This window comes from Mustela putorius, unplaced genomic scaffold, assembly GCF_011764305.1.
Source record: "Mustela putorius furo isolate JIRA1106 unplaced genomic scaffold, ASM1176430v1.1 tig00537248_pilon_pilon_pilon, whole genome shotgun sequence".
NCBI classification, from domain to species: domain Eukaryota; kingdom Metazoa; phylum Chordata; class Mammalia; order Carnivora; family Mustelidae; genus Mustela; species Mustela putorius.
Window position 1 is genome coordinate 2,802,503 of NW_025422387.1, and position 140,524 is coordinate 2,943,026.

The 140,524-nt window shown below is 53.9% G+C and overlaps 1 protein-coding gene across 3 annotated transcripts; it reads left to right on the top strand.

The window, feature by feature from the left end:
• The first annotated feature begins 23,604 nt into the window (after positions 1 to 23,604).
• Positions 23,605 to 95,017, top strand: SCARB1 (scavenger receptor class B member 1). 3 transcript variants are annotated; one of them, XM_045073749.1, is made up of 13 exons: positions 23,605 to 23,640; positions 61,487 to 61,644; positions 63,524 to 63,665; positions 66,959 to 67,162; positions 69,869 to 69,964; positions 70,895 to 71,010; positions 72,838 to 73,004; positions 79,425 to 79,543; positions 83,428 to 83,501; positions 86,518 to 86,569; positions 87,439 to 87,585; positions 90,110 to 90,238; positions 93,989 to 94,127. In XM_045073749.1, exons 1-12 carry the CDS (start codon positions 23,620 to 23,622, stop codon positions 90,236 to 90,238), a joined length of 1,425 nt encoding a protein of 474 aa, XP_044929684.1. In that variant the 5' UTR covers positions 23,605 to 23,619; the 3' UTR covers positions 93,989 to 94,127. The 3 variants fall into 3 exon arrangements, with proteins under 3 accessions (XP_044929684.1, XP_004753134.1, XP_004753136.1); XM_004753077.2 differs by lacking the exon at positions 23,605 to 23,640 and adding an exon at positions 26,016 to 26,378; XM_004753079.3 differs by lacking the exons at positions 23,605 to 23,640; positions 90,110 to 90,238 and adding an exon at positions 26,016 to 26,378 and having other exon boundaries at positions 93,989 to 95,017.
• The last annotated feature ends 45,507 nt before the right edge of the window (positions 95,018 to 140,524 follow it).

The window sequence follows — 140,524 nt, forward strand, 5'->3', positions numbered from 1 at the left end:
CGTACATATCACATCTTTTTGTAAAAAATTTTATTTATTAGAGTGTGAGTGAGGGGAGGAGCAGAGGAAGAAGGACAAGCAAATTCTGTTGCTGAGCACAGAGCTCGACCCAGGGCTCCATCTCCTGCCCCCGAGTCCATGATCTGAGCTGAAACCAAGAGTTGGATGCCTCACTCACTGGGCCACCCAGGTGGCCCAATACCACATCTTTATCCATTCATCAGTCAATGGACGTTTGGGCTCTTTTCATATACGTTTTCTTTATAACAAGATACTCAGAGCTAGGGTTCTGGCCTCTTCCGTGTGGTCTTTTTTGGGGGCGTCATCAGCAAGATGGCTGAGCAGTTCCACACATCACATACAGATCTGACAATGTCCAGAGGAAGAAAGAGTGGCATCTCATTCCTGTGACTCTCGTTAGGAGCAAAGAAACACACACACACACCTCTCCTGGAAGTCTCCACAGCCGACTTGCTTTCATTGTCCAGAACAGGGCTACATGCTCATTCATTTTATTGCTGCTGAAACTGCTGAATCTATTTTTTAATTTTTTGGTTGTTCTTACTGCTTTTCTTCCTCTTACCCTTAGAATATAGGTGTCTTTTTTTTTTTTTTTAAAGATTTGATTTATTGGGGCGCCTGGGTGGCTCAGTGGGTTAAAGCCTCTGCCTTCGGCTCCGGTCATGATCCCAGGGTCCTGGGATCGAGCCGTACATCGGGCTCTCTGCTCAGCAGGGAGCCTGCTTCCTCCTCTCTCTCTCTGCCTGCCTCTCTGCCTACTTGTGATCTCGGTCTGTCAAATAAATAAATAAATAAAACTTTAAAAAAAATAAATAAAGATTTTATTTATTTATTTTTGAGAGAGAGAGAGATCACAAGTAGACAGAGAGGCAGGGAGAGGGAGAAGCAGACTCCTACTCAGCGGGGAGTCGATGCAGGGCTTGATTCCAAGACCCTAGGATCATGACCCGAGCCGAAGGCAGACGCTTAACTAACTGAACTATCCAGGCTCCCTCTTTTTTTTTTTTTTTTTTAAGATTTTATTTATTTGTCAGAGAGAGAGAGAGGGGTCACAAGCAGGGGAAGCAGCAGAGGGAGAGAGAGAAGCAGACTTCCCACTGAGCAGGGAGCCTGAGCCTGTTTAATACTTGGTTGTGGCGTCCAAAGTAAAAATGTCTAGAGCCTTCAAAGAGCTTAAGAGGCCCTGTTTTGTTTTTCTTTTATTAAAAAAATATTCGAGAGGTGCCTGGGTGGTTCAGTCGATTAAGCGTCTATCTTCTGCTCGGGTCATGATCCCAAGGTTCTGGGATCCAGTTCACATTGGGCTCCCTGCTCAGCGGGGAGCCTGCTTCTCTCTCTCCTTCTGCTCCTCCCCACTGCTCTGCTCTCTCTCCCCACCCCACACTCAAATAAGTAAATAAATAATCTTAATTTAAAAAAATAAAAAAATTTTGAAAACAGATTAGACTTTTTTCCACCAAGCCTTCCCTGCCACAAGAGAATCCTGGAAGTTTCGGGATAAATCATTTACGACATGTACATGGGAAGTCTAGGCTGAAGTGAAGAAAAGTAATTACTGGATGAACAGATCACTGCGGGGCCTACTGTCTCCCTAGGACACTGACAGAGTTATAGGGATGAAATGCAGTCTTTCATGGGCTCTTCATTAGTACTTCCCCGAAATAAGACAGCTCTAGAAGTGCTTGAATGACCCCTACTGGGCCTCCTAATTTGCCTGAAAAGAAAACTGAATCAAGAACCAGGTTCTGGGGGCGCCTGGGTGGCTCAACTCAGCCGGTTAAGCCGCGGCCTTCAGCTCAGGTCATGGTTCCAGGGTCCTGGGACCAAGCCTCATGCTCCCCCTGCTTGTACACGCTCTCTCTCTCTCTGTGACAAATAAATAAAATCTTAAGCACACACACACACACACACACACACAAAGTAAAGAAAATTTTAAAAATGAAAATAATAAAGAATACAATATAAATAGTAATACCAGACAGCAGTGAGCTGCTAGCATCCAGCCCACCTCCAAGGCAGGGAGGAGGAGGTTTCTGTCTTCGTGCGGACAGGTCAGAACTTGGGGAGCCTTCGCTTCCCTATGTAAGCCATCCCGCCCCTCCACGGGCTCCCGCAGAAGCACGTAACTCTTTACTGTGCGGAAGAGAAGCTTGGGGGACCCTAACCAGAGCCAAGATCGCCGAAACCACGTTGGTCTGCCCGCGAGACCCAGACTCAGCAACAGCGCGAGAAGTGTTTTGGGCCACAGGAAACAGAAAGAACAAACTGAGGAGGATTAAATAAAGCGGTGCTGATTTTGTCACCCAGCAAGAAGTCTGGATGTGCGTAGAGAGGGCCTGACCGGGGGTTCTGGGAGCTCCCCGGGCCACAGCTCCGGACACCACATCTGTACTCAGAGCAGGAAGGGGGAGGAGTGGGCTCAGCCACAGCCACATTTTTTTCTTTTTTTTAAAGATTTATTTATTTATTTATTTGGGGGTGGGGAGAGAATGAGCGGGAGGGACGGGCAGAGGGAGAAGCAGGCTCCCTGCTGGGCAGGGAGACCGATGTGGGACTGGATCCCAGAACCCTGGGATCATGATCTGAGCCTAAGTCAGAGGCTTTACCCACTGAGCCCCCCAGGCGCCCCCCATATGCGCATCCTTTACGAAGAAAATAAATGTTTTCACGGACCCATCCTCAGGTCTCAGTGATCAGAACAGGCCAGGCTGGTCGTAGAGCACAGGTTCTCGAACCCAGTACTACAGACCTTAGGCCTTGGTCGTTCTCTGGTGTGGCGGCCGCCTGGACCCCTCTAGGGGGTTCAGCAGCCTCCCTGGCTTCTACTTACCAGATGCCAGCAGCCAAGAATATCACCAGGCATTTCCAAAGTGCACCACCCCTCCTCCACTCTTGAGAACCACTGGATTTGACCAAATCATGAGACCTCAGGCCAGCTCTGTTGCCACCTTAAAAAAAACAAAAATCACAATGAGCAAAGGATGATGGTTGTAGACATAGGGGTAGGAGATAAACACAGTGATGATGAAACCTGACTCTTATTCTTTATATCATCTTTTTTTTTTTTTTAAAGATTTTATTTATTTGACAGAGTTCACAAGTAAGCAGAGAGAGAGGAAGAAGCAGGCTCTAGCAGAGAGCCTGATGTGGGACTCAATTCCAGGACCCTGAGATCATGACCTGAGCCAAAGGCAGAGATTAACCCACTGAGCCTCCCAGGCCTGAGATCATGACCTGAGCCGAAGGCAGAGGCTTAACCCGCTGAGCCACCCAGGCGTCCCAATTCTTTATATCATCTTGATAAAGGTCAGTGTTACACAGGTGGAGACCGGTGGTTCTTAAAATGTGTGCAAGAGGACACCACCAGACTGGTTGAAAGTGCACTCCCTCGGCCCTAGCCTAGAGGCTCTGAATCAGTGGGGCTGGGAACCTGCACTTTCAGTCAAACCTGTGAAGATTCTGGATTTTTTGAAGATTTTATTTATTTGATAGAGAGAGACATAGCGAGAGAGGGAACACAAGCAGGGGGAGTGGGAGAGGGAGAAGGAGGCTCCCTGCTGAGCAGGGATCCTGATGTGGGTCTCGATTCCAGGACCCTGGAATCAGGACCTGAGCCAAAGATAGACATTTAATGACTAAGCCACCCAGGTGCCCTGAAAATACTTAAAAAAAAAAAAAAAAGCCAAACAGATTTTATTTTTAAAAATAATCTCTACCCCCCCAGCGTGGGGCTTGAACCTACAACCCAGAGATTAAGAGTCGCACCACCGACTGAGCCAGCCAGGCACCTCAGAAGTACTTTTTTGGGATCAGTACATACAGATCCCCCTTTCCTGTTTCCAGTTGCAAAATATTCCTATCTGTAGGTTTGCCCTAATATCACAGCCACTAGTCACACATGGCTATTTACATCTAAATTAGTGTAAATTTGAGCGCTCCATAGAAAGATCTGTCGGTACTAACATTCTGGGCAACATAGACAGAGACAGGGTCCAGCATCACAGAAAGTTGTGCGGGATGGCCCATCATTTCGTTAGGCAATCCCCTACCGTTGGGCATTCACGTGGCTCCCAATATATTTTTTTCCCAATATTTAACTTCTATGTAATCAGTGTGACAAAGGCTATTCTCACATGGAGACCTTTGTCCACATGGGCGGGTGTATCTGAAAGACAAACTTCTCAAGGGAAATTGCTGGGTCAAAGGGCGCATGTGTTCTGAATTTAGACAGGCTTTGCCAGATCCCCCTCCAAAGACCTATCCGGGGGCGCCTGAGTGGCTCAGTCCTTAGGCGTCTACCTTTGGCTTGGGTCTGGGGTCTAGCCCCGCGTGGGGCTCCCTGCTCCGTGGGAAGCCTGCTTCTCCCTCTCCCACTCCCCCTGCTCGGGTTCCCTCTCTCGCTGTGTCTCTCTCTGTCAAATAAATAAATAAAATCTTATTAAAAAAACCAAGAGCTTATACAAATTTACACTTCCGCCAACAGTAGCCAACCATGCCTGGTTCCCCACATCCAAACCAGCCCTGGGCTTCTCCAACTTTGGTCCTGGCTGGTTGAATCAATGGATCTTAGAGCTGTTTTCACGTAAGCATGACTTGAAGTTTCCCCCCACATCAGAAGGACCTCGCTCAGTGTTCCACGGGAACAAATCCACTTTCAGTGCGGAAAACAGTACTTGAAGCCCTTTGGGTATCAGTTGGGGACTTTGCCCTTCAGGAGGGCGTGGGGTGTTTATACTGATTGCCTCACGGTGTCGTTAGGTGTTGAACTGTGGGCTAGTTATCAGCTCTAGTGCATCGGGGGCAGGGAGAGGCAAAGTGAGATCCGGGATGCCCAAAGCTGTGACAGACTGTGAGGGTGTATGGCTGTCACTTTTTAAGAAATGTGATGTTTCTCATTGAAGGCTTAGTTATCAGGCACCTGAGCCAGTCAAGGTCTGTCACCTGGTCCTTGTCCTTAGAGACTGGCTGAGAGACTGGTTCTTGGAACCCAAGATTTACACAACCGCAGTTACACAGGACCTTTGACTTAGCTAAACTGTGTGACATTTTATTTTATTTTATTTTTTAAAGATTTTTTTAAAAATTTATTTGACAGACAGAGATCAGAAGTAGGCAGAGAGGCAGGCAGAGTGAGGAGGAAGCAGGCTCCCCGCTGAGCAGAGAGCCCAATGTGGGACTCGATCCCAGGACCCTGGGATCATGACCTGAGCTGAAGGCAGAGGCCCAACCCACTGAGCCACCCAGGAGCCCCTTTTTAAAGATTTTATTTGTTTATTTGACAAAGATAGACACAGTAAGAGAGGGAACACAAGCGGGGGGAGTTAGAGAGGGAGAAGCAGGCTTCCTGCTGAGCAGGGATCCCAAAGCGGGGCTCGATCCCAGGACCCCGGAATCATGACCTGAGCAGAAGGCAGATGCTTAACAACTGAGCCACCCAGGCACCTCTCACGGTGTGACATTTTAAAAATAATTATGTACCCTCGTGTTTATACTAGCAGTATTCCAGCAGCCGAAAGGTGGAAACAACCCACATGTCTGTCAGGGGACGAGCGGATAAACAAAGCTCCATCTGTCCCTACGGTGGCATGGTTACAGCCACGAAGGGGAAAAGAGACCGTGACTCCCGCTACAGCATGCGTGACCGTGGGGGACGGGACGCCCGGTGAAATACGCGGGGTCCAAAGGACAGTGACTGTATGATTTCACTGAAATGAGGTCCCCAGAGGAGTCAAGTCCATAGAGACAGAAAGTAGAAGGGGGGATACTGGGGACTGGGGAGGAGGAACGGGGGTTCAGTGTTTCGGGGGACAGAGTCTCAGTTCGGGAAGATGAGACAAGTTCTGGAGACGGATGGTGGTGGTGGTCCCTCTTCCTGCCGTGAACTGTACCCTTCCAAATGGCTCAAGTGATCAACAAAAAAAAAAAGAAAGAAAAAAAAGAAAGAAAGAAAAGAAAAGAAAAAGAAGAGAAAAGAAACGAAAAGAAAAGTGTATGTCCACAAAGGCAAGACGTGGACCAGAGGCCAGGAAACAGATGGAGGAACAGAACAGTCATAGAGACTTTCATTTGGGAAGTTTTTTGTTTTTTTTTTTTTAAAGATTATTTATTTATTTATTTATTTAACAGACAGAGATCACAAGTAGGCAAAGAGGCAGGCAGAGAGAGAGGAAGCAGGCTCCCTGCTGAGCAGAGAGCCTGATATGGGGCTCGATCCCAGGACCCTGAGATCATGACCTGAGCGGAAGGCAGCGGCTTTAACCCACTGAGCCACCCAGGCGCCCCTGGGAAGATTTTTAAATGTTGTCTAAAAGAGGAACCACCTCAGGTGGTGATCTCAGGGTCCTGGGTTAGGGTTGGGGTCAGGGTTAGGGTCAGCGGGAGCCTGCTTCCTCCTCTCTCTGCCTGCCTCTCTGCCTACTTGTGATCTCTGTCTGTCAAATAAATAAATAAAATCTAAAAAAATAAATAAATAAAAATAAAAGAGGAATCTCCTGCCTTCGGTGCACAGCGTGCAAGGGCGAGCCGGTGCATCAGGTGTTTGAAAAAGGCCAGGTGTACCCTGCCCAGCGGGGCGTCCATGACCAAGGACTGTCCCCAGACACTCCCAACTGCTCCAGCAGCCACAAGGGGGCGCCACGAGCGGCCGGACACCCCGAAAGGGTGTGGGCGCGGGCCGGCTCTGTCTCTCTCCCTTCCCTCTCCGCTTCCCGCCCTCCCCACGTGCACGGACCCCCCGCCCCCCGTTGTTAGTGTCCCTCACCACAGTGGCGTCCTTCCCTTCTTCAAACCGTGGTGGCATTCACGTAACATACCATGCCCCGTTTGCAGCGTTTCCGAGCGCACCACGCCGCGGCGTCCCGTGCAGGCGCCACGTTGCGCAACTGTCCCCTCTCCCTCGCTCCAGAACATGTCATCAGTCCAAAAGGAAACTTCGGACCAGCTCAGCGGTCGCCCCTACGGCCCCTCCCCCCGCTCCGGGCAGCGCCTCTCTGTGCTTTCTGTCGCTGCAGACGTACCTGTTGCAGACGTTTCTCGAACGCGGAGTCACGCGCGCTGTGGCCTTCTGTGCCTGGCTGCCCCTCCCCCGCACCCCGTCTTCAAGGTCCGTGCACAGCACAGCGGTGTGTGTGCTCCCCTCCTTCCTCTGTGCCTCCATCCTGCTCCCTCGTGGGGATGGACCCCATTCTGTGTATGCGTGCCTCTGTTGACGGACACTTGAGTTGTTTCTCCAAAGGTTTAAAGCGGGGAATTTTTAAAAAAGATTTTATGTATTTATTTGAGAGAGAGATTGAGTGCATGTGCATGAGCGTTGGGGTCCCGGGGAGAGGGAGAAGCAGACTCCCGCCCGAGCAGAGAGCCCGATGCAGGGCTTGATCCCAAGACCCCAGGATCATGACCCGGGCCAAAGGCAGATGCTTCACTGACTGAGCCACCCAGATGCCCCGAAGATCTTATTTTTACGTACTCTTACACCCTCTGTGGGGCTTGAACTTACAAGGTCAAGAGTCACATACTCCAACGACTGAGCCAGCCAGGTGCCCCAATGCTGCATTTCTTAAAAACCAGCAGAGACATAAGGGCCATGACGTGGTGCACGGTCCCAAGTATATGAAATGTCCAGAATCGGTCAGTCTAGAGAAACAGGAAAGGGAGAGCTGGTTGACAGGGGCCGGGGGAGGAGGTGGAATGGGCAGTAATGTTAATGGGGCCGGGGTTTCATTTTGGGGTGATGAAAATGCTTTGGAACCCGACTGAGATCTAGGCCACCTGGCATCGCGGTTGGACCAAATACCACAGCAGTGTTTTCCAGGAGAAGGTCAGTGTTCTTTCATCTCAGTCAAAAAAAAAAAAAAAAAAAAAAGAAGCCAGTCCCCCAAAAGCCAGATACTGTATGATTGCAGTCAAATTCACTGAAACAGAAAGTAGGATCCTGGTTGCCAGGGGCTGTGGAGGGAGGAAGCTGGGGGATGCTGTTTACCGGGACAGAGTTTTGCTTTTGCAAGATGCAGAAGTTCTGAGGCAAGATGGTAAATTTTATGTTGGTTTTTTTTTTTTTGAACCCCTATTAAAAAATTTCTTTAAGTCTCTTCAAAAACGAGGCAAAAAGAAGCACGTCATGCTATTAAGATTTGCTCTAGCTGGACGCTGGGCATATGGCGTTCATGATATTATTCTCTGGACTTTTAGGATATGCCACAATCAGGAAAAAAAAAAAATCTGAGAAGACTTCCTTGGGATACATGGGTGAAAAACTGATCAAGAATTTTTTTTTTTAGCTTTTGTGCATACTTTTAGAATTTAAAAGCCACAGTCAGGCTTTAATTATGGTTTACATTTTATTTCTAATTAATATTTAATTATCTTTTAAGTTATATTTCTAAAGACCTTTTTTTCCCAAAGATTTTATTTATTTATTTGACAGACAGAGATCACAAGCAGGCAGAGAGGCAGGCAGAGAGAGAGGGGGAAGCAGGCTCCCTGCTGAGCAGAAAGCCTGATGTGAGGCTCAATCCCAGGACCCCCGGAACATGATCCAAGAGGAAGGCAGATGTTTAAACGACTGAACCACCCAGGTACCCCTCCCCATCTTGACCATTTGTTTTTTAAAGATTTTATTCATTTATTTGACAGGCAGAGATCATAAGTGGCAGAGAGGCAGGCAGAGAGAGACGACCTGACTGACGACCCCACTGAGCAGAGAGCCCCATGTAGGGCTCGATGCGGGGTTCGATACCAGGCTCGATCCTAGGATCCTCAGATCCTGTCCTGAGCCGAAGGCAGAGGCTTAACCCACTGAACCACCCAGGCGCCCCCCATCTTAACCATTTTTTAAGAGTGTAGTTCAGGGGGCATTTGGGTGGCTCAGTAGGTTAAAGCCTCTGCCTTTGGGTCAGGTCATGATCTCAGGGTCCTGGGATCCAGTCCCAGATCAAACTCTCTGCTCAGTGGGGAGCCTGCTTCCTCCTCTCTCTCTGCCTGCCTTTCTGCCTACTTGTGATCTCTGCCTGTCAAATAAATGAATAAAACCTTAAAAAAAAAGTGTAGTTCAGTGGTGTGAAATATCTACACATTGCTGTGCTCAGATCTCTAGAACTTTTTCATCTTGCAAAACTAAACCTCATCAAACACTAACTGTCCGTTCCCTGAGCCACTCCCCGCCCCCCGGACCCTGGCGACCACCATCTGACTGTCTATGAATCTGACCACTCTAGGTCCCTCACGTAACTGGAATCTGTGTTTGACTTTTGTATCTGACAAGCTTATTTCACTTTAGCGTGTTCATAAGTCTCATCCATGTCGTAGCATGTGACGAACTTCGTTCCTAATTTTTTTTTTTTTTAAAGATTTTATTTATTTACCTGACAGAGAGAGATCACAAGTAGGCAGAGAGAGAGAGAGGAGGAAGCAGGCTCCCCGCTGAGCAGAGAGCCCGATGCGGGACTCGATCCCAGGACCCTGGGATCATGACCCGAGCCGAAGGCAGTGGCTCAACCCACTGAGCCACCCAGGCGCCCTTCGTTCCTAATTTTTAAGGCTGAATAATATCCCGTTGTAGGGATAGACCACATTTTGTTGTGCGTTCATCCATCAGTGGACATTTCGGTTGCTTCCACCGCTTGGCCATTGTGAATAACGCTGCCATGAATATGAGTGCGAATATCTCTTTGAGATCCTGCTTTGAATTCTTCCGGGTGTATACTCGGAAGTGGGGTTGCTGGATCATATGGTATTTCCATTTCTAATTTTTTGAGGAGCCACCATATTGTTTTCCATCTTGGCGGTGCCATTTTACATTCCCACCAACGGGGCACAAAGGTTCCAATGTCCCCACATCCTTGCCCATACCTGTGATTGTCTGTTTTTTGGGTAGTAGCCATCCTAATGGGTGTGAGGGGGTATGTCACCGATTTGCATTTCGCTGATAATTAGTGATGTTGAGACTCTTTTCAGATGTTTGTTGGCCATTTGCATATCATTTTTGGAGCAATTTCTATCCAAGCCCTTGGTTCATTTTTTAATTGGGTTATTTATTTATTTTTATTCTTTATGTAAATTCAATTAACATATTAAGTATTACTGGTTTCAGAGGTAAAAGTCCGTGATTCATCAGTCTTCTATAACACCCAGCGCTCATTACATCATGTGGCCTCTTTAATGCCCATTAGTCAGTTACCTCATACTCTCACCTCCCTTCCCTCCAGCAGCCCTGAGTTTGTTTCCTTTTTTCTGCCTCAGTTTGTTTCCTATGATTAAGAGCCTCCTAATCTTTGTCTCTCTTTCTGATTTTATCTTCTTTTATTTTTTTCCTCTTTTCCCCTATGATCCTGTTTTGTTCCTGAAATTCCATATATGAGATCATATGAAAATTGTCTTTCTCTGTCTGATTGACTTATTTCATTTAGCATAATACCCTCTACTTCCATCCACAACATTGAAAATGGCAAGATTTCTTTTTTTATGGCTGCATAATATTCTATGGTATACATATCTATACCACATCTTCTTTATCCACTCATCTGTCAATGAACATCTAGGTTCTTTCCATAGTTTGGCTATTGTGGATGTTGCTGCTATAAACATTTGGGTCCATGTGCCCCTTGGGATCACTACATTTGTATTTTTAGGGTAAATACCCAGTAGTGTGATTGCTGGGTCGTAGGGTATAATTGCTATATTATCAACTTTTTGAGGAACCTCCATACTGTTTTCCAGAGTGGCTGTACCAGCTTGCATTCCACCAACAGTGTAAGAGGATCCCCTTTCTCCACATCCTGACTTGTTAATTTTAGCCATTCTGACTGGTGTGAGGTGGTATCTCACTGCGGTTTTGATTTGTATTTCTCTGATGCCAAGTGATGTGGAGCACTTTTTCATGTGTCCGTTGGCCATCTGGATGTCTTCTTTGCAGAAATTTCTGTTCATGTCCTCTGCCCATTTCTTGATTGGATTATTTGTTCTTTGGGTGTTGGGTTTGATAAGTTCTTTGCAGATTTTAGATACTAGCCCTTTATCTGATATGTCATTTGCAAATATCTTCTCCCATTCTGTCAGTTGTCTTTTGGTTTTGTGGACCATTTCCTTTGTTGTGCAAAAGCCTTTTATCTTGATGAAGTCCCAATAGTTCCTTTTTATAATTGGGTTATTTGATTTTGTTGTTGTTGAGGTGTAGGAGTTTTTAAAATATATTCTAGGTATTAATCCCTTATCAGATATCTGACTTAACAAATATTTCCTTCCATGCTGTAGGTTGGTTGCCTTTTCACTCTGTTGACTGTGTCCTTTGATACATACTAGGCTTGCTTCACTTTTTATGGAGAATTGTCCAAGAATTCACAGATAAGGCTTTAAACCACACAAGTGTAAAAGGGTTTGGCAGAAAGTATGTCTTGTTCTGCACCATCCCTCCCCCAAACCCCAACTTCTATCACCAGGGTCTGATGTGGCTTTCCAGATTTTCTCTGAGGCTTTGAGATGCACAGTTTCCATAGAAATGTGCAGAGTTTGTCTTTATACAAAATGAACCACAAAGCAAATCTTGGCTGTGACAGGGCCCTGGGAACCTCGTGGTCCCCAGTTGTGATCTGAGCGGGTGATTTGGAGGGATCTTCCAGCTCTCTCACTTTCTGGGGAACCTCCCTCTCCTGCTTTCTTCATAAGGTTTATGGAGTTTGTGTCTTGATTTCTTTTCTTTCTTTCTTTCTTTTTTTTTCTTTTTTAAAGATTTTATTTATTGGGAGGCCTGGGTCGCTCAGTTGTTAAGTGTCTGCCTTCAGCTCAGGTCATGATCCAGGGTCCTGGGGTCGAGCCCACATCGGGCTCCCTACTCGGCAGGAAGCTTGCTTCTCCCTCTCCCTCTGCCCCTCCTTGTGTGGGCCTTGATCCCAGGACCCTGGGATCACGACCTGAGCTGAAGGTAGAGGCTTAACCCACTGAGCCACCCAGGCGCCTCCTAAATAAATAAAGTCTTTTGAAAAAAAGATTTTATTTATTTATTTGAGAGAGAGAGCATGAGTGAGGTGGGGGGAGGCAGAGGGAGAAGGAGAAGCAGACACCCCGCTGAGAGGGTAACTGAAGCAGGGGGGGCCCCCCCAAACTCCCCCTGCAACCAGGCAAGATGATGACCTGAGCCAAAGTCAGATATTCAAGGGACTGAGCCACCCAGGGGGCCCTTGGAAGGTGTTTTCTTAAAGAAGAAAGTGTTGGCTCCCAACAGTATCTGAGTTCGGGTCTTCTGCGGGAAGATGAGTTCCTGTTTTGTTTTACTTAAACAAGAACTGTGTTCCTGTCATCAGCTCCCTGTGGGGCAAAGCTCTGATTTCAGTTCTTTATTTTTCAGACATTCCAAGGGACGTGAAATGTGGAAACAAGATGAAAACAAAACTGGTGGGATCGCGGTCCGGGGGGGGGGCAGGCGGTGTGTAAGGGAGGAGTGCGGGTCACCCCCCCCCCATTACCACGTGCCCGCCTTTCCCTGTTAGCTTGGGAGACCTGGCGTTTCACGGGGCATCTGGCCACCCAGCTAGAGAGGGTGTTTCACAACAGACACGATTCTCCCTCAGCTCTGGAGGCCAAAAGTGGAAAACCAAGGTGTGGGCAGGACGGTGCTCCTCCGGAAGCCTGTAGCGAAGGAACCCTCCGTGCCTTTCCAGCTCCCAGCTCCCGTCTCCCTCTTCATGCGGCCTCTCTTCTGTATTGTACTGTATTTTTATTATAATTTTTATTTATAAATTATTTATCATTATAGTATTATATTATTTATTTATTATTATATTATAATTTTTATATTTTATTAACATATAATTAACATATAATGTATTATTAGCCCCAGGGGTACACACTAGCCGCCAGGTTTACACACTTCACAGCACTCACGGTGGCACATACCTTCCCCAAGGTCCGCAACCCACCACCCTCTCCCTAACCACCCCCCCAGCAACCCTCAGTTTGTTTTGTGAGATTGAGAGTCTCTTATGGTTTACGTCTTGTATTTTTTAGAAAGATTTTATTTATTTGACAGAGAGACAGCGAGAGAGGAACACAAGCAGGGGGAGTGGCAGGGGGAGAAGCAGGCTCCCCGCTGAATGGGTAGCCCCATGCAGGACTCGATCCCAGGACCCTGAGATCATGACCTGAGCCAAAGGCAGACTCCTAACAACTCAGCCACCCAGGAGCCCCCATGTCCTCGCTTCTTACGAGGACACTTGTCAGTGGATTTAGGCCCCCCCTGCCCTCATGCAGTACGACCTCACCTGAGCATGATCACATTGATGAAGGCCCGATTCCCAAGTAATGTCGCCCTCACGGGTCCCGAGCGTAGGGCCTGAACATATCTTTTCAAAGGGGGACACGATTCTGAAACCACTCCCGATGGAGAGAAGTGAAAGAATTCAAGAACTATCCGGACAAGAGAACAGATTCGAGGAGGGGGAGGGGGAGTGGACGTGGACGGAGGAGGGAAAGGCCCCACCCCCACCTCCCCTCCCCTGCCCCTCCCACCTCCCCCCAACCCATGTGGCCGGTGGCGTAGGTGTCCACTTCCTTGGGAGGCTCCCGTTGCAGGAACCGGGTTCCCCTGTCTTGGGGCCCACAGACTCGTTGCTGAAACAAATACCTTCTGCCCTGACCATCTTTCTCCTTTGCTGGTGGGGCAGGACGGTGGGGCAGGACGGGGCCAGGCGAGGGCGCAGAGACGAGCCCTTCTCCCAAGGAGCCTGTCGATGATGCTGACGGGGCCAGGCGACAGCACGAGAGCCAACATGAAGCCGGAGATCAGGTGAAGCCGTCCCCGATCTCGGCCTCCTCGGGGAAAGCGTGGAATGGGTCCCAGCCTCACGCCAGGGAGAGGGAGCTAGAGAAGAGGTCAGCGTGGGAGTCCCTCCCTCTCTCCCATGACAGGCATGGGTCACAGCATTTGCCGTCTGGGCTCCCTCCTCCCGCAGCCTATCTTGAGGGAGTATCAGAATCCTCTGGAAGGCATGTGAAAAAACAGATCCCTGGACCTCACCTGATCCGGCAGGTCTGGGATCCGAACCAAGAATTTGCATTTCCGTCAAACATTCCAAGGTGCTGCGGCTCCTGGAAATGCCTGGGGAGCTGCAGCCCGAGAGGAGGGGCTCCCAGCCCTGGCTGCGCGCGAGGACGGCACGGGAAGGCAGAAACCACATCAAAGGGCTGTGCCGGAGCCCGGACCAGAGAGTCTCCGAGGTTGGGGCCCAAACTCACCTGCGGCATAGCCCCCAGGATTCTGGGGGTCAGCCAGATTTGAGGTGAACAGCCCAGTTCCTCTTTGTCCATCAGATGGCAACTCAGAAAGCCTTCCCTGCCGTCCCCCAGCGGGGTGAGTTCCCCTCTTCACCCATCCATTCGTCCATTCCTCCAGCCACCATGCCCCTTGCAGGCCGTGGGCCCTGCTGTGAGGAAAGGCAAGGCCTTTGTCCTCGTGCTGCTTTCATACCAGTGGAGGAGACAGTAACTGTCAGCCCGGATAACATCAGGGAGTCATGGAAATAAAACGGGATGGTGTGATAAGGAGTGCTTTTCTAGATATGCTCGCCAGGGGAGGCCTCTCTGAGGAGGTGACATTGGAGCTGGACCTCGAGGGAGCTGCCATGGAGAGCTGTTGAAAGCAGGGAGCACAGCACATGCCAAGGTCCTGTGGCAGCACAAGCCGAACACATCAGAAGATCCACAAGAGGCTAGGATGGCTACAACTCAGGGCTGAAGGGTGAGGAGAAGTAGGAGAGGGGAGCTGGCTCGGGGCCTTGTGGGCCCCAGGGAGGGGTCTGGGCTTCATGCCCGTGCAATGGGAAGCTAGTGCAGGATTTAGACAGGAAGTAACTCGATCCTGTTTGCTTTGAAAATGGGCCCCTCCGTGGCCTCTGTAATACACCCTCAGCAGAACAGATTCCTTTCCCTGAGAGCATTTCTCTTAAGTGCCAGTATAGACTCAGTGGTGTGAGAGTAATATGTTTGTCCCTGCAGGTCTGGAACCTGCATGGGGCTGGGGCTGTCACCCCCACCCCCCGCCATGCCCACAGGAAACACAGTTAAACCCACGGCCCTGTGAGTGTCTGGTGATCTCCCTCAGCACCACCCTGTCGCCAGCCAAAAGCCATTTCAGCTGCTGTCAGCTGTGTCCACAGTGGGGTCGGCATTCATTGCTTGTCAGATAATGCTTCTGGAATCTGCTTCGACCTGGGTTCCAGCCCCCTCCACTGTACCCCTCAGTCTGGTGGCCAGGAATGATTCCCCCACTCAGGAAAGCAACAGGCAACTTTGCTGGTCTACAGATGAGTGAATTTTTTAAAAACAGGTCAGGGCCTTTCTCTAGCCTCAAGGATTCTTTGTCCTGACATCGACAAGCTCCTGCCCCCCTGCACCTATGGCCAGCCTCTTGCCCTGATGCTGTGGACCACATTCCCATGCCCCACTGGGCCCCATGCGGTGGAGGTGGTACTGAAAAGGGGACTCAGGCCAGACAAACAGTGAAACAGACGGGGACTTGCTGCAGATGAATTGTTTAGTTCTGCTGAAGCACAAAAACTTGGCTTTCATTGGAAAACCCAGTGCGGTGTCAGGCCCACACATGGTGAGAGGTTAAGTGGTTCTCTTAAGTTAAAAAGAGGAGCCTGAAAACTCAGCCCAGATTTCAACAAACGAGCGCTCATACACTTTGGACCTGGGAACAAAAGCTCTGAGAGAGAGAGAGCGAGAGAGAAAAAGAAAGAGTGGGGGAGGAGGAGGAAAAAAGGGAGGAGAGAAACTTGGACTAGGAGCCTTTTGTGCACTTCCAGATGCTCCCCCGAAAAGCTACTGCCATAGCCAGGCTACCCTCATGCTCCACGTTTCACTTCCTTGACCACACAAAGTTTGCTCTCACCTCAGGGCCTTTGCACTTGCTATGCCCTCTGCCTAGAATCCCTTCCCTGGGTCTCCACGTGGTTGGCTCTTCTTTATTCAGTTCTTTGCTCAGATACCACCTTCTCAGAGAAGCCCTACCCTCCCTCTCTCTATTCAACCGCTCTGTTTTGTTTCTTTCTCAGGATTTAGCATGATCTGAAATTATTTTGCTTATGTACGAACTTGCTTTTGTGTCTGGCCCCACCCTCTGGAATGTACCTCTCGGAGAGAACGGACCTCTCTCATGATCTCCAGTGCCCAGGACTGTCCTGAGACATAGAAGACACTCAGTAAACATTCCGTGAATGAATGGATCAATAAGGGCTGTTGGTTGTGGCTGCTGGCTGCCAGCCAGAGGCTTTCATATCTGTATTCATTGAGATGCTTTTGGCTGAAAGTACTAGAAAGCGCCATCCCAAACAGTTTAACAATGAAGACATTTATTACTCCCATATGGGGGAAGTCCTGCGATGCCCTCTGGTGAGGACATTTGGGCTTCTCAGTTTCAGCGGTCAAGGATGGCCATCACTCAGGACCCAGGTCCTTCCAGTGTCCCTTCTCCAGCATTTTCTACAGAGCAGGATGGCTGCCTCCCACCCAGGCATCTCACCCAGATGGGATAACACCCAGCAGAAGGGATGCAGAAACCATCTCCTCTTGGAGCCCTTTTGAGACGACTTTTTCTGAAGTCCCCCCAGCGCACCACTCCCTTGTCTTATTGGCCAGTATTTGGTCACGTGTCCACCCCCCTAAGCCAATCAGATGGGGCGTGTGGTGTTACCAAGACTGGCTTAGCATCTTCAGCAGCATCCCTTCCTGAGGAGGCCTGGGTGGGGGGCGGGTTCCTGCTTTTGGAACATCTTATAATTTCCTTGTCACAATAATCATCGACCCTTGAGTGGGTCATTTTTTAAAAAAATTTATTTGTTTATTCATTTGACACAGAGACAGAGATCACAAGTAGGCAGAGAGGCAGGCAGAGAGAGGAAGGGAAGCAGGCTCCCTGCCAAGCAGAGAGCCCAACGTGGGGCTTGATCCCAGGACCCTGAGATCATGACCTGAGCTGAAGGCAGAGGCTTGACCCACTGAGCCACCCAGGCGCCCCAACTGGCTTTTTTTTTTAGAGTGACTGCTGGAGGGTGATAATAAGAAGCAGACTGAGTTTGAGTGGGTTTTATTATGGTTTTTAAATTATCTGGAGGCAATGCATTATGAGGGTGCTGAGCCCTCTGTCGCAGCCTTGGTACATCTCCGACTTTTGTTTTATAAAGAGGGCATGTGGGTCTCAGAAGGGGCACCCATGGCTCAGAGGGGATTCCTGGAAAGCAGGGGATCACTGGCGTGTGTCCCCTTCCTGCCCCCTGCATGGCGGGGTCCTCTTTCTGGGACAGACCCTGTGTGGGTGTGTGTTGTTCAGGGAAACCAGTGGATTGCCCCACTCAGGCTTGGCAGCATTTCTCCTTCTGGCCCAGGATGGGTCCAGGAAGGAAAAAGTCCCTCCAGAATGGGCTTAGGGACAGTCTGGAAGCCCCCAGCCCCTCACTTCCCTCTTCTGGAGGCTGCAGAGAACTCTCCAGAAGGTCCACCAGACCTGCTTTTCCTCCCCAAGCCCTCCCTGCCCATATCTTATGTGTTGCCTCCCTCTCCAGTTCTTTTTTTTTTTTTTTTTTTAAAGATTTTATTTATTGGGCGCCTGGGTGGCTCAGTGGGTTGGGCCGCTGCCTTCGGCTCGGGTCATGATCTCAGGGTCCTGGGATCGAGTCCCGCATCGGGCTCTCTGCTCAGCAGGGAGCCTGCTTCCTCCTCTCTCTCTGCCTTCCTCTCTGCCTACTTGTGATCTCTCTCTGTCGAATAAATAAATAAAATCTTTAAAAAAAAAATAATAAAGATTTTATTTATTTATTTGACAGAGAGATCACAAGCAGGCAGAGCGAGGGGGAAGCAGGCTCTCTGCTCAGCAGAGAGCTTGATGTGGGACTCGATTCCAAGACCCTGAGATCATGGTCTGAGCTGAAGGCAGAGGCTTAACCCACTGAGCCACCCAGGTGCCCCCCCATCCCAATTCTTGATCAAAGACCGACTCTCTGGTTCTCTCTAGCTCATCTTCCGGCCAGCCTCCTGCCTGCACTTCCTGGGGGTTCCTCTTCTGTCCTTGTGATGTTCAGACTTTTATCATTGTGTGGATATCAGCCCTTTGAACGTGTGCCATCTGTGCAGGTAGCCGTCACCAACATCCAGCCTCCCAAACCGAGACTCTGCCCCCAGGAATCACCAGCGCCCCAGCCCCCTCCCACGGCCCCTGGCGCCCCCATCCTGGATCCTGTCTCTATGATGGGGACTCAGCAACTCCTCTGGCAGCCTCGTGTTATTGGAATCCTGCCATATGTGTGCCTTAATGTTCATGGCATTGGCCTTCAGGTTTTCTTCTCATTCTTTCCTCCTTCCTTCCTTCCATTTTTTCTTTCTTTCTTTCTTTCTTTCTTTTTTTTCTTTCTTTTAGTTTGCTTCCTGCCCAATGTGGGGCTTGAACTCCCAACCCCAAGACCAAGAGTGGCACGCTCTACTGACTGGGCCAGCCAGGTGCCCCTGCCTCAGTCTTTGAAACCCTTGTCCGGGTCCAGAGCCATCCTCCTGTGTCCAGCGGGCAGAAAACGAGGGAAACACATAGAAGCTTCCGTCCTCTTTTGAGCTGGCAGAAATGGAGCAGAGTTCTCAGCTCCCGGCTGCCCTCGGAGTTCTCCCCACACCTCCACCTTTGTCCTGGAAAGTGATTTTGTGTTGGAGGCTTAGCCCTTGTCAGAGAGGTACTATCTCAAGTACTAAGAGCCAGGGGCAAAGATAAGGTTCGGTTGCCAGCTCTTATAAAAGGAAGTGATGAGGTTCACAAAGTGTCTGGTGATTCCGCAGAAAGCTGGGATTTCTTGGGCCAGCCTGAGTCTCCTGGGAGATGTCTGGGGGCTCTGGAGACCTCCATTAATATTTACTGTATCGTAGGGACACTTTTGTCCGTTGAAGGAAAACAGCCCTTAAGACGTCATTTACATCAGTTATCAGAAATCAAATCTTCATTAAAATCTATCCTGGAGGGCACCTGGGTGACTCAGTGGGTTAAAGCCTCTGCCTTTGGCTCAGGTCATGATCCCGGGGTCCTGGGATCGAGCCCCGCATCGGGCTCTCTGCTCAGCGGGGAGCCTGCTTCCTCCTCTCTCTCTCTCTGCCTGCCTCTCTGCCTACTTGTGATCTCTGTCTGTCAAATGAATAAATTAAAAAAAAAAAACTTAAAAAAAAAAACAACAACTATCCAGGGATCCTTCTGCCTCAGGGCCTTTGCACTGGCCGTTCCCGCTGCCTGGGAATCTCCTCCTTAGAGATCTGTGTGGCTCCTTCCTGCACTCTCTTTAGGTCTTCATCCATTGTCACCTTCTCACAGAGGCCCTTCCAGCAACCCCCCCCCTTTGAATCACGTGCCCCCTCCTCACTGGTGGCACTTACCCTGATCTCTTATTTCCTCTCTTAAAGCATGGATCATTCTCAAGGCCCCCTCCTTGGTCTGGATCATTCTTTAATACAGTGCTGTTCAAAAGAAATGCAATGAGAACCACATCTGCAATCAGAAAAGTTTTTAGTAGCTGCATTTTCCTCCCTAAAGACTTGTGGGGCAGAGGGAGAGGCAGTGAGAATCTCAAGCAGACTCCTTGCTGAGAGGGAGACCCACGCGAGGCTGGATCCCAGGACCCCGAGACCAAGACCTGAGCTGAAATCAAGAGCTGGCCACTCAACCAACTGAGTCACCCAGGCACTCCTGCATTTTGTAAAAAGGATTTTATTTTTAAACAATCTCTACACCCGGGGCTGGGCTTGAACTCACAATCCCAAGATCAAGAGTTGTATGCTCTACTGACTGAGCCAGCTAGGCCCCCTTGCATTTTATTTTATTTTATTTTAAAATTTTATTTATTTATTTGACAGACAGAGATCAAAAGTAGGCAGAGAGGCAGGTGGAGAGAGAGGGGGAAGCAGGCTCCCTGCTGAGCAGAGAGCCCAATGCGGGGCTCAATCCTAGGCCCTTGGGATCATGACCTGAGCTGAAGGGCAGAGGCTTTAACCCACTGCGCCACCCAGGCACCCCTCCCCTTGCATTTTAAAGAAGTAAAAAGAAAGGTGAAATTAAACTTTTTAAAAGATGGCAGAGAGGCAAGCAGAGAGAGAGAGAGGAGGAAGCAGGCTCCCTGCAGAGCAGAGAGCCCGATGTGGGACTCGATCCCAGGACCCTGAGATCATGACCCGAGCTAAAGGCAGAGGCCCAACCCACTGAGCCACCCAGGCGCCCCTAAAAGATTTTATTTATTCATTTGACACAGAGCAAGTGAGCGAGAGCACCAGAAGGGGGAGCGGGCAGAGGGAGAGGAAGAGGCGGGCTTCCCGCTGAGCAGGGAGCCCGATGCGGGGCTCGATCCCAGGACCCTGGATCATAACCTGAGCCAAAGGCAACCGCTTCATCGACAGCCCCCAGGCAGCCCTGAAATTAATTTTAAGCGTATATTTTATTTCACCCAACGTACCTGACCGTTGTCATTTCAGCGTGTGTTCAGTATAAAGATACTGAGATATTTTTTTCTTTCTTTCACACTAAGTGTGTATGATGCAGCCCCTCTCCCTTGGGATGAACCCATTTCCGGTCCTGAGGAGCCACACGTGGCCAGTGGCTACTATACTAGACATCGCAGCTCTGACATGTTGTAAAATTTACCAATAATTATGTTTATCAGTTATTGATCTCGCTTATCTGCTGGAAGGTCAAATTCTCAAGGTCAGGGAGCTTTGTCTGGTTCACTGCCAGGTGGCTGGCCTCTTATGGAGTGCCCGGCATGTAGCGGATGCTCAGTTAACATTGGACAGATGGGGCCGCCTGGGTGGCTCAGTCGGTGAGCATCTGCCTTCGGCTCAGATCACGATCCCTGGGTCCTGGGATCGAGACCCGTATTAGGCTCCCTGCTCCTCAGGAAGCCTGCTTTTCCCTCTCCATCTTGGTGAGAACTTGTGTTCCCTCTCTCGCTGTCTCTTTCTCTCTGTTGAAGAAATAAATAAAATCTTTAAACAACAACAACAAAACAAAACATTGGATGTAAGAAAACCACAGGCAAATGTGAACTCTGGCTCTGCCCTGGCCTGAGCAGCAACCAAGGTGGCAGACGCGGCCAAACACGACTGTCTCCCCAGCCACTAACCGGCTGTGACTCTTTTTAATCAGATCGTTTCTTTCCATGCACTAATCTGGTTCCTTGGCCCTGAGGATAGCACTGGGTCCTCCCGGCTCAGGTGGGGCCCACAGCATGTGCCTGCCTGCCCGAGCCGTGATTCCATCTCACGCTGGCACTTTGCTAAGTGTGTAATCAGCATTAACTTGTTTAATCCCCATGACTACCCCCACGGAGGTGGGCATAGTTGAGATCATCTCTATTGCACAGGGAAGGAAGCCAGAGCATGGAGAGTGTAAGCTTCTTGCCAGAGGTCACCCTGGTGAGTGCAGCCTCACTGCAAAGGCAGATTTTTTTTTTAAAGATTTTATTTATTTATTTGAGAGAGAGAATATGAGAGATGGAGAGCATGAGAGGGGGGAGGGTCAGAGGGAGAAGCAGACTCCCCACTGAGCAGGGAGCCCAATGCAGGACTCAATCCCAGGGTCCTGGGATCATGGCTTGAGCCAAAGGCAGGTGCGTAATCGACTGAGCCCCCCAGGCTTCCCAGAGGCAGATTTTTAATCACTGGGCTCTGGTAGTTATGGTTCCTCAGTTATGGTTCCATGAAGGATCTGGCACTGTGTGCCAGGCACTGTTCTAGGAGTCGGGGACACAGTCATGGGCAAAACAGATTCCTGCCCTTATGGAGCTTTTCCATTCGAGAAGGAGAGCCAAGGCATTACATAGTGTGCTGGGGGAGAAAGCAAAGCAGGGAAGGGAGAGACGCCCAGGTGGCTCGGTTGGTTGAGCAGCTGCCTTCCGCTCGGGGCATGATCCCAGCGTCCTGGGATCGAGTCCTACATCGGGCTCCTTGCTCGGCGGGGAGCCTGCTTCTCCCTCTGCCTCTGCTGCCATTCTGTCTGCCTGTGTTCATGCTCTCTCTCTCTCTGACCAAAAAAAAAAAAAAAAAAAAAAAATTAGGGAAGGGAGACAGGGAGTTGTGTGGGGGTGTGGATAGGAAGGAAGTTCTCACCAAGATGGTGTTAGGGCAAGAACGTGAAGCGGGGGAGGGTGAGCTCCATGGGGGGTTGAGAGAAGAGTGAAAGGGACTGAGGGGTGCAAAGGCCCTGAGGCAGGAGCAAGGTGGTAGGTTTGAGAAACATCCAGGAGCTAAAGCAGGTGGGATGGGGGTGAGGTGGCGGGGGGGGGGAGAGGAACACGAGGTCAGGGGGATGATGGTCACCTTGTGGCTCGTGGTGAGGACTTTGGCTCTTCGTATGAGAGAGGTGGGGGCCAGAAGAACATTCTGATTTTCCCAGTGACGGTTTATTGACAGGTAGTTTGTAGAGCCTCTAGTGCAGTCTTTTAATGGGTACAATTTACTGGATTTTAGTCTATTCCCAGGGTTGTGTCACCACCACCAGGACAGTTTCATCAAGAGAAGCCTTGTACCCCTTAGCTCCGGATTCTCCCCTGTCACTCCCCTGACCCTCCCCAAGCCAGGCAACCTTCCGGTCTCGTGGATTTGCCCCTTCTGGTCACTTCCTATTAATGGAATCATACACCATGTGATCTTTTCTTTTTTAAATATGTATTTATTTTACAGAGAGGGGAGGGGCACAGAGAGAGATCTTCAGGCAGACTCCCTCCCCGGCCCCCACCCGAAGCACGGAGCCTGGTGCGGGGCTTGATCCCAAGACCCTGTGATCCTGTCTTAAGCCGAAATCACCGGTCAGACGCTCAACCAACGGAGCCGCCCAGGGGTCCCTGTGCGGTCTTTTCTAAGTTTCAGTCGGGGTAAAGTTTTCAAAGTTCACGCACGCCGTGGTACGTAGCAGCACTTCTCTCCTTCTCAAGCCAAATAACGTTCCGCTGTGTGACAGTCCGTATTCTATTTGCCTCTTCATCATCTGGGCTGTAACACCTTTTAGCTACTGTGCCCAGGGCTGTCACGACCCCTGGTGCACACATGTTTGCGTGGACAGAGTTTCCATTTCTCCCGTCTGTGCCCCAGACTAGGACGGCTGGATCCCCCCCCCCCCCAGTCCGTGCTCGGACTCTCTAGTTTCCCTCGCCGCTGCCTCATTTTACAAACCCCCCACCACCCCCCCCCCCGCCCCGGCAGTGTCTGAGGGTTCCGGCGTCCCCCACGTCTTTGTCCACACTCACCATCTGTCTTTTGATCAGGGGAGACGTCTGAGCTGAGAAGGAACGTCATCTGACTTGGTTCCTTCGGGATCCGTCCGGCACCCACGTTGAGAATATCTTACTCTGATTCATCTCTCCTTTCCCTCTGCGTTTTTCTCAGCTCTCCCTACCCCGGCCAGGCCTCTCTCTAAAGCATGACGAAGTGTTTTCTCAGCACCCCCCACCAGATCCTTGCCCCCCGCCCCCAAGCCCGCCGGAAATGACTCCCCTCAGGGAGCTCAAGGCTGGTCACGTGTCTCAGACAGCCTTTCATCTCCGCTGTGTCTCTTGTCAGGCGATCGCCCTGGTCTGACGCGGGAACCCTCCTGCCATGTCCTTGAGGCTCTCTTGGGTAAGCACCACGCACATTTAGACCTTGAAGACTTCGTAATGAATAACAGTTACATCGGGTGAGAGGGTCAAGGCGAGTGGGCCTCTTTGGGAGCAGGGAGGCGGGGCGGGCATTGGGACAGGGTAGACCCCAGGTTCATTGGTTAGTTCAGTTGGTTAGTTCCCAAGAACAGCGAAGTCATGGGGATAAGACAATCCCCGTAGCTGATGGCTGTTGAAAACCTTGAGGCATTCAATGAAATATGTTAATTGATTGACTAATTGACTTGATTGATTAATGCCTCAGTGAGCTAATTGATCACCTGAAGACTTCAGGGCATACGTAACCTGTGCCAGGAACTGCCCGAGGTGCTGGGGATGTATCATCAGCAAAACCAGACCGGCTTGTTGCTTGGGAGCTGGGGGAGACAAAAGTAAAGAAACCAGTAAGACCATTTCAGATAAAATGGGGATGATTGGGTGCAGTGACTGGTAGGTTGGGGTTCCCATTTTGGATACTGGGCACTGAAGGCCTCTCCGGGGAGTGAATGCTGAGCTGGAGTCTGGAGCAGAAGTGAGCTCTGGAAGGATCTGGGGGAAGAGTGTTCTGAGCACAACGTACAGCAAATGCAAAGGCCCTGTGGCAGGAGAAAGCTGGGCTGTTCAAGGAACAGAAAGAAAGCCCGGGAGGCTGGGAGTACAGTTAGCAAGGGGAGAGGCTGGGAGAGGAGGCAGAAAAGGTAGGCGAGAGCCAGGTCGTGCAGGTCTTGGGACAACACCGGCCTCAGCCGTGCTCCCGTGTTGCGGGAACTGATCTAAGTAAGCCCTGCCACTGTTTTCCAATGCAGTTAAACCTCACGACAGCCCTTGGGGAGAGGCTCTTATTGTCCCCACTGGACAAGTGAGAAAACTGAGGCCAAGAGTGGGCCAAGTGCCTTGCTCTGGGACTCTGCTGCAGGAAACCCCGGAGCACGGTTTCCCCCGGACTCGTTCCGGTCTGACACCGCAGCCCTGTCCTGGCACCCCGATCTAGGTCAGGGGCTGGGCTCCTCCTGCATGCACCCGGGGCAAGGTCAGGTCTGCTGTGGGGGACAGTGGCAGGCAAGGCTCTCTGGCCGGTATGGAGTGGGTGCTGTACACAAATACTGCTTCGGCCAGATCATGCTGCCTTTCTTCCACAGCTGAAGGAGAGTTTCCGAAGGCCTCCTCCCGAGCCAGCAGGGACCGGCCTGCCTTCGCCAGGCACTGAGGACACTGCGTCCCATCCCGTGTAACCCTCAACCAGTCCCTTGTCCTTTTAGTAGTCCGATCTAGAGAATGAGGGGCTCAAAGCTCAATGTCGCGTGCAGGCTGGGGAGCCATCGGGGAGCACCTGTTACCTGCAATTAAGCATCCTTTATCTGCTCACTGGCTCATCCTATCTCCCTCTTCATTAGAAAGCAGACACTAAGGTGTGTTCATGTCACCTCCCTGTGCCTGCTTCCTCACCTGGAGAATGGAGCCATTCTGGGCAAGGTGCTAAGCCCAGGGGGCGCAGCATTACCTGCCAGGCAGAGTGCTAGCTGCGGAGGACAAGGCAGGGGCTCAGAGAGACCAAGAGTCTGCCCGCAGCATTCCAGCTGGGGGACTGGTCAGAATGACTGTGTAACAGGCCAGGTGGTTCTCAGCGATAAGGGAGACGGGGAGCGCTGGCGCTATTTTGTTTTACACGAGGTGGCGGGTGGAAGGCCTTTCTGATAAGGTGGCAGAGTGGTCGTGAAGGAAGGAGCCGGGCAGATATCTAGGGGAACAGAATGCCAAGGGGGGTTGGGGGTGGGTTGTGTGTATCAGGCACTGAGGCGGGAGTCTGCAAGGCTGGTCCCAGCGAGAGCGAGGCCAGAACGGAATGTGAGCGTGGCTGGGGGCTTGGGGGATGGCAGTGAGGTCGCAGAAGGGCGGATGGGGGCTCCGGTGTTTCTGATGAGTTGGGAAACTCCTACTAAGTGTGCCCATGACGCCGGTCACGACAGAGGAAGTGAGACAGGAGGAGGGGCAGGGGCGAAGGAGGGGGGAGCAGGAGGGTCGGGGGGGGGGGGGGCGCTGCGGGAGGACCGGGAGAGAGCGGAGGAGAGGGAGCGGGTGATGGGAGGAGGAGGAGCCGGGAAAGGGAGAGGCGGGAGGAGCGGGGAAGAGGAGGCAGAGGGGGAGCCAACCCCCCCCCCCCCCCGACGCCACTGCACGCCGCACACGAGGATCCCCGCGCGGTCTCCCGCGGAAACGGAAGCGAGGGCGTGGGGCGGCAGACTACCCCCCGCGGGGCGTGTCCTCCCGACCGTCCGATCCGCGCCCCGCCCCCGCCCCGCCCCCGACCCCGCCCCGACCCGGCGCAGCCCCCGCCCCCCGCCCCCGCCCGTAGGCTCCCGCCCGAATCCTGGTGCCCAGGGCGTCCCGGGGGCGGTCCGGCTGCGCCGGCGATGGCGCATAAAACCGCCGGCCACCTGCCGGGGCGCTCCTCCGTGCGCCGCCGTCTGGGCCCCGCCGTGCCGCTGCGGCCCGCCTGCCCTAGAGTCGCCGCCTGTGTCGCCTGTGTCTCGGTCCCCGTCCCCCCAGGCGCGGAGCCACGCGAGGGCCGGGCGGGAGCCAGGGCGCGCAGACATGGGCAGCCGCGCCAGAGCGCGCCGGGCGGTCGCGGTGCTGGGCTTCGCTGGGCTGCTGTGCGCCGTGCTGGGAGCCGTCATGATCGTGGTGGTGCCCACGCTCATCAAGCAGCAGGTCCTCAAGGTGGGTGAGGGGCGCCGGCCGGGGCCCGCGCGGCGTCGGGGCTGGAGGGCACAGGGCGCGGAGGAGCGCGCGCAGTTACAGGGCAGGCGAGCCAGAGCCAGGATCGGCGCCCTGGGTCAGGGCCCCGGAGCAGCGGGAGCCCGGAGCGCATCGCGAGGGGCCGCTGGCTGCCCCCGCAGTACCCTCCCCGATCCAGGCCGAGGCTGGGGGGCGCAGGGGCATCTGGGGGCTCTCCTGGAGGCGCAGGTCCAGGGTTGGGGAGGCCTGAATGAGAGACCTCACCCTAAGCAGTCTGCCGCCCAGGCCAGGCTGGAGTGTGAGCCCATTATGGTGCTACTTTCTCGCCTCTTGACTTCAGCAGCCTGAGGCCCTATCTGCTAAAATTAGGGCTGCACTTTGCCTGTTTCCTGTGAACCCAGGACGACAGGAACCTTCCATTCATGTGCTTCTGTGAGACTCACATGGGTCCCCCGGCCTCGATAGTAAGTAGTGCAGAGCACTCTGCTGTCCAGAAGCTCCCCCTTGGAAGGCCCTTCTGAGAGGCTCAGGGCTCGGTCCTCCCCCAACACTGCCTTCCTGGTGCCCACTGGAAATGGTAAGCGGCTTTCCCCTTAGATTCCCACAGAGGCAGGAGCCCAAGGCCGCATTAGCAGAGGCCTTTCCTCTGATCTTAACTTTCCGCAGGATTGCCCTTTCAACCGTAGATACAAATTAGCTGGCCTCAGACCATCAGACTCTGCCCTGGGTGTCTGGACAGCCTGTTTAAATGAGCTGGCGTTCAGAAAGGCCAGGGTCACAGCATTTCAGAGCCTTGATGCCAGAGAGAGCCCGGCAGTGTGGGGAGGGGAAACTGAGGCTCATCTTGCCCAGACACTGAGCGAGCGTCCATAAAGATGTGGGTAATGTCACTTGCCGGTTGATTTCTCTTTTCCCCTTAGCCTGCTCCTTTAGGTGGGTTTTTTGAGAATGGGACTTGTCCACGTTTCCTATCTGTGCCCCCTGCCCAGTACGGAATGCCTGGGGATGAATGGATCACAGGATGAATGTGGTCTACAGCCTGCTTACACCTGCTTACCGCCCCTCTCTGGGACTCGGCCGTCATTAACCACGAGGCGAGGACTGGCTTTTCTCAAGGTCTCTGGGAGTCATGTTGGGCACACGGTGTCTTTTTGTTGGTTTGTTTGTTTGCAGATCTTGTCCCAGTAAGCCCTGTAGTCTGATTCCGAGGAGGTCCTGGCCGCTGGTGCCCCTGAGCCCTGAGTTCCTCTCGTGTTTTTTTGGCCTCTGGGGGTGGCCAGACAGATGTGTGTGGGGTCACCTCAGTGCGTTCGAACTGCTTTGTTCTCTCTCACGGTGGCCGAGGGGTTACACTGTTCAGAAGAGCCGTGAGAGCTTTCTCTCAGGGAGAGCCCCCGGTGGTGTCATCCAGGTGCTGTAAACATGGGAGCCATCAGGACCCTGTGCAAACAGCCTCTTGCTTTGGGGGTGCGAGAGTGGGTGGGGTTTATAGTTGAAACCTCTTGTGGGCCCCATCATTCCTGGGTGAACTCCAGGGTGATTTCTTCTTCTCCTTTCCCCCTCCTCTTTTAAAAGATTTTATTTATTTGAGAGAGAGAGAGAGAGAGAGCACACAATCAGGGGTGAGGGACAGAGGGAAGGGGAGAAGCAGACTCTCCCGCTGAGCAGGGAGCCCGATACAGGGCTCGATCCCAGGACCTTTGGATCGTGAATGGAGCCAAAGGCAGACGCTTAACCGACTGAGCCACCCAGACGTCCCCCGGGGTGGTTCTTTCTAGGGATGTCAGTCAGTTCTGTGCACACGGGTTCACACGCAGGTGCCCCCTCCTTCCCCCACTCTAACTCTGGGTTTCCAGAGTGGAGACCGCCATCATCCTCAGCTGTCCTGGACCGAGAATTTCCAGGCTTAAGGTGGAGCCAGAGCCGCCCCGCATCCTCCGTGAATCTCCCGAAGATGATTGGTTTGGGTCCGAGTGGCGTGAAGGCAGGAAGGCAAGCCCAGCCCACGACAGCCACTTCTTGGGCAGCCCAGGCTGAGTCCCAGCCAAGTCCCTTCCCGTGGAAGAAGGATGTCTGTGTTCGGGGGACCGAGTGGGCGGGTCGTGACGAGAGGGAGGGACTGCCTGCCGGTGTTTTCTTTGGCTGCACGTGTCCATGGGCAGCGTGAATGGGAGGCCTTGTGCTTTGCTATTTTCTTATGCTTTTCAGTTAACTCAAGAAGTCCGCCTATAAGACATGAATTCTTGCTTGGAAAAAAACAAAAAATTCAAACAGAGGGGAAAAGAGATCCCTCCATTTTATTCCCATTCTCAGATAATAATTACCACCGTTGTTGGCAGGTGCGTATCTTTCTAGACCTTTATCGGTGCCTATGTCATAAGTATGTATTTACACACATTACGATGTATTTTTTACATACATGGAATTATACTACATATAAATATTCTGCAGTTTGCTTTTCACTTCGCAGATATCTCTTGAAAATGTTTTCAGGTCACAACAAATAAATCAATAATTTTTCCTGCCCTTTCTGCATGGTATTGCTTTAAATCGCTATGCCCTTGATTAGTTCCTGGTTTCTCTACTGACTGGTGATTTTCTCTGTCTCAAGCATCTGAACCGTGAGTGTCCTGGTCCATACCTCTCGGCCTACATGTCACGAATACCCGCACAGGGCAGATTTTCAGAACAGAAGCCTGTAGACCACGAAGCCTGCTTCGTTTGAATTATGACAGTTACCGCCAAATCACCTTTCTGGAAAGCTCCAGCATTTAGGCGCCCGCCAAGAGCGTGAAAGCCCCACTCCCCCTGCATGTCTGCCATCATTATACTTCACGCTGATCCTTTTGTTGTTGTTGTGGATCTGATGGGTTTGATTTACGTTTCTCAGGCTGCTGATGGGGCTGAGTGGGGAGGTGATGCATTCTGAAACCCGAGTCAGTTTCCGGAGCCTGGGGGCTGCCGAGTTGGCTGGGCCCTTTGCTAGCTGGGGACATCACGCCACTCACTTCACCTCCGAGGCACGGTTTCTTTCTTCAGCTCTGAGACGGGTCAGGTGTAGTTTGCCTGCCAGCGAGATTATACACTACAAAGGCAGTTACGTATGTGTGCAAATACCTTGGACATGTCTCGTGTTTCTTGTTTGACTCTGACCACAGCCTTGAGAGGTAGGTTGAGGTGGTGCTTTGGTTTCCTCCTACAGGTAAGGAAACTGAGGCATAGCAGAGGTCCGGGGCTTGCTGGCATCTGTACGGCTCGTGGCAGTGGAGGGCCAGAGCCACAGTCCCGAGGTGGGGTCTACGTGTCAGCCAGGACCTAGGAAATAAGGTGGGGGTGGGAGCCGGAGCCCTTCATCCGATAGATTTCTAGGCAAAAGTTAGAAAGAAGGGACTCGATGTGTATGCTTTAGCACAGAGAGTTGGCAAAATAGAGAAGTCGTTGAGATAAAACTCAGGTCACAAAACAATAACCTGTATTTCCAGTGGGGGACAGTGCACGCACAGTCAGAAAAGGGGTGGACTGACAGAGTGCTCACTCTCGGGGCAAAGGGCGAGGCTCGGGCTGTGGCCGAGGGAAACATATTTTATCTGTAATTCTTTTTTCGATTTTATTTATTTAGATTTAATTTATTTAAATTTATAATAATTTACTTATTTGAGAGAGAGAGAGAGTGAGCAGGGGGAGTAGCAGGCAGAGGGAGAGGGAGAAGCAGACTCCCTGCTGAGCAAGGAGCCCGCCACGGGACTCAAACCTTCGATCCCAGAACCCGAAGGCAGACGCTTAACCGACTGAGCCACCCAGGCACCCCTGGGTGCCTTTAAACAAGGAGAATATTCATGTGTTATGTGTTTAATTAAAAACTAGTAACCAGGGGCGCCTGGGTGGCTCAGTGGGTTAAGCCGCTGCCTTCGGCTCAGGTCATGATCTCAGGGTCCTGGGATCGAGTCCCGCGTCGGGCTCTCTGCTCGGCGGAGAGCCTGCTTCCCTCTCTCTCTCTCTCTCTCTGCCTGCCTCTCCATCTACTTGTGATTTCTCTCTGTCAAATAAATAAATAAAATCTTTAAAAAAAAAAAACAAAAAACTAGTAACCAATCCAAGATTTCCCCAGAGAGTGGTCGAACGTGCCTCCCACCGTGGGCGGCACACAGCGGAGCAGCCTTGTAGGCTGAGGTTGCTGAGAGAGGTCCAGGGAAAGAGGGGAGACTCACCCCTTCTACGTCCCCTCAGTAGGTGGGAGTGGACAGGAGGTGTCCAGCCGGAATGCACTAAGGAGAGCAGTCGCGAATTCCCGTGGACCAGGCAGTGTTCCAGACATTTGGTGAATGCCGTCTTGTTTAGTCCTGGGACAGTTCTGGGACACTTCTCATTACCGTCCTCGACAGATAGGGAAACGAAGCTTTGGAGAGTAATTTGCCCCAGGTAACCTTCCTGGTGTGTGTGTGTGTGTGTAAATACCCTGGAGGAAAATGCCAGGAGAATGGGGACTCTTTTTTTATTTATTTTTTAAAATATAGATTTTATTTATTTATTTGGCAGACAGAGATCACAAGTAGGTAGAGAGGCAGGCAGAGAGAGAGGAAGCAGGCTCCCTGCTGAGCAGAGAGCCCGATGCGGGGCTCGATCCCAGGACCCTGGGATCATGACCTGAGCCGAAGGCAGAGGCTTTAACCCACTGAGCCACCCAGGAGCCCCGAGAATGGGGACTCTTGTCTCCACTGCCTAGGACTGAGCCTGGCATGCATGGCCCTCCCTGTTCAAATGGATGAGGAATGCTCGCTCCAGGTCCCTGGCAGTATGTTTCCAAGTTACCAGGTGTCTCTGGTCCGACAGGGAAGGCCCAGCGGTAGGAGGGGCCCCTTGCTGCAGTTGGGCTGCAGGGGAAGGTGCTTGTATGCTGGGCCACTATGAGTCCATGGGCCTCCAAGCCTCCTCCACATCCAGGAGGGGAGCTGGGTCCCCTCTGCCGTCTCTAAGTTGATTTTCTGATTGAAATCAGTCTCGAGGGCTTTATCCACTCATTTTTTCAGCTGCTGAAGGCTTCCCCAGCTTGTGTTTCCATCTCAATAAATGACACCTCCATTTGCTCCCCCCAAGTGTAGAGGTGAAGATCTTGGGTCATCCTTCATATGGTCTATCAGCAGATCCTATCGGCTTTATCTTCAAAGTGTATCTGGATTTCAACCCCTCTTCTCAGCATCACCATGGCGGCCTTCTCCATCCACTGCTTGGACTGGTGCAGTAGTCTCATCTCTGGTCTTCATAGATAGCCAGAGGGATCCTGATAAAACACTCGTCAGATCATGTGTCCCCTCAGCTGACAACCCTTCAAGGTTCCCTATGTTACTGTGAGTGAGTATCAAGGTCGTCTCAGTGGCCTGAAGGCCCCCACAGTCTGACTCCCCTTCCCTCTCGTACCTCACCATCTCTTGGCCTCCTTGCTCACCTACCACGCTATCTCCTTGATGTCCTTGAGGCTGCCTAGCCTGATCCTACCACAGAGTCTCTGGCTTGCATTCCCCTCCGTCTGGAGGGCTCACCCCCAGATATCTGTGTAGCTTGCCCCTCATGTCCCTAATAGTAGTCTTTTATGTTATATGTTTATTTGTGCGGCTTCTTTCTCCCTCCTGAGCCTCGGCGTCTGCTGGGGACAAGGCCTGCATGGCCGCTCTCACTGCAGGGTCTCCGAGGGCCAGAGCAGCTCTTACGTTCCTGTGCGGATGGTGGCATAGCGAGGCGGTCTGTGTTTTGAGGTCAGGTTGTTTCCTTATCCTCTCTCCCTGCCCGAGATTTGGACTCAGACGAGTTCTTCCCTCAGCGAGAGCCACCCAGAGAGCCTCAGGACTGTCCTCCCATGCCCCTGGGTGGCTTCGGGCCCCCTGGCCAATCTCCGCGCATCAGTTCGAAGGTGGAGGTTGAAGACAGAGAATGTTAAGGGGCGCTTCTTCCTGGCCAGCCGGGGTCCTAATCATCCTAAGTGTTTTAGGCGTATTACATCATCTCATTTAGCATCCAGGGAGCTCCTGTTGCCTCTCTTTTACCCAGGAAATGGGGGAAGCACAGCGCCGTGAAGTCACTTGCCGCGGCTGACGCGGCAGGGCCAGGATTTGAATCCTGAGCCCGCTGCCCTGTGCTTCCCGCTCTCTGCTTCTGAGTGTCTTGGGCTAATCTTTGGCAGGAGGGCAGGCCCTTCCTGTGCTCTGTTTGGGTGGAGCTCCCCTTCTGCTTGCCCTGCACGGCCAGCGGGCAGCGGGCTCCCCTGCAGTCAGGAGTGTGTGTGTGTGTGTGTGTGTGTGTGTGTGTGTGTCTGTGTGTGTTCTGGAATTGCGGACACCAAGGGAAGCGGGGAAGGGTGGCCTTTCCTGTAGGGTGGGCTTGGCCAGCTCTGCTCCCGAAGCTCTGAGAAGCCCCTGGGGTCCCAGCCTGGCCACTCCTGAGCCCCGGACTGCGGGCGGGGCGGGGGGGTGTCTCCCGTCTCTGGCCCCAGGGACCAGGCTGTGGAACTGGCGGGCGATGGCGGGTGGAAGGCGCTCCGTTCTCGCAGGTGCATGCCCGCTCCGGGTTGTTTTGCTTCCTCTTTCCCACAGGGGGACTTCCTGGTCCTCCCGGCCGGTGGGAGGTCACTTCATCTCACTCCACGGTGACAGCTGAAAACCACAGCTATTTTTAGCGTCCCTGAGTTGGATTTAGTTTTGTTTTCCTCTCTGGTTTCCTGAGGGGGCGTGTGTGCTCACGCGAGCGTTGTCGCGTGTGCTGATAGTGCATACACGACGGGCGATGGGCGAACGCATGTTGACATGGGCACATGCACACGTGCAGCCACAGGCTGGAGCACGTGCACACACGTGTGGATGTGTGTAACCAGGGAGCACGGTGTCGCTGTGTGAGCGTACACGTGGACACGCGGGCATGCGTGCACACAGGTTGCCGTGCGCCCGCGTGTGGCATGGGACGCGTGGTCCTCCTGTGTTGGCACACGTGTGTGTGTGTGTGGGCTCATGCGCCAGTGATGATGTGGTCACACATGTCGCCGCACATGGTCACACACAGGCACACTGGTCGGTGTGCCCGGTCACATACGTGAGCACACGTGGGCACACACATCCGTCGTGTCCGTGCGTGTTGGGTGCGCGTGTATGCGTGTGCTGACAGGCACCAGCACCGTCTGGCCTTCCGCTGGCCTGGCAGCGCCGGTGTATTCCGGGTGCCCGGCTCTTCCCGTTCCGTGAACCGTTCCCGGTGCCTTCCTGGAATGACTAATACCGGCCGTGCCTCCCGTCGGTGATTCAACGTGATTAGCTAGAACTGGCTAAGCTCAGTTACCTGGAATCACCTTGTGCTGGCCTTCCTCTAGCAGCGAATGACACAGAGTGAGTCACGTGTTGGTGTCATCAAACCCTCGTTCGGTAAAGTGTCCCCACGTCCCCGCACTGGCCTGTCTGTGCTGTCGTCGTCTGCCGGGCGTGCTGGTGGTTGCAGGTGCCCAGAAGGGTGACCTCGCGTCGCAGCGGACGGCCACCTGGCTCATGGGGCATTCCCAGGGCTGGCTTCTGGCACGAGGCTGATGCAGACAGACTTTTCTGGTTGGTGATCTGAGGGCCAGAGGGCTGGGCGGAGGAGTGTTGGGCCCCTGCTCTTCTCCGCGAAGAAAGATCTAGTAACTTTGGCCCCGTCAACACATGTACTGTGTGGAGAATTCGATTGCGTGCCTAGGCCAAACATTCAAAACAAAACAAAACAAAACAAAACAAAACAAAACAAAACAAAACAAAAGGAGACCTTCTTTTATGTGCCTCATTTCCCTCCCCCTTGTCAAACGTGACCTTGGCCTCTCCTGGCTCTGGGAGTGGCTGGCAGGAGCAGAAATGCAGAGAAGCAAAACAACACAAACAGACCATTCTTGGCTTTGGAGCCACGCAGGGCCCAGCAGCTGGGCATCGCAGGGCGTCCGGGGTGATTCTGAGCCTGATTTGAAGCTACTGTGTGCCTAGATCGTTCCTGAACCCAGAGGTCGCCGGTGGCCCGGTGGGACCCCGGTGGCCCGAGGCCCAGCTGTGGGTTTCTCGCCTCCTTCCTCTTCCCCCCACCGCACTGTGCCTTCCTCTTTGCCAACAGCCTCATGCTGGGGACAGGGAAGGAACAGGAGTGGCCTGACCCTTGTTTGCTTCCTGGCATTTTGGGTGAAGTTCCTTCCACCTTTTCTGGAAGGTCCTAGAAGGACTCTTGAGACACGTCTCAAGAAATGTCTGTTCTCTTGGTTTTCCTCCTCCCTCCCCGGCTGGCTGCTCTCTTTGTCTCCTGTGTTCGGGTCTCCTTATCTCCCTGACCCCTCGCCTCCTGGCGGGTCCCAGGGCTCAGCCTTGGACATCCTTTCTGGGTCGCGCATTCCCTGGATGAGCTCTGGGAGCCTCGGGCAGTGAGTGGCACCTTTGTCTCGGGTTCCCGGCTGATATCCCAGGCCGAGATCTTCCTCCTGAATTCCAGCCCCCGCGGCATCCAGGGGCCCGCTCTGTATCTCAGTTCCGGTGGTGGAAGGCTGCCTGCACACCCCGGCCTGCGCCCGGCCCCTCTCCCCGCCCCAGGCCCCGATCCTATCTCTGTCCCTTCTTCCAGGCTCTGTCTGCATTCCCATCTCTGTCTGTGGCTTTTGCAGCCTCGAACTGCCCGGGCGGAAAGGCCCGGATCTCCCTTCTCACTCTCACTTCCCACACTGGCCCGTCAGGATGTTTCTGACTCCCTCCTCACAGGACATCCTGGATCCCACTGGAAGGGCCACACCTCCAGCGAGGGGCCACCCCTCTCACCTGGATTCCCGACCCTTGCTCCCGGGCTGGGTTTTCTCCGCACAGCAGCCGAAGGGAACCTGTGACCTTTGCAGTCAGCTCACGGTCCTCCTCTGTTCGAAACCCCCCGCCGTGGGCCTGTCCCACCCCCTCCTCGGGGTCAGAGCTGCACCCTCCTGTTGGCTCTTGACGCCTCCCCCAACTGCCCCTCGCCCCGCGCGGCCCTCCCCTTCCCTTGACCTTGCCTCCTGGCCGTTCCTGAGACGGACACTCCACCTTACTCTCCCCCTGCCTGCCTCTCTCCTCCGCGGTGTGTGACTCGCGCTCCCACCTCCGTTAGGGCCGCGTTCAGATCTCGGGCGCTCTCGGAGGCCCGCCCTGACCTCCCCCTTGTTTGAATTTGCCCATTGCCATTCCGCTGGGCTCTGACCCCTCCTTCTCCTTCCCCGGCTCTTCCTTCCGGAGCCCTGTCACCCTGTGAGGGCCTACATACTATACCTGTGCGTCGTGTTTGTCGTCTGCCGTCCCTTTCTCTCCGGGAGGATGCGGGCCCTGTGAGGGCAGGACGGTGATTTTGCGTGTTGCCCTGTCCCGAGCACCTAGCATGGTGCCTCGCACAGAATCGTGGGTTCTCAAATATTTATGGAATGGATGTTTAGAAGACAAGGGTGGCTGCGCAGGGAGGTTTGTGACTAGCGGCCGGTTGTGATCCCGCGCAGGGACGGGGGCTGGCTTCCCTCCTCCGCACGGGCCCCTGCTGCAGATCTCTTGCCAGCGTCCTCCCCGTGCTGTCTGCTCCTGCGCCTTCTTGCCGCCGTGCTGTCCGCTCTCGCTGCTGCAGCCGGAATGCTCTTTGGAAAATGCAACTGGGATCATTTTACCACTGTAATGAAAAGCTTCTTGCATGGGGTAGGAAGCCTGCCTGTCCCCACAGCCTGTAAGTCCAGCCCCTGCCTGCTTCCATTCTCGGAATGCTCACCCTATTCCAGCCCCACAGGTCTTTGTTTTCCTGCAGTGCCCCTGTGTTCTTTCCTGCCCCAGGGCCTTTGCATGTGCTGTTACTTCTCCACAGAATGCTTTTCCCCTCTGGTTCTTGTGCTTGGTTCCTCTTTTATGTTTCCACTCTAATGTGACCTCTTGAAGATGATACCCCCTGACCACCAACCCTCCCCCACGAGCCCCACTGCCACTGTTTGCTCCATCTGTGTTATAGCTACCCCATGTCACCCCCTCCCAGCGACTGGGTGTGTCCCCTGGCTGGGCACTGCTGTCTTCTGTTTGACCCCGTCTCAGTCCCAACATGACTTACAGAGATGCCATCAGGGCCGTCTGTGAGTGGTGGGTAAAGAAACAGCACCTGTCCTGGCTGGGGGGGCTTGGGGAGGTGTGGAGGCTGGTCTAGAGCCCTTTCCTTCTGCCTCCTGGAGGGAGTGGGGATCCTCACACCAGGTAGGGTGGCCTGAGCTGGCAGGTGACTGGCACGGGGGAGGGGTGTGTTTCCCTTCCTGCTTCAGCATGAAAGGGCAGTCACTTACGGACCATCTCTTGTCTCCACCAGCAGAGACTAAGTGAGGCTGGAGGGGGAGACTCGGTCTGCTCCTTCCATCCCGCTGATGGTTTTACTCTGTAAGGCATCACGCCGCTGACTCACCTATACAAAATCCTTTCCCTACACTCAGTGAACCGCCTGTCAGCCTGGGAGTCATCGGGGGATTTCTCCTGACCCTGCTCTTCTTCCCGTGGGTCCTGAATGCAATCCTGGAGTTAAAGATTCATATTTTGGTACATATGCTCCCGTATCACTCACTGGCGTCTCAGTCTGGGGCTCAGAAAACAAATGGTCAGCCGCACTATGTGGGAGAGAGTCTGGAGGCTTTGACGTTCCCAAGAGGTCTCCAAAGGGAGCCTTGTGGAGGGACCTTTAAGGGTAATTAGAGAAGTTTCCTAGTAGCTGGGAAAAGTTGTGCTGTGAATGCTCATTGGCTTTGATTGGCTGGGCTCGAGTTACATGCTCCTCCCTGAGCCAGTCATCAGGACTTGAGAAGTGGACTGCTGTGACTGGTCAGGATTGGATCATGTGCCCATCCCTGGAGCTGGGGGAGGAGTTTCTTTTTTTCCCAAACCACAGGGAGTTAGGTGGGTGGGGTGGAGCCCTACATAAGAAGGAGGTGGGATGGGGGTGAGGGTGGGGGATGAGGGTGTTAGCAGAAAGAGGCAAAGGTGACAGGCAGAAAAAATTGGCTGAAGGGCCCTTTGCCCCAGAAGAGCTTCCCCTCTGTATCTCATTGCCTCTGTGACTCTGGCAATTCCAGTGTTAGAGATTATTTTGTTTGGCTTAATTGAAGACCTCTTGTGGAGGTGGTAGCTTGCAGCTCTTTGCTTTTTATCAGGGAAGGTTTCACAAGCTCTCAGATCGTTAGATCTGGAACTTGGGTTTTACTTGACACCTTTTAAAATTTTTTCCTTTGGGGAAAACAAAACCCAGAGGGAGCAGGGATTTACATGAGGCCCCAGCGCAAATTAACAGTGAGTGCTGGCAGGGCAGATTGTCCCAGGTGAGCCGAGGGGGTGGGATGCTGGGTAGAGGCCGCATGGGCCAGGGGAGCGGGACTCGGAAGCAGCTGAGCAGTTGCGGGTTTCAGCCCTTCACCAGGGTTCCTGTGTCCCCTGTCTGCCCCACATCCTGGCGGCAGGATTGGGAGGAGGTGTTGTTCTATAAACTGGGAGAGATGTCGGAGCCGCAGTGTGCCGAAGTTCAGGCTTCGTCTGCTCCCGGTGGGAGGCTCCCCAGGTTGCGTGCTGGAGGGAAGAGTGGCGAGGGAGGGACGGCCGGAGACCCTGTGGCCTTTATCACAGTCCGCCCAGGGACTACTGGGAGGTTGGACTGGAGTCCTTGAGGCTGGCAGGTGCATTCTGCAGTGTGGCTTACGAATCCCCGGAGGAACGACTGCCAGCCTGCTGGCCCTTGCCCCAGACCTTGGGACATTTACTTCTTTAGCTAGGACAGTGTGGAGGTGTGTGTGGGAGGAGCCTGCCCAGGCAGCCAGGCCCTCGGGGCCCCTGAGAACATCCCTGACAGCATACCCTGGGTGGGTACATGGTCACCTTCCATCTGGGTGACAGGCGTGGAGCAGAGGGGGCTGTCGGGAGCTGGAAGGTAGTACTGAATGAGGGGGCGCAGCAGGTCACCGTCAAGGTCAGCCGCGAGTTCGCAAATCCCCAGAGTTTTCTCCAGCCCTTGGCCAAGGTTTTGGCGTCCAGGAGATTAGGTGGACCCAAGAGCATGGGGGGCTTTGGAGCCAGACATCCGGGTTCAGATCCTGACTCTGCCACGTGACAGCTGTGTGCCTTTGGGCCAGTGACGTAACATCTCTGGGCCTTACTTTTTGCTCTGTAAAATGGAAATCTCCTCTCTAGGGCTCTTAACGTGTGGAGGAGTTGGCATATGTAAACCACTTAGGACAATAGTTTAGCAAGTGTCACGTAAGTGTTTGCTCTTGGCATCGTCTTAGCCTTACGGACACGAGCCCATACAAGGATTAGCCTGCCTCCGTTTCCCCTGAGCGGGACTGTACTGGGCCCCGATTCCCGCGTCTTGCTGTTCTCACTGCACTGTTGCTCTGAGTCTTCCCGGCTCACTTCGGGGGCTCTCGCTAGTCCGTCCGGAGGCCTGGGAAGGCTCCACCATGTGGCTGCCCCAGCCTTTCCTACAAGGGACCGTTCTGCCCCTTAAAACAACTGGACGGCAGTTCCTGCGCTCTTTTCCCGGGTTTCTAGTTGGAAAAAATTTTAGCTTGGGGAACTTGCCAGAACCGTGCGGGGGGACTGGAGAGAGCCCTCTGCCCAGCGGTGCTCATTGCTGGCGAGGGGACCGGGCCAGTGTGTTTGGCAGGGTGCCCCGCGATGTGGGTCTGTCCCGTTGTTTCTTCATCAGCGCACGTTTTCTCCCAACCGATTCCTACACAAAAGCCTCCTTGTGTGCATCGCATGGGAGCAGAGCTCTCATGGCTCCGTTGGGGTGGGTGTCTGGACTCCCCCCCCCCGCCCCCGCACCAGCCCGCAGCTTGGCAGCCTCACCCGCTGCAGGCCGGGACCCCAGGGAGGGCTTGAACACCCCGTTCCCCCACCCCGGGACTGGGAGAGCCACTGAGTCCTTCTGGCCCTCACGCGAGGCACCAGCCAAGGCCTGGGGTCCTTCCGCCGGCCTCTGCTGCCCGATTCCCCCTTCCCCACCCCGCCTCTGGATTAACCCCTGCACCGGGAAGTGTGACCGCCTGTGGGCTGGGCTGGGCTGGGCCAGACACCCGCCTCCTCCTCTGGGCTGGAGAGCTGGAGCTGGGTGGTGGCCGAGGGGCTCCCCTCTGTTCTGGGACACCCCCCCCCCCATCCTTCTGAGTCCTGCAGAAATCTCAGGCCCTGTCAGCCTGGCCCCTTCTGGCCTCTGGGCCGGCGGTAGAGGTCATGCGGGTCCTACTCGGCTCCGAGCCGACTGCAGCCGGAATCCCTTGGCAGCTGCCGGGACTCTGCCTTCCCAGGACTCGGCTCAGCCGCCCGTTCCCAGGCTTCCTGGATACCACCCGCTGCGGCCTCCAGCTTCCTTGTCCCAACTCCCTAGTCTTTGATTCCTCCCTGGGGCGAAAGAGGACTTGCTTCCAGGGAGGTGCCTGACACACGCGGACACCTGTCACACGGCTGTGGTCCGAGCACCCGTTCTCCCAAAACTGATTTCTTGGCAAAACCTACAGCCCAGGGTGATGGTATGAGGAGGCAGGACTTTGGGAGGTGACTGGGTCTAGAGGGTGGGGCCCTTATAAAAGCGTTAGAGCACTCTGATTTATCTATTAAAGATTTTATTTATTTATTTGAGAGAGAGAGAGAGAGAAGCGACTCTGTGCTGAGTGCAGAGCCCGACACGGGGCTCGATCCCATGACCCTGAGCTCATGACCTGAGCTGAAATCAACAGTCAGAGGCTTAGCCTGAGTTCAAGCCAGGTGCCCCCCATGAGTGCCCTTTTCAGACAGTCCCCGGACAGTCCCCGGCCACTTCTGCCCTGTGAGGACACAGCAGAAAGCCTACGACCCAGAAGAGAGCTCTCACGTGCCTTTGCCGCCTCCTTGATCTCAGACTTCCAGACCGTGAGAAGTGAAGATCTATTGTTTCTCAGCCGCCCTACCTATGGCATTTTGATCTCGAAGCCGGGATGGACGAGGGCAGAGACCGGTGCCCGGAGTGGGGTGCTGCTCTCGCTGCACCCAAACCTGGGGAAGAGGTCCCGGCAGAGGCTGGGAGAATGGGGTGCCGGCCGGAAGGAGCCCACATTGACCCGAGTGGACCCTTAGGATCAATCCTGGTGAGGGCTCAGAAGGAGGAGAGGGGAGCTGGCGAGAGCCCCCCGTCTTCTTAGAGAACACCCGGTGGTCGGGAGCCGGGTGGGGTGGCTCCGGACGTGGGCACCTGCTTGGAAACCGGAGGAGAGGCCATCCTTGAGAGAAAGGAGCCGGAGCCTGCCTGAGCTGGTGTCCGGTGGCGGTGGCGGGTCGAGCTGGCAGGAGATGAAATCGGACACCTGAGCCCGGGGTGGGAGGTGTGGCTTGGCTTGGGCCTGGGCTCATCGTAAAATGCCAACAGCGAGGCGACCTACAGATGGTTCATCAGAGGGAGGCAGAACCGAACCGCTTGGAAACCTCTCACCTTCTCCACGGTGGAGAGAGAAGGCCGGGTGTGGCTGATGACGGTTTGATAAGGGGATCTATGGGGGTGTGAGCCAGCCTTCAGGAAGGCAGCCAGCTGGAGCCCAAGGGGAAGGGCGGAGGAGTGAGGGAAGGTGCCTGGAAATCTTAGATTTTACGGGATGGATGGATGCACCGTGGGGCCGTTTAGCTGCCCATGTGCTGTTCCTCAAGACCAGGGCGGGACCCCAGGAATGATTCCAGGGTTTAGTGTGGTTGGCCCCGTTGGGTTTTAGGCTCCCCTTGGACCCGTCCACCTTTTTTTTTCTCCTTTCGGGAATGGGAGTGTTGAACCTGGGCCTCCTCCTCCCCCCACCCCCGCCCATGGTATTCTAGAAGCCCATGCATTTTTTGATCTCACAGGCTCCAGACTGGGGCCTTGCTCGTACCTGATGTCGATTTCTGGATGGGGCTTTGGACTGGGCCTTTTGGGTTGAGGGCCTGTGAGGAGGGTTTTGGGGTTTGTGGGGCCACTGCAGTGGGTGTGTTTGTGTCCCCGCCAGATTCCTACACTGCACACCTGGTGACTTGGGTGATAGGATCAGAAGGTGGTTGGGATCAGGAGAGCCTAGCGGTTTGGTGTCACCTATGGGATTCACAACTCCCTATCAAAGAGACGCCCGGCGGTCTCCTGCCCCTTCCCCCATTGAGGACACCCTGAGAAGCCTGCCGCCAGAAGGAGGGCTCTCCCCAGACCACGATGGCATCCTCAGACTTCCAGCCCCCGTCCCCCCACCCCCGTTGTAAGAAACAAATGTCTGCTGGGACTAAGCCATGCTGTCGGTGGCATTTCATTCTGACAGCTCAGCCCAGACGGACCGGGACCCACGTACCATACCCTTTGGTCTGTTTTTGCGTCTTGTTCTGTTGGTGAGAGCCAGCCTGGGGGTTGCAAGAAGCCACGCCCGGTTTTCACGTTGGTGCAGTGTTCCGGGAGGCCGTCCGGGTGTGTCCTGTTGGCAGTGGCCGGTGGGCGTGCACGGCCGCGTTCCCCGAGGGCCCGCAGCCCGGGTAGGGCCGCCGGTCCCCGTGAGTGCAGCTTCGGCTCTGCCCGGACGCGTCAGGCTCATTCCCAGAGCGGTTGCACCAGCGTTCACGCCCCTCGTTAAGTTTTTCACTTCGTAATTAGTGGAGGTGAAATTCACATCATGTACAGTCACTCATTTTAAAGTGATCTGTTTGGTGGCACTCAGTGCCTTCACAGGGGCCTCCGTGGGCTCCTAGGACAGCCTCGTCCCTCTGCAGGGCCACCTGTTCCCCCTTAGTCCTCCCTCTCTGGGGGCAGAGAGGACCCCCCAGCCCCCCGTGACCCCAGCCTGCTTTCCGAGTCTGCGGACCTGTCTGTTCTTGACGGCTCCTACCCGCGGGGTCTTATAGTCTGTGTCCTGTCCTGTCTGGCTGCTTCCATGTTCTCGCCGGCCAGCCGCCCTGTGGCAGGTGTCCACGGTTCAGGTCCTCCCCTGGCCGCCCCCTGTTTTCATCCCGTGAGGAGAGCACACTTTGTCGACTCGCTCACCCGTGGAGGGACACGTGGGCCGCACGCACCTCGGGGCCACGGTGACTAGAGCTGTGGAGAGCGTGGGTGTCCACGTGCCTCTGCGGGCCTGGGAGCACACGTGCGTGTTCGAGAGCGTGGGCTCACGTGCACGGTGCACGATCCCGTGTCGCGCTGGGAATCTGCCCACGGAGCAGAGGTTGGGAGCACAGTTCCGGATCGAGGTGGGAGGCGTGGGCTCCCCTCCCGGCTCTGCCTCCTGCTTGCTGTGTGACCTATGGCAGGTGCCCCACGTCTCTGAGCTCTGTGGACGAACCACACCTCCACGCAGGCTTTGGTGCCCAGTGCTTGGAGCCGGGTGTGGCCAGGCAGCCCCGCCCAGGGGCACCTTGCGTTGCATAGCCCTGGGAAGGGGTGTTCCCCCACCTTCTGGTTCGCGGGGACCTCCGTGGGCTGTGCTGGTGGTGGAGTGCTGGGTCGCGGTGTGCTGGGCACAAGCACGACCACCCACGGCAGCGCCTAGACCTTCAGGCCTTCTTGAACCTTTCTGGTGGTGGTGGGTGTTGTTTTGATGTGCCTTTCTGAGTCAGAGCCACCTTTTTTCCTTTTTTTTTTTTTTATTAAGATTTTTTAAAAATTAATTTATCTATTTGACAGAGACACAGCGAGAGAGGGAACACAAGCAGGGGGAGTGGGAGAGGGAGCAGCAGCCCAATATGGGACTCGATCCCAGGACCCTGGGATCATGACCTGAGCTGAAGGCAGAGGCTGAATGACTGAGCCACCCAGGTGTCCCGCCACCTTTTTTTTTGTATGTCAGTCGGGGTGCAGGGTCCCAGCCTTGGAGAGTGTGAGGGGCCGGCTGGGGGGGGTCACACAAAGTGGGGTAGACCCCAGGCCTCGGGCTTGGCTTAATCAGAAATCTCAGGCTCCGGATGGTGCAGGTGAACTAAGCGTGGAGTGGCAGATGACGTGAGGTTCTCCTGAGAAATCGTGGAGCAGGAGAGGGGGTGGGCGCGTGTCCGGGACCGGGAGCTGTCCCAGAGCAGTGTCCCCGCCTGCTTGTAATGGTGTGCATCTGTGTGTGTGTGTGTGTGTGTGTGTGTGTGAGTTTCCTGGGGTCTCTGTTCTCACGTGGCCATCCCCTCTGTGGGTCTCTGTCCTCCCCTCTTCTTAGAAGGGCATCTGTCATTGGATTCAGGATGAACTCCTCTCCAGATCCATAACTCCGTTCCCTCTGCAAAGATGCTATTTCCAAATAGGGTCCTATTCTGAGGTCCCAGATGGACGTGAATTCCGGGGGACGCTCTTCAACGAACCCCAGTGTGTGTGCCCAAGCCTCGGACCTGCAGATTTCCAGGCTCAGACCCAGCCCCTAGTTCTTCGGTTCTCTGGGAACTCGGTTTTCTTCTGGCAGCCCCTCTGGACCTGTATAGATATTCTCAGCTCCCACGGCCTCAGCCGGTCCTGTTTCTCATGACAGGGGGACTAAATGTGCTCCCAGGGCCGGCTTGTGCCCAGAAAGCCCCTGCTGACATCAGAAATGAGATAAAGAAAGAAAAACAGGGGCATGGTTTTTAAAAATTGAAAGCATGTGAAAAACTAGTCCAAGCTCAGAAAATCGCCCAGGCTGAAAAGTCACCTCTCCCTGCCCTGACGGTGGGTCCTTACTCCAGGGGGCTGCTTGGTAACTTGGTTTACTGGTTGACTAGTTTACTTAGTTTACTAGCTCCTTCCTGAGAAACACCGTGTGTGTCCACGGGGACTGGTACATCCTTCCTTCCCAGGCACACACTGCGCATGCCCGCGTGCCTTTTTCCACCTTGGGTTTGGTACCTGGGGGTGGATCTTGGAGATCCTTGCCTTGGCGGTTACATCACCTCGTAAGGGCCCGGCCGCAGGCCCTCCCTCCAGCCCCTGGGCTTGGGAAACAGCATAGTGAAGGCAGAGCTGTGGCTTCCTAGTTCCTGCCAGAACCTCGCAGACGTGACCCAGGAAGTCACAGGTTGGGATCCATCTTAGAAAAGGCTACTTGCTGGAAATGCCTGTGTGTCTTCCAGAACTTTCTCGGGGAACATGTTGGGTGCCTGGAGCTGCCGTAGCAAACGATCACAGACTTGGTGGTTTAAAGCAAGAGAAATGCATCCTCTCGCGGCTCTGGAGGCCCCACATCTGGAATCAAGGTGTTGACGGAGACCATGCTCCCTGCAGAGATTCTGGGGGAGGAGCCTGTCTTGAACTTCTGGTGGCTTCAGGTGGCCCTTGGCTGAAGGCCACATCCCTCCGATGTTTGCCTTCCTTTGCACACGGCCCTTCTTTGAATCTTCTCTTCTGTTCTAAGGACACTTGTCTTTGGATTTGGGGCCTCCCCACGTGATCTAGGATAATCTCATTTTAAGATCCTTAACTGGTCCAAGTGGAGGCACAGAGGCTCCGAGAGGCAGAGAGACTGCCAGAGGTCACACAGCTGGCGGCGGAAGGCGAGCCTGGACCATCGCCTGCGCTCTCCCACTTTGTTCCCAGGGAGGTAGCCCAGACTTGGTTGGAGGGGTGTTTTGTGTGGCCCACACTGCGATTAAACATTTTACTTAAGTAACTTGGCAGCCAGCATTTAAAGGTGGGCGGATTTGCACAGAAATCTAGATTTCTAGGTGTTCAAGACAGTTCATTGGGGGTGTTCCTTGGTGAGCTGATGTCTGCTTGTCTCGGTGGGACAGTGCCCTCCAGCTGTGTGACCGAGGGCAAGTGACGCCTGTCGAGGCCTTGGCTTCCTCATTTGTAAAGCGGGGACAGTCCTAGCCTGGGCCACGCAGATGCTGCTCCAAGGGACACACGGATTGGTGAATGGGGCGTGAGCAGACCCTGCCCCGTGCGTGTTCGGCTGTGCCATCGATTTCCAGTCTCTTTCTGGAGTAAATTCAGAGTTTGTTCATGGAGGCTGTCCAGGGTCCTGGGGATGGAAGAGTTCCCAGAGGAAAGCAGGGCCATCCGAAGCCCCTGGGGGTTCTGACCGTGCTGAAAGCCTTAAGCACAGGGCAAGCATCCTGCCTTAGTGTCCCCGTCTGTCAGGTGGGGTGCTGTGGGCGTCCCCACGGCTGAGGACTGGATGAGCACAGTGCTTTGGGTGCTGCTTGCTCCCGGGGAGAGCCTGGGGTCGGTGGTGGTGGGGACGGCGAGGCAGGGCATGTCCCGAACACCTGGAACAGGAGGGTGGCAGACTCGCGTGGCCCGGGGAGGGGCAGCAGAGGGGCTGTGGTGGGGGCAGGGGGCGGGGAGGCTGTCCTTGGCGGGCAGCCTGGCTCTCACCATCCTCTTCCATAAGACGCGAGCACTGACGTTGCTGACTCCGGGCTCCCTTGTGGCTGGGAGCTGAGTAAGTGCGGGGGAACTGTCAGCATTCGTGGCCACCTGTGTCCTTGGCGAGGAGGGAAGGAAGGTCAGGGCTGGGACAGAGTCCAGCTGAGGCTCCAGATAGCCTTCAGCCCTGGAGGACAGTGTCGGGAGGGGCTTCTCGAGTCCTCTTCATGGTTTTGCACGTAATAACAAGCAGCCTTGCGTTTCTGCAGCATCTGTGACTTTTCGGGAGATCTCACACCTGTCCTCTGGCTGACCCGTCTCGGGGAAGCAGGGCGGGCTCCATGTCTCTGCCGCGTGGACAGGGAGCCGCACTAGCAGGGGGTGCCCCTCCTCTAGCCAGGGGAGCTTTGCATTCTTCACCAGCTGCCTCGTTAGCCGCACCGAAGGGCTCAGGGGATTTCAGTCCCCGTGGACGGATGGGACAGGCCGGTGGAGAATGGGCTCTGGGCAGCCCTGTTTGTGAATCAGCCGAAGGAGTGATACTGTTGGGGTGGGAGTGGTGGGGGCACCTGCTGTGAGAAGGAGGGGTGCTGGGTCCTGAGTGATCGGAAAGGTTGCTCGTTCCTTTGGCACATGTTCGCTGAGTACCTTATTGTGCCGGGTCCTGGCAGTGCGGGGGCTGCCGTTGTGGATGGAGCTGACCGGGCCCCGGTCTCAGCTACCGACATCGCAGCAGGAGCCACGGCCCGTGCACAAGCAAACAGAGACGCTCACCAAGGCCGTCCGAAAGGGGCAAGGCTGGTGAGTTGACCTCAGGCTCTGGTGGGGTGGTTGGGCGGGCCTTTTCGAGGAGGAGTCAGGCATGGGAGCAGCTTGTTGGGGAGAGGGCGCAGCACGTGCAAAGGCCCAGAGGTGGGAAGTTGCTTATGTAGTGACGGAAGAGGAAATGGGCCAGTGGGGCTGGAGCCGGGGAGAGGCAGGCTGGGGCCTTGTAGGACATGGTGAGGGGTTTAGATTCGGTTTCAGTTCGTTTGGGACGCCCTTGGAAGACAGGAACAGATTTCAGATTTCTTCTGCGGAAAGAAGAGCCGCTTCACAGAGCCACTGGGTTGTCCAATAGACTGTTCTTGGGGTGGGAGGGAAGGAGATCAGGGAGGGCTCTCACGCTTCTGTTTGGGGGGCGTGGGGAACGATCAAGAGCAGATGGACAGTGCGGCCTTACATTCCTGGTGGGACAGCTCAGCAGCAAAAACAAACAAACAGGGCAAGGACTTATGAGAGATTTCTCCGGAAAAGATGCACGAACGAATGTCAACGAAAACCACAGCGATTCCACCGCACACCCACGAGGACGGCTGGTACCAAAAAACCGGGAAGATCGCCAGGGTTGGCGACGGTGTGGAGAAACAGGTGCCCTTGTGCCCTGTCGGTGAGGTTGCGGCACGGCGAGGCTTCTGTGGAAACCCGGGCTTGGGTTCCCGGAAAAGTTAAACACAGAATTACCATATGACGCAGCCATTCTCCTGCTGGGCATGTGGCCCCAAAGAATGGAAAGCGAGGACGCGGGCAGGTTATTTGCGCACCCGTGTTTGTGGCCGCGTGACCCCAGCAGCCCAGGTGCCCACAGACAGAGGTGTGGTCAATGTGAGGTCCCTCCAGCTGCTGGAATGTGACTCAGCTTCGAAACAAGGCCGTCCTGCCCCTGCCCCCCCCCCCACTCCCCTCCTATGGATAAGCTCGGGAGACCTGGTGTTTAGTGATGAGAGCATCTGGCCGTAAGAGGACCCACACCGCAGGAGTCCGCTCACACAGGGCAGCCAGAGGGGTCCCAGGGACAGAGACAGGATGGGGGATGGGGGCACCAGGGGCCTGGGTGCTGGTGTTTCCTGGGGACAGTTTGGGTAGGTGAGAAAGTTCCAGAGATGGATGGTGACCCGGGTTGCACAACACCGTGGATTTGCTTGATGCCACTGAAGTGTGCCCTTAAAATCAGTGAAGATGGGGGGTGCCTGGGTGGCTCAGTGGGTTAGGGCTTCTGCCTTCGGCTCGAGTCATGATCCCAGGGCCCTGGGATGGGGCACCACATTGGGCTCTCTGCTCAGCAGGGAGCCTGCTTCCTCCTCTCTCTCTGCCTGCCTCTCTGCCTACTTGTGATCTCTGTCTGTCAGAGAGATCTCAGCCAGTCACACCCCTAGCCAGGAATATCAGGGGGCCGAGGAGCCCCCTGTCACAACCGAGGTTCTGACACCCTTGTGTCACCATCAAGCAAGGCTGTCCTTGTGGTCAAGCAAGGCTGTCCTTGTGGTCGCTGAAGTCAGGAGGGGGCAGCGGCGGAAAGCGCTTGTTGTCTAGACTCCTTTGTGAGAACAAAGGCCCCCCACTGCACAGCTTAAAAGAAGCCACCCAGAGTGTGTCCTGCCCTGGGTTTCTTTTAAGGCAGTCAGGCTGCAAGTCAAGTGTGGGGTGGGGGGTGTGGTGTCCTATGGGGAGGGGGCTGGAGGGGATGTGGACCCAGCATGCCAGGTGGCATGCCTCTGTCACAGTGGGATCTGGTCCACCTTGTCCGGCCGGGGTCTGGTCCTCTGGCCGCAGGCAAGAATGTTCCAGAAAGGAAGAGGCACCTGGGCCGCAAATGTCATTCTGCCCTGGCACAAGGGTGTTGCCAGGTGTGGAGGGGCTGTGTGGGAGGAGGCCACATATCTCTGAGTGGGGTGTGGGAAGCAGGATACTTGTGCCCCAGAGTCTACGTCCTATCCTGGAATCTGTGAACCTATTAGCTCATGTGGCAAAGGGAACCTGGCAGATGCGATGAACTCACAAGTCTCCAGGTGGAAGGTGATCTTGGGTTTTCTGGGTGGACATGTGACTTAGCATTGTCCTCATGGTCTCAAGATGGCTGCCACAGCACCAGACATTACACTGTCCCATATATCATTCAAAGCCAGAAAGAGGGAGGATACAATGGGAGGACTTTGTTCTTTTATTGTCACAAGGGTCCTTAGAAGAGAGAGGGAGGGGCGTCAGAGAGGATGTGATGATGAGGGCAGGGTTTGGAGGGACCGACCAGGAGCCAAGGAGCACAGTGGCTTCTGGAAGCTGGAACAGGCAGGGAAGTGGATTCTCTCGGAGAGCCTCCAGAAACAACCAGCCCTGCTGACCCCTTGATTTTAGCTCTGTTTTGGGGTGAGACCCACTTTGGATTTCTGACCTTCAAATTGTAAGAGGCTAAATTTGTGACGTTGTAGACGTGTACGTTTTTGACAAAAAGCAAGTTGTCAAAAACAACTTGTCAAAGCAGCACCAGGAAACGGAACCAGTGAGTCTGCTTCCACTAATGCCGGAGAAATAAAATGACGAATGAATTCTGGTTTGGGGTTAAGCAAAATATTTAAACTTAAAATAATACTGTGGGCTTTAATATATTTATTATTGTAAGCATTTCGGTATTGTTTTCAACGACTTTAACGTTTGGGAAAGACATATGGGGGCCCACAGTTTTACTTTTGCCTCGAACTCTGATACAAGCTGACCAGCAGGCTTGTGAGGGGGTCTGACTTGCTGTGAAATAACTTTCTATTTTACAACAGTTTCAGACGTCTTGGAAAACTGGGAAGAGAATACAGAGTTCCCACGTTCTGCAAGCCCTGTGTCCCCCACTCACAGTGCTTACTACGGTCCACACTCCGTTCGGCTTTCCTTAGGTTTTCCTTCCTAACCTTTTTCTGCTCCAGAAGTCCACCCAGGAGACCACGTCACATCTGGTCACAGTGTCCCCTTGGGCTCCTCTGGGCTGTGATGGTTTCTCAGACTGTCCTGGTTTTTGGTGACCTGGATAGTTAGTGATTTTGTAGGATGTCCCTCTGTCGGGATTTATCTGATGTTTTTCTTGGGATTAGACTGGAGTTCTGGGTTTTGGGGAGGAAGACGCAGAGTCAGCGTACGCCTCTCACCATATTACGTCAGCATGGTGTCACTGTTGGCGTAGGTCCTGTGTCTAGTCCCTTTTGCACAGATGAGAAACGGGGGCCCGGGAAGTTCTGCCGGGCTCCTGCTGGGAGGTGTCGAAGGGCAGGGTGAGGAGAATGCAGGGAGGCAGGTGTGGCTGTCGGGTCGGGGCCCCTCTGCTTGTAGGGCTGGCTCCACGCCTCCCCTCTTCCTCCTGTGTCCCCAACAGCCTCCTCGCTGGTCTCCCGGAACTCCGATCTGGTGGGACGCCAGCATCTTACTGGGCCTCTGTGGGCTGAGGCTTTGCTTACGACCTTCCAAGTGCTCTCCTCCAAGGGCTTGCCACGTTTTTGTTTTACATTTTTTCTTTTCAAAGATCAGAATTTAACATCCGTACGGGGAAGTACACGGTATCGGTGTAGATGTCGGTGAATTTTCACAGAGGTTTGCCGAGCTCTTCTGGATCACCTGCAGATGGTTGTCCTCCACCCGCGCTGTCGGTGCCAACCCTGGGGTACCACTGTCCCCCACCTCTGTCACCAGAGATCGGCTTTACCCGCTGGCCGGATCGTCGCAAGAACAGACTCCTGCTGCCCGTTCTCCTCGGTGCCACCTTTGTTGGTTCTGTGCTTGGTTCACCTGTGTCATTGTGGGCATGCGGGGTCCACTCCTTTTCCCTGCTGGGTGCCATCCTGTGGCGTGCATGTCACCCTTTTCATCCCTTCCCTTTTATGTGGACATCTGTGTTTCCAGTTTGGGGCTGCTGTGGGCCCTGATGGACATAGCATTTGTACGTGGAGGGACCTTTGTTTTCATTCCTCTGGGGGAGGCCCTAGGAGGTGGCCTGCTCTCTCTTGTGGGGCAGAAGTCTGTTCCACTTTCGCAGATAATGCCAACGTCTTCCAGTGACTATACCTCTTACGCTTGCACAATACAGTGTGCAAGCATTCTAGTTGCTCCATTCCAGGCCAGCGATGCTGTCGTCAATCTTTCTCGTGTTAGCTATTCTCGTGTAGGCTGGACACTTCTCTGATGACTAGGCTGCCCAGGATGGGTGCGGTGGCTCCACGAAATCAGGGGATCCTAGTCTCCTATCTTTCCACTCCACCGTCCTTTTTTTGTGGTTTCTGTTCTCAAGGCTGCCTCATGATCCAATGTGGTTGCTCCAGCTCTGTCTATCATGACTGCAGTCTAGGCAGCAGGCAGGGGGACTTGTCAACAAATATATAGGAATTCCGAACATCGATAATGCCAGGAGGATAAAACAGGGCGGTGGATAGACTGTAACTGCGGAAGGGCTGTTGTAGAAAGGGTGGTCTTCTTTTCCTTTTCATTCACTGCTGTAGTCTGCAGACTTAGAACAGAGCCTGACAGGTAGTGGGAACTCAGTAAATATTGTTGAGGGGATGAAGAATATTCAGGGAAGGTCTCATTGAGAAGATAGATTTAGAGCTAAGAAGCGACGGGGTCACCAGTGAAGTTGTGGGAGGGAAGATTGCCCCAGAGGCACAAGCAGTCAGTGCAAAGGCCCTGTGGCAGAAGCTTGCCTGTTGGGCTCCCCAGCGACGAGTGTGGTGTGGCTGGAGCAGAGTGAGCGAGGTGGTTGATAAAGGGAGGAGTGATTGCAATGGTTAGAGAGCCTTGTAAATCCCTGTCAAGGACTTGGATTTTATTCTGAGGTAGATAGGGAGCCATGGGAGGTGTTTGAGCAGGGGAGTGACATGAGCTGACTTATCTTTTAAAAGTATAACTTTGATCCCATGGGGAGAGCAGACCAGGGGCAAGGTGAGAAGCTGGAGAACCAGTGGCGAAGTTAGCACATTGGTCCAAGCAAGCAGTGCTGGGTGCCGGGTGGTGTTGGAGAGAAGTGGATGGACTTCAGGTGCGTCTCGGAGAGAGAGCAGCCAAGACGGAAGGGTATTAAGTGGGAGGGAAGTTGAGGAGTCAGGGATGGCTCAACTTCCTCGCTGCAGAAACTCACCCCATTGTCTTAGCAAACCACTCGGGTTTCCTATAAAAAGCTTTTCTTTTATTTGTCTTCCCTTTAAAATCCAAGAGGTTGGAACAGTAGCCAAGGGTGTGGTGTTCCCAGGTTCCAGACTGACTCAGCCCGTGCTGCGGTCCTCCCTGAGCTCCAGGGCAGCCTGGGGCAGGGCGCGCCTCCAAGCCCAGGGATGCAGGAGGTAATCCGGGGCGGGCGGGGTGCTGGTCCCGTCTCCAAACTGGGCCAGGTGTGCCAACTGGCCTCCTGGCTCCCAGCTCGGAGGTGTGTTTCCTCTGGAGCCTGTTTCTTCTTATCACCAGGGGAGGGATTAGGTTTTGCAATTCTGTGGTCAGGTCAAGTTAATGATTGTTCTGTGAAGCTTCCCTGAGCCCCGGGAGCAGTGTGAGGCCGCGGCCCGTGTGTGGGTGCAGAACCGGCAAGTTGGTCTCTCCCTCTCCCTGTGACCTCGGGGAGGCATTTGGCCTTCAAACCTCAACGTCTGTATCTGTGAAATGAGCCTTAGCAAATTCAGTGAGGCGAAGTCGGCAGAAGTGTGTTGTTATCCGAGCAACATAGATCCAAACGGTTGATAGGACTCGCCGGCGCCCCGCGTGTCCCCCAGCTTCTCAGGGCAGAGTCCCGTGTTGTTTCTCTCTGTGTCTTTAAATTCCTACCACCGCATCCAGCACAGGGTGGGTGATTGTGAATGGGATGAGTGCACAGTCATAATTAGACCAGGCAGGCCTGTTTCAGGCAGTTTTGGAGGACTTCATGGAGGAGGTGGCACCTGCTGAGTGGGATTTTGGAAGGCAGCTATGCTCACCACTATACCACCAACGCAGGCTGAGTGGGATTTTGGACTTGGGTGTTGGGGGCATCGTAGGCATGGGGGCAGGGACTGTGGGAGGCCGTGAGCTGAGCCGCCTTTCCAGAGTGGATTTGGGTGAGAGAACGAGGTGGCGCCTTGAATGCCGAGCACAGGAATTCATACTTGAAGGTGGACGGAAGCCCAGTGATCATCGCGGCTGCCTCATATTGAGCATCTACTGCATGCACTTGCTATGTACGGACCGTAAATCCCATCCATGGCTCTGCCAAGTGGGGTCTGTTCTTATGCCCATTTTATAGAGAGAAAGCTGAGGCCCTGAGGTGTTCCTGGAGGCCTCACAGCTGGGAAGGTGGGGGTGGGCCCAGTTGGGTCTGGCCACCCCGGTGCCGCTTCTAAGAAGATACTGCAAACGCGGAGCATTTTCCGCGGTGTGTGATCTGAAATTTTCTAGGGGCCTCATTTAAAAAGAGCCACATAAAAAAAGGAGGAAGAAACAGGTGAAGTTAGTGTTATTTACGCCAGATGTCCAAGATACCCACTCAGCCTGTGGATCAAAATAAAACCAATCATTGATGAGATAAATGTATATTCTTTTGCTTTTTTTTTTTTTTTTTTTTTTTGGACAAAGCTGGCTTGTCGCTGACGCCTGGGCCCAGTTCTGCGGGACTGGCCCCGTGTCGGGCGTTCAGGTCCGGGCCGCAGCCAGAGGCTGCTGGACTAGACGGGAAGATCCACGCCGACATCCCGCCGGGCGCTCCCGGCACACCACCAGCCCCTTCTGCGGACGGGGCATTTCTGGGTCACCCGGGCTGTGCGCCGTGGGGATTTCTATATTGAGCTTCTTGAACAGAGAAAAGCCCGCCCACGTGTGTGTTAATTAAATGAAAAATAAGAGATCCCACTCCTGGAAATGGCACACCCGTCCAGAATAGCTGAAAATTTTTTTTTTCCTTAACATGGCAGTTGCTTCTGGAGACTGCAACTTCTCCTTCTGCCCCAGTTGGAATGCCGCCTCCTTTGAGAGGCCCTCCTGGATTGCTCTTTTGGACCGACAGGCCCCGTCCCGCTCCACCTGGCTCTATTTCTTCCCAGTCTGCTTCAGGGCCGGACGTTCCGCCCCACGGGGGTCTGCTGATCAGGGTCCTTGCTGGTTTTTTCTCTGGGCCATCGCCTGTGCTCACAAGGCCGCTGGGTCCCCGGCACATGCCCAGTAGGTCTTTGGGGGGTACCGGGGAATGGCTGGGGTGCGTGGTGCGTCTTTCCACGATTGTCTGGGGTCCGGAGGTCATCCCGATCTTCCCGCCTGGCAGCGAACTGGAGGGCCTCGTGGGGGTCCGTGGGCATGCAGAGGAGCACAGAGGTGGGGCGGGAGCTTCCTGCCCAATCCTTCCCCATTCCCCCTGGCATCAGGGGGGTGCGGATCGACCCTGGGAGCTTTGGGCAAAGATGCCAAGCCGGCTGGGTGTGGGTTTAAGTGACACTCTGGTCGCTTAGCTTTGCCTTGGCCTTAGCTCCTGTATTGGACTCAGAAGTGCCCACAAACCACCCTCCCCGCCCCGCAAAAAAGATGTGTCCCGAGTTCTAACTCCTGGTGCCCGTGAATGTAACCTTATTTGAAAATAGAGTTTTTGCTGATGAAATTAAGATAAGGAGCCCTCGCTCACCCCAGCCCCAGGTGTGTCTTTGTTAGAGCAGCCCCGGGGGGACGTGGAGTCCTCCTGGCCAGCGAGGTATGCTGGGTGAGGGTTCCCGAGTGTGGTGTTCGCCGGGGGCTCGGACTTCCTGGCTCTTGGGATCTGGTGGGTAATGCTTTTCTGGTCTCTGAATGAGGTCACATGCTTTCGCCACGGGGGGGGGGGGCAAGGGACAGTGAAGGCTCGGGGAGTCACGAGGCTCCTCTCAGCCTCTGCCTGCTCCCTGCTCACGGCTTATCCCAGCCACGTGCTGGAGGCCAGCCCGGAGGGCTTAGTTCCCCGGAGCAGCAGGCGCCTGAATCCCGGGCCTCTTCCTGCCTTCCCTGGGCCTCTCTGTGAAGGGCAGGGCTGACCCAGGATCCCCCCGAGGCCTCTCTGTGAAGGGCAGGGCTGACCCACAGCTCCCCATCTCCACATTGGGACTGCTGTTCTGTCCCCCCCCCCCCCCCCCGGGCAGTGTCTGGGTCTCCCCCTTGCCCAGCCTGGGAGGAGACGCGGGCAGATGGAGGACCCTGCGGAGCCCACCCCTGGATGGAGGGGAGCCTGGCCTGCGAGGTTGCAGCTCGCGAAGCCAGAGAATTTCACCACATTTGTAATTTTATAGATTGACTTAATTGAAACATAGACTGATAGCTAAAATGTAATGTATGTGACATTGTCATTTGCAGTCCCGTGTCCCCTGAACTGCTGTTCCAGCCCAAGCTGGGCCCCAAATAGGCCATGCTTTCTATGTATTTAAAAAACAAAACAAAACAAAAGAAAACAAACTCTCTCAAGGAGGAACTATTTAAAACATATTCAAAGGAGGAAGCCAATAATCATTCTCCAGCCATTTCCAAGTCGGTATTAGTTGTCCCAGAGTTCACACTGCTTGTCGGCTCCGCAAAAACGTGCGGAGTGTCTGCTGAGTACCAAGCAGTGAATCAATGAGCAAAGCCGGTGAAGGTGCCGTGCTTGTGAGACTCTGTCCCAGCAGGGAGACAGAGGACAGTAGATGTAATTATAGGTGACAAGGACCATGAGAAACACAGCAGGTGAAAGGGAGTTTTCGGGTGGATCAGATGAAAGATTTGCCTATGTGGCCGCCTTGGGAAGAACATTAGAGGCAGAAAGTGCAAAGGCCCTGGGGCAGGAGTTTGCATATACACAGGACAGCAGGGCATAAGTCACTGGGCTGAGTGAATGACAGGGATGGGGCCAGAGGCAAGGCCCAGAGAGGCCACAGGGGCCAGACCAGGCCAGTATTAAGATGGCAGCTTTTGTGTTCATTTTATTTTCAAGACATCAAAGGTTGCACATTAGTTTGTATGTTTGACAAATTCCTATAAAGACGCCTGACCGGCAGCGTCTTTCTGCAGCTTGTCTATTTTCACTCATGTCTTTGAGACTTTCCCCAGCAGGTCAGGTTTGTTTCTTCTGCCTGCAGGGGTGTGTGCAGAAGCCCAGCTCCCAGCGTGCTGCGGCATGGTGCGGGTGGGCGGGGGCCCGCATCTTGCTGCCGGGAGGGGAATTCCGCGTCTCTCTGGACCTCGTGTCCGCGGACTCACAGTTTCTGTCCTGTGACTGGCTCCTGTCCCTCGGCGGACTGTCCTCCGGCTTCATCCGTGTGCGGCGCGGACCTGCCTTCCCCATGAAGACTGAGTCACGTCCTCGGATCACACACCTGTGCTCACACACACGCCTTTTAACAGGTGTGATGAAAACGTTCTGTCTCTTGATTTTTGGTTGTGCAAGGGAGGTGGAGGCATTTGATAAAAGTTGAAAAGCGGGCGTGTTGTGGACGCAGTTTGGAAGCATCATGGCCGGGGAGGGAAGCCCCGTGGGGTCTCTCTTGCACCTCTGCCTGTTTTAAGAAATTGGGTGATACAGGGACGCCTGGGTGGCTCAGTTGGTTAAGCAGCTGCCTTTGGCTCAGGTCATGATCCCAGCATCCTGGGATCGAGTCCCACATCGGGCTCCTTGCTCAGCGGGGAGCCTGCTTCTCCCTCTGCCTCTGCCTGCCACTCTGTCTGCCTGTGCTCACTCTCTCCCCCTCTCTCTCTCTGATAAATAAATAAAAAAAAATCTTTAAAAAAAAAAAAAGAAGAAATTGGGTGATACAGATGCAAACGGACGACTTGGACGACTCGTATTGGATGCTTCGAGACATCCGTAGCATCATATCGGATATGTATTGGAAAAAAGGCAAATCCGTGGAGGCAGATAGTAGATGCGGGCGTGTACCAGGGGCTAGGGGAGCGACGTGACTGCTAGTGGGCAGGGGGTCTGGTTTTGGGGTGATGAGTGTGTTCCAGGCTTTGACCGTGGTGGTGTTTGCACACGTCTGCACGCACATCCACACCCTTGAATTAGACCCTAGGAAGTGGGGGAATTGTATGGTATATGAATCGTACATCATTAAACCGTCAAGAAATTGTAACATCATGTTTTCACGGTTCATCGAGAACGTTCCTCCTTTTTAAGCAGGCTTCCCGCTGAGCAGGGAGCCAATGCCGGGCTCGATCTCGGGACGCTGGGATCGTGACCTGAGCCGAAGGCAGACGCCTAACGACTGGGCCACCTAGGCGCCCCCCACATAGTCTCTTGATGCCGTTTTGCAGTCGGTCGCCTACCTCCACCCGAGCCCTGTGGCCACCACTGATCTGGTTTCTGTCCCTGTGGTTTTCCTTTTTCCAGCTGTCCTGCGGCTGGACTCAGGCCGTGTGTCGCTGTTTGCTTTGCGTGGGGCTTTGGTTACTTAGCATGTGCCCTGGAGGCTCATGCGGGGGGTAGACTGACCAGCGGCCGGTTCCGTTTGTGATCGAGCACTGCCCCCCATTGTTTCTTTATGTGGCGGTTTATTTCTCTGTCGAGGGACACTGAAGTTCTTTTAAAACATGTTTTGAGACCGTATTTGTTATTGTTGGGCATTTAGGCCAAGTCCAACTCCCTTCTCCGGCGCTCGGCTCCCACGCGCCCTCCTCCAGGCAGCCCTGCTGACTGTCCAGGAACAGGCTCAGAGGGTCCGGTGGGAGCAGAGGCAGTGGCGTCCTGCGAGGGCTCACGCTGGCCGTCTCGTCCAGTCTTTGTGTTCTGGGCCACGGTCTTTGACCTTGGGGGAGGGGGTGGGGGTCAAAAGTCAGCCACATCCGGTGAAAGGCCGCGGAGCCTGGCGGGCGGTGCTATCTCATCAGCTGCTCCCGGCCGCCTCTCCTCAGACGCAGATCAAAATCAGTGCAAAGTCTGTTCCCACCTGCGGGTGGGGGTGGGGCACTGACCGGGACGGGGAGGAAGACGAGCCGGTCACTTTAAGCCAGGCGACTCCCTGGCTGACCGTCCAGACTCCCGGGGCTCTGCCATACCCTGTTCTAAGCGCTTCCCCGGAACAAACTCATTTCAGCCTCACGCGGGCTCTGCCGTGCTCGTTTTGTGGATGAGAAGACTGAGGCTCACCGAGGAGCGGTGACTTATCCACGGTCACCCAGCCAGAGGGCAGAGCTGGGTCGTGGAGTACTTACTCCCTGTGAGCGCGTGCCCAGTGAAGGGGGTGGACCCCCCCCCCCCCCGATCCTGGAAGCCCCTTCTGTTGGAGACTGAGAGGGACACATGGCTTTATTCGGTGACACATTTGTCTGGCCGTGATTTGTCCCCAAAGCGGAGTGAGCCGGAGAGGGGAGGAGGGATTCCGGAGTTCTGAAGACGTCTCTGGGTCCAGCTGAGAAACAGGGCTGAGGAGCGAGGCAGGAACTGGAAGCTGTTCTGTTTTGTTTTATTTTATTTTATTTTATTTATACGTTGAGAGAGTGAGAGCGAGTGGACACATGGGATGGGGAGAGGGAGAGAGAATCCTAAGTACGCTCCCCACTGAGCACAGAGCCCGATGCAGGGCCCCCTCTCAGGACCCTAAGATCACAACTGAGCTGAAATCAAGAGTTGGACGCTTGGGGCACCTGGATGGCTCAGTCGTTCAGCGTCTGCCTTCGGCTCAGGTCGTGATCCCAGGGTCCTGGGATCCAGCCCTGCATCGGGCTCTCTGCTCAGTGGGGAACCCACTTTTTCCTCTCCCACTCCCCCTGCTTGTGCTCCCTTTCTGTTAAATAAGTAAGAATCTATCTATATTTATTTGTTTGTTTATTTTAAACATTTGTGTATTTTTTAAAAGATTTTTATTTATTTATTTGACGCACAGAGAAATCACAATTAGGCAGAGAAGCAGGCAAAGAGAGAAGGGGAAGCAGGCTCCCTGCTGAGCAGAGAGCCCGATGTGGGGCTCGATCCCAGGACCCTGGGATCATGACCTGAGCCAGGCAGAGGCTTAACCCACTGAACCACCCAGGCGCCCTTGTGTATGTTTTCTTTCTTTCTTTTTCTTTTTTTTTTTTTTAAAGATTTTATTTATTATTTGTTTGACAGAGATCACAAGCAGGCAGAGAGGCAGGCAGAGAGAGAGGGGGAAGCCGGCTCCCCACTGAGCAGAGAGCCCGACGAAGGACTCGATCCCAGGACCCTGGGATCATGACCTGAGCTGAAGGCAGAGGCTTTAACCCACTGAGCCACCCAGGCACCCCGCCCTTGTGTATGTTTTCAAAAGAATCTCTTGTGTGTGTTTTTTTAAATGATTTTATTTATTTATTCATGAGAGACAGAGAGGCAGAGGCAGAGGGAGAAGCAGGCTCCCCACTAAGCAGGGAGCCCTATTCGGGACTCGATCCGAGGACCCTGGGATCATGATCTGAGCTGAAGGCAGACGCCCAACTGACTGAGCCACCCAGGCACCCCAGAAATCGTCTTTTTTAAAAACCACTTAGTTGAGGTATGACTGACATTTTAAAAAACTGTCCAGGGGTGCCTGGGTGGCTCAGTGGGTTAAGTCTCTGTCTGCGGCTCAGGTCATGATCTCAGGGTCCGGGATCGAGCCCCGCATCGGGCTCTCTGCTCAGCGGGGAATCTGCTTCCCTTCCTCTCTCCCTCTCTGCCTGCCTCTCTGTCAACTTGTGATCTTGGTCTGTCAAATAAATAATAAATAAAATCTTAAAAAAATAAAATCCTAAAAAAATCATCTCTCCATATTTAATGTGTACGACTGGATGAGTTTGCGGATAAGGAGGCACCCTGGGAACTATCCCTGCAGTCTACGTGTGAAGATACCCATCACCTCCCAAACTCTCCCAGTGATCGCTATGGTTGTTTTAGTTACGCAAGACGAGTAAGCCCAGAGTTCTACTGAACCCCAGAGTGTCGCCACTTAACAAGACTGCATCCGAGGCTTAAATATTTGCTAAGAGGGTAGATCTTACCTTATGTGTTTTTATCACACACACACACACACACACACACACTCAGAGACACAGACACACACACACACACACACACACACACACACGAAGGAACTGGGATGAAAGTCGCGTTTCCTCCTGGCACAGTCGCTGGTGGAAGCCAGGACAGGTGGCCGACCCCTAGTTACTAGCCCTTTGTGTGTCTTCAGTGGGGAGGGGGTGGTGGAGATGGTGGGACCACCTCCCTCTGTCGCTCCTTCCAGTGCACCTGTTGGAAGATTTGAGGATTTCCGTCCTGGGTCGACCACACTCCTGCCCAGCAGCCTCTCGCCTGAGGTTGAATTCCACGTGCCAAGCCTATGCCCTTGGGGCCTGGAGGGTCCTGGTGTTGGACCTGCTGTGTGGGGCCGGGGGCAAGTCACCCAGCCGCGCTGCGCCTCGGTTTCCCCCTTAGAGACACAGGAGGTCACCTTCCTCCGGGAGATCAGGCAGGTTGAAGTGCCAGCAGGTGTGGCAAAGGTGTGGCCGGTGAGCTGAGGTGTGTCTTAGATTGGCTCCAGGGTGTGCTTGATTTCGAAAAACGAATTGCAGCCATTGAAACAATACCGTGATCCCACAGATTCTTAGCTGCTTTGTTCACATCACATTTATCAGTCGCTTTTATTTGCATGTGTTAGAGGCTCAGGTTGTAAGAGTGATCGTGCAGCTTCCATGGCCGGTAGGAAGGTGTGTTGATCAATGAGTTATTATTATGATACCCTGGAATCCGGATTTTATGGGACATCTTCTGTTTTTTTATTCTTGGCAATGAGTTCAGCTTTTCTTCATTTAAATGTCACGTTGGTGAAATGAGGAATGGCTGAGGCTACTGGCGCCCATTGTATAGATGGAGAAACTGAGGTTCAAGAGGTGATTGTCTTGCCCGTGTGGCTTTGGGGTCTAGCAGCCTCCAGATCCACTCCTTCTCAGAGTCTGCTGGCTGGGGACATGGGGCCGAGCTGGACCAGGCAACTCCTATCTTCTGCCTCCCCCCGGAGCCTCTGCCCTTTGGTTTTGGCTGTTTGGGGACAGTAGAGGTGGCTGGCTTTGTTCTGGAAGGCCGTGTTCAAAGGAACATGGGAGGTGATGTAAGCTACCCTGTACACCTCACTCTGTGGTATCGGGTGTCTATCTGATGGGCTGGGGCACTCTGCCCCACCCAGGCTTTGAGCCTTGTGGTGCCTGTGATGCAGCCAGGCCAGGTTGGGTGGGGGGAAGATTGGGTGGTCCTGGGGGGACCTCCTTGTGACACAGGGACTTGCAGAGCTGAAGAGCCAGGCAGGGATGAGAGGCCAGTGTATCTGATAGACAGGCTGCAGACCTGTTTTCTTCCACTCTGTCTCAGCACCACCCTGCCTCAGGGCCTTTGCACTGGCCTTGCTTCTATGGGGGATTACCCCCCCCCACCAAATCCTTATGTTCCACTCACTGCCTTTTGTTTTTATTTGTGTGTGTGTGTGTGTGTGTATGTGTTCGTTCTGTCTTTGCTTGTGTTTCCCCCGTGTGACTACTCTGTTTGAAGTTGCAAGTCCCCCTCCCCATCCCTGCCTCTCACACAGCACACATTGTACCTTCCTGTTTAATACCTACCTTTCCCTGGCTAGATTGGAGACCCCGCAGAGTTGGGAAACAGGGTCTGTCTTGTTCACTGTTTTATCCCCAGCCCTTAGAAGAGTGCCTGGTATATATATGGTGGGTGCTCAGTAAACGTTTGTTGAATGAATGAATGATACATTTGGCCACATGAAGCCCATATTCCTAGAGTCCAGCCCCAGCTACCTCCTGGTCTCTGATCAGGCTACTAGTACTGGAACATGTTTACAAAAGTAGCAGCAGGGATATGTTCCCTGTGGACTGACCCTCGGGGGGAGCAGCGTGTGTGGAGAGGTTTCTCTCCGCCCCGGGACCATCCCCTGACATGCTGGTGAGACTGAGCCGTGCAGGCCAGCTCTGGGCAGCCATTCTAGTTGCGCGGTGGGGGTGGGCCCTGGTGGCGGCCCCACTCACTCTCTTCACGGGCGTCTTTGGTTTTCCCCCCGCAGAATGTGCGCATCGATCCCAGTAGCCTGTCCTTCAACATGTGGAAGGAGATCCCCGTGCCCTTCTACCTGTCCATCTACTTCTTCGACATCGTCAACCCCGAAGCCATCCTCCTGGGGGAGAAGCCGCAGGTGCGGGAGCGCGGGCCCTACGTGTACAGGTGAGGACGGAGGGGCTGGACTGGGCGTCCCAGGTGGGCCGTCTTAGTGGGTTTGGACCCCATTTTACAGATGAGGAAACGGAGGCCCCCCGGAGTGGGGGAGTGGTTTGCTCAGGGTCAGTCCGCTTTCCCCAATCCCGTGTTCTCGTGGTTGAGACCGTGCCCTGTGCAAAGCGATCTCTTGGGTTTAAACTGTGGCTTTCTGAGGACACCCGGGTGGCTGTCATTAAGCAGCTACCTTCGGGTCTGGTCGTGATCCCAGGGTCCTGGGATCGAGCCCCGCATTGGGCGCCCTGCTCAGTGGGAAGCCTGCTTCTCCCTCTCCCACTCCCCCTGCGCATGTTCCTTCTCTCACTGTCTCTCCCTGTCAAATAAATAAATAAAATCTTAAAAAACAAAACAAAACACTGTGGCTTTGTGGTTGCAGGCAAGGGGCGTTCCTTCCCCGGGCCTCAGTTTCCCCATCTGTAAACTGGGGATGACAGTCTCCACCATGGGGTGGTTGTGAGGACTGGACGAGGTAGTGGGAAGCCCTGAGCACAGAGCCTGGCACGCGGTGAGTGCCCTGTAAACATCTGTTGCTGGCATGTTCTTACCACACCTGCCACGGCCCCTTCGCCGGATCATGGTCTTTGGGAGAGCAGGGCAGGTTTCCGAGAGATGAGGGAGGTCTGTTCCGGGATAAGGCCCGATTCCCGGCTCCTGCCCATTTTGCCCTCAGGATGGCCCCTGTCACAGAACTCCCGTCCCTGCCAGGCTCGTCCGGGGAAGGCATCTGTGTCAGAGCTGGCCCTGGCTTGCCAAAGTTCATGTTTATTTCTTCATTCCGGAAGCGTTTACTGGGCACCTCCTGTGGACTAGGCACTGTGCCAGTCCCTATTAAAGGCAGACCCAAGCCCCCGCCCCAGAGAGTTGACATCGATGGGAGAGAGTAAACTCATGGACACATCAGGTGGCCCTAAGTGTGGTGAGAGCGAGAGTGTGGAGGGAGGGGCGTGGGCAGGGTTGGTCTAACTGGAGGGTCATGGAGGACCTCTGCCAACGGGACACTCCCCGAAACGTGGGTGGTGAGAGGTGCCACTGTGTGAAGATGTAGGGGGCCCCCCAGGTAGAGCTGGCAGCTGGTGCAAAGGCCCTGAGGCAGGCCGAGTCTGGTCGTCTGGGAAGGAGGAGCCCTGAGTGGCTGGCATGGTATGAGTGAGGGGGAAGGTGGCGGAGACGAGGCCTGAGCGTTGGTCGGGTCGGTGGTGAGGATCTCGGAGGCCACATTTAGGAACTCGATTTGATCCTGTATGCAGAGGAGGGCTGTCGGGGCGAGAAGGACATGATCTGATTTCTCCTTTTCGAAGATTCTCTGGCTACTTTGTGGAGAATGGATAGCAGACAAGAAGGAATAAAGACGGCAGAGGCGTAAAGCAGCTGAGACTTGCGCGGTGCCTTCCGTGCCGCGGGCCGCTGCTTGGTGGCTTGACATGGGCTGACCCACTCAGGGCTCCCCACAGCCCTACAGAATGGGGCTTGTTATCACCCCCACCCCCATTTTATAGATGGGAAAATGGAGGCCCTGGTAGTAAGTGATGGAGACAAGTTGGGAGCCTGGGCCCTCTGTCTCCAGAGTGCACGTTCTGAACCACTGTGCTGTGCTGTCTCCCTCCGAGAAGCAGGCGCATGCATGGGGGAGGCTGCTGTGAGGGACGGTGGCCCCTGACCCGGGGGAGGGGTGTGTCGGGATTTGGGTGCTCTGTGGGGTAGCTCTGATGAACCTCACAGAGGCCCGCAGTGGGCTGAGGGCAGGCAGCTGAGGGCCCCAGGGCTCCCGGCGGGCGCTGCGTCCCCGTGCGACTGGGGATCTGCTAATCACCGTCTTCCCCGCCTGCAGGGAGTTCAGGCACAAGAGCAACATCACCTTCAATGGCAATGACACGGTGTCATTCCTTGAGTATCGCAGCTTCCAGTTCCAACCTGACAAGTCCCATGGCCTGGAGAGCGACTATATTGTTATGCCCAACATCCTGGTCTTGGTAAGTTTGCCCCTTGGCCGTGTCCCTTATCCCGGCCCTCATCCTTCTCTCTGGGGTTTCCATTTCTCACCCTGCCTGTCCCCATTGCGCGGGCCATCCCTCAGGGAGGGGGACGGGGGGCAGCCTGCGGTTTACAGGGCCCTAAACCCATGTGAATCCTCCTGTCTCTGGTTTGCGGGTACCGGCCAAAGTCCTTGTCTTTCCTGTCTGAGTCTACAAATCTAGACTCTCCACAGGGAGGTACTAGTGGGGGGCTCCACGGGGCTCCCCCAGGCCGCGTCCTCATCTGGCCTCTTCGCAGCCAGGGCCTCCGTGCTCCGTCGGTGAGAGTCACAGTTGTAGCTGGATTTACTGACCTTTGGCCCTTGCTGACTCGCCAGGAGGGCTCAGGTACAGCGGACCGTCCCGCCCGTGGCTCTGATTTATTACAGCGAGAGGGTGCGGAACCAAAAACAGCAGAGGGAGAAAGCGCATGGGGTGGAGGCCAGGTTCCCGCCTCCAGCGTCTTCTCCCAGGGGAACCGCACAGGACACCCCTAATTCCCCCAGCAACAAGTCCTGACGGCGCCCAGGAAGGGTTGTCACCGCGGAAACCACAAGAGACTCTGTGCCCAGGGTTTTTATTGGGGGAGGCCACGGAGGCACCTTCCGCCTGGCACGTACCAAAGTCCAGATCCCCAGAAGGGAGGCAGGTGGTCAGCGTAAAGCGTGCTGATTGTACACAAGGTGCAGACCCTGTGAGCCACCCCCGCCCCATCAGTCAGAGAGTGGTGGGAGCTCCCTCGAAACCCCAGGGCCTGGACACTGGTTGAGGGCCAGCCATGCCGGCAGGCCTTTCTAAAAAGAGTGGCCTCAGGCCTGTTGGGTTAATTTCTTGCGAACACTGTGTTAGCACTTAGGGCTTGGGGCCCTTATACGTATTACCTGTTTACTCGTCGGTGACCCTGCGCTCTGGATCCGAGGTGGGCTCATCCTGCCGAGTCCACTGGACGGACAGAACAAAGAGTAAACACGCCTCGCAGCCTTAAGCTGCACCCCGCCCCCCAGCCCCAGGCGTGAATGTTGCCAGTGCGGTCACCTGCCCCCACCGACGAGGCTGGCAAAGACTGCGTGAGCGCGCCCCGGGCGGCAGGAGCATTTGTGGAAACAGACGCTCTCGAGTGTTCTCGGGGCGCACGGAACCGGTGTGGGCAGCGGGAAGGGGGTGACGTTGAATAGAAATTGCATGCGCCTTTGACCTCAGAAACTTCGTCTGTAGGAATGTGTCCTCTTGGTAGAACCACACAGATAAAAGATGTTTGCACTCAAGGATATTCAGTGCCGCAATGTTGTCAGAGCAAGCTTCTAGAAACAGCCTGGAGGTAGCTCTGTTGTCTTTCATTGTGGTGATTTATTACAGAGTGGCCCGGAGGGGGCCACGAGGTCCAAGTGAGGGACGGCAAGGTGCAGAATGTACGCACGGCGCTACAGCGCATTAGTCATTTATGTATTTACTTATTTTTTAATGTTTCGAGCAGAGCGGGCAAACTTCTGTCAAGGGCCAGATAGTAAATGTGTTAGGCTTTGAGGACCACCTGCTCTCTGTTGGAACTGCCGATGCAAAAGCCGTCAGATGCAAACCCCAAGGAAAATGCGTGGCGATGTTCCAGTAAAACTTTATTTCATATAATTTTCCTGTTTTTTCCAACAGTCTTTTTCACTTCCCCAACTATTTGAAAAATATATATATATCATATATATATAATATAATATATATATAGTATATAAAAATTTTTTTTAAAGATTTTATTTATTTGCTTGACAGACAGAGATCACAAGTAGGCAGAGAGGCAGGCAGAGAGAGAGGAGGAAGCAGGCTCTCCGCTGAGCAGAGAGCCCGATGTGGGGCTCGATCCCAGGACCCTGAGATCATGACCTGAGCCGAAGGCAGAGGCTTTATCCCACTGAGCCACCCAGGTGCCCCTATTTGAAAATATATTAAAAAAAAAAATTCTTAGGTCTCAGACTGTACAAAATGGGTGGTGGGCTGGCGTTGGCCCACGCACCGGAGTTGGCTGGTCTCTGGTGTGGGTGTCCCTGGAGGAACACCCAAGAGCCCACAGCAGTGGGTCACCTTGAGGGAGAAGAATGCAAACCGGAGTGTCAGGGGTTGGAGAGGGACATTTAATTTTATAGCCTTTTGTGATTAAAAAAAAAAAAATCATGTGTTTATTCCCTTTTCAAAAATGATTACAATGGTAAGGAGATCCCCTGGTGAGTTCCCAAGGGGCCGGACCTTGTTGGCTCAGGTTTTAGGAAATGCTGGCTGTGTTCACTTTCCCGCTTTTGGATGAGGTGCCTTCGAAAAAATAAACCAAGTGCCAAGATGGTATCTCCAGAGGAAAGAGGAATTAGAAAATAAATTCACCTGCATCCTCAGCACCCAGATATTGGGGAGAACAGATCTTTGGGACATTTGGTGTTTGGGAGGGTGATATCAGGAAGTGGAGTTGAGTCTTAAGATTGTTTTGGTTGGAAAAAAAAAAAAAAAAAAGATTGTTTTGGTTGCAAGGTGACAATGAAATGTGCTCCAAACTGGCCTAAGCAAAAAGGGAACTTACCGGCTCATGTTACTGAAAGGGTGAGGTTTCAGGTATGGCTTGATGTAGGGTGCAAATTGGGTTGCCCAGGTCTGTGCCCTGCTCTGGTGGACCTCAGGGTGGATTCAGCCTTCAGGGAGGGCAGCAGGAAGCTCTCCTGCAACCTGACGGCCCCCGGGGAAAGTTTCCTGTGTCTTATGGCTCTGACTGGGCCACATTACACATTCTCAAGACTGTCACTGTAGCTGGAGGGAAGAACATTTCTTTTCTTTTTTTTTTTTTTAAAGATTTTATTTATTTATTTGACAGACAGAGATCACAAGTAGGCAGAGAGGCAGAGAGAGAGAGGAGGAAGCAGGCTCCCTGCTGAGCAGAGAGCCCGATGCGGGACTCGATCCCAGAACCCCGAGATCATGACCTGAGCCGAAGGCAGCGGCCTAACCCACTGAGCCACCCAGGCGCTCCGGGAAGAACATTTCTGATTGGCCAGGCGCCTGCCATGTGCCCGCCTCTTCGACTGGGGTTGGAGTTAACTTCACCTGAATCCACTAACACAGGAGGTCCCGTTACTGAAGGATTAGGGAATCTTCCGGGGACCTTCCTAGGCCTGCCGTTCATATCCCCTGGTGAGCTCTGCCTCAGCCTGGCTTAAAGTCCAGGATGCACGGACCTGCTGTGTCTAGCCTGTAACGTGTGCTGTCCCCTCGTCCTGCAGGCCGCGGCGATGATGATGGAGAATAAACCCATGAGCATGAAGCTGATCATGACCTTGGCGTTCAGCACGCTGGGGGAGCGCGCCTTCATGAACCGCACCATAAGCGAGATCATGTGGGGTTATGACGACCCCCTCATACACCTCATCAACAAGTACCTCCCAGACGTGTTTCCCTTCAAGGGCAAGTTTGGGCTATTTGCAGAGGTAAGTGTGGCTCAGCAACAAATCCGGGGCCTGGCAGTGGGGGCTGGGGGTGGGGGGCGCGGGAGCGATGGGTTATAAATGGCAGAAAACCCAACTCAGACTGGCCTAAGAGAAATAGAGAATGTATTGGCTCATACGTCTGAGAACTCGAGGTAGAGATGGAGAAGCAGCTGGACCCAGGCTCAGAAGATGTGCTCGGGCTGAGCACGGACTGGTGGGGGCTGCTGCCGGGAGAAGGGGGAGAGGCTGCTGGGGAGGGTCGTAGTTAACTACGACCTTGCTCTGAGCTGCCTTGTTTCTTCCTTCCTTCCTTCCTTCCGTCCTTCCTTCCTTTCTAAGATTTTATTTATATATTTATTTGAAAGAGTGAGAGAGAGAGAGCACATGAGCAGGGGGAGGGGCAGAGGGTGAAGGAGAGGCAGACTCCCCTCTGACCAGGGATCCTGACGAGTGGGCTCAAGCACCAGACCCTGCGATCATGACCTGAGCTGAAGGCAGACACTTAACCGACTGAGCCACCCAGGTGCCCCTGCCTGCTTTTTTCTTGATCTTGACCCCTGGTCACCTGGTAGTAGCTGAGCTCCTGAGCAGAGTGTGACAGAGTCTGATGCAGCGTCTGACCCCCGACCGTGGCTCCCTCCACCAAAGGTTTGGGTGAGCCCTCTGGGTTACTCCAGAATCAGCCTCCCCTTTGGGCTCTGGTGATCTGTTTTGGGGGAAGCGGAAGGAGAAATTATGTTTCTGTCCTTGGCACGTGATAGATAGTACATTTTTTTTTTTAAGATTTTTATTTATTTTTTTGACAGACAGAGATCACAAGTAGGTAGAGAGGCAGGCAGAGAGAGAGAGAGGAGGAAGCAGGCTCCCTGCTGAGCAGAGAGCCCGATGTGGGACTCGATCCCAGGATCCTGAGATCATGACCTGAGCTGAAGGCAGAGGCTTAACCCACTGAGCCACCCAGGCGCCTGATAGTACATTTTTAACCAGGATGACGGGTTCTGAGTTTGTGGATAAGTTGCCAAGTTTGGAGTGACAGGATTCCTTTGAACGCATCTTGTAAACTTGTAAACACATCAAAGTTATTACAAAGTGAGTAGCGTGCTTATAATACATGTTTGGGTATAATGGAAACCCTGAAATAACATTCCAACAGTGACTGTCCAGTGTTGACGTGGTGTCTTCATATCCTTTGGGAATCTAAAAGTCTACCCTGCTCTGCCATCCTTACGGTGTGGTTTTCGTGCTCCAGGTTACTACATGGCCCAGTATGGCTGCTAAAGCACCAGCTACCACACCCACATTCCAGGACACACAAGAGGAAGGAAGAGGGGGATGGTTGGGGATGGAGAGGCGGGCAAGGGAGTTGAGGACAAAACCACATGTCCCAGCTGTCTCCCTCCTTGGGAGGGAGAAAACCAATTTCTACTTTCCTTTGGCCAAAACTTAGTCATGTGGCCACACCTTAGAAATGTAGCCTTTTCGTTGCTGTGCTGATGCCCTGAGTAAGGTTTGGGTTTTGTTATGAAGGAGCAAGGGGAGGATATTTTGGATACTAACTGGTAATCTCTGATATACTTTGACTGTACTGATTATAATTCTGTTGTCCTTCTGGGGGAGCCTTTGTTATTATTATTAATAATAATATTAATAAAGAGTAGCATTTGGAGTTCCTACTGTTTTTCAGGCACTGCTTAACAGTGTTGATACACTCACTTTTTTGCACTCCCATTGTCTCCAGGCTCCTGTTAGTGTCCTCATGAAGCTCAGAACAGACAGGTGACAGGACACAGACTTAGGAGGCGAGAGCAGGGCTTCGAACTGGTTCCCTGCCCCAGAGCCTGTTTGCCCAGCTAGTTCGGTAATCTGTTTCGCCATTTGGCTGGTAAACAGTCTACTGAGTTCTTAATGTGTTTTCCGTTCCTTGGCCTCCTCAGGGGGAACACGGTGCTTCTAGATTTTGCCCTGTGGTTTATATGCTCTGCGTGTCTTTGCTGTGAATTAGGCATCCGTCTCTAGGAAAGAACCTCAAGGCGCCGAAGCCTGGGGCTTCCAATTCAGAAAACACTCAGTAAGCCTTGGGTCCTGTATTGGTTAGGATAGACCAGGTCATGCTGTGTAACAAGCAGCCCCAGAATGTCAGCGGCTTGAACCAGGGAGATGATTCCTTGTTTGTATGCCACGTCCGTGTGGGTGACCAGGGGGCCCTCTGCTCTTTTTGGTCACTCAGGGACCCAGGCTGAGGGAGGCAGCAGCTTGGTACACCCTTCCACGACTCCTACGCAGTGGCAGAAAGAACGGTGACCTGTGCATGTGCTAGTCCTAAACTTTCACCCAGAAGTGGCATGCTCCCATCTGCTTCTTTTTCCTTGATTGGAGAGGTCACATGGCCATACTTCATTTTTAGTTGCAGGGAGGGAGTCATTCTGGTATCATCTGGGAGGAGAAGCTGACTCTCCTTGAGTCAGGAAGGGAAGGGGAGATGCTTCCTAGGAGGGACGCTGCCACCCAGGGAGTCTCCCTTCTAGAAAGCCCTCCTCCTCTTGGTCCCCAGGCACTGGGGATTCAGCAGTGAACATGTTATCGAGGCCCCCGTGCTCTGGGTGAAACGGAAAACGGCCTCCAAATGGGTGGGCTTGAGGGCCAGGCCCCAGGGCCTTTGCCCCTGTCCTGAGGCTTAAACATGCTGGTCTGTGTTGCCGTTCACAGCTCAACAACTCCAATTCAGGGCTCTTCACCGTGTTCACGGGGGTCAAAGACTTCAGCAGGATCCACCTCGTGGACAAGTGGAACGGACTCAGCAAGGTGAGGGCAAGGCTGGCGGCCCTCCTCTCGGGCCGGGCGGGAGCCGCGGGGTGCGTCACCCGGCTGGTCACCGGCACTGCGCCCCTTGTCGCTATTGCAACTCAGGAAGGTGGTCACATCTGTGATGGAGAAGCCCTCGGAGTCGGGGATTCTGCCTGTGCTTAGGGCTCAACTAGCTCTTGGCTCCCGTTGGATGGGTGGGGAATGGAAACTCTACTTATTTGGTGCCTAGTGTATACCAGGAAGTGAGTTATTTCTTTCCTTTTGTTCTTTAATTTATGAAAACACTTCAAAAATACGACACTGATGATATAACCACCCACGGCGTTGAAAGATACTGCTGAGTAAAAACAAAAACAAAACACCGGAGAATCACAGGAAGACATTCACATAAAAAAACAATAGGGACACATCTCAAGTGCCCTTTGCACCTCCTCCTAGCCCGGCCCTGCTGCGCCCTGGAGCACAGAGGCACCCACAGTGCACGATATCGGGCATGACCTCCCTGGCCACTTCGGCCCGTTCCACGCCCATGTGTGTGCAGAGAAACGTGGTGGGTTCGCTGCTTCTTTGAACACGATGAAATCATATTACGTACATCGTTCTGCACCTGCGTTTCCCACCTTTATTGCTTTTTCTCGTTAAACGTGCCCAGGAGTGAGCAGGTGCGCGGGGCCGCTTGCATGTCCTTGGCGCTCACCACGGTGACCGCTGCCAAGACCTGGGCTCTGGGGTCCAGGGACACCCGCATCCGTGCTCAGAGGGGCCAGGTCCCCGTTTGCAGCCGGCAGTAACAGTTCCCCACGGAGACCCTGCGACATCCCTGGCTCGCTGTTCAGCTGTGCCCCAGGTCGGGCGTGCAGTGCCCGAGAGCGCGCTTCTGAGAGCCGTGGCTGAACTGAAGGGCCGGGTCTCGTCGCTTCCCCGCAGGTCAGCTTCTGGCATTCTGATCAGTGCAACATGATCAACGGGACCTCGGGACAGATGTGGGCACCGTTCATGACTCCAGAAACCTCGCTGCAATTCTACAGCCCCGAGGCTTGCCGGTAATGGCTGGGACATTCCTGGGCCTTCTGGGACCTCCCGGCAGCGGAAATCAGCTCTGTGGACGCTCAGAGCCTAATCGAGTGGCTTTTGGCGTGCCCTTGGGAGGCGGTTTGGCTCTTTGTGTATTTGTTGGCCCTCGGCGCTGTCCTGAATTGTCCTCGGTTGCGCCATGAAGAGCCAAACCGCTCGTGCTGCTTTGGCAAGACCCAGAGAGGCCCCTGGCAGCGTGGAGCTTTGCGTGGTGGCGGCGGTGGTGGCGGGCAAGAAACCACCGGGTCGCGGGGGTTGCTGGGGATCAGGCAGACCTGGGCCCTCTGGAGCATCTGTCCAGCTGCCCTCATGTCCACCCGGATGCTGAAAGATCTCGATGTCTCTCCTGCGACACTTGCAGGACCAGAGTGTGGCCTCAGAAGCTTGCTTGGGGCTGACGGATTCTAGGGGCCCCAGGGCAGGGGAGACTAGATGGTGGACCCTAGAACCCGCCTCTAGGTATTGCCCGGCCCTCGGCTCCATTAGGGCCATTCTGGAAAAATCTTTTACTTGGGGATTCACAGATGTGAGCTCTGACTCCTCTGCCTTCCTGGCAGACCTCCGTGGTGGCTGGCTGGGTCAGGCGCTGCAGACACGGTGGGGAGGGATGGGCCCACTCCCATTCCCTCCTGACGCTGACTGGGGCAGGGGGAGACTCACACAGACGCACGTGCAGGGGCGTATGTTCACTTTTTAGAATTAGACATTCCGACCCAGAGAAGAGTAGCAAGAGTATGCCATTCCCCTTGGTTTGGGGACTTGTTTCCTTTTAGCCCCAGGTGCCCTGTCCCCAGACTGCCTGATGATAGCTGGCAGTCTCCAAGGACGTTCTCTTGCGCAATCACGTTACCCTCTCCGGCTGCATACGGCTATGTCTGGGCCGGTGCTGTCCACTCCCAACGTGGTGCCCGTCCCTGTCTGCAATCTTAAATTTTCGAGTAGCTGTGTTAAAAAAAAAAAGGAACAAGAAGTAGGTGACATTAATTTTAATGACAGGTTTTACCTGACCCGTTGTATCCAAAATGTTACCGTTTCGGTGTGTAAACGGTGTCCTGTGTTACTGAGAAGTTTCACATTTTTTTTTTTCCTATCCAGTGTAGAAATCTGGAATTTATTCTGCGCTGACAGCGCATCACACCCACACACGCCCCCTTCCAAGGGCTCTGGAGTCCTGTGTGACAGTGGGGGGGTGGGGTGGGGAGGGCGGCACCGTTGTAATCCACAGTCCAAGTTCAAGTTTCCATGTACCTTTGAGAAACGCAGCTGGGTGAATTGGGTCAGGGAGCATGCCACCACAGCCTCAGGAGAAGTGACCGCGGAGTCACCCCTCGTCGTGAAAAATGGCAGTCTGATGTGTGAATGTGGAGGGCGCAGCACATACAAAGGCCCAGGGGCAGGCGGGAGTGTGCCTGAGCAGTTGCCAGGATGCCCGTAGCGTGCAACAAAGGGCAAGCAGAGGCCGGTCCTCACGGAAGCTGTGGGGCTGTGGCGAAGATGATGGGTCTTGTCCCAGACGACACTGGAGGCAGTTGCAGTTTTAAGTGACATACTCTGTTCTCGTTTTGAAGCACCGTCTGCTTGGGGAGAACAGATGGGCGTGGGCCGGGAGGCAGGAAGAGCCATGAGGAGGCTGTTGCAGTTCCCAGGGAGAGAGACGGTAGCTGCAGCTCCCCCGGGGGGGGGCGGCGGCGGTGCCTGTGGGGAAAAGCGGCTCAGCTGGGGTCACATTCAGCAGGACCGGTCCGGCCACCACGTTCCGGGTGTCATGCTCCCCCTCCCTCGTCTGCCTCCCGCAGGTCCATGAACCTGGTCTACAAGGAGTCGGGGATGTTTGAAGGCATCCCCACCTATCGCTTCGTGGCCCCCAGCACCCTGTTTGCCAACGGCTCTGTCTACGCGCCCAACGAGGGCTTCTGCCCGTGCCTGGAGTCCGGAATTCAGAACATCAGCACCTGCAGATTCAGTACGTGCCGTCTCCGGTGGGAGGGGTCAGGTGGGCGCGTTGGGATCTGTCCCTGCCTGGTCTGCAGAATCTCCGGCCTCTTTACTCTTCATAATCCCATTAGGCCGGAGAGGAGGCAGCAGAGAGAATCTGAAATGAAGAAAATAATGCCGTGTAGGTCAGTTGCGGTCGTCAGGAAGGCCCACATCCTCAGTGGCTTAGCGATGTAAACGCATCCTCTTAAACAGTTCTGAAGTCCCACGCAGGCCTCCGGCCGGGTGTCAGCGGGCTGTGCTCCTCTCTGGAGGCTCGAGGGGCGATTCTTGTGTTTGCCCTTCAGAGGCCGCCAGAATGCCGAGGCTCCTGTCCTCACCATCAGCAACACCCCATCTCTCCGATCCCACCTTCTGGCCTCATCTCTCCTGTTCCCTCTTCTAGTTTCAAGACCCCGGAGACTCCCCCCGTCCCGCACCCCCCACCAGGTCCCCATGCCAGGATAATCCAGGCCGTGCTCCCTGTTTTCTTATTTACTTTTCTTTTATTGCTAAAGATTTTTATTCATGTATTTGACAGAGAAAGACACGGCGAGAGAGGGAACACAAGCAGGGGGAGTGGGAGAGGGAGAGGCAGGCTTTCCACTGAGCAGGGAACCTGATGTGAGATTTGATCCCAGGACCCTGGGATCCTGGCCTGAGACAAAGGCAGAGGCTTTAAACCCACTGAGCCACCCAGGCGCCCCCATTCCCTATTTATTTATTTATTTTTGTAATTTTTAATTTTTAAAAAAGATTATTTATTTATTTGACAGAGAAAGAGAGAGAGATCACAAGTAGGCAGAGAGGCGGGCAGAGAGAGAGAGGAGGAAGCAGGCTCCCTGCTGAGCAGAGAGCCTGATGCGGGGCTTGATCCCAGGACCCTGGGATCATGACCCGAGCAGAAGGCAGAGGCCTTAACCCACTGAGCCACCCAGGCACCCCTCACTGGCGTATTTAAATTGGTTTGAATATCACCCAGTTAAAAGGCAGCGCCTTAGTCACACTGGCCCCATTTCTGATGATCAGCAACGCATGGGCCCAGAGAATTCTGAATGGGATGGCCTGTGCAGAAGGAGAGCATCTTCATTGGGGTAGAAGGGTCTTTGCTTCACTGGGAACAGGCTGTCTGCTCAGTGCAACCCCATGCCCATACAGTGAAGCTATGACAATGGTCTCAGCACTCTGCAGGATCTGGCCTGAGCCAGCCTCTTCAATACCATTTCTTTCTGTACTTCTCCCACTAACTAGTTTTCAGCCCCATGGCCTGCTCCCTATTTCTAGAGTACATCAGGTTTGGTCCCACCTTGGGGCCTTTGCATCAACCATTCCTCTTACTTTGAGAGTTCTTTCCTCAGCTATCCATGTGGATCTGTGTGGATCATTCCCTCCCCTCCTTTTGATCTATTCAGAGGCCACCTCCTCCAGGTGGCCTGCTCTGATTTCCCATGCTAACATTGTCCCTCTTCCCCCACTCCAGCCCCTTCTTGCCCCTGCCAGCTGCTCTCTGTCATTTCCCCCTGTATTATGTTCTTGGTGTCCATCACTCCCTGAAATCACTGACTGTGTATTCTGTTTGGATAATTTATCATCCGTGTCCTCCCCCAGGCTGTAAATGTTGGCAGGGTGCTGTCCTCAGCTGCTACAATTGTGCCCTGTATGTAGTATTTGAATATATGGACGTGTGGGTGTACCCTGCCCTTAGGAAGTTGAGGCTGAAGGCTGGGACGTGCCCAAGGTCACACAGTTGGTAGGACGAGAAGCCACTGCTCATTCGACTGGGTCTCGCCTTCTGGGGACCTCTTTGGCTACATATCCGGCTGGAGATGTCCAGCTGTAGTTTGCAGCAGGGTTGGGGGGACAGACTGTCAGGCTGGACGCCTCCCCAAGTTCAGGCAGAATGGGGTGCTCTGTAGGTGGAGGGTCTGGAGCTGGGGCCTGGAGGTGCCCTCCCTGTCACCTCCTTGTGTGACCCACCTGGCCTTGCCCTGTTTAATTCTCCCGTCCCTGGGGTCTCTGGGAATTTCTGCTTGCGGGATGGGGTGACAGCGCGGAGCCCCTGCCTGGCTGTGTGCCGCGGTTGTGGGGCAGGTGACAAGAGCCGCGGCCGCCTGCGCCAGAAAGGGCATCTCGTGGTTTGTGTGCCGCAGAATTCCAGAAAAGATTCTTGCATTCGGCACGGCTCCGGAGCTCAGCTCTTTGGGGAAGCTCCCTTTCACGCCTGGTGGCAACTCGGTTTCCTTCCGGGCTGGCTCCGCTGCCAGGCAGGCTCTCGCCTCTGGCTTGGGGCTCCCCCCTTTGCCTCCAAAGGCTCCTGCCAGGAAGGGCCCACCTGGGACCCCCTCACTCCAGCAGGTGCCCCACGTTCACTCTGATTGGTCTGCCTTGCGTCCTGTGAGCCAATCACCGTGGCCCAGGGCGATGCTGATTGGCTAGGCCGCATCACGCTCCGCCCCTGATTCCATGGGCGCTGGCCCAGCAGGTGAGGGTGTGGGATCCTGTGGGATCGGGAAGGAGTGGGTGCCAGGCGGGGCCAATGTCCATCCACTTCAGAGGGCCGGGGAGGAGGCTTACACCGCCTCACCGTAGCACATCTGCCAAAATAACTTCAAAAGTGCGAGGGAATTTTATTTTTATTTATTTTCTAAAGATTTATCTATTTTAAAAGGAGCAGGGAGGGGCGCCTGGGGTGCTCAGTGGGTTAAAGCCTCTGCCTTTGGCTCAGGTCATGATCCTAAGGTTCTGGGATCGAGCCCCGCATCGGGCTCTCTGCTCACCAGGGAGCCTGCCTCCCCCTCTCTCTGCCTGCCTCTCTGCCTACTTGTGATCTCTGTCTGTCAAATAAATAAATAAATAAAGTCTTTAAAAAAAATAAATAAAAGGAGCAGGGAGGGGAGGGGCAGAGGGAGGGGGAGCGAGTTAGGAGCAGCCTCTGCACTGAATGCTGGGCCCGTGGCGGGTCTTGACAGACACCCCCAAGACCCCTCTCAGGCCCTGGCCTCGTGTCCAGCCGCACAGCGTTGCCTGCCTTTGGCCTTTACGTGAGAAGAATCGTAGCGTGTGCTCCTGGGTTCTCTCTGGCCTCTTGCACCCGTTGTGTCATTGGTGAGGTCCGCCGGCGCTGGGGCTGTCCCGGGCACCCTTTCGCTGCTGCGTGGCGTGCCTGCGTGGGAGCTCCCCTAGTCTCCTTACCTCTCCTGCCCTCAAGGGCAGCCGGGCTTCTGTGTTTTGACCGTGAGCCTCGTGCTGCTGGAATGTTCCCGTCCATGTCCTTCAGGGCCCCTGGGTCTGCATGTCTGTGACCTTCCGTCTGAAGATAAGGAATGCCATACATTTCCCTTGTAAGGCCTTGGAGATTTCTTGGGCCCGGAGGACTCTCGCCCCTCCCACTTCCCTGCTGCTCAGGGCCCTCAGAGTAGCTCGACAGACCTCTTCGCTGTCATCTGTGGTGACCCTGGGCAGTTAGGTCTGGTTGGGCGCGCCGTAAAGCTGTAAGTGAATGACCACTTGTTGCTCATGCGGTTTTGACGTAAAACAGAGAGGAACGCATGCACGGGTGCTTGCTGTTAAAAGAACAAGCGACGAGCGTGCTCACTGTCTGAAGCAAGGGTCAAGGGGACGGACATTGGTCTGACCCACTGCGGCTGCCTCTGACCTTGGAGGCGCGCTGGGGCTCCTTGGAGGTGCGCCACCTTCAAGGGCCCAGTGTGGTGACCGCCGCCTTTCCTGAGGGTCTCCGTGAACATGGGGGGCCTCGTGTTCCTCCTGCTGGTCCTTTTTCATATCGGAGGTGGGAGGATGGGAAAGGAGCTTTTCCAAATTGAAGGGCGTTGTCCCTGGGCCGCTCAGGGTGGCCTCAAAGGTGCAAGGAGATGGCTCTAAATGACACGGACTGACTGGGGAGAGAGGGCTTCTCTTTTCCTTTCGTGTTGCACTCCTTCCAGTCACCCCCAGGAGACAGTCTTTGTTGGCGCCAAGAGGCCTTTTCAGCACCCATCTATCTTTTTAAAAGATTTTTATTTTTTAAATTGATAGGTGTGTTTGTATTTAAAATATTTCATTTATTTATTTGTTAACTAGAGAGAGAGTGTGTGTGCACAAGCAGGGGGAGCAGCAGGCAGACGGAGAAGCAAGCTCCCCGCTGAGCAGGGAGCCCGACGTAGGACTTGATCCCAGGACCCTGAGATCATGACCTGAGCCGAAGGCAGACACTTAACGACTGGGCCACCCAGGCACCCCTATTTATATTTTTGAAAGATTTTATTTATTTTTTTGTCAGAGAGAGAGAGGGAACACAAGCAGGGAGAGGGGAAGAGGGAGAAGCAGGCTTCCCTCTCAGCAGGGAGCCTGACATGGGGCTCGATCCCGGGACCCTGGGATCATGACCTGAGCCTGACATGGGGCTCGATCCCAGGACCCTGGGATCATGACCCTGGGATCATGACCTGAGCTTATCTGACTGAACCATCCTGACATTCCAAAAGATTTTTATTTTTAAGTAATCCATACACCCAATGTGGGGCTCGAACCTACAGCTCTGAGATCAAGACTTGCACGCCCCCCTGACTGAGCCAGCCCGGCACCCCTGTCTTTCCTTTTAACTGAAAAGATTGCTCAAAGCCCCATGTGGGCAATGGTATCTAGTTAGAATATTCAATCTTCGTGGTTTCCGTTGTATTTATTTCTATATTCACTGTCCTGTTGGGGCAAGTGTTTGCCAGTTATGGCTTGGATAGAAAGTTCGACTCTAAAATATCGCTGTTTAAATAAAGTGATGGCATTTGGATCAGAGCAGCACATTGGAGAATCACGCAGGGGGACCCAGGTGTGGCAAAACTGAAGAGGTACTTGGCTGAATGAATCAGTGTCACGAAAAAGGCAATGGGCGTTAAAGTCCTCCAGGAAAGATAAAATCAGGCGGCAGCAAAATCCCAGCTTTTATTTTAAACCAATGCTTGGTCTTGCTAAGAAAAGTAGAAAGAACCTAGATTTGAGGCTTCCAGAAACATAACACGGATCCTGGTCACCTGGCAGGTGGCGGACACACTGTTGGTTTTCAGGAAGGAGACCTCGTGAGTTTTGTTGTCATTTTTCTTTCTGTTGTTGTTGTTTTGAAGTACAGTTCACATGACATAGAATTAAACATTTTATTTTATTTTATTTTTAAAAAGATTTTATTTATTTATTTGACAGAGAGATCCCAAGTAGGCAGAGTAGCAGGCAGAGAGAGAGGAGGAAGCAGTCTCCCCGCTGAGCAGAGAGCCTGATGCGGGGCTCAATCCCAGGACCCAGGGATCATGACCTGAGCTGAAGGCAGAGGCCCAACCCACTGAGCCACCCAGGCGCCCCAAATTAAGCATTTTAAAATGTATATTTCAGTGGCCTTTAGTACATGGACAGTATTGTGCACCTACTGTCCCTGCCTGGTTCTGGAACATTCTGACCCTTCCAGAAGGAGACCCACACCTGTCGGCAGTCATTCCCCATCGCCTGTCCCCTAGCCACTGGCTAGCACATGTATGGTATTCAGTCTCTACGGTTTGCCTGTTTTGGGTCCTCATGGGTTTTTGAGAGAGGCTGATTCTTTTCCTCATTAACTCGTTGTCCATCAGGCCTGTTGTCCGTGGTCCTGAGCACGTGAGGATAGCTGGCGTTTGCCTTACTCGGTCAGTTGATGGAGAGGTTCGGCCTCACGTTTCTGGGTGTGAATTTCTCACACAGAGGGGCCCGAGTCAGCCCCTGTCACACTCGCTGGCGTCCGTCCCGCAGAGCGGCTGCTGGGAGAGAAGGAGCAAAGCAGGTGTGTCTTCACCCTTCCCGTGGATGATAGGGAGACCCGGCCGCAGGCACGCACCCCTCAACGTCTCTGACAGCTGCCGCCTTGCCTGCAGGAGATGGTCCGGGCTGCCTGGCTTCGCGATCGAGATGCCCCTTCCCTGCCCAAGTTCAAAACTGGCCTCGACTTACCTTTTAATCCTCGACTCCACGTACTGCCTGTCCCACGTGCACGGTGCATTTCCCTGTCTCCCTGCCTCTGCTTCTGCCCAGCCTTCCACCTGGAATGCCCTTCCCTGGCCTTCCCCGCCTGGCGTGGTTGAACCAACCTCCCTTCCTTCCCGTGGTCTCCGCCACCCGAATCGGCAGCTCTCACACAACCACTCCTGCCGGCACAGAGCTCGTCCCTTCCCAGTGCGGGGCGTCTCTCGGGCACTTGGTAAACATTTACGGACTGGAGGAAAGAGTTCTCTCTGTCTAGTTATTGTCATTGGCATCTCGTCATCATCTGGGAATTCAGCAGTGGCTGGGTTCCGGCGCCTGGGCCTCCCCAGGCCCTGGCAGGACGCAGGCCTCTGGATGTGCCGATGCTCTCCGTTGTCTGATGACCCCTTTCCCCTTCTCTGCCTTCTAGATGCACCCTTGTTTCTCTCACACCCTCACTTCTACAACGCCGACCCGGTGCTGGCCGAGGCAGTGTTGGGCCTCCATCCCAACCAGGAGGAGCATTCCTTATTCCTGGATGTCCACCCGGTGAGCCTGTGCCTGTCAACCTATGGGGGGGGGATGGGAGGGATTTCCCACCGGTGCCTCTTTGGCCCCCTTCTCTGCTCCCCACCCCTGCCAGGCACTGAGCTGTTCCACGGTGGGGGTGGTGGGAGGCCTGGCTTTCCTTGGCATTGACAACTTGTAGAGTATCAAGCCATCAGAGGTGCCTACTTTGCTCAGACTCCATAGTTCAAGGGGTTCATTATCTCTTCCCAAGGGAATTGTCTTTATCAAAGGATCATAAGGTAGTAAATTAATTAGAATTATCAGTCTGCAAATTAGCCAGAGGAGCCCTCTGGCTGTGCCAGCGTATCATAAAGCTCTCTAGGTCCCGACAAGAGCCTGGGGTATCTCGCAGATGAATCGGGTCCTGGGGAATTTGTCCTCTGAGACCCGCTTTCTGCGGGTGGCAGCCAAGAAGGGGGCAGGCCCACGCATGTGGTCCCCCCGTGGGCCTGTCTTTACCCGGTTGTCTTATCTCCCTATCTCTGCTACTATAAAACGGGCCTGTTTGGACTAGTGACTTTTGCTGTTGATTAAACAATCCTGCGGTTTCGGTGGCCGGAGTGGACACTCCTGGTCTTGCCCGCAGGCCTTTTTCAGAGCTCTTCGACGTTCCACGTCATTTTTCTGTACGCTCAGATTTTCTGAGCTCCTGACTCGACCCCACTGGCCCCTGGCACTCCCCCCCTGCCGCCGCTGTTCACTAAAAGCACACGCTGGTTAAGCCAGCGGTGACCGCACACACTTCACGTCCGGCAGATGCTGCTTGTACACTCATTCTGGTGCCGCCCCGAGCTAGATGCTTCGACACGCACCAACTCAGTACACACTCACAGTGATCTGGGGGGCAAGCCCTGCTCCTCCTGTCGTACAGATGGGGAGGCTGCGGTCCAGAGAGGTCACCTGCTACAGCTCATAATGGGATCGTTGGTGCACCGAGGAGAGGTCCGTCCTGTCTTGTCGTGGTGCTTGGATTTTAGCAGTTAGCAGACCCACTAGCATCTCAGTCGGTGCGGGTTTGATAAATGACCGAGCGTAAGGGACGAAGCTGAATTCAGACATGGGCCTTCTGATGCCCCCATCCCCGTGTCCTGTGCGAATATCTGGTTAGTTTTAATGAGGTTCCTACTGATTAATTAAATTGATGGTGATTAATATTAATAAGTCATATTAAGTTTGTTCTTTATCGCTAGAAATGTTATGGCTTCTCTGTGTTGTCTTCACATGTTGACCCATTTTTAAAAATTTTTTGTTTTTTTAAAATTTTATTTATTTGACAGAGAGAGACACAGTGAGAGAGGGAACACAAGCAGGGGGAGTGGGAGAGGGAGAAGCAGGCCTCCTGCCAAGTAGGATCCTGGGAGAAGGCAGATACTTAACAACTAAGCCCCTCAGGCACCGCAAGAGTTTTTTGTTATAAAACTATTGTGGTTGTCTATATTCTTCTCTTTTAGTTCATTTTAATAATTAGTTAATTCATTAATTTTAAAAGATTTTATTTATTTATTTATTTATTTGACAGAGATCACAAGTAGGCAGAGAGGCAGGCAGGCGGGGTGGGGGAAGTAGGCCCCCTGCTGAGCAGAGAGCCTGATGTGGGGCTCGATCCCAGGACCCTGAGATCATGACCTGAGCCGAAGGCAGGCACTTAACTGACTGAGCCACCCAGGCGCCCTTTTTTTTTTTTTTTTTCCCCAGCAGCCTCCCCAGTGAGCAGGGCGCCCAGCGTGTGGCTCGATCCCATGACTCTGAGATCATGACCTGGGCCAAAATCAAGTTGGACACTCAACCGACTGAGCCCCCCGGGCGCCCCTCATTCACTTAATTGTTCTCTCTCTCTCTCTCTGCTGGCTTCTGGGAATCCAGCAGGAACACCATCTCTGTTCTCACGGGTGACTCTCACTCGAGTGCGCGGCTCTCCCCGTCCCCTCCCCCCATGGTGAGGAACAGGCGGCCAAGATTGGGGACCAGACGACGCAGCAGGGGTCTTGTCCCGGCCACAGTAGGAACTGGCTTTTGTTTCGGGTCAGCTGGAGGCACGCAGGGAAAGGAAGTGGCCTTTTGGGTTTTGGCTGTTGATTCGGGTACTTTCAGGGAGGAAGAGCCTGGGACCCGTTTGCTGCCTGGGTGGTGTTAGCCCCGAGAGCAGGATACCTGGGGGGGCTGCTGTCCTGGAGGCTTCTCTTCCGGCGCTGAGAGCAGGAAGGGTGTGGTGAGGGCTGTGCTCACGGGTCCCTGTTTTCGTTCTGCGGGGTGCTGGGGACGGGTGGGGTTTTGCCCACGAAGGGGCCTCACGGTCCCGGAGGAGCCGGCCAAGGAGGGAAGGAAACACATTTCCTGGGGAAGGAAGTGGGCCCGGGTGGAGACCCCAGACTAGAGAGGCTGTTCTGGAAAGAGGGGGTGGCAGTGGCAGGTTATGTCAGGGTCCCTGAGGCCACCCCCAAGTTTGCTGATTGGCTGGGGGGACTCGCAGGGCTCTGCATAAGGTGGGAGCCCGGGCTGGGGCGGATTACGCAGGACACGAAGCTCCGTGGGCAAAGAGAAGGGCACAGGGGGTGAAGCCGGGGTCTGGGGGTGGTGGGTCGTCAGGCACAGGGCCCTCCCCCACGGCAGCCACACAGGACCCACTGAATTCCCCCAGCAGTGAGCTGTGTCATCTCCCAGGGAAGCCCATTAGAGACTCAGCAGCCTGGGTGTTCCCTGGGGGCCGCTCCCACCGGCTCGCTCTGCCTGGTGCCTTCCCAACTCCCAGACTCCCCCGCAGGAAAGCCGGCGGTCGGCATAAATCATGTTGTTTGTTCAGACCATCCAGGCGCAGTGAACCCTGCTTATCAGTTAGGGAGTTGGTGGGGGGCCCTCCCGGAATCCCGGTTCCCAGACCCCAGCCAGAGGCCAGCCCAGCCAGCAGGCCTCTCGGAGGAGGACAGCCTCGGGCCTGCCGTGTCATCACTTCTCCACACACAGGTGGACTCCCTCCCATCCCGCCGGCTTCTGGGGTTCAAGGTCTCCCCTGTTTCTCAGGAGCACAGCCTTTGCCTTGTCCCTCTGGGCCACTGGGGCCCGCCAGGCCTGCTTATCACAGAAGATAAGGCCTTTTACCTCAGATGTACCTGATAATCACATGAGAATTGATGGCCCCGAGTGTGGGTATCTTGGGTGCCTGAATGGGCGCCACAGAAATGCTGGGAAGTGGGGAGAATTAGGCCCTTTTGCAGACGAGGAGGTAGGCCTTGGCAGAGAGGCGGCAGCTCTGGCCTCCTGACCTCCAACCTCTGTCCCTTTCCGCTTCTGGAGCTCCCTCCCCGAGTTTGGTCCTACATGCGGGGTGTCCTTGTCTACTATTTACTTACTATTAAAAAAAAAATGATCTCATCCAGAAAAACCCCACAAACGTAGGTTCCTGTGACAAAGGAAGTTTCCTGTCCCTACCTCCTATCTGGAGATTAAAAAGTTCTTGAGAAAAAGAAAATTAAACCCGAGGGAAAACTATCCTTAGGTTTGAGACAGGAAAAGTTGTGTGAGGAGGGTGACTTTTTCCAAATGCAAATCTATTTTGTTGAGCTTGGAGGATGGGGCAGGGGTGATGAAAACAGAATGTACTTCCCTGGGACAAATAATACGTTATATGTCAATAAAATATAAATGAATTAAAATTTTAAAAATAAAGGGGGAAAAATGAACCAAAAACAAAAAAGGGAACAGAATGTACTATACCTGGGAATAGGTGGTGGATGAAAAGGGGCTTTGGGAAGCGTGTGTTTGCCTGGGAGGGGGTGGGAGCTAGTGGGGGGTCCCGGTGCCCACCCTCGGGGGCAGGACTGGGGGCTCCAGCGAGCCCAGGCCCCTGTCTGTGCTTCTTCCCACAGGTCACCGGGATTCCCATGAACTGCTCCGTGAAATTACAGCTGAGCCTGTATATCAAGGCAATCAAAGGCATCGGGTGAGTGGCTCTGGGAGTGGGAGCCTGGGTCCCAGGGATGGGGGGACTGCGGTGACCCTCCCCAGGGACCAGCAGGTGAGAAGGAGACGGTCCTCTGCTCCCCACTCCGGGATCCTGGTTTTGTCTCTCAACATCTGTCCCCCAAATTCGCCAGACTTTCCCATCCAGGCAGTTTCCTACTCAACAGAAAATTGAAAAAAAAAAAAAAAAAAAAAAAAGTCCTGGCAAGAGCGAGGATTGGAACATGGAAATGTACCAAATAGTCTTTTAAAGGGTGACTCTTTGCTTTATGGAAGGCATTTTTTTTAAAGCCCCGATTTTCTTCTTGTTGCTGTTTATTTGGAATAATGGCCTTTTTGGGGACGTAATTCACATGGCGTAAAACTCACCCCTGCGATTCGGCGATTAGCAGCGTGTTGGGAGTCATGCACCCTCGCTGCATTTCTCTCCCTCCGCACACACCCCAGTAGCCGTCACTCCCCTCCCCCAGCCCATGGTGTCCCCTCATCTACTTGCTGTCTCTCTGGATTTGCCTGTCCCGGACCCTTCCTATAAAGGGGATCTTGCATGCACGAGGTGACCTTTTGCGTCTGGCTTCTCGCACTCGGCCTCACGTGTGCAAGGCTCTTTCAGGCTGTCGCTGATGCCACCGCTTCTTCCCCTTCGTGGCCAGATCGTAGGCCATCGTGTGCGTTGGGCAGGTTTTCTCGCTCCCTGGATGGACATTTGGGTTTTTCTCGGTTTGGGCCATCCTGAGTAATGCTGCCAGGACCGCGCGTGTGTAGAATTCTGTGTGGATGCGTGCTTTCCTTTGCCTTGGGTGGACACCTGGGACCATAACTGCTGGTTCATTCAGCAAGGCCACGCTTAGCTACTGGGGGGGCCGCCAGACTGTTCTGTCCCGCAGCTGCCTCGCCGACCTTCCCGCCAGCCGTGTGGGAACGTCCCAGCCTCCGTGTCCTCGCCCGCTCCGGGCAGGATGCGGGGTCGTTTGGGAGCTGGTCGAGAGGGCGCACTGATTTACTCGTTATGGTGGTGTCTGGGTTCTGGGTTCTCATGTTTTTTTTTTTCCCCCCTTAAGCATATTTGAAATAGTTTCATGAAAAAAATTCCTCTAGGAAGAGTTCTGGGCCTCAGGAATGTGAGCGTCTCTTCAGTTTTGTGAAATGCCTTTCAGCTGGAGAGAACACGCTTCTCTGCCTCGCCTCCCACCCGGGCTTTTTATTTGTGCATTGTGAGGCTGTCAGAGGGTTTGCTCCTGGAGGAGCTGGGGTCGTGAAACGGCCTGCCACCCACCAGCCTCTGGCTCTGGGACCCATCACGGCCTTGACGGGGAGTGGGTGACTGGTGACTTGGGAAGCCCAGGGAGGCTGGGTGCTGGGTGGGGAGGGTGGGGCTGAGGACGAGCCCCCCCCCCCCCGCACCCAGGAGCTCCTACCAGTCGTGGCCCTGTCCCATGCGTTTTCAAATGGATTTTTCAAAATCTGGGTTTTAACTGGGTCTCTCTCAGTGTTCACTTGCTGGAAGTGAATGTGAATTCTTGACAAAATGCTGTTCAAGCCAGCGGTACACTTGGGCCGCTGGATTCTGCCTGCTGGTGACCTCGGGCCTCTCCCCTGACCTCTCTGGGCCTCTGTCCCCGTCTGTTCGTCTGTTCGGCACGGGCTACGCAGCCGTCTGACCTCCCCTTCTGGCCGGAGCAGTGGCCTCGAGGGAGCGGGTCTAACGACAGCGCCTCCTGCCGTCCCATCGGGTGTGGGAAGAGGCCAGAGACTCAGCTGAGCTGTTTGCCTGTGGCTCCTCTGGGGAATTTTGGGGCTGTTTGCCCACGAGATAAAAGCAGGAGGGTTGCATGCTATTTGCATTTAATTTGCATCCGCTCTTACAGACTCACATAAAAGAGGCCAGCGCGGACCCTCTGTTGTATTTTTGTGACTTGTCTGCAGGTGATGCTGTGTAAATTCATTTGACGGCACAATCCGTGGCTTAGCTGGGGGCCTAGTGTGCTCCACTTCCCCTCTGTCCAGTTGTGCCTTCTTTAAGCAGAAAACCCCCAGCCCCGACCAATAGCTGCAGAATGTTTTCGTCCATTTGTTTGCTAGGATTGAACAATGACAACGGTACCAGACCCGAAGCGCTCTCTGTACGGCGGGAGTTCCTCTAAGCACTTTGCTCATGCTAATGCATGTAAAACAGTAGAGCCCTATGAGACTGCCTGTGTCCTCCCCACTTTATAGGGGAGACCCAGAGAGGGCAGGTAACATGCCAGCGGTCACACCGTTAGCTAGTAAGTGTTGTGTCAGGGGTCCCCAAGACCACTCTTAGGTTCCACGATTCGGAGGGAAGATCCACAGGACCGAGCACATAGTCGTACTTGTGGCTGTGATCCATTATAGCAGAAGGATTCTAACAAAATCAACAAAGGATAAGGTGCATGGGGTGAAGTCTGGGGCTGGGGGTGGTCCGGGCAGAGGCTTCCAGAGCCCTCTCCCAGGAGAGTCCCACAGGATGCCCTTAATGCCTGCAGTAATGAGTTGTGACAATACCTGTGAAGTGTTTTCTACCAGGGGAGCCCATTAGAGACTCAGTGCCCAGGCCCAGCCTGTTTATTGGGGCCTGGTCACGTAGGCAGCCTCTGTCTGGCATGGGCCCAGATTCTAGACTCTCCCAAGGAATGCAGGAGGCGAGCATAAAACCTATTGTTAGCTAGCCGGGTGCATTGCCATCCCGAATAAATTTGGGGTTTTGTTTCTAAAGGGAACGGATGGACATCTGCCAGGTCCCTGGCAGCCCCTACCTTGTAGGAAATGTGAGTTTTTCATTCAAAAAGATAGGATCAGATTGTCAGGTTGCTCCCCACCAGGAAATACCCATTACTCAAGAAGCCTGCACCAATCTAGCTGTTGCAACATCAAATCCCTCTTGATCCCGGAGCTTGGGATCATGTGTCCAAAGCTGCCTCACAGAAGACACACTGGCAAAAACTTCTCACTGGCTTTGTCTTGCTCATTTCTAGACAAACGGGGAAGATCGAGCCTGTGGTCCTGCCGCTGATGTGGTTCGAAGAGGTGAGGCTGCCCCTGGCTGCCTGCGTGGGTGCCCTTGGGCGCCGAGTCTGGGATGCCAGGCAGAAGCCAGGGTGGGATTCGGAGGCAGAGGGTTCTTGGGGCGGGGGTGCTGGTTGCCGGAATGTGGGATGTAGAACAATCCGTGAGAAGCTCCACGAGGCCCAAGCATGTCCTATTGATTATCCCCCTGCTGATAGGATCCTTTGGGTGAGGAAGGCAGAAGCTGCCCGACACAGTAGGGCCCTGGCCCAGGGTGTAATTTTCTGAATGTGCTTGACCACTTCTCCTGAGAGAAGGGAAGCTGCTTCTCAGCGCGTCACCTTTTCACTTGAAAACTTTCTTTTTTCCTGGCTTTCCGGGGTTCCTTCTGGCAGAGGACTTTTCAATCAGGCAGAGCTATAATATCCGAAGGGACAGCCTGCTCACGTCACAGTCTGGGCAGCTTGTGGGAGGCGGAGCTCTGCCATAGGGACACCCAGGCTCCTGCTGTCCCGTACTCCCGCCCCCCACCCCCCAGATCCTCAGAACCCTTCCTGTTCAGGAACTGGGATCCAGGTGGAGAGAATCCCGTGGCAGGTGCCTATGGGCCAGGCAGGAAGTTGTAACCTACTGGGTCCGCACCCCATTGGCCAGATGGGATCACGTGACCTCACCTAGCTGCATGGGAGTCTGGGAAATGTAGTCCCATCATGTGCCCCCCCCCCCCAAGGAAAAGGAAGCCCCCGCCCACAGGCTTCATTGCAAGCTCTGGACTGTGGTCTTGAGATCCAGAAGGGGTGGGGGACAGGGATGTGGTGTGGGGCAGCATCTGCACCCCAGGCCTGCTGGGTGCGGTGCCAGCCCATTCGTTTGTCCTTCTCCGTCCCCAGAGCGGGGCAATGGAAGGTGAGCCCCTGCAGACCTTCTACAACCAGCTGGTGTTGATGCCCAGTGTGTTGCACTACGCCCAGTACGTCCTCCTCGCCCTGGGCTGCGTCCTGCTGCTCATCCCTATCATCTACCAGATCCGGAGCCAAGTAGGTGATGGCCAGAGTGAGGCCTGGGCTGAACGGCCCATTGCTTGCCTGCTGGGGGAAGGTGGGGCGTGGGGTCCTCTGGGCATCCCTCCAGTCGTCTCCGCAGACACCCTCAACCCTGAGCCCACCCTGGGCAGCGGTCCTGGGTCTCTGCGTGGGGCAGAGGAGCTGTCACTGCATGCTTATCTCTCTTGCCTCCCGCATTGCCACTTCTCCGCGGGTCCTGGGAGGCCTGGGGACCCTCTCTGGGAGGGGCTGCTGGTAGGGCTCGGGGTAATGAGACCTGGTACTTGAATGGTTTGTGCATCAAGTCAGCGCCTGCTGGGTGCCAGTCTCTGCCAGGTGCAGGGCAGCTAGCCGTGAACAAGACAGACCCGTGCCCTGCTCTGGGGGAGCATGGCGTTCTAGTTATGGAGGCGGATGAAAACCGAGGGAACAGAAAAGGCAATTTTGCTGATGATAATTAGAAAACGTGACAGACAAGGTTAGTGCTGTCCAGTAGAAATACGTGAGCCGTGGGTGAGCCATTTACATTTTGTAATAAGCACATTAAAGTAAAAGAAACCAATTTTAATCATATATTTTGTTTCACCTGGATAGGTCCAAAGTAGGGCATCAACATATAAACGTAAAAATAAAAAGTATATAAAAAATATAAACGTAGCTATATTTTACATTATTTCTTCATGTTAAGTCTTTGAAATATGGTGTGTATTTTATACTTGCAGCAGGTCTTGATTCAGACTCACCCATTTTAAAGACTTAACGGCCATATTATGGCTCCTGGACTGGACATCATTGCGTTCAGGAGGGTTGGGGACGACTATAGAGAGAGTGCCAGGAGAGGCTTCTCTGAAGAGATAGAATTTAGGCTTAGATGGGAATGCTGTTGAGGTACTCAGCACAGATTCACAGATGTACTCCGAGAGAAGGAATGGCCAGTGCAAAGGCCCTGAGGCAGGGGTGGCTGAGGCATGTCTGGAAGGCCCTTGGGCCCCCATGGCTCCTGATTTCTTGCTTCAGCGTTGGCAAACGGGTCTTCCACTTTCTTCTCTTTCTTGGGGAGCAGCTTGCATGCCTGCTTACTTGCTTGCTGGGGTAACCATAAACCTTCCTGGGCTCTTAACTTGGGTGTCAGCCCCTTAACCAGATTTGCCTTCCAAATTCCCCATCCTGTAGGGAGAAAGGTTTGCCCTGGAGCAAGGGTGCCAGGGCTTATGAGCTCTCACCATGCCACTGCTCTGGTGTTTGAGCTCCTGGTGATCGATAGGTTTAGCTAGCCTGCTGGGGGCTTAGGGAGACTGGACTGAGCGGGACTGGCTCTCCAGGGAGCATAAGGGAACTCCCTATAGTTCTTTGCCTGATTTATGCTGGCAGGGCGGAAAGGACTAGAAGCCACGGCTCTCAGCCTGAGAATCCCTCCTTGGGCATTTCCACCGCCACCGATGGGGGATCCCAGGGACTGGCTGGTGAGGGACCGGCCCAGGGGAGGAGGCCAGAGCAGCCTCGCCATCTTCTGTCTCCTCTGTCTCTCCTGAGTGTCCATCAGGAAGGAGAGTGAGGAAACCATGACATCACTGGCTAGGACCCCTTCCCTCCAGGCCTCAGCCCCAGGTCAGTGTGCGGCCCCCAGACGCAGTAAGGGTGCCTGTTTCCCTGAGGACGCAGCTGAGACTTCCTCCCCACAGGGGGCACCGGAGGTCACGTAGTGGAAATGTATTCCGCGACTTTTTTGGGTGGGGGGGCCGGGCAGGGGAACTTAGCAGAGCTTAGACCTCATATATTTTTATGTTATTTGTCCTGATTTTTTTTTCATTTTCATTTTTTATTTTTTATAAACATATATTTTTATCCCCGGGGGTACAGGTCTGTGAATCACCAGGTTGACACACTTCACAGCACTCACCAAAGCACATACCCTCCCCAGTGTCCATAACCCCACCCCCTTCTCCCAACCCCCCTCCCCCCAGCAACCCTCAGTTTGTTTTGTGAGATTAAGAGTCACTTACGGTTTGTCTCCCTCCCGATCCCATCTTGTTTCATTGATTCTTCTTCTACCGATGTCCTGATTTTTTAAAAGAAGAGATCATATGCTGATGAACTCAACATATTTTAATTTCCCAGAAATTTTTCTTCTTACGTCATTCCTTTCAAATAGCAAATTTCACAGAAATTTCTGTTTCCGGCCGATTTAAAACACCACCTGCTCGGTCCGCTGGTTCTTGGCCAATGCGCCTTGCCCACGGTGGCTCATCTCCCCACCTTGGTTCACAGTGTCCAAACCCTAGTCGTTCAGGTGGCCGGACCCTTTCCTGCGGGGCTCGTCCGTCGGACCGAGCACGTTTCCCGAAGGCATTTCTGTCTCTGGTGAAGGGCACCCGCTCTCCACGTCTCTGCATCTTCAGGCGTTAATGGTTTATTGGACTTAACACCCTGCTCCTTGCTTTCCGGAAACTGAAGACGCGTGTCAACCTTCCGTGTTTGGCTATGGTGTCAACTATAAATGAGCTTGGTTATCTTCTAGGAGAAATGCTATTTATTTTGGAGTAGTAGTAAAAAGGGTTCAAAGCATAAGGAGGCCATTCAGGCCTATTCTGAATCCCTGATGACATCAGCTCCCAAGGGGACTGTGCTACAAGAAGCAAGATTGTAGGTGGGTACCAGGTAACGCCGCGCGGCCCCCTCCCCTCCCCCTCCCGTAGCGAGTAGAACTCCGGTGGCTCGAAACTCTTTGGATCTTATGCGTGTCTTCAGCTTAAGCTGCACCTCGAGTGTCTACAGACTCAAAATTCCTACTTGCCTATTTTTGCATTCAGAGCGATCGGCAGTTTCGTTGGTCCCAGGCCTGGTAGGAGGCGGAGGGTCGCGGCGCTCTGGGGGCTGCTGTCTTATTTGCAAGGTTGTCTTAGGAAGCTAGGATCGGGGTTCAAGCCAGCTGCTGCTCTGACCTCTGGTGCGGTGGACTTCTGCGGGAAAGCTGGCTCCACATGCAGACCCCGGACATCCTTCTGGACCCTCTGGAGTAGCATCATGGGTGGAGCCCTCGAATATGTATTTTAATGGACACCCCCAAGAGGGTTCAGGTGTAGATGATCCTGTGTTTGAGAAACAAGAGTCTAAATAAATCTCGGATCGGGACGCTTGGGAGGCTCAGTCGCTTGAGCATCCGAGGCTGAATTTTGGCTCAGGTCGTGATCTCAGGGTCCTGTGATCGAGCCCCGCATAGACTCCGTGCTGGGCGTGGAGCCTGCTCTCCCTGGAGAGAGAGAGGGATTCTCTCTCTCTCCCTCTCCCTCCACCCCCTCTCACATGTGCTCTGTCTCGGAAACAAAACAAAACAAAAAACCCCCTGCAAACCGGAATTAAATCAATACATCAATGAATCTGGGATGACCAAGAAAAAGAGAATTTGAGCATCACCTGAGCGCCTGCTGAATACTGGGTTTCAGCCTGAGGGTAGGCTTGCCAGATAGAGCAAAGAGGCACGGGTCCGCTTATCCTCCTGCCCCTCCCCCCCCAGAAACAACAACAGAAGGATCATGTCAGATAAACTGAATGAATTTTAGGGTAGGTGTGTTCCGTGCAGTTACTGGGACATGGGTATACTGGAAACTCGGTTGTTTACCTGACATTCAGATTTAACTGGATGCCCGGATACTATCTGGCAATCTACCTCCGGAAGAAGCAGGCTCGTGCCTGCGGGAGTTCGCCTTCCCGGCCGGGATCCATTAGGTCTGAGGTCTTAGTGCTGCTCGGGGAGGTGGCCGGCGGAGCCCTGGGCCCTAGACTTTCGTGTCGGGCAGCGGTGAGTCGCTCTACAGTCGTACCTGTGACAGATGGCTGTTACCTTGGTTTCTCAAAAATGGGCTGCCCCCTCGAGCTTCTGGGGCCAAATCTGCTTGGGTTTAAGTAGCTTTCCTGACAGCCACAGAGCGCGGGTGAGGCAACAGCCTTGCTCTTTGGGGCTAGTTGGCTGCCTCCACTTGGCTCTGATTGCCAGGGCTGGAGGTGGAAATAAAAGAGAAAATGCAAAGTCGTGGGCTCAGCAGCTGCCAGCCCCGTGAGCAGGGAGGGACAGCTGTGTCCCCAGCCAGGCTAGGGGTGGGGTGGCTCCTCCTGCCAATCGGGGAGTAGGAGGGAGGGGGGTGAGCACGTCAGGACTGAACGTGCCCCGGATACCCTCCTTGTAGACACAGTCCCTGGGCTCGGGAACAGGGTGTCCTAGCTGGACGCTCGTTTCCCATTCCTTCCTTGTCTCCCCAGAATCCCCCCACGATACCTTATTGTGTACAGCTTGCCTTCCGGGGACCCCTACCCCCTTCTCGCCACAATTCCCTTCTGTGGAAACTTGCTGGGCATTCTCGGGGGGCAGGGGTGGGGTCCTCAGAGGTAGAGAGGGCTTTCTTCCCTTTTAGCACAGATAGGGCTGGTGGTTCCGTGAGGTCTGAGCCCTGGGCTGCCAGGGACACGGCCAGCATGTCCTGCCGAGCCCCTTCTCCCATAAGACAAAACCAAAACCTGGGGTGTCCTATTTATCTATCTATTTATTTATTTATTTATTTATTTGGGAACTTTTTGACTTAGAGATTCTACAGCCCTGCCTTCTGGAAGGCAGCTCAGCCTCCACACCAGTCGTGTGCTTGGGGAACACAGTGTCCTGTCATGTCCCATAGGATTTGGTTTGGGGTGGGAGGCAGGCACCTGGGAAGTGACCAGTGGTCCTGGTGACCTAGAATCCCTGCATGGTGGTCTCTACCCTATGCTGAGCCTAGGTGTGGGTCCCCCCACATCTTGCCTTTCACCTGAGCATGGGAACAGTCTTGAAGGGCTGCCTTGTTTGGGGAAAGCAGGAAATGGGGCCTGCACTAGCCAAGAAGAGCATTTTTATGTTGATAAGAAAGACATCCACTTTGTGCAGACCTGGCCTGCTTGAGGGCGAGGATTTGGCAAATGGAGGCTGACAGCTCATTCACAGCCCCCTTGGCTAGGCTCACTTGTGCAGTGAACATCTTGGGCAACTATACACCGAAGCCCTTCAGGGAAATGTTCCTGGACCGTTCCTACTTTCTCATTAATTTCTCTCGGATTCCAAGTCCTCATTCCTCAGGCAAACTAAGGTGGAAGGGAAGAGGAAGGGGAGGAATCTGGTTCATGTTCTGGTAACTTGGGGATTTGTTACATGTGTCTTCCTTTGGATAGACCAGGGCATCTTTTCAGTCTGGGACTAATTTTCCTTTTTACTTCTGAGCAAGGCTTTCTTAAGCTGTGGCTGTTTGGGTCAAGCTGCTGAGCTTGTGACCACCGCAGGTGTCCCACGCTGCCTCTCTGTGGTGGTGTGTCGTGGGGTAGGCTGCTCTCACTCTGGCCTGGCCTCGATGTACCCCCCATTCCTGCCCCTGGCTTGAATGGGCTCAATCCCGGAAGCCTTAGAAATGTCTCAGAGGGAGAGGGGCCAGAGTCCAACGCTTCCCCCTGCCTCTGTTCTGCACAGAGTAGGGGTTTTAATTCTCTTCACCGCCTGGAGACGCAAGCCCTTGGGGTTGCAAGTGGGCCAGGGTACTCGGGCTATCCCAGCCCCAACTGCTGCTGGGAGGCCTCTCCCTTCTTCAGGGGAAGGAAGGCATAGGGCTCAGAGGGATGAAGAACCCCGTCTCTGCCTCCCCACCCGCCCCCAGTTCTTATCATCATCGTCTTTAACAACTTGGTTGAGAAACCTTAAAAAAAAAAAAAAAAGTAAAAGATAAATTACAGCATCTGCCGTTCCTTGTCACCCAGACTCAACAACATGAATTGTGAACATTCTGTTCTGGTTCACCTTTTCCCCCAGAGGCCGTCCTTGCCAGGAATTTGGTGTGTAGGCTTTTCCCCTCTACGTCTGTATAAATATATCTGGGAACAATAGAGGATTCAAGCAATTCTCATGGGTCCCTCGGCCACTGGCTTTTCGCCTCAGCAGGTCTGGGTTTGTGAAAGCTGTTCAGGTTCAATGCCATCTTGTGATGCTATTTAAAAAATGCACTCTCCGGTTGGTGGACCTTTAGCTGGTTTCCAGTGTTGCGGCTCACAGTATTGCAGAGAAGGCCTGGAGCCCTTGCTTTGCTCTGCTCACTGTGTTAGTCAAATGCCTTTTGGCTTTGGTTTTTCCCACCTCGGAAATGGGGTGAGGGCGGGGCACGATGGTGTGTAGTGAGAGAGGACGCCCTCGTAACTGCATTTCAGGGGTCCGTACGTCATTCCAGCTTTTTCTGATCTCGAGCTTGATGAATGGGTGTTTCTGATGGGGGACGTGGGAGGGGTTGTCTCCTCGCCGGAGGATGTGGGTGCAGGGCCAAGGGTGGCGCTGGGGATGCGGGTGGGCCTCCCTGATCCCGCTCCGCGATCCAGCTCCTGTCTTCCTCCTCAGGGTCCTGGAGACGCCACGAGCCAGCCCAGCACGGCCGCTCAGCCAGACCGGCTCCCCGGCTCCTGTACCCCGCTTCTTCAGGACTCTCTTAGCGGACAGCCCACCAGTCCTAAAGTCTGAGCCCCCCAGTTGCCACACGCGTGTCCACACACTGCACACCCCCTAGCACGTGTACATGCACGCGTGCACAGACGTGTGCAGGCACACTCAGGGATGGAGCTGCTGCTGAGGAGACTCGGAGAGCTGGTCAACGAGGAGAGTCTGGAACCTTCCGTCCAAGTGACCCGCAGTGCCGTGGGCACTGGGTCCCCTCCCTTGAGAGAGCCCAGCCTGACCTGCTCATCCAGGGGGCCCCGGCGCCTGCTGCCTCCTCCCCCCCAGCGCCCTCTCCACCAGTCACGAAATACTGCAGTCCCCGCTTGGTGGCTCAGCTACACGGGACAGACCTTTTACTCTGAGGGGCCGGCTACTGTCCCCAAACCCAGTCCGGGAACACAGACTTCTCATGCCAAAGCCGTTATGGGCAGGGGGCTGCCCAGTCCTGCCCAGCTTTGGCCCTCATCCGTCCGTCTGGGCTGGGGGCGAGGCCCTTTCACACAGGCCTCAGTAAACACGTGAGCTCGAGATGCGTCTCAAGGCTGCTCCCACTGTCTCCCCATTCCCCAAGCAGACGTTGATTTCCCTGAAGTCCGCACGGGGACCAGGCTTGGGTGCCTGGGGCCCCCTTCCTCCAGCCTAAACTGACGCCTTCCTGTATACTGAGCCGGCCACTCCCCACTGTGGGTGGTGGGACGCTCCGCCCCAAGCTGCCCCCCGCGAGGGCCCTCGGCTCTTAGGTGCCGGGGCAGAGGTGCGGAAGCCTGGCCCCATCAGTCCGGGGGTCCGGTCTGGTCGGGTGGGAGACCCATCCACCCGCGACTCCCGCTCTGGGGCAAGCCTCAGCCTCTTTTCTACTGCAACAGAAGTGAAATTTATCATCTTTTAAAAGTAATTCACTATTGAAGTAATAAACCTTTTTTAAAAGTTAAAGCTCGAGTCTGTGACAGCGTGTTTGTGGGGAAGCGGGGGGCTTCCTGGGAAGTTCTGGGCTCTTCGTCAGTAGCTCCTTTCTGGTAACTGCCAGGAGCAGCTGGGCTGCTGACTTGCCTTTCTATTGTTTTAAAATTTCAATCTTGTTTATATTTAACATTTTACATAAATACTGCATGAATGCAGTTCTCGTTTAGAAAGAGTAGGCTCTCAGGCTGCTGTGATCCGTGTCCCAAGTAGCCTGCCACTTTGGCATGGAGCCTGGCTACGCTTTTTTTTCTGTGCCTCTATATACAAATCGAGGTGCCTGTAGGAAATGCTCAGTATTGTTCTGGGCTTTTGCTTTTTCTTGTTACGGAAGAAGCAGAAAAGAGCAGTGCGTAACACAAAGTGTGGGAGCCAGACGGCCTGGGTTTGAGTCTCCGCTCTGCATCTTACCACTCGTCACTTCAGGCAAGTCGTTTGACAGCTCTGTGTCTCGGGAGTGGAGAAAGTAGCTGGCTTTGTTGGAGACTGGCACTGTGTGGATTCGGGGACGTAGGACATGGAATGCTTCTAGAACACGGCTGGCACATGGGAAGGGCTATGTAAATTGGCCATCATGATCTTTCCCGTGACGATGTGTCATTCTTGGTTTTTTTCCCCACCCAAGCAGACCCTCCAGCTGTTCCTGTCTTGGACATCCTTCCCTGCTCCTCATTATTGTAAATGACAGCACAGTCTCCCTGGTACAGATGCTCACACGGTTCCTCTTGATGCACATCTACGCTGTGTCCAGTTTTCTCTTCCTGCAAACACACAGCATTCTGAAGGTCCGTCCTTCCCTGCCTAGGCAGCATCTGCGCTCCGTGGGGCACCGCCTGGGGAGCTGGGATGTGTTGCCGCTACACGGGCCCTGGCAGGCTGTCTCTGGCCCAGGTGTGGAGGCAGACCCCCACCGTCCCCTGGGTGCCCCTTCAGCCTTCCGCCACTCCAAGGTGGCCCCCACCAGGGTCAGGTAGGCACAGGGCAGATCCCGCAGCGAGCCTCCGGCCCACAGTACTGTTGGGGACCCACAAAAGCAATAGCATTTCTTGGAAGATCAGCAGAAACCCAAAATTTTAGGTCAAAAAGACGTTTTCCAACCGCACATTACTATATTCATCTTTTAGCAGTGCTGTTGCAAATGCAACTAAAAAAAATTTTTTTTTCTATTTGAAACATTTTTAATGCTGGATCGGGCTTGCGGAGGTCACCTGCAGCCCCGCCCCAGGCCACAGGGGCCCCTTCGGGCCGGGCGCAGCGTCCTTCACGTGGCAAAGGCTGCGCGCCCGTCTGGGTCCGGGAGGACGTGCGTCCCCGTCACAGGCTGGCCGGTGACGTCAGAAGTGCCGTGATGGTGTAGGCGGTGCCCGGTGATGACGTACACGTGCTATAACACGGAGAGGCCTGTGATGGCGCTGGAGGCGTGGGGATCGCCCTGCGAGAAGTCAGAGGCGACGTGATGATGTCAGAGGCAGCGTGATGACGCCAGCCTTGGGCTGGAAGCCTTGTCTTCTGACTTCTGCGCTGTGGGCGGCTGGCGCGGCAGGTGCAGACCCGGGGGTTGGGATCCGAAGGCCTTCACCTCCTCCGCGCTCCTGTGCCACCTGACCTCCCCGAGGCTTTTTGTGGAACCATCCACCCGTTCACTCCAACGTGGACATCGAGAAGCTTTCATCTGATCTTTAAGTAGCCACCCAGGATGCACTTTCCCACACACTGTGGTCCTGGACCACGTCAGGGGGCGCCTGGGTGGCTCAGTCCTTGAAGCATCTGCCTTCAGCTCCGATCATGACCCCGGGGTCCTGGAATGGAGCCCCGCGTTGGGATCCCTGCTCAGCGGGGACCCTGCTTCTCCCTCTCCTCCCCTGCCCCTCCTGTCTCTCTCTCAAATAAATAAAATCCTAAAAAACAAAATAAGACCATGTCATCACTCTTTAAACAGCCCACTGGGTCCTAAATATGATACAACCCCTGAAAAACACACACAAACCAGCTCTCCGTTAGTACATGGCCGGTCTTGAATGCCTATTTCCGTCTCCCCTAGAAGTTTAGCAAAATGTTATAGAATTTATGCCTTTAAGTATTATGAATCGCTCTGTTGTGCTTCTTTGCAGCATAAGCATCGGTAGAAGTTCGAATGAGTGTTTTAATTTCTTCCTTTGATCACAAAGGGTAACGTTTTGTTGGTCTGGACTGCCATTTTCTGTAGGTACACCACTGACGGACAACATTCCTATTTGCTAGCTACACCACAGACAAGTAAGACTCTACTGGGGGGGCGCCTGGGTGGCTCAGTGGGTTAAAGCCTCTGCTTTCGGCTCGGGTCATGATCCCAGGGTCCTGGGATCGAGTCCCACATCAGGCTCTCTGCTCGTCGGGGAGCCTGCCTCCTCCTCTCTCTCTGCCTGTCTCCTCTGCTTACTTGTAATCTCTGTCTGTCAAATAAATAAATAAAAATCTTAAAAATATATATATATATAAAGACTCTATTGGAATGCGTCCCCCTTTTTACACATATTTTGAATTTTCTTAAATGCACAGAGTGGAATAGCTGAGTGTATGGTTCGAGGAATTGTAACATACACATTCCGGTAACCACCAGCAACCAAGTTACAGAACAATGTCATGTTCCTTCCAGATTTCCTCCTGCTTCTCCTTTGCAGGAAAACCTTCTGCTGAGGCAACCCCTGGCAACTGGATAGTTCTGCCTTTTTGACAATGTCCTCAGAACGGAATCACACAGGATATGGACTTTTAACACCGCCTCTTTCACTTGGCATCGTCCTGAGATTCACACATGTCCTTGAGTGTGTCAACAGTTTGTTTCTCAAGAAAACAAAGCAAAACAAAAACACTTTCTCTTTCTTGCAGAGTAGAAGGCCGTTGTATGCGTATACTGGGGTTTGTAGGCATTCGGGAGTTGCAAGATATTTAAGTGTTTCCAGTTTGGGACAATTACGATCAATACCCAGGAGTGGGATTGGTGAGCCCTATGGGGACTCTGGGTTTAACCTTTGGAGGTCGTGGCTGACACTGTCGCTAGCAGCTGTCCTCTTCGGCAGCCCCACCAGCAAGGTATGAGTGCCTCCCGTGTGGTGCTTAACAACCACCACCAACATAAGCACCTTGGTAGTCAAAAAAATTTAGTCCTTCGTAGTGGAATCTCATTAAAAATATATATTTTTTATTTATTTCTTTTAGTGAGAGGGAGACCGAGCACTTGCAAGTTATGGGGTGCAGAGGCAGAGGGAGAGAGAAAAATCCTCCCACAGACTCCCCACTGAGCGTAGAGCCCCAACACCAGTCAGATCCCAGGACCCCAAGGTCATGACCGGAGCGAAAATCAGATGCTTAGGACTGAGCCACCCAGGCGCCTCTCACTGTGGTTTTTATTTGCCTGGAAATATATCTCCTAACGAGGTGAATGAGGTTTCCCCAACTGATTCATGTATCCTCGAATGACGAAACTTTTTACTAGAAGGAGACCAAATTTACCATCATTTCCATTCTTATTTTTGTAGATGTAAGATAGAAAAAGCTTGTTGACAAAAATAAGCAACAGGGAGAGGAAGGAACGCCCCAATAGCTGTGTCGCTCAATTCTCACACCCTTGAGTCGTGGGCAAAAATCAGAGGGCCGTCTGTCACCAAAAAGTCTTTTTGCTGACCGGTCAGCTGACAAGTCTGTTTGACCTCTCTGCACAGTTGTCAAAAGCAACAAAGTGGAAAAAGCACCCATTCGCAACAGGATTGCAAAAGGATTGCTCAATCTCGAGATTCGTTCTGGAAACCAGTATTTGGGACGGTCCCTCTGGTGGGGGCGGGACAGCGGGGCTGGGAGTATGGTCTCTGCTGCCTGGGCCTGCCCTTGGGTAAACCTGCTGGTGAGAAGCTCCAGGGTCCACGCCTCCGAGTTCCCTTGAAACCTCCATTTGTTCTCTCCCGGAAGCTGAACCCAGCATGCCCCAACTTGAGTTGGTAACCATTGAGGACTGTAGATTTCCCTGTGCCTGAGCCTCAACACAGATGCTTCTAACAATTCTTGCATGGAGTTCTACATTCTTCTAAAAAAAGAAAAAAAAAAAAAAGGCAATTATCCATAAAGCATTCTGCTGGGTACGTGTCTGTCCCAAAGGAACACTGCACTGTGAACGTCTTGGTTCTGAATAGTTTCGTAAGGTTTAAGTTCATTTGTGTTCTGGTACAACCTTGGTTCGTAAACACATCCAACGACTTCATTCAGGGCTCAGTGAAGAAAGTGGCCCAGCGCTGGAAGGAAGCCGTACCGACGCTTCAAAAGACCTTTGTCAGACTTCAATGTGACATCGGGTCTAAGGAATTTTCTGAGGTGTTTCCCCATCCGCTCACTTTACGTCCTAACCCCCACCTACCACATGATTCTGTTAACTTAATAGTTTTTAAAAATTTGACTCATTTTTTTTAAGAATTGTATTTTTTTTACTTTTTAAAGATTTTTATTTATTTATTTGACAGACAGAGATCACAAATAGGCAGAGAGGCAGACAGAGAGAAGGGGAAGCAGGCTCCCCGCTGAGCAGAGAGCCCGACATGGGGCTCGATCCCAGGACCCTGAGATCATGACCCGAGCTGAAGGCAGAGGCTTTAACCCACTGAGCCACCCAGGCACCCCTTAAAGAATTGTCTAAAATAAAAAAGCAGTTGTATCTCAAGTTGTGGGTCCAATGGGGCAAGTTACATGTTTTCCAGTAGCCATTAAAACTGTAACTGCTAAAGTTTAAAGCTATTCATGCAGGTACCACTAGACCTGCCCCATCTGAGAGCTCCGCACTGCTCCTTGTCGTAAGACCTGCACTCCCCCATCTTCCCACTCTGCTTGTGGAATAAGTGTTACCCCTGTACGGAGGGTTTCCCTCTCCGTCTCACTCAGTCCTGGCCACCATCAAAGGCTCAATTCCAGCCATGCCCTCTCCTCCAGGAAGCCTTCCTGATCACTTCTGCTCACCCAGATTTCCCTCATCTTGGAATTCCCAGGACACTATCTATACCCTAAATAATACCAGAATGTTCTGGAATACCAGAAGTCCTAATTGTAGTTGCCATAAGCCCATTGTTCCTTTGTTGGCTCAGACAGCCACTCTTCCAACATTGGTTGAGAGCTCGCCACGCATGGTGCATAAAATCACTAAGGTAGGTTTCGTCATCTGAAAAAAACGAGGATCATTTGTTACCTGCCATGCAGTGTAGAGCTCAAGAGTTGGTGGCCCCACGTGAGGGGTTTGGGGCTGGGGACGCTGTGTTCCAGCCCACCGTTTTGAGGCTGTCTGGGTGATGCAGTGGGGTCCCTCCCTCGGAGCCTCAGCAGCCTGGCCCACCGTTCTCCAGGCTCTCTGCGTGTCCCAGGCAGTCCGTTCTCCATGGGTGGCCCGAGAGGTCTTCTTCTGAAGTGTGAACCATCACAAGGTTCCTCCCCCCCGCTAATGAAGCCCCTGCGGCTTTTCCCCACCTTGATGATCAAGGCCCTCTTGGGGGCTTCGAGGAATATCCCTCCCCTCCTCCTGCCGGCGGGCATGACTTCTGGGCAATTCCAGGCTGGGCCACTGGAGGGCAAGCTGTGCACACAGGTTGTTTGGAGGCCTGTGGGGTCCTGCGAATCAGCCCCGAGGGCGTTCCTTAAATTGGAGGGATGTTACCTGGGGTCACAGCCTGGCTTCAGAAAACGTGTAACCTCAAGAAATGGGATTTGGTAGAAATGACATTTTTTTCTAAGAAGTGTTTCCTTAATACTTTTCAGATTTTCAAAGGGGCCTTGACCCTTTCTAGGGTATTATAGGCAAGAGGGACACCCCAAAAATAAAAACCAAAGTCATGTGATGTTGCTTTCCCTTTGCACGCAACGGAAAGGGCTCTGGCCTTGTGTGCTGACCCCTGTTCTTCTCCAGGTGCTGGTCACCTTTGAAGAAATCTGTAACCTCTCTGAGCCTTGGGCTTCCCACCTGTGAAACGGGAGTGAAGATTGCTGCTCCATGACTGTCCGAGAACTCCCTGGCGGGATGGGGGTTGGGGATCGAAATGGATGTGTGAGCATTCTCTGTGGGGTCGGGGACTATTACAAAATTGTTAAGCATCCAGCTAGCATTTATGAGGTATCTACCCAGTTGGGCACTTGCTGGATCTTAAGGTGGGGGTCAAGCTGAGAGGGCTGTGTCCATGCATGCATGCATTCCTTCCTTCAACATATTTATTCTGGGAGCTTACGATGTGTCGGGTACTCATATATATACTGGGAGTTGTCTTTGGTTGGGTCCCTCAGTCGGAGAGGCTGAGATAAAGGGGTGTCCTGAGTCAAGGAGTATCCCAGGAGGATAGAGGGGGCTCTCACAGCCCAAAGGCAGAATTCCAAGGGTTTTGGGCATGGAAGTACATTGAAACCAGGGGTGCCCAAAAGCAGTCAGAAGGGATCTACTTGGATCTGTTATGGTACCAATGTTCTCTGCCTCGGAAATGTGGTGGTGGGTAAAGCAGGAGGGGTCCTGCCCTCACAGGCTTGCATTCTAGTTGGGGAGACAGCAAACAACTAAAGGAAAAAGTCAGATACCTCCAGAGAGTGATGAAAGTCAGGAAAGTGATAAAAGCAAGATGGCATGATGAGAGAGGGCTACTAGGAGTGTTTCTAGAAGTGTCCTCTGAGGGTGCCATTGATGCTGATCCCTGAGGGATCTGAAGGAACCAGGAAAAGAGCACTTTAGGAGTTGGGACTGGATGTGCAAAGGCCCTGAGGTAGCAAGATGCAGACCAGAAACAAGTGGGCTATGGCTGGAGTGTAATAAGCCACGAGGGTGGGGAATTGGAAGGAGATGCGATGGAGGGTCAGGCAGGGACTTGATCCCTGTAGTTTGGATTGTCAGCATAATGGGAGCCACTGGAGGGCTTTAAGTTGGGGAGTGACATGAGGGCTGTTCTGCTGTGTGGAGAGAGCAGTGGGGATAGGTGTGGTGCAGAAGGATCCAGCAGGAGGCACTCTAGGCTATCAAACCTCTCCAGCTCCCTGCCCCTTGCCACAGGACCCTCAAAGCACCCCTGCAACGGCTGGGACAGGAGAATCAGGCCGCTTTTGCAGGCAAGGAAACTGAGGCACGTCGTATGCCTCTCCTGCCTTCTGGCTTTCTAAGTGACCTCCTTCGGGGAGGGCGCATCCTTGCAATCCAGGCCCCCTGAGGACCTGTCCTTCCCAGTTTGATCCCTGTGTGTAAGCATCGGGTCCCGCTGGTCCTCCTTCCTTGGACTCCACGCTCCTGAGGCTGGGCACTGGGTCTGTGGGGTCCCCGCTGCGTCCCCAGCACCTGGTCAGGTGTGTGTGCCAATGAGGCTTCGTTGAATAAAGGAAGGAATGATCCGGGAGTAGCCGAGCTGGGGGGGAGGGGGCGTGACCTGCGGTGAGGAGAGCGCGAGCGCAGGCCGCGGCCACCAGGGGGCGCTGCGGGACCGAGCCACGACTGTACTTCAAGACTGGCTAAATTGTAGGTAAAAACCGAAAACGTGATGGACGGGGACTGCACAATCTGTGCTCCCTTGTACGCTTGCGTTGAACAAGCCGACAGTTTGCACACAGAAAGATGCCCTGCAGTATATCTGTGTGACGTTAAGGGGGCCGTGAAGATGGGAACTAGCGAAGTCCGCAGAAGCCAGGATTGGCCAAAGGGAAGGGATTGTGATTCTTTCAGTCTAGGGGGTGGGACTCGCCTCCAGCGGGGCTCCTGTGTCTCCCGGGGAATTCCCATGAGCGCAGGGCCCGGGCCGTCCGGCTGCGCTTGGTCCCCCTGTCCTGATGAACACTTTCGATGCCCATCAGATAGAACATGTCAGAGCAGAGCTGGGCCCTGGTGTACAGCTTCCTCTCGGAAAAACAGGTTGTTGCTAATGTTGACTGAGAGCCTACTGTGTGCGGTGAGTGAGCTTGCTTCGGTCCCCTCGATGTGAGCTTGCTTCAGTCCCCTCATCACCCAAATGAATGCCTTTGTCGTCCTCATCTGGTTTTACAGATGAAGAAAGTAGGGCCACAGAGCAAGAGAGTAAATGTCCAAGGTCTTACGGCGGGTCAGAGTCCCAGCCGAGATTTGAATGTGGACAGCCACGTCTGCCCCTGCCCTAGACGCTCCCTTTTTGTCCCGTTCCGCTCACCAGGACTCATCACTGGTGCTGGTGACCAGGAACTCCTGCTTTCTCTTATCCTTCCTGGAATCCCACGGGGGAAACCAGCTTGGAGTAATGTCCTTTCCAACCAAAGGGACAGGCAGGTCCTGGCTCTGGAGAGTCTGTGAAGGTGGAGAAGTGAAAGGGGGTGGCCAGGCTCGTTTCCCCCAGCCACGACCCCGAGTCCATCTAGCAGGGGGCCCTGCCCACCAGGGATGGGCCCGACCACTGTGGAAAGGCTCCCAGCAGGGGAACATTCAGGCTCATCACAGAGAGGTTGAGAATGAAGAAGAGGCGTAAGAATAAACATTTCTAAAAATAGTACTTGGCTCTCCAAACCCCACAAGGAAACTTGAAAGAGAGGGCAGCAGATGGGGGCAGGCGCGGGGTGGGAAGCCGCCCAGGACTTCTGACTAGGGTCCACTGCTTCCGTTTGGAAGGGGGACGTCCTGCTTCTCTGACCTCCTTCTCTGTGGGTCAGAAGCCAGCTCCCCGGGGGGCCCGGGCCGGCTGTGTCTTCCCAAGGGTGAAGGCCAAATGGCAAGATCTTGAAGTCCAGAGTCATGAGTGCCTCCAAATTTCATGGCACATTTGTCACAAAGCCTTCGTTACACCCCAGTTGACAACATTCAGAAGTGCTTGGCTGGGGAAACAGGCGGGCCTTCAAGACAGAGCCGTTTGCACTCCGCATTAAGCCACAGATGTGAGCCACACTGGCCATGAGGCACATTTCTGCAAACGAGGTCTCATTTACCTCCTCGACTTCCATGACAGAATGGGACTTCCTCTCCCCCAGGGAAAGCATTTCAGCAGATGGGCTGGAATGATGAGCTGCGGAGGCCACGAGAGCGGAGGCCGGGCCCGCGGCAGTTTTCCAGAACCGTGGAACATTCTTCTGGTCTCTGGGATCTTCTGTCTGTTTCCATGACCCACCCCATCTGCTCATCCTGGGGCAGCAAGATTTCTTCCATTTTAGGGGACGGAGCCTCCCTGAGGAGACACTAGCGTCTCTGGATCCTGTTTCATGGTGTGCCCGGATCTGTGGTCTCTGGCCGTGGCCCCAACAGCTGTTCGAGGGAAGGACATGGCTTCTCCCATGATATCAGCCCTGGAGATCAGGCAGGCGGCGGTGCCTGGAGGCTAGAGCCGTTTGCTGACAAGCCTGGATTCACTGTGTCCCTCAGGCAAGTCACTTTGACCCCTCTGTGTCCCGGCCAACTGGAATTAGAATTCCTGCCCCGTTCATTTCCCAGGCCCTCATGAGGATAGTCAAAGAGGACATTTTATGCAGCTCAGGCTGAAAAGAGTTTGAGAAGGTTTTGAAACACGTTTGCAAAGTAGTCTTGGAACAAACCCGAACACGTAAGACAGTTTCCCGAAGGACGAGGTCTAGTGGAGCTGAGCTGTAATACCGGCTGTCACCAGGAGGTGTCACTGTCAACACGAGCAGGTGAGTCCTTCCTGTGGCTTTTCGCTCTGTGTAAGACCATCGTCTTTCAATGACGGACGTAGATCAGTGCAGGTGAGTTCAAATGCCCACAGACCCAGCAGCTGTGTTAATAAGCCTGGATGGCCAGGTGTTTGGTAGGGTAGCTTGAATGCTAGCCAGACGGTGGAGGTATGTCCTGCACAGAGCTTGGCTGGACAGCCAGGGGTGTGGGGGGTTAGCAGATGCTTTGCCTGCCCCAAAGCAACCCTTTGTTGACATTTTTAAAGGTACACAACTGACACCATTATGGCTAAGACTGATGGAAATACGCAACATTGTGGAAGTGTACTGTCCGACCCGTGCTTGTGTGTTGTGCTCTGGGTGAGTGACTCCCTCCCATACCCCCTGCCCAGGGCTGCCTTTATGTCATCTGAGAACCTGGCTTTGCCTTGAGTCATGCTGACGGCTGGCTTATTAGGATGTAGGCAATTGCTGCCAAGTCTTTCAATTTTTTTTTTTTTAATTTTCAAAAGAAGATGGTTTTTAAAAATGTAAAATTTCTTGATTTTTAACTATTGGCAAAAAATACCAATTAAATAAAATACCATGTGGGCCAAATGAAATGCATCCTGGACAACACTTTGTCAGTTTTTGAGCAGTACGCGCCTTTGCTTGTGAGTTATATGATCTACGCATGCATATTTGTGGCCAGAAACCTCTTCCTGGAGGTGTGTATGTGGGTGTCTTTCATTAGCCAGATTCATGGGATGTGTTTATCTTATATAAAACCAGTAAAATAGATCTTACTTTGGGGTTTATCAGCAGTAACAGTGAACACGCAGGTTTCTAGAGTCAGAACTGGGTGTGAATCCCGGATCTGATATTTACTAGCTGTGTGACCTTAGGGAAGTCACTTAACCTCTCTGAACCTCACCATCTTCATCTATACAAAGGGGACTAATACAAATACCAGTGCAGTAGCCACGGGTAGTGTGTACACCACATATTTCTAATTTTCGTTTTCCAGGCACATGGGGGGATGATGTTTTCCTGACCCCCTTGTGGCTGGATGGGGTCCTGTGACTCCTACAAGAGTGGGACATTACTTTTCATGCTATGTGGGCTGCAGCATTTAACTGCTGGTGTGTGATCCTTCAGAGCTCCTTTTCCCTCTGCTCCATCAGTGTAGGTCCCGGAATGAGGACTGTGCAGGGCACAGCCCCAAGCTGACTTCTACAGAATGAGCAAGAAATCAGCCTTCTCTGTTTCAAGCTGCGAAGATCCGTGGGGTTGTCTGTTCCCACAACATGCATAACCCGGACCGTCCCAACTGGTACAACCTGCTTCCAGAAATGCAGGGAGGGTTCAGTGAAATAATGCCCCGAAGGGGGTTAGTGCGGTGTCTGGCACGTAACGAGGACACAATAAATGTGGGGAGGCTTCTCGGTTCATTCAAGCCATGTTTGGCCCTATTCTAGGCACTGGGGATAGAGTAGGGAACAAAACCGACCCAGGTTCCTGACCCCCTGAGCTGCCAGTCTGCTGGCATGGGGGCGTCTCCTCCCTTGGCTGGGTGCACGGGGAAAAGGGGCTACTCACTTTGTTCTGGGCCCATGGGGGAGTGAAAGCAAGTCTGCAGATACCATCGGTAGCGCAAGCTGGGATTGGGGAGCTCCTCCATTTCAACGAGGAGCGGGTAGATTGTGACCGTTTCCAGCCAGGTCACCCCGGGCTGCCCACAGTGACGTCAGTAACAGAGCCCGGCCTTGGGCAGAGGCCAGTATCGACTTTGCCTGGGGAGCAGGCAGAATGGCTGGGTATCTTTGCTCCTAACCCAGAAACTGTGCTGGAAGGGGGACATCAGGCATTTCTAAAAGGGCACTAACATTTTTCAAATGCCTTTGTATGTGCTTAGGGCTCACCTTATGTCCTTCAGTCCCACCAGATTCCTCCTCCAAGGAGGAATTCCCCGCATTTTACAGCTGAGGAAGTTGAGGCTCAGAGAGGTCAAGTGAGCTCTCAAAAGCTGCACAGCAAGGTAGCTTGGAGGGCAGCTGGGATTCAAACGCCACTCTTCCTCCAGATCCTGTGTGTGTCCTCCGTGCTAATCTCTCGCGATACTCTTGGGGACAGAGGAGAACGCGGACACCGTAGTCCTGGTCTCCCTTCCCTTCTCAAGGAGATCCCCAGCCAAGGCGATCTTTGTGCGTTCTGGTTTTGATTATTTTTACCCTGTTGACTGAGCACCTCTTGTGTGTCTGGCCCTGCAAGTCACTGGACCTGTATCCCCTCATTCCGTGCTCACAGCGACCCATGGCAGTCACTGCCCTTATCCCCACTCCACAGAGGAGGCCACTGAGGCTCGCAGATATGCCCTGTGTAGCCAGGTGGCCAGATGGTATAGGGCAGCCTGGGCAGCTGAGGAGGTACAGAGCTCTGGAGGCAGAGAGGGGGGTCAGAGGGAGGTAAAGGGTCATCGAGCTTCAGGTGCACGCCCCCTGGGGGCCAGTTGGCAGGGATCTACCTTGGCTTGTTGTCTCTGGCCATGACCCCTGGGCAGTGAGAATTCTGGGGTAACTCCAGGTCATGTCCCAGGGGAAAGGAATGGCCTTGGACCAGACCAGAGGGTGCAAGCTAGTGGCCTATAGACATGTTGACTTTGGCTCACACAGTGTTTAAAGTGTGTGTGTGGGGGGGAACAAAAACTAAATTAGTGGCCAATACTTAAAACTCAAGGGATTTTGTATAAAATCTGCTTTTCAGAAATGACAAGATCTAGCCACACAGGGCCCTCATGCGCGCCTGGCCGCCGTTCCTGGGTAGTCGCAGCTCAGAAAGGATGGGGATTCTGGGTCTTTGCTGGGGCCAGGCTTGCTTCTAAATCCTGCCTCATGGGCCTTGGAGCCCACACTTTGCCCCGAGCCTGACCTCTGGGAACAGACTTGTAGAAGCCGGCGGAGGGCTGGCCCAGACACGGGAAGGCGTCCGCAGTGACACAGAGGGCCCTGAGTCAGGGATGGACATGAGGATGGAAGCAGAGGTCGGAGGGATGGACCTGGAGATCGGGAGGGGCCGGGAGCCGAGGGACACGGGAGCCTGGAGAAACCGGGAAGGACAAGGGACCGATGGTCCCCGAGAGCCTCCCGAAGGAGCAGTCTTGGTGACACCTGGATTGTGACCTCTGACCTTCCGAACCACAGGCGAATAAAGACACGCTGCTTTAGGCCGCTGAAGGCGTGGTTACTTGTCCTGGCGGCCTTAGGGAATGAGCACGGGGAGGGCCCCCCGCGGCTGGTGGCGTAGACCCGAGGTCTCACCCCCGCCCAGCGTAGGCACCTCTCTCTGCAAAGTCATTTCATCTCAGTGACGCTATGAGAAAGTGAGGCACAGAGAGGGTGAGCCACCTGGCCTGGGTCACACAGCCCGTGGGGGCTCCGTGCGCACTGGAACCTGGGCCGTGGGGCTCCAGGCCTGCCTTCCTGGCTCCCGCTGCTTTTTATCACTCAAGGTCAGAAGCGCTTCATTTTCTCTGTGCTGGGCCTTGGCCATTTGTCCCTGGCCCGGAGGGCGAGCCTGTGGCCTGCCCCTCCTCGGGCTTCTGGCGGGGTTCCCCGACAGACGGCGTTGGCGGGAGTGGGAGGGCATGGGAGGAATGTAGCTCCCAGGGCCCTCCCTGCTCCCGCGGCCTGTGGCTGGTCCGGCCTCTGCAGGCCTGGCGTCTGCCCTGCCCTTGAACTGCGGCCAGCTCCTGCCCGGCCCCCTCCTCAGGCCCCGCACCCCTGGCCCGGCATCGTGTCCTCTCCCCCGGCCACTTCCCCCACGTCCCCGCGGCTACTGGTCCCTGGGCGCCTCCATGTCCCTGCCCAGCACTGCCCACATCTCTGTCAATAGTTTCCTTGATGAAAACTTCTTGAACCACGAACCCCAGGCCCTGGATTCCATTTCCTGCTTTGGGGGGGCCATCGCAGCTGGTCCACACCGTCCCATCGTGGGGTGGTTTTATGAGCCCATTTTACAGAGGAGGCAACACAGGCCCAGAGAGGTTGAGTCACTCCCTGCGGTGACCAGCTGGCTTGTGATAGGGCCGGGATCTGAGCTCAGGCCGGCCTGTGCCCTGCCCCCCAACCGGGTGCCCCCTGCCGCCAGCCTTGGGCTTCCTCCTCTGTGAAATAAAGGGGAAACGTAATAACTACCCGAAGCGTTGCTCTGTAGACAGGGCTGGTCTTCGTACCCACCCCACACCCCCGCCCGTCTAGAAACAACGGCTTGGCCCCCTTTGCTCCGAGGCTGACCCCGGATGGTTAAGCTCTAGGCCCCGGATGGTCCTCACAAAGCCGACACCTGTACGGTCTTCTCGCATCTTCTCAAGGCCACCCAGGCTCCTCGCGTCCTCCAGCTGTCCTCCAGCTGTCCATCAAGCCTTCCCTCAGTGCCGGGCAGACCTCCGGGCCGTCCTGGCCGTTGTCAGACACTCCGCGGCATTCCTGGCCTCGGCCCACTAGATGCCAGCAGTGCCCAGCCGTTGGTGGCGACAACCCAAAGGACCGGTTCCAGACAGCGCCCGATGTCCCCTGGGGTAGAATCACCCCTGCCTGAGAACCACTGGTTTGACTCTGACATTTCATTGTGTTTGGAGCAAAGAGGTTTTTCAAAGTGGGACTTCACCGGGCCCTCCTCCCCGCCCCAAAGTGTCCCCAGAAATATTCGTCATGTGAGCCCGACTTCTGGTTGCCCCCTTGACTCTCCAAAAGCCCTTTCTGTCTTTGCAAAGGGGGTGTCCGCTGTCTCTTTCTCCGCCCACCCAAAGCCTGGGTTTGCCCGGCTCCAGAGGAGCCCCTCCCGGAATCCTGTTCCTTCTGAACTTTGGCAAATGTTTCTTCCACTCCCAAGGACCCAGAGGAGTTGCAAAATGGGATTTCCTCCAGACGCTCTTCCTCGACCTCCTTGCCCCTGGAGGGAATTAATTTCCTGAAAGAAAAAAAAAATCATTGCCTGTCTCCTCCGTGCCGCTAGCTCACTGTGTCACGGGACTGGAGTCAGTGGGCTGCTCCTCGGTGCCCCCTGGTTTGGGGGAGGGAGCCGGGAGCCCAGCAGCTGTCCTGAAACCCTCTCCCTGCCATCTCCCAACGCCCTGTGAGCTTTGTCATTGAAGAGGCAGGACACACATGGGGCCCCAAGATATCCATTCGTCTCCTCATTTGCAAGCACTGAATGAAATCGTTCAGCATTTCCCGACAGCGCAGAATGCAGCAACTCCAAATGAGCTGTTTATGGGCCATTTTTTTTCAGCATTACTTGCATATTATAATTAAGAGATAATGTCAGTGGAATAGAACATTGTCACCGGGTAATGGTCTCCCGCTGCTTCCGAAATGTCAAGGCAAAGTCACAGCATTTATCAAAAATAAATGTTGGCGGGAAGACGCGACGTTTGTTTTCACAGCGGGGACATTAATCCCAGGACAACGATATGGCAATGTCTTTATTTCTCTTTTCCGGAGTGACGGATGCCAGCGATGAGCCCGTCTGATGGATGTAGGGTCTTGCCAGGTTGGCGGAGGGGGGGGTGCATTGGGGCAGAGGTGCCCGCGGCCTGGCCCGGTGGCCACGTTTGGGTGGGGTTGGCTGTCTTCAGCCGCAAATTCGCTCTGCACCGGTGTGTGCCGGCAGTGGCCTGTCGGGGGTTGGGGGGGGGTCCTGGCTCCCGATTGGGCAGGGCGTTTTCTGCAGCTGGAGGCGGCCTGCTGATTGGGTGGGGAGAGGGTGGACGTTTGGCAGAGGTCCTCCTTCCGGCCCCTGCGCTGGTCCCTGGGGAGTGGGCACCATGATGGAGAGGCCTACCCTGGGGCAACCCCGGTTTCTGCATCGCTGCCCAAGCGGGAGCTGGCCCGAGAAGGGGCTGCTGAGACACTTGGCCCCCTGTCGCTGCTGGCGATCGGGGACCCGCTGCCCTGAACTTTGGCACGGGGACCTGTAGCTCTGCAGGCTGCCTGCACGGCTGTGCCGGCCGGGTCGCCTGCCACGCTGACAGCTCCTCAGCACCGCTGCCCCGAGTGATCTTTCTCAAGGGCACAGCTGATCCTACAGCTGATCCCGAAATCCCCCTGGGCCCTCCAGTCAAAGTCCCATCCTCTCAAAGGTTCCAACACAGCTTTCCCAAAGTCCGTGCAGTTCCTCTAAGGGCTGGCTCCGTTTCCACCCCAGCAGAGGCCTCTATCCTTTCTTTCCTCCTGGGGCGGCCTTCTATGCTCCTGCCAACACACGACCCTCAGCCTGGCTGCCTCCCATTTCTTCAGGCCTCCATTCCATCCACTCCTCCTCCAGGAAGCCCTCCCTGACTCCCAAGCCTTGGATATGTGCTTCCCCCCGTGGCCCCTACACTTTAGCTCCTCTCTGAATCACACCAACATGACTGCTTGGGTCTCGGTCCGTGGACCCCTTTCGGCTCTGGGTGGCATGAGGGCAGCTCTGTTCCTGGAGGCACACTCGGTGTTGAATAATACGTGTCTGTTGCCACAGGTGAATCATGAATAAACGGAGTGAGGCCTTTTATGTGAGTTTGTATGAGTCACTTATCGGCAGAATAACGCTGCGTAACAAATTGCCCCAAATATCGTGACCTCACAAGAGAAGCATTTCTTTGACTCATGGGTTTGCAGGCCAGCCATTGAGGTGAGGCATGGCTGGCTGTCTTCTGTCTCAGCCGGGCACAGGTGCACGTCTGGGGTGGCCGGCTGGTGGCTGACAGAGAGAGGGTGACCTCAGCTGGGGTTATGGGTGGGGGTACTCTGCACTGCTTTCCTGGTCTCTCCTCAGTGGCAGGCCTGGTGTGGCCTCGCGGGAAACCAGCACCCCTGCCCCGTACTTCCATGGGCAGGGGTGAGTCTACTGGTCGGTTCAGACCCGAGAGCCAGGGAAATAAACTTTCCCTCCTTAGTGTGAGGAACTGAAAGCCACGGGGCTAAGGGCGTAGAGACGGGGTGGAACGTGGAATTTCATGGCATTGGGATCCTCAAGGCGATCTGTCATGGTTTGAGTCAAGTTCTTACAAGACATAGCAGGTGGCTAGAAAGTGCCGCACACCTGCATTGATTCCTCTGATGGCCGCGCAGACGGCGGGGTGCTGGCGTGCGTGTGTTTATCGTGGTGGCACAAAACGTGTCGTCTCTCCCCTATGTAGCACAGGCCAGCAGTGTTAGATGCATTCACAAGGTTGTCAAGCCTCCAGAACCCTTTTCATCTATCAAAGCGACACCCTGTCCCCACGAAACACCAGTACCCCAGCCCCTCCCCCACCACCCCCGCGCCCAGCCGCCATCCTGTCTCTGTGACCGCGACGCCTCCCCCTGCCTCGTGTCTCGTTCGGCCCCTCTGCGAGGAAGCCCGAAGGCGGCGGGGCTCCCCAGTTGGAGGTGCTGTGTTGGAGCCTCGCGGCGGGAAGCCTTCGGGACAAGAACAGGGGTCCACACATCTGATAGGGCATCGGGTACATGGGGCGCGCTCCGGGGTCCAGTGGTCCTGCTTAGAGCCCAGCTCTGCTGCCTCCTCGTTGGGTTTTCCCAGACGAGTCACTTGCTCGGATGCTCAGTTTTGTCCTCTGTGAAATGGGTATACTAATGGTGTTGCTTCGTAGCGAGGAAGGACGAAATGAGCACAGACAGTGCCTGGCACATGAACTGACTCAAGAACACCCACGTGCTGTTTTAGGCGAAGTTCTCATCTGCTGGTCATGCCTTGGACTCCTCCCCCACGGCTCCCCCACGCCATTCCCAGGGGTAGCATGTGTTGTAGCTGACAGGTGGCTGAGGGAGATGACTTTATTCTCTCTCAGAACAGACCCAGAGCGGATCGGTGCCAGGGAAGCCCCAGGGAGGGCTGGGCTGGAAATCGGGGGCCAGCCTGGGGGTCAGGAGGGGTCAGGGCCGCTGCCGGTGGGGCCGTGCCTCCGTGGGCAGGGCAGGAGGGAGGTTTTCTGCCTCCGCAGATGTTCAACGCCCTGATTCAGAGGCCTCTCCGGCCAAGCCTCCTCTTCCCCTGCGCAGATGCAATTTGGGCCCGGCAGGAAGAGAGAAATGAGCTTGCATAATAGAGGAACATTTGGTTCTTTCGGCTGGGCCTGGAGAGGGGGAAGGTTTTTTGTGCTGAAGTGTGCAGCGCGGGGGCAGACTGGAGAGGTTTCCTGCTGCCAGGCAGGGGGGGAGCCCAGTCCACCCGGGGGCGGGGGGGGGTGGTGCCGGTGCTGAGGGCCAGATGGACGTGGTGGGGAGGGGGGCTCCCCCACCCCGCGGGGGAAGGGCGGACAGGGAGGGGGCATGGGGCTCTGTGACTTTGCTATTTTCAGAGACAGGAGAGAGGGTTCAAGGCAAACCACACAGAGCAGCACTGTGGCCTCAGGGATGCTGGGCCAAGCACGCAGCCGCAGCCGGCTGTCCGTCTGTCTTGGGGCCCTTCAGGACACTTCCTTCTCAGCCCAGAGAGATCTGTGACCTCAGCGCAGAGCTGACCCTGAACGTCCTGATCCAGGGGGATGGGTTTGAGCCGCCAAGGTGAGCCCTCCCCAGGACCACAGGGCTGGGCAAGAGAGAGAGAGAGAGAGAGACAGACAGACAGACAACTGAGCATAGACTGGCCAAGATCAGTAGGTCAGTCCCCAGATGTGCCAGTTTCCAGATGTGCCACCCCCACCCATAACTGGACCCCTGGCTCTGCTGTTTGTCAGGGGATTGAGATGGGACAGTCACCCCTGCCACCCGGGGGGCGGGGTTTGAGGCCAAGAAGGGGACACAGTCATGACTCTCCAAGGGCTATTGTAATTCTTGATGCGGTGTTCATGTCCCTGACCTGGTTTAGGCCTTGTGACAATGTAGAGAGCTTGGGGGCAGTGTCTCGTCTTCGGGTAAGTATTTGCTGGGTGCCTCCCACTCCGGGCCCTGTTTTAGGTGCTGGAGGAGCCACAGGGAGCAGAGCTGATGAAGAACCTTGTGCTGAGGGAGGGGGGAGGTGACCTTCTGGGGGTAAAGGCAGGTGCAGAGCAAGGACACACCTTGCTAGCAAAGACCATCCCATCGCACGGAGGGCACAGCTATGCCCTTTGCCGTGTGACTCGGCACTTCTCCCCACCCACAGAGCTGGGTGCGTTTCCCTGCCCCTTGACTTTGGGTGCAGCTGAGCGACTTGCTTTGACTTGTTTTGTCCGAATGAATGAAGAGGAAGTGGATTCGCTCCAGTGCCATCCCTAGCCCTCAAGGGACCTTGTCCTATCCTGCAGCTTTGCCATCATGGGAGACACACATACCCTGGATCGGCACTCACGGATCCGAAGAGGTGGAGGCATGGGTGGAGAAGCCAAGCCCGGCCTGGGTCTGCCCACAGGCAGAGATGTAAATGATAATGCGTGATGGGTTTCTTTTTGTTTTTTTTTTTTTTTTAAAGATTTTGTTGTAAAGTCATCTCTACACTCAATGTGGGGCTTCAACTTACAAACCCATGATCCAGACTGGCTTGCTCCGGGATGCCTGGGTGGCTCAGTTTGTTGGGTGCCTGCCTTCGGCTCAGGTTGTGATCCTGGAGTCTTGGGATCGAGACCCACGTCTGGCTCCCCACTCAGCGGGGAGACTGCTTCTCTCTTTCCCTCTGTCTGCTGCTCCCCTGCTTGTACTCACGCGCTCTCTCTCTCTCTCCCTCCTAAAGCCAGCCAGGCACCCCGCGTGATTGTTGTTGTTGTTTTTTAAAAGATTTTATTTATTTATTTGACAGACAGAGATCACAAGTAGGCAGAGAGGCAGATAGAGAGAGAGAGGGAGAGAGGCAGGCTCCCTGCAGAGCAGAGAGCCTGATGCGGGGCTCGATCCCAGGACCCTGAGATCATGACCTGAGCCGAAGGCAGAGGCTTTAACCCACTGAGCCACCCAGGCACCCCATGATTGTTGTTTTAAAGCCACTGAGTTGAGGGATTATTTGTTATGCAGCATACTGGCGGCAATAGCTAACAGATAAAACCAGCTCTTGGTAAGTGCTATTATTAACCTCAGTCCATAGACACAGAAACAGGCCCAAAGAGATGAGCAGAGCTTCTCAACATTATAGGGTGAAGGTGTCCAAGCCCAGACAAGAACCTGGCTGGTTTTTATTGAGCAGCTACTGTGAGCTTGTGATTGTACTGGAAGCCTGAGATTGTACAATGAAAAAGACATTCCTTCTGCAAGCAAGCTCTGTTTAAAAAGGACTTGGCTTTTCTTTCTTTCCTTTTTTAAAGATTTTATTTATTTATTTGACAGAGAGGCAGGTGGGGTGGGGGGGGAGCAGGCTCCCTGCTGAGCAGAGAGCCCAATGTGCGGCTGGATCCCAGGACCCTGGGATCATGACCTGAGCCGAAGTCAGAGGCTTTAACTCACTGAGCCACCCAAGTGCCCCAGGACTTGGCTTTTCTCATAGTCTGCACCAAAGTGGAGACTTGAGTCCCATCCCCTGGTGTGTATGCTCCCCTGCCTGGTGCCCTGCGCCCCCGCCCCCGCCCGGTGCCCTGCACACCCAACCACTCACAGCGGTGATGAGATACAGGGCTGCGATTGGCCAGGCTGGATCACATGTCCACCCCCTGTTGCTGGGAGAAGGATGTCCTGATGTGAACTGTAGGGACTGACAGCAGAGGAGAGAGGGCTTACCTGAAGAAGCGGGTGCTATTGAATCTTCAGAAGTGAGCAGAGTTGGGGGCGCCTGGGTGGCTCAGTGGGTCCAGCATCTACCTTTGGCTCAGGTCCCGATCCCGGGGTCCTGGGATGGAGCCCCGCCTCGGGCTCCCTGCTTAGTGGGCATCCTGCTTCTTCCTCTGCCCCTCCCCTTGCTCATGTTCTCTCTCTCTCAAATAAATAAATAAAATCTTAAAAAAAAAAAAAAGAAGAAGAAGAAGAAGAAGAGCGCAGGGGGAAAAAAAGCAATGCTCACTCCAGACATCTGGGTCCTAAATGAGAACTGCCCCTCACCCCCCACCCCCCATCAGCCCACACCTCCCCCCACCCCTGCAGTTCTGCAATCCTCAGGGAAGCCCCCTGGGTCCACAGCTGCTCCAGGCCTCCCCCTACCTCCGCCGTCCTCCCAGGAGCCCTGCCCGCCTCTCGGAAGATCAGATGTGATTTATTCCTGGCATCTGTGCTGCCACTTGCTGCGAGGGGCTCTGCGGTGGGACAATAAGTTACAGGGCCATTTATCTTGTTGGCGGCTCCTGATAAAATGAGCAGCCTGAGCAGACAGGGCCTTTAACGAACACGATCAGGGCTGTTCATTTAGAAACCAGGAGACCTTGAAATTGGCTTTAATTGAAGGGGTGAGCAGAGAGGGGTTTGGCGGGGGTGGCTCAGGTTGGAGACACCTCGTCTCCGGCAAGGTCGCAGCGGTGGACCGACCCTAGCTTTGGGCACGCTCTGTGGCCTCTTCCAGACTTGGTTTTCACACCTGTGAAGTGGACTTGTGTTGGTCAGTGCTAGCTTACTTACGTTGCAAGTAACAAACAACCCCCCCAGCCCCCCGTGAGCCCCCCATCCCAATCTCCTGGCTGGAAACAGGCAACATTCGTCCCTCACTCATGTTCCATGTTTCCCCGGGGGGTCGACTGCGGGCTCTGCTCCGCGCGTCCGCGTTCGGCCAGCCAGACGGACCGAGCATCCCGACTGCAGAGTAGAGCGTCCCCAGGCGTGGAGCAGATTTTCCACGGGTTCTTACGGTGCCTTCGCACGAACAGTTTACATCACCCCTGCTCATGTCCCACTGGCCGGGCCAGACTGCTGGGGCTGGGGCTGGGTGTAGAGAACGATCCTGGAAGCCCGAAGCATCCCTATTTATCAGAGGGCCGTCCTGCTGGGCCATTCTAGAATCCCGGGTTTGTCTTCTCCCTCCCGGAGATGCTAATTTTCTGCTGCTAATCCATGCCTTACCTGCAGGCCAGACTGGTCACCCTCCCTCAAGTCACTCCCTCTGCTGCAAACCTCAGTGAATAGCATTTCCTCTCTGTTGCTCAATGTTAAAGCAGGTCAGGCTCCCATTTAACGAACACCTAGACTAGGGTGGCTGCTCTCCAGGCCTCCAAATCCGGCCTGATATTTACCTCTCACTGTATCCCCAGGTTCTAGAACTGTGCCTGGTACACAATGAATGTTCAGTAGTTACTTGTCGCAATCGCTAAATGATGCACTGACATCACATGCCCTGGAAAATGTCACAGGCAGGCTTCTCAGTGCCCAGGGCTGCTTTCCCCAGGGGTCATTGTTTACTGCTGGGCACTCACCATGTGCCAGGCCTCCTGGGCCAACCGCCCCATGTGCATTAACCCCTTAACCCTCCAGACAACCCCCGCTCCACCATGGTCGGCACTACTGTGGCAGGATTCTTTTAAAATTTTTTCTTGAATTTTCCCCAGTTTTATTAAGATGTAACTGACATATGACATTGTTGTAGTGTTGAACGTAGAATTTGAAGATCTGATATGTATGTATATTACGAAATGATCACGAATAAGTTTAGCTACATCCAGCACCACACAAAGCTACAACTGGTTTTTTCCTTAGGATGAGAACTTTTAAGATTTACTCTTTTAGCAACTTTCAAATATACGATATGGGATTGTTAACTTCAGGCAGGAATCTTTACTGAGGTATTCATTCATGTTTATTCCCCCTGTAACTTTCCTTCCTCTGATTTCAAGATGGTATCTAGCCCTTCATCTTCTTATTATTTTTTTTTATTTTTTAAGATTTTATTTGGGGCGCCTGGGTGGCTTGGTTGAGCGTCTGCCTTTGGCTCAAGTCATGATCCCAGGGTCCTGGGATCGAGCCCCTCGTCTGGATCCCTGCTCTGTGGGGAGCCTGCTTCTCCCTCTTTCTCTGCCTGCTGCTTCCCCGACTTGTGCTCTCTCTCTGGGTCAAATAAGTACATAAAATCTTTAAAAAAAAAATGAAAAGATTTTATGTATTTATTTGAGAGAGACAGAACACGAGAATGAGCGGAGGGGAGCAGGCAGAGTGAGAGGGAAAGGCAGACTTCTCACTGAACAGGGAGCTGGATGCCAGGCTCAATCCCAGGACCCCGAGATCATGACCTGAGCTGAAGGCAGATGCTTAACTGACTGAGCCACCCAGGCACTAAGCAGTGGGTAGAAGCTTCTGGAAGACAGCCCACCTATCTGCTTTGTGTTAATTTGGGCTCTCTAGAGACACAGACCAACAGGATCTCTCTCTCTCTCAAAAGAGACTTACTTTTGGGCACATGTGGTTATGGGAGCTGAGACGTTTCAGTCTGCTATCTGCAAGCTGGACCCAGGAGAGCCAATGGTGTAAGCCTCAGTCCAAATCTGAGTCCAAAGCCAGGGGAAGACTAAGGTCCCGACCTGAAGACAGGCAGAGAGCGCAGATTTTCCCTTATTCACCCTTTTGGTCTATTCAGACCTTCAACTGATTGGCCAAGACCCACTCACCCTAGGGAAAGCAATCTGCTTTACTCAGTCTCCCAATTCAAATGTTACACTCAGGGACGTCTCGGTGGCTCAGTTGGTGCAGCAACTGCCTTGGGCCCAGGTCACGATCCTAGAGTTCTGGGATCGAGTCCACATCGTGCTCCTTGCTCAGCAGGGAGCCTGCTTCTCCCTCTGCCTGCCTCTCTGCCTGCTTGTACTCTCTCTCTGGCAAATTAATAAAATCTTTGAAAACAAAACAAATGCTATTCTTATCCAAAAACACCCTCATGGGCACCCCCGGGGTAATGTTTAGCTAAATGTCTGGGCATCCCACATTCCAGTCAGGTCGATGCGTTAAAATTAACCATCACATACTTTTTACGAAAAACCCATGTATTAGGGTAGAGGCTCAGCTGCTGTAAAAGAACCCCGCCCCAAAACACATTGGATGAAACAAGAGAAAAGCTTGTTTCTCTTCAGTGGAAGAGCGCTGAGGTGGTGTGGACCCAGGGAAGCCGGGAGTTCAGTTCTGCGGTCCCGGGAGGGGGGTGGGGCTGGCCCTCCCGTCTCATTCCAGCACCCCTAGGACATGGTCCTTCATGGCGTGGGTTGGGTGGAGACAAAGCCAGATCCACATCCAGCCCCCAGAGAGGGGGTGGGAAGGGGGCAGCCGGCATTTCCTGGCAAGCAGTTAACACGGAAACTGCGCACATGGGAATGGCTTCTGCTTGCCTTCGACCGGAGCAAGGGGCGCTGGGAGGTGTGTCCTTGGTTTAGCAGCCATGGTCCAGTGGCAGTTTGTTCACACCGCGACAGAAAGCATCCCGAGCTCTTGGAGAAGCTGCTTTGGCTCTGGAGGGGGAGCAAGAGAGGGAGCGAGGTTTTCACAGGCTGGAGTCCGCAGGGAAGAGGCAGTCCTGTTGACCTCAATCCCTGCAGGTGCCCCGGGGAGGTAACAGGATCTAGCAGCTGCATTAGGGGCCAGGAAGGCGGTGCTCTAAGCAAAGAGGCCCCAGTGTGGACAAACCCCTTCCTTGCTTGTGTAGACAAGCCCACACAACGCAGATGCTGGAGAGTTTCACACCGGGTGGGGCTGCGTGGGCCCTGATCCGAGCGTTCCAGGGTCCTCAGTGGGGTGCAGTGACCAGACGGCCCTCTCAGACCTTTGGTCTCGGATGCAACCCAGCGTGGAGGAATCCTAGTCCTGGATGGAGACTGAATTTCCTATCACCTTGGAAGGACAAAAGCTTGGGATATGCTCTACGTTGATTGGAAAGAGGTAGAAATTTGTGAATCTTGCAAACATGCATCAATATTCCTATTTTACTGAGTGAGGAGATGTGCTCAGAGACGTCAAGTCCCCGAGCCCTAGTCACACAGCAAGTCCCTGATAACAGTGTGATTTGGAATGAGGGCTGCAGTGTGCAGACCTTACCTGTGCTTTGCTTGGGGTGCAGGCATCCTGTGGGTTTGAGTGTGGGGCAGCGAGGAGGAATTGGGGTGGCAGCAGATTCTGGGGGCGTGAGTGGACGGCTGTGGTGTGTGAGCTAGGTGTACCAGGACTTCTCGAAATCCCGCATGCCGCCCCCTGGGAAGCCTCCCTTATGCTCTTCATACATATGTCTCAGAAACAAAAGCTATTTTCTCAACAAGTTGTCACCCACTCTCGGCCCTCCACTATAGGCGGGGCTGGAAGAGGCTGTGAATTCTTCAAAGCTGCTCCTGGACCAGGCTCCTCCCCACCAAGCACCTGCTTGGAGAAGAGAAACCAACTGTCAGGCTTGAAAGGGAGATAGCCATAGGATGTGCTGCGAAGAGCTCGGTCTGTTCTGCCCCTTCTGGGCCAGGCTGGGTAATTCACCTCTCTGAGCCTCAGTGTCCTCATCTCTGAAATGGACCCAATAGCACCATTGCAGGTACAGTCCAATGAGAAAACAGGTGGATATTTTAGCCCCGTGCCCGGCACAAGTAGGAAGAGCACAACGTAAGGCTGGCTTTTTTTTTTTTTTTTTTAAATAAAGTTGAATTTTCCTATCTCCTGCCACTCAGCAATCTTTCTCTGAGGTGCTATGTCCAAGTACCCCAGTCCAGCAGCTGTTCACTGTAGCAAAACCTGGAACCAACCAAAGTCTTCCTGGGAAGGAAAATGGATACACTGTGGCACGTTCACAGGGTGGAATATTACACAGCCGTGGAAACCAACACACACCATCTCCTGGCCATCTTAATGACGCAGTGCACAGCAGAGTTTCCCGACTTGGCTGCTCTTATGTTTTCTCCTTATTCCTAGTCAACGGCAGCTGTGTGGAGGCATAATTCACGTATCATAGGTCACACAAGTCAGCGGATCTTAGCGTCTTCGCAGACTTGTGCAAGCATCACCACAATCAATTTCCGAACATTTTCCTTACCTGGAAAGGAAACCGCAACCCACTGAGTGGCCACACCGTGTGGCCCGGCGTTCAGCCCCCAACAGCCACCAGTCTACCTTCCGTCTCCGTGGATTGGCCCTTTCTGGACACTTCCTAGTCGTGGAATCACACAGCATGCGATCTTTGTGTCTGGCCCCCTTCCCTCAGTGTGAGGCCTCCCAAGTTCATCTGGGTTTGTAGCAGGTGCGAGAGCATCACTCTTCACCGATGAATCATAGTCCATCGGATGGAGGGGCCACGTTTTGTGTATAAGCCTCTCAGTTGGTGGGCATTTTGGTTGTTCCCATTGCTGGGCTATTGTGAATGGTGCTGCTGTGAACATCTGTGTGCAGATGCTTGTGGGGACCTCTGTTTCCATCTCTCCCGGGACTGCTGACATTGGGGGCAGGGTCATCTCCGTGACCGGGAGCTGTCCCAGACCCTGAGAGGGCTCTGCTGCGTCCCTGATGCTCACCCACTGGATGCCAGTAGCAAGTCACCCCCACCCCCAGCCACTGTGACCATCAGAGGTGACTCCGGACATTGCCCAGTGTCCCCTTCCGGAGGCAAGATCACCCCGGTCGAGAATCATGGGGGTAGAATGAGGACATCTAGCTGCAGGGGGCTACATACAACACCACCCTCTGGGCGGGAAGTTGGAGAACAGCTACAGCTCAGTACTGCGTTATTGAGGGTAATGGGTCTCAAAGTGTGGCCCCAGGGCCACAGCGTCCTCTCGGGACTTGTTAGAAATGCAGATTCTCAGGCCTGACCCCAGATCTTGGGGATCAGACACCCCGGGGGGCAGGCCTGGAATCTGTTTTCACAAGTGATTCTGAGCACATGCGTGTGAGAAGCCCTCGAGGCCCACATGCACGTACGCAGATAATGTGTACATAGAAAAGCAAGGGAATGATATCGCACATGCAGGACGGTGTCCCTGGCCGTGGGTGAGGACAATTCGGATGTGCACGAAATCGAGGGATGGTGCTCACCTCTGGGGAGAGCTGGGGGGCATGTGGGTCCCTGCACAAGTCCTGCTTTTGTGCCCGCACAGGGGGAGGAGAACCAGGACTGTCCGTGATGTAATGGAGCAAGAAATTTAAAAGTACAGACAGAAATGAAGAAATTGGGGCACCTGGGTGGCTCGGTTGGTTAAGCCTCTGCCTTCGGCTCAGGTCATGATCTCAGGGTCCTGGGAGCGAGTCCCACATTGGGCTCCCTGCCCAGCGGGGTACCTGCTTCTCCCCTCCCTCTGCCGCTCTTCCTGCTTGCCCTCCCCCAAATAAATAAAATCTTTAAAAAAAAAAAAGTAATGAAGAAATGGACAAACCTATAAAGTTAGAGCAAGCACCTGTCAGTGGTGGGAGTGTCATGAGATTAGGACGAACCTGATTCTGGGGACCCTACTGCTACATCCAACGTTATTTGTTGAAAGGGGGTAAGGGTCTTGAACGGTCCCCACAGGTCAGCCCCGCCCTCTGGTGCCTGGTTGGTCACCGTGAGTTTTTCACACACCCTTTGGCGCTAGAAATTAGGAGTAGATGCTACGGTTTATAGAGCAGTCTAGGCCAGCTGAAGCACACACAGTCACACTGGTTCTTGGTGTCCCATTTTACAGATGGGGAAACTGAGTCTCAGACATTATTTGATTTGCCTGAGTTTCCAGTGGTTTGGGATTGGAGCCTCAGTGCAGGTCTGTCCGTCGCTGGACCTTCAGGGGCTTGGGCAGGGTCATTGGGAACATCCAGACCAAGGTCTCACTGGGATTTCCTCCAACAAAAGCCAAGTTCACGGTGTCTTGGTTTCTCTATGAATGGCCCTAATCCTCTCCATTATAGGCCTGGGTGGCTGGGGCTGAGGTCGCAAGGCCCAGAGAGGTGAAGGCATCTCCCCAAGATCCCCGGCAGAAGCACGATTCATACTAGTTTGCCTCCTCCAGGAAGCCCCCCGCACTTGCTGTATTCCCACATCTCCTACAGAACGTGGGGGCTTCGGGACACATTTCCAGAGCCCGTCTGCCTTCCAACACAGCTCAGTTGGTTGTCAGCTCCTCCCAGGCCAAGTCCAAACCTTCATGTCTCTTCCCTCCCCTCCCTGCTCCTCCCCACTCAGCACAAGGTGGGCACACACCAGACCTTCAGTAGGTGCTCTGGGTGTGAGTGGACAGAGCAGAGACAGCCCTGGGGCCCATGCAGAAGGCCCCCCTGAGCATTTGCTCCTTCTCCCCTACCTGAAAGTAGTCTGGGGCAGAGACGCCCAACTCTGCCAAGTACGCTGAGACCGGGAGTCTCCAGCTCCCCATATGGGCCCAGAGCCCCGCTGGGATGAACACATCCTAGCCTGCCTATAGCCTTTCCCCTAGTCCTGTCATCCCGGTTTTCCAGGTGAGCAAGCTGGCCCAGAGAGGTTGACTGACTGGACCAAGGTTGCACAGCTACAGAGGAGCCTGGTGTGGGTGGAGACACCCTGGTTAGGGCCATATTTTTGGCTCACGTATGGGAGGATATGGACCAAGGCCATGAGGCCCTATAGACTGTTTTTAGGTTTGGGTCGGGCATTTCTCCCAGGTTAGATACCAGGGCGGGCAGCTCTAATCCAGGCCAAGGACTGTCACAGCCGCTCAGCAGGGCCGGGGTGGGGGCAGTGGGGGGAGTGCCGGCTCCTCTCGGCAGCTGTGACAAAGAGAAAGCAGACTGTGTTTCCCTTTGCTTCCACCCCAGCCGGGGGAGGGGATGCACGGAAGCCAATTACCCACTTACAATGGATGCTCTATTGTGGCATGAGGCAAGGTCAGGGGCAGGCGGGCTGGGGCGGGGCGGGGCGCCGTGTCCCTGGCACAGCCGGTTGGCTGGGCCCTGGCTGACCTGGCTTCCTCCTGCCCGCCTCACCTCCCCCTCTCCTGGATCACAAAGACTAGGCGTCTCTTTTCCAAAGCTGATTGCTGCTCTCCTAGTAAGCCCTAAAGCTCTCACTGTCCAGGATCTTCCAGAAGAACCCAGGACCCTCCCCCGAGCCCTCTAGGCTCATTCCTCCCTCCCTCCCTCCCCCATCTCTGTCTCCACCAATCTTGTAAACGATCTCGATAATTCCATCAATCAGGCAGCCTGGCTTCCACTGAGAGTCATTCATGTCTTCACCAACCATCTGTTAAGCACCTACTATGCGTGGACGCTAAGGTTATGTTCGCCGACCCACTATTTGTGGAGTGCCTACTGTGTGTGCTCATAGAGACGCTTTCATTCATTTACCAGGTGTCTGTGGAGCATCCACAGGGATATGGGTGTTTATCAACTATTCGTGGAGCACCTACTGTGTGCCGAATGCTAAGGCTATGTGCATTCGTCTGCCACGTGTCTGTGGGGGACCTACTACGTGCTGGGTGTTTCAGATGCTGCAGTGAACAAGACAGACAGGGGCTCAGGCAGCCTGTGGTCCACCGGGGGGCAGACACTGAACAATGGTTTGATCTGCTAGACCTTTATGGCACACCGGACACCCGCAGGGTCATTAGGCTCTTGGAGGACAGGACCGGAGATGCAGGAAGGTCAGTGTGGGTCAGAGGATGAATCACAAACTAAGCTTGTAACTTTGAGAGACCAATTTTACCTCCAGGATGTCAGTTTACTTGCCTGTAAAATGGGCGGTGATGAAGCTGAGCAATGGGGCTCAGTTGGCTTCCGTGGGGACAGTGGTGGCCTTTGAGGCCTCAGCATTGGCTCCTCCTTCTGCTAGGGGCCCCCTGACCTTGTTGGTTCTCTTCTTTCCCCTTAGCACCTGCACCTCAGGTGGGGCTGAGCCCTCCCACCTTGGCTCTCTGAGAAGCATGTGACTGAATCTGGCCAATCAGATCATTTCACCCCCTGACCAACATCATTGGTTAGAGAGGAGGTCCGTGATCCAGGCAGGGTTCAGTGAGGTTCATTTTGGGAACCATGGAGAGCAGCACATCTTTCTGCTGGGCTTGGCAAGTGGAGGGGATCTGGGCCCCTGGTGCCATCTTGTCTCATGAGGGGAGGGCATCCCAAGATCAAAACCAACCCAGAAGAAACAGGGAATGAGTCCTGATGGGGCTATTTTGAGCCCCTGGATGCAGCTGTGCCTGAAGCTCATACAATTCTGGACTTTGCAGTAACATGAGCCAATAAATTCTCTGTTGCTGTAGTCAACTTGAATTGGGATTTTGTTACTTGAAACCGAGAGCCCTGACTCATAAGTAGGCCTTTGCTCGCACCTTATTTCATAGAACAGAAGTCCTCCTAATTCTGGCATGTGTGAACAAGGAAAATTAATTCCCTGGCTTTCTAAAAAGCTGATGAGAAATGGATAGTGGGACAGGCTGCGTGACCACTCCTTTCTTTTTGGTGTGTGAGGACATCCATTCTCCCGTGGGCCCCGGCCTCGTCTCACTGAGCCAGAGCAGGAATCACTTAACCTTCTGGGCCTCGGCCTTGAGAGGTTTATGACGGATGGCGCTCAGCCTCGGAGGCAGAAATGGAAAATTCTCGGCTGTCTGGTTTGTCCCTTCATTCTGCATTTCCCAGCTGGCCAGGGAAGCTGTTGATGAGAATCTGAGGAGGCCGACGTTTCCTGTTGTCGGCCAGATAGCAAATGCCTTGGGCTCCGTGGGCCATAAGGTTTGGGCTGTGCATTTTCTTAGTTTTTTGTTTGTTTAGCTTTTTATAGTCCTTTACGCACGTAAGAAATAAAAAGATATATATATATATAAGGGGGCGCCTGGGTGACTCCGTCGGTTAAGCATCTGCCTTCAGCTCGGGTGGCAGTCCTGGAGTCCTGGGGTCCAGCCCTGCTTCTCCCCTGCTGCGCCTCCCCCTGTTCATGCGCTCTCTCTCAAATAAATAAATAAAAATCTTTTTTAAAAATGTAAGAAATATTACTTAGGCTGCACAGAAACAGGCCATGGGCTGGAGATGGCTCAGGCTGGTGGTTCGGGGACTCCTAGATTAGATTATAATTATGGAGACGGATGGTCCCTTCTGCCTCTCCTTCCCCGCCCCCCTCTCATTTTTTTCTTTCCTTTTGACAAATCCTCGTTTCCCCAAACCTAGGAAGTATCCTGGAATTTCTAATTTTTTTTTTTTTAGAAATTCTAATATTTCTGTGCAAAACCTCAGATTTGCAAGCTGGCCCTGTCTCTTTTGTCTGGCATTTCAGACCTCTCTCGGCCTTGAGAGGTTTATGACGGATGGCGCTCAGGCATCCGTGCATTTTGTGCATTTTGTGCATTTTGAGGTCCCCCGGCTCATCACCGGGCTGCCGTGGGCTGGTTGGAGGGCCAGGGCACATGCACCTGCTTCCCAGGCACTTTGTGCAATCTACAGCTGTTGGGTTTATTTCTTTCATTATTGGGGGTTCCTGCCTCCTTGTTCTGGAACATAAACTCCCCAAAGAGGGAAAGCCCTGGGAGGTCCAGGGTCTGGGTTCCTGGCATCTGGGGACCGGTTTCAGTGACTGCGGGGCCGGTGCAGAGGCGTGGAGAAACTGACGAGCACAGAGATGCCGGTGCTCCCCTGTGTGAGCAGAGCTGAGCGAGCGGGTGGCTGCCGCAAAGGCAAACTCGATCCACTGTCCCAAATCCTGCACTTGGAGGAGTGAGCTCCCCGTCCTTGGAGGCAAGTGACAGCCAGCTGCCTGCCAGGACCAGCTTGCAGATGGGATTCCTGTCCCAAAAGGCAGGCCTTCCTCTGCCAGAGGACGCCCACAGCTCCTTGGCCTGCTTGAGAAGTCCTGGCTATGATTTGCTGGGATCCAGATTTGGCTTCTTAGGATCGGCTTGCTGCCAGGAGTCGCCTGGGGATCTCACACTTGTCAAGCCGAACCAGAGAGACATGTGGGTATGGAGCTCTCTCTGAGCCCGGAGCTCTGGGGAACCCAGGCTGGGGGAGATTCTAGCAGCTGGACCTGTGGAGTCCTGAGCCATCCTCTTGCCACTCCCACAACCACTGTCCGACTTGGAAAAACCAGAGCCTGGCAGGGATTGGGGCCTGGCAGGCCTCAGAGTGTCCCCTACCTAGGTGTGGGAAGCCCGACCTGGGTGGGGAGTCATGGGTGCCCCGTTCTGTTTTTTCCAGGCTTGGCAGCTGCCCCTCAAATCTGCACACAGTTCCAGGGACTCACTCACCCTGGGACCTGTACGGTCCCCCGGCTCATCACCGGGCTGCCGAGGGCTGGTTGGAGGCCCAGGGCACATGCACCTGCTTCCCTGCCTGTCCCAGGTCTTTGCCATCAGGTTCCTTCTGATGGATGGGTTCCCGGGGGGTGGGGCTTGTTAAATCATCACCCCTACCGACCTTTTTGGGGCAGTGTGACCTCAGTCACTGGCTTGCAGGTTGAGACCGCCCCATCGCTCACTCTTTCTTTAAAAATTTTTTTATTTGAGAGAGAAGAGACCCCCACATCTCTTACATGAATTCCCCATTAGAGCCCCTCTCAAGGGGTGGGGCCCAGGCACACCCTTGTCAGGGTAGATGCAATTATTATCCCCACTCCACAAAGGAGAAAACTGAGGCACAGAAAGTTGAGGTGTCCAAGGTCATGTGGCCTGGTTGCCTAGTCACTTGTTTATGGGTTTATGCGTCCATTCAGTGATGCTGGGGTCAGAGGTAAATGGGGTGGCCCCCATCCTCACGGAGCATGGGGGCTGCCAGGGGCTGGGGGCAGGGCACAGCAGGCACCTGGTTAAAATCCAGGGATCCCGGAAGTCCGCCCCGAGGACCACAAGGCACCAGCCTCATACAGCTAAGCAAGCAGCCAGGTGCCAGCTGTTTCACGTCTTGGACTTTGGGGGAAGAGTAAGTCCCTGACATGTCTTTACGGACAGAACAGAGACTGGTACATAGTAAGTGCTGTCTGCATACTGTTAATGTTTTTATTAATCTCCGGACCACATCAACAAACAGTGACCTTTCTACTTGTCCTTGAACATCAATAGGACACCGTAGCCAATCAGAGGTACAGACAGTGTGGGGAACAGTGTTCCAAGTAGGAGGAATGGCATGTGCAAAGACCCGCATCATTGCTGCCCCTCTGTGCACGAAGGGCTGAGGGCAGGGCTCAGTGCAGGTGTGGCAAAGGCTGAGCCCTGCCTTTTGGGGTTCGCAGAGGGTAAACCAGGCCCTTTCATGTGCGAGGTGGGACTGGAGCAGGTAGATATGTCGGGGTGGGGTGCAGAGAGAGGGAAGGAGCCCTCTGTGGGGCCTCATCCTTCAGATGTGTGATGGGAACAACACGGGCGGGGATACTGTTGATTAAAACAGCAGCTCGGTGCTGGGGACCGAGACGTGCAGGTGTTCCCGAGAGATTTTTCTTCGGTTCCTCTCCTCACTCTCTGAAAACCCTCCTGGCGAGGGGGCTGCCCAGCCTTGCAGAGGTGGAAAATGAAGCATCTGTCTTTTCCGGGTGTGCACGGGGACCTGCTGTGACTCTCATTGAAGAGCGAGGTGCTTCCTGACCAGAAATGACTCAGATAGATTTGCTGGCGGAGGCCTGCAGCCGCCATCCTGGGATTAATTTGGAAGTGCTGGCTCAGGATGGCGGCCTGCTGGCTGCCCACGAAGGTCAGGCCTCTCTGGGCCTTCTGTCTGGGTCACTCTCAGGGCCTCTCTCTGAGGAAGCTGCCATCTCCAGAGAGGAAATGACTGGCCTGCAATTCACCCCTGGAAAATTCTGCTAAGACTCCTCTCTGCCCTCTTGCTCTAGTGATGGCCGCGGAGGGAGGGTGAGCAGGAGGGTGTTTATGCCGTTGTTCAATCAGCAAACTCTTATTCAATCAACAAACATTGGTTCAGCACCTCCGATGGGCCCAGCACTGTGCTGGGTCTGATGATACAAAGTTAAATACGGTGTTGTCTCTGCCCTCAAAGGATTTCAGCCTCAGGATGCCTGGGGGTTGGGGGTGCAGTCAGTTAAGCAACTGACTTTTGGTTTTGGCTCAGGATGTGATCTTACGGTTGTGAAATGAGCCCAGTGTCGGGCTTTGTGCTCAGCGTGGAGTCTGCTCGAGATTCCCTCTGTCCCTCCCCCCGCCTGCAAATAAATAAATAAATCTTAAAAAAAAAAAGGATTTCAGCCTCACATGACAGAGACATGCAAGCCGGTAATCACTCACTGTGACATTCTTACATATGGAGACTTGAATCAGGGCCTCTGTTCGCAAGTGATAAAACAAAACAAAACCTCAAAGTACCACAGGCAAAAGAGGGAACGTAATCATCATCGTATCGCTGAAAAGTTCAGTATACATCTTCAGGTATGGTTTGACTCAGGGGCTCAAAACATCTACCACGATTTACATTCTCTCCACCTCAATACCTGCTTCCACGGTTTGGAGCTCTGCAGTAGACTGACTCATGGCCCCAAAGATGCCTATGTTCCCGTCCCAGCAAACTTGTGAATCTGTGACAAAAGGGACTTTGCAGATGCGATTCAGTTCAGGTGAGATAGGACAAGGATCCTGGGTCATCATAAGGGTAATTTAGCGCAGCGGTCCCCATCAGTGAGAGACACAGAAGAATCCAAGTCACAGAGGGATGTGAGCACAGAGGTCAAGGCTGAGGGATGCCACAGCTGGAAGCGGACGTGAGCCACGGAATGTGGACAGACTCCAGAGGGGCCGAGGAAGGCCAAGGCACTGCTTCTTCCCTAGAACCACCAAGAACAACACAACCCTGCTGACACTTTGGTTTTAGCCCAGTCGAGGCCCATTTCAGACTTCCGAGCTTCAGAACTGGACAAGATAATAAATTTGGGCTGTTTGAATTCCTATCTCCCTTGGTAGGAGTCTGGCAAAAAAAGATGGGATGTTTTCTCCCTGGTAACTCTTAAGCAAGTCCTAGTAATGACTCTGATTGGCCAGGCTTGGACCACAGACTCCGCCCCTTGGGGGGGAGGAGCCCAACCTGCATCTCCTTAACTGGGAGCCTTGGCAGGTGGAGGGAATCCCGAGAGGAGCTCCGTTAAAAAGGGGGATGAATGCGGGTGCCTGGGTGGCTCAGTGGGTTAAGCTGCTGCCTTCGGCTCAGGTCATGATCTCAGGGTCCTGGGATCGAGTCCTGCATCGGGTACTCTGCTCAGCGGGGAGCCTGCTTCCTCCTCTCTCTCTCTCTGCCTGCCTCTATGCCTACTTGTGATCTTTCTCTGTCAAATAAATAAATAAAATCTTAAAAGGGGGATGAATGCAGTGCAGCTAAGAACAGCCAGGGTGCGCTACAGCAGAGGAGGGAGAAGTCTCAGTGCCCTGGAGGGTATGGGGAGATTGGGTTTTATTCCATTTGCTGTCTGATGAACTGTGTGACCTCAGGTAGGTGGTGCCACCTCTCTGGTCCTCTGTTTCCTCACCTGTAAAATGGGCCTTGAGCTGCAGGCCCGCTTTGAGCCACTCCTCAGTTACTGTCAAACTAACCCAGGGGGGGAGGGCTGGTGTTTGGGGGTGGGGGTGGGTGCTCTCGAGTTTTTCTCAGTGGTTTTGCTTTGTTGGGGCATTCAGTGGAATCTTCGTCTGGTGACTCAGACTTCAGAGGACATTGACCTCCCTGGTCTGTTGCTGGTGTGTGAGAAAGCGCTGTGCCTCTTCCTTTTGTGGTCCCGGGGCTCCTGACCTGTCTGGGTGCATCTGTCTCTGGCACGTTGCCAGCTGTATTCTTCTGCCAGGGTTCCTGTCAGGAGAGGGCTGGGACTCTGGCCCATTTTTGAGAAGGAAGGGGCTTCTTGAGGACCAATTTGTCACTGGGATGACTCAGAGTGGGTGCGAACGGGCCCACGACCTAATTATTCATCAGGACTTACTGGCTACATGTGACAAAAGTCAAATCAAGTGGATTCAAATCTCAGTGCCGCCTCTTCCTGTGCGACCCTGGGCAAGTCACTGAACCTCTCTGAGCTCCATTTAAACACTGCAGCCGCTAGGAATCCCTGAGGATCCCCACCCCACTCAGTAAATGGATTTTCTATTATATGCAGCCCAGTGGAATTCTAACTTCTGGCTTTGCCCTTCCCTGGCCCTTTGTCCTCTGGCCCCAGAAGAGGGGGGGGCCTGCCAGCTGCCTCCCAGACCCCTGCTGAGGCTCTGCACAGGAGTCCGGCCTTCCCCTGACATGCCCCTGCTTCCCTTCAGCCCTGCCGGACCAGTGGAGGGCGGCCGCCTCTTGCAGGGTTGAGGAGTCAGCAACTTGTGCTGGAAATTGGCCAGTGGAGGATTCCCAGTCAGATGGTGGACGACTCTGGGGATCTCTGCACCCTCCTGAGACTGGTCTTCCTGGGGTTTTGCTTCTGTACCGGGCCTCCCCGTGAAAGCATTGTCCCATGTGGGAGCAGAATCCCAAAATGGCCCCAAGAAGTGAGTGCAAGGGTGTTTATTCAATTGTTCAATAAGCAAATGGTTATTCAATCAACAAACATCCCTCTTCTGGTGTGTCAGCCTTGTGTAATCCTCACCCCCATTTGCCCGAGTGTGAATATAATGGGACAGGCACTCCCTTGATCAGGTTACGTTGTATGTAAAAAAATGTGAAGGTATGGTCACTCCTATGTGCCAGTATGTAAAAGCTTGCGGTAGGAGGTGGGAGAAAGACTCAGCCCCATCTATCTGTGTATTGTGATGATCTTGTCTCCCTATCTAAAGTGTGCAGCCCTCCAAAACCACTCCTTTCTCCTCCTGGAGAAATCTGTAGCAGGAGAGAGAGGAAAGAAGTTCAGACTTCGCTTGGTCTATCAGTTTGGATTGGATTTGGCTGCTATTAGCAGAAAACCCATTTAAGAGTTCATTAAATGAAGGAGTCTTAAGAAGTCTGGAAGCAGGTAGACAGTTGAGGGTTGCTGTCTTCAGGGACCCAGACTACCCCTCTGATTTTGCACCACCTTTCTTACTGTGGCTTCTAACTTTGTCTCTTGGTTACAGTATGGCTGCTGTAGCTCCAGTCATTGCATCCGCCTGTAGGCAGGATGGTGAGAAAAGAGGCCAGGGCAAATTCAATAGGTGACTGGATAAATACACGGAAATATATCCATACAATGAAATACTATTCAGCATTAAGTAAGAATGAGCTACTGCCACCTACGACAGTGTAGGTAAATCTCAAATTCATTTTGTTATTTAGACATTTAGATAGCCTCTCGGCTGTTCCATCTGCCTCCAGGACTTCCAGGAAAAAGTAAAATTTCTTTAACAAAGCTCACGGTGCCCTCCTGGACTAGACTTAACATGCAGACTCAGACAGAGCAGCGTACAGCAGGCCCTCCCAACAGACCCACAGGCAGCCGTGGATGCAGACCATCCTTTTGTTCTTCCTGTGGTAGGCTCCCACTTCAGGGTTTTTGCACTCAAACATGTTCTACCTGGAACTACTTCCCCAGGCTCTTTGCCCCGTGGCCTCCTCCCTACCGGGATTCCAGCTCAGAGAGAGGCTGTGCAGTCAGCTCCCCCACAGCCACCGCACCGACCCGCCCACCGCTCAGGCATCATCAGCTTTGCTTTCATCCCCGCCTGGGGCGTTCTCGAAATTCGAAATTTGCTGTCTGTGTTTCTTTGTTTCTTGTCTATCACCCCTGGAGGACGGAGACCCCGAGGTGGGGGAGCTCGTGTCATCTGTCCTCTGGGGAGCTCGGGGCACTGGACTCCTCTGCAGATCCCAGCCCGGTGGGGGGGGGGCAAGCGCTCGGCACACACGTCCCTGCCGCAAGACCCGGACCCACTCATACATGCTTCGTTCACTCACCCGAGTCCCAGCCCCTGCCTTGGTGAGGGGGAAGCCAGCATCGGATGGTTCCTGTTCTAGGCTGACCTCCCTCTTCTGAGCTGCCTCTGGGATTGCTGAGATGTTTCCCATAGGGAAGTGGAAAACAAAAGGTTTTGAAGGGTAGAGGGGTGACTGGGCTGGGGCCAGTGCTCCCCAAGTCTGGTCTAGCGGTCTCAGGGGTGTGGGGACAGGGGCCCCAGGATCCCCCACTCAGAAAACCTCAGGGGTGGGGCTCCCATAACATGCCCCTTGCTCCCAGCTGTGGCCTCCACTGGGCCCTCTTATGGGGAGAGGGACACTGGAGAACTAAGTTTTGGTGTTCGAGATGAGGCCTCCTAGACTGCATCTCAGCTTTTGCCCCTGTCACCTGTCAGGTCAGCCACCTAGACATTCCTAAGATGACGGCCAATTCTATTGAACAGGCATCTGTGAGCCAGGCAGGCCCCGGGGGGGTCACCTTGCCAGCAACCATTTCCTCCCTTTCCTTTCCAGAAGAGCCTGGATTTTTTGTTTGGGGGGTGAGCTGCCTTGTCCAGGGGCATTCATCAGGTAGGTCTAAGGAAATCCTATTTCTGGTTTACCCAAGGTGGACAAGAGATACAGCTCTAGCCAGTGAGATGTTAGGGGGAATCTGCTGGGGGCCGATTTCCCACCTTTAACAAGAGAGAAGCACATGAGAATAAAGTTCCTCACTGCCTCACCTTCCTTTCTGCATGGTTCACTGGTGTGTGAGGGGGTGTTGGCTGGAGCCACAGCAACCGTTTTGTGACTGTGAGGCAAAACACAGTGGAGCAGAAAGTCAGTAAGCTTCTAAGTTTGTGGAGCTAAAATCATCTGGAAATTGACGCTCTCCAGACTTCTTACCATAGGAGATCGTTAAATTTTCTCGTAGATGTTACCTGCAGCCAAAAACATCCCAACTCTTTTGCATTTTATGTGGACTTCTTTTCCCTACCTCCTCTCCCCTCGAGTAGGGAGTACTACTCATCGGCAGGGCCCAGCTCAAATGCCACTTCCTCAGAGGAGCCTGCCCTGATTTCCTCCTTCCAAGGACAGATGACGCTTCCCTGCTTCACCGTCCTTCTAGCAGCCGTGCCTTCATAGCCTCTGGAGTTCACTGTTGATAAACGTCAGGCTCGTACAGGAAACTAAACACGTCACACTCTGTGAGACTGCGTGTTCCTGCTCAGAGCTGTGCCTGGAATCGAGGCTGGTGCTTTGCAGGAGCTCAGCAAATATTTGTTAAAGGCACGAGTGAATACTCTGGACCTTAAAGCTCTCATGGTCCAAGATCACAACCAGATACCACGGCCCACCAACTAGAATGACTACATTGGAAAAGACGGGTATTATCAAGTGTTGGTGAGGTTATGAGGTCCCGGGCCTTTCATATTCAGCTGGAAAGAATGCAAAATGGTGCAATCACTTTGGAAAACAGTTTGGGAGTTTCTGGAGACGTGAGTCACCCACCCACCATGTGACCCAGTGATCCCACTCCTGCGTATTTACCCAAGAGAAATGAAAGCGTATCTGTTGGTGTCTGTCAACATCCACAGTGGCTTTCTTGGTAACGGCCCCCAACTGGAAACAGACCAATGGTCTGCAACAGGTGCATGGAAAAAACAAATGCTGCTTTATCCCCACAGTGGAATACAGCAAGAATCATGAGCAAACTGTTGCACGCAACAATGCTGATGACTCCACGGGCTTAGGAAAACCAGCAGCCCCGGGGGCTGAGGATGGACCCGGCAGGGGCGGCGGGCGCTGGAGCCCAGTGAGGCGGTCATCCCTGCAGAGTGGAGCCTGTGTCCTTATAACACGCCGCAAGGTCCTGAGACATCCCCCGCAATTGCATTTTCTCCCTCTCTCCCTCCACTCCTGCCCCCCTCTCCCACCGCTCTGCAGGCCTCTGCCCTGCTCCGCGAACCCAGAAGGCTCCCACCGCAGGCTTCTGCACGGCTGCTCCTTCTGTCCAGGACACTGTTCCCTCAGATGTAAACATGGCTCAGACCCCTCGTCAGTCTTGCCTTCTGCTTGATTTCTTTTTTGGCACTTCCCTCCATCTGGTAAAAATTACATGTATACACACACAAACAGCAACATGGATGGCTCTCGGAATAATTACGCTCCACGAAAGAAGTCAGATGAACGAGCCCTCCCGCACGATTCCATTTGCACGAAATGATCTCATTTCCACGAATTCTAATCACCCGTCTCCTGCTTTCAGCATGCCATGGCCCGAAACAACAGCCAGTGGCCCCAGGTAGCTACAGAGCCCTTGAAATGAGGCCAGTGAGACTGAGGAACGGAATTTGAAATGTTACTTTGTTTTAATTAATTTAAATTTAAAATTAAAAAAAAAAAAAAACAAAAACCACCAGTGGCTTTGATGATGTGGGTGCAAACAGTAGAGGAAAATGCTTTTTTGATGTTCGGTGCCTGGAAGATGTCTAGGTCTCTGAGGCATCACTCGGGAGGGTCTGTCTGCCTCTCTAACTGCCGGCTTTTGGAAATCTAAGTACAGATCAGTGCTTCCGGTGGGGATTTGCAGCCACGGTGGGATGGGCTGCAGGTGTGGAAAACACAGTGGGTTTCAAAGTGTTTGTGCAGGGGGGGAAAAGAATGTAAATATCTCACCAATCCTTTTTCCTGCGGATTAGAAGCCAAAACGATGACACTTGGGCTCAATGAGGTTAAATAAAACATTACCCTTAAATTCATCTGTTTCTTTTTCCTTTATGTGTTTTATTAATGTGGCGACTAGGAGGTTTTGAATTCCGCATGTGGCTCAGCCCGTCTCTGGGCTCCTCTCCATCCGTGGCTTCTAGAAGTTGGCCTGCTGAGCACCCGGCAGAAGGGATCATCTTCGGTTTGCTGAACGCGGGCGTCCGTCCATAGCAGCAGGGCACTCCCCCAGCCACAGGGAGAGCCTGGGCACCATGAGTCAGTTCCTGCCCTGGGAAGGGGAACTTGGGCATCTGCTTGGACCTTGGCATCACGGCTTTTGCCCAGACTCCCTTGTGCCAAGCGCCTTTCCCCTTGCCCGCCCCCGGCCGGGTGGGAAATGGTTTGCGTCATTTTGTACGCGAGGCCCGAGGGCATCTGAAGTTCAGATCTGCTGGAAGGAGCTCAGCCTGGGCCTTGTTCTCCCCATGAAACAGGAATCAATACGGCATTGATCTGGAGGTGCCTGCCTCCCCTTCCAAGTGCCTCCGAGCAGCAGGGTCCAGCGCCCGGGCTGGGGGAGCAGGGTCACAGAGCGGCCTCTACTCGGAGGACAGATTGTGCACGCTGGCTCATTAAAAACTATTATGGGCCCAAATACAGAACATAAAATGTATCCCTTTCATCCTTTTTAGGTGTGCAGTTCAGTGCCATTCATGCTGCCGTGCTACTGTCTAGAACTTGTGCATTTTCCCCCACACTCCCTGGCTCCCCGGCTCTCGGCCTTGGGGAAGGGCAGGACTGGTGCTGGAGGGTCATGGGAGAAGGCAGGTGTCTCAGCCCCGGCTGGATTTCCTCTCTGCTTCTCTCTGGGGGCAAGACCTCAGGAAATGTTGCAACAGTCACGTAGGGTAATTCCAGGAGGCCTAATCAAGAGGCCGTTTGCAAAGATGTGGGTAGGCATGGGGAAATCCTGGGCCAAAAATGGAAATGTTCCCACCCTGGGCTGGAAGAGGGGAGGGAGGGTTCCAGAAACCCAGCAGCTGAGAGGGTATTGGAGAGGTGCCCCTGGGGGGGAGGGGAACAGCCAGCCCCAGGGAGTCTGTGACCTCACTCCCCTGCAGGGCTCTGTGGGGGCTGCCCTTTGGCCAAATCCATCCAGAAGGCAGAGAACGGCAGGCTGTGGGTGGTGTGGGTCAGCCTCAGGGCAGAGAGCTGGGGCAGGAAGGAGGAAAGAGATGGGCAAACAGAAGGAACTAGAACACAGGGCTGATTTGTTTCGTCGTGTAGCAAACACCTGTCTGTCTTCATAGCATCTGTTCCTCCTTCGTCTGGCAGCTGCCCTACTTTTCAGCAGAGGCTCTGGCCTCTGCTGTCAGGCCAGAGATGATGCTCTGTCACCTCCAGAGACAATGATCTGGACATAACACAAAATTCCCAGCAGCCACCTTGCCACTATGTGGCGTCTGTGAATGAAGCCAACACGGAGGACCAGAGAGAGAGTTAGGGTGGGGAGAAGGGAGAGACTCAGACCTGGTGACAGGTCAGGCAAAGCTCCTGGATCCAGCTTTGCCTGAAGGTGAACCATTCCTGGAATTTTAGTTAGCTAAAAAAAGAAGAAGAAATCCCCTTTTTGCTTAAGCCAATTTGATTTGCATTGGCTTACAAGAAAGATTCCCAACATTATCATTTTTTCCCTTTATTTTCCCCCTTTCTTTTTCTTCTTCTTTTTTTAAGTTCAGCAAGAATGCTGAGCAAGCTGCAGATGTGGAGAGCACCAAGCTGTCTTCTGCCTCTGGTCTTTTGGGTCAGCATTATCTCAGCACAGAGCCGGCGATGGGCTTGGAGAGGGTGGGGTCCGTCAGGGCCTGTCCTGCCAGGCCGGGTGTGGCCCAGTGAACGCCAAACCTGTTTGCCCGTTGCCTGGCGTCAGGTGTCCCAGGGGATGAGGTGTGGAGGCTGGTAGTGAGAACGCTGGCTCTGGGTCTGATAGCCGGTCTGCTGCTTATTTAGCCCTGTGGTCCCGAGCAAACCTTGTCACCTTGCAGGGCTCAGCGTCTGCCTTTGCAAAACGGGCTAACACAGGAAAGAAAGGCAACAATGCTGGCTGGCGCCTGGCTCTCGGTAAAGCCCGGCCAGGCTGCGCACAGGGCTCTGGGCTGGAGTCCTGGCCCCGCCGCTTCTTAGCGATGGAACCCTGGGCATGTCCCTTCATCCTTCCGTGCCTCCGTTTCCTTGCTGAGAAAATGTGGATGGTGATAATGTTCCTTCCTTGTAGAAGTGTTATGGGGACGACGGGTTGCACCAGGCACGTGGGGAGAACATTCAGTACCACCTGCTCTTTTACCCAAAGCCTGGTAGGCGGTGTTCATATTGGCAACTTTCACGATCTCTCATGATCTTGGCCATTGAAATCTCACTTAAGTTCCTCCTGATGCATCTGAAGACCATTTGGCTCTCACTTCCCACCGAGCATTAAATATTTAACCTCCAAGTGCCCTGGCTTCCTCATCTGCAAAATGGAGCATTAATGGTTCTTAGTTCATAGGGCTCTTCTCAGGATTAAATGAGGCCGCACTCAGTGTAGCATGTGTCCCACGCATGCACAGGGCTCGACAAATATGGGCCCGTATCAATGACAGCCTTGTTCCCCCCAGCAAGATCTCAGGGGAGAAAGCCCGAGGCTCATGCCTTTCCAGTAGGCAGTGGGGCCCAGACAGCCACTTCCTTCACCTTGTGCTATAATTTTAAAGAAAACCTGCCCTGCCTGCCTCTCTGTCTACTTGTGATCTCTGTCTGTCAAATAAATAAATAAAATATTAAAAAAAAAGAGAGAGAAGGGAGATGGTTGGAATTCTACCTGTTTTCAGCAGAAAAACATCAACTAGCCCCTCATGTTAGCACCTGTCCTTGTTCTAGCAACTTCCTGGCATTAACCAGCCCTGAAAGACCCATGGAAGTCTCATTCAATTCCTTGCTTGGTTCAAGAGGTCACTGGGGTCAGTGATGTTCCAGGCTTTGGTGTCCCCCAGCCTGATCCGAATCCCAGGCTGGCTGGGTCAACTGGGTGACCTTGGGCAAGGCACGAGAATAAGCCTCCGTGTCCTCATCTGGAAAATGGAGATCATTTTACCTACCCTGCAGTGTGAGCATATGCAGCAGCTCAGTTTTCCTCAAAAGACATTGGTGCCTTCCCCGTTTGCAGGACTTATCAGTGCCTTCAACATGCCCAGTGTGCAACTCTAAGCAGGGATGAGAACATGCAGCTTTCCGTGGAATTCCCTTTCCAAAGGCACCTTTGTGCTTCAGGGCCTACACTGCATGCTCTGGATTGGTGATGAGGACTATGAAAACGGTCAGAGAGTGAGGTCTGCTGCGGCAATCACGCCACAGCTGACCTTTGCCCTCCAGCTGCAGTTGGGAGGGAAGAGTCATCCTGTGTGGCTGGAAAGAAGATAAAAACCAACAAGCAAGGAATTGTTCGATTAACCAAGCTTGTGAAAACACCTAGATAAAACAAAATTCTCCCACCTAGAGAAGAACGCGTCATCAGGTCAAACAGAAGAGGAACCAGAAGACTAACACAGGTCCTTGAAATTCTTCTGGAAGAACGTCTCAAGAATGTGGAAATAGAGGGTTCGGTGCTGGGCATCTGCCAAAAGCAACAGAGTTGGACCAGTGTGCTGATAACTCAGTGTATTCATTACCCATCGTTGTGTAACAACAACGACAAAATTAGCCGCTTACAGTGACTCACATTCACGGTTTCTGTGGGTCAGGAGTCTGGACGTGGCTTAGCTGGTTCCTCTGCGGGATTCGTCCAGAGTCCCGACCACACGGTTGTCAGGTAGGGTGACCAACTGTTCTGGGCTGAATTGCGTCCCCTCCAAAATTTGTATGTGTAAGTCTAAGCTCCAGCCTCCAGAACAGAGAAATAAAGTTTACTTGTTCAAGTGTTCTGTGGCATTTGTTACAGCAGCCCAAGCTGACTCATACACCGACCATCCCAGCTTGCAAGAAGTTAGAACTTTCAGTTTTAAGACCGGGATGGTCCTAGGTAAGCCAGGGATTTCCAGGGATGTGGGGCAAATGGGAAAGAGTTGGCCATACCCTAGCTGCTGGGCTGAGGGCTCCTGGTTCTCGCTGACTTCCAGCTGGCGGCCACTGTCAGTTCTTTGCTGGTCGTGGGCTGGAGTCCCACCTCAGCTCTATCCCGGGGCCTCCCAGAGGGTTACGTGCTTTGCCAAAGCCAGCATGGAGCCACGGGTCCTGGGGACACTCCAGGAGAGGTGTGAGTGCCAGCAGACGGGGTGGTGGGGACCACCCAAAAGCGTGTCAGCCACCTTTGCTGTCCAGATTTGCTTATGACTCTTCGAGATTGTTCAAGTAATAATAACAGTTAACGCTTTGTGGTGCCTACTATGTGCCTGCTGGGGGTTCTGAGGTCTCATTTAATCCTCTACCAGTCAGCGATGATTAGCTTTTGCTGCAGTAACAAATGACCCCCGAGATCCCAGCCTAACAGCGACAGTTTCTTTTTTGTCCCGGTAGGTCAGCACAAATAGCTCTGCCCTCAGTAAACAGAGGAGTCAGCATTTGAAGGGAAGTGAATTCGGTGAATCAAGATGCTTTAGGCACAGGCTCTTAAAGGGACACGGACCACTCTCATTTGAGTCACGGGAACACATTTGTGCTCGAGAGGGTCAGGGAAGGCAGTCCCACCGTGTGCTGGGGCTGAGAACGGGAAAGCCAGCGGCTGGCTTAGGCAACAGCCACTAATGACCAGCCTGCCTCCTGCACAGCTGTTATGAATAGGTACAATTACTAGGCGCATTTTTCAGAGGAGAAAGTTGAGGCTCAGAGAGGTTAAGGAACTTGCTCAAGGACATACAGCTTTTAAGCAACCAAGCAAGGACATCATCCCATGTCCTCGAGAAAACCGTCACATTTCTCCTTCACTCCGGGTCCGTCTAGGGGGTCCTCTGGGGTGTCCCCTCCTGGGCATGCACACCCCCACCCCCTAGACTGCATGCAAGGTTTGGAGCATGTGGGGTTGTGGGAGGGCCCGTGGGAGGGCGCTTCCAGCCGCCCCTTGTTCCTTCTGCACTCAGCTGAGATCACTGTGATTTCCTGCTACTTTGTAATAATTTATGGCAAATCTAATGTGCCCGCCGCTGCATGAGCTCATCCCGAATCCCCTTCTATTGTCTGAGCCTCATACCGGGAGACGTCCTCTGAGGCCCTGGTATCATCACTCGCTGATTTATGGCACCAGCTTCCAGCTTCCCCGCCAATCGAGGCCGACCCAGTTGGAGGCTTGCCGTGCTCAGGAGAGACGGCAGAGAAAGATCTGGTCGGTTTGTTTTATCCCCAGAGGAGAACAAGCCTGAGGAGGGAAGATTTTCAGGAGGCTCAAACCAGACAGCGCTTTCCATTTCCTGCTGCCGTGTCCTTATAGAAAAACCTGGCTGGATTACAGATGGCTCACTGGCCCAAGACTTCTGTGTTTAAAACCTCAGACGTGCCCCCTCCAGCCACCTCCCTGTCTCTGGGAATGCTAACTTCACCTCCAGTCGCCGGGCTAAAAACCTTGGAGTCCTCCCTGACTCTT

Excerpts from the sequence above, each read along its gene's own strand:
- SCARB1 (XM_004753077.2), top strand. The coding sequence starts at position 26,253 with ATGGGCAGCCGCGCCAGAGCGCGCCGGGCGGTCGCGGTGCTGGGCTTC. Across the intron at positions 61,645-63,523 it reads CGCGGGCCCTACGTGTACAG|GGAGTTCAGGCACAAGAGCA; the intron begins GTGAGGACGGAG and ends CCCCGCCTGCAG. Across the intron at positions 79,544-83,427 it reads TATTCCTGGATGTCCACCCG|GTCACCGGGATTCCCATGAA; the intron begins GTGAGCCTGTGC and ends TTCTTCCCACAG.